This window comes from Mus caroli, unplaced genomic scaffold (genome assembly GCF_978045245.1).
Source record: "Mus caroli unplaced genomic scaffold, Mus_caroli_1 scaffold_9, whole genome shotgun sequence".
Taxonomy (NCBI): Eukaryota; Metazoa; Chordata; class Mammalia; order Rodentia; family Muridae; genus Mus; species Mus caroli.
In genome coordinates this window covers 108627581-108771759 of record NW_028227264.1, presented here as the reverse complement: position 1 = coordinate 108771759, position 144179 = coordinate 108627581, and the positions used below count along the sequence as shown (strand labels likewise).

Below are 144179 nucleotides of genomic sequence, written 5' to 3'. Positions count from 1 at the left end.
TTCAATAGATAGTGCCAAATTATCAAATTGCCTCAAAGATTTACAATGACTCTAAAATTATCTAACTGGTGATGGTAAGAATTTAATCTCGGAGTGCTTGTTACTCAGCTTCAAATGTAACCCCCATTCACTCCACCCCTCATAAATAGCATCCGAAAGAAATGGACTAGAGGACATATTTTTATTCTCTTGCCTACATTCTCAAGTTTCCACTTACACAAAGTAAATTCATCCAGAATGGATTCAATTATCTTTTTTTGTATAGAGACCAGATGTAAGAGTCCTCCTGTTACAGAAAGTTTTCATCCTTTGCTTCCTATGCAGAGCATCTTCTTTTGTCTCTCGAGAACATTCTCCATTCATTTCACCACTGTCCTTGGAGACAGTGTTGAATAGCAGGAATTTTAGTGAAGTGTGTAACAAGGAAATTTATATTTTCCAGCTCTGGCACCTGTAAGTACTTAAACTTTTTTACTAGCTACTTAAATCCCTTTGAGCCTCAGTTTTCTTGTTTGAAAGAAAGCAGGCTATACTAGATAGTTTTAGTACCTTATCCAAATCTTTAGTACTTTATCCAAATCTTCCAGAATTTCTAATTATATTCTTTCCCATATACTCTGAGTAGATAAGGCTGTCATTACTTATTTGTTGTCTCTCATACCCAACTTAACCTAAACCCACTCCTCAGAGATGCAAAGGCCAACACTAAGAAGGGAAAGTGCACGCCTTTCTTTCTCCCAAGGATATTGTCTCAGATCCCATCAGTAGGGGGCATTAGACCAATCCTGCATGACTGAAGGCAAGCCCAGGATTTGCTCCATTCTTGTCTTCAGTTCTGTGAGCAATCTCAAGCAATTTTTAGTTGCTCTAGAAATTAATTTTAGACTTTGACTACTTTCAACACTCTTAATTTTTACCCCTTGTCTTAGTCAGCGTTTCTGTTCCTGCACAAACATCATGACCAAGAAACAAGTTAGGGAGGAAAGGGTTTATTCGGCTCACATTCCCATACAGCTGTTCATCACCAAGGAAGTCAGGACTGGAACTCAAGCAGGTCGGAAATCAGGAGCTGATGCAGAGGCCATGGAGGGATGTTCTTTACTGGCTTGCTTGCTCTGGCTTGCTCAGCCTGCTCTCTTATAGAACCAAGACTACCAGCCCAGCGATTGTCCCACCCACAAGGGGCCTTTCCCCCATGATCACTAATTGAGAAAATGCCTTACAGTTGGATCTCATGGAGGCATTTCCTCAACTGAAGCTCCTTTCTCTGTGATAACTCCAGCTATGTCAAGTTGACACACAAAACCAGCCAATACACCCCTCTAGTACTGTTTGCAATTGTCTACATGGTCCTAGACTGGCATTTAGAACAGGCGTCAATGAGCAAAGTGCTTCCTAATCTCAAAGACTAAAACTATACTAAGTCCAAACAGATAATAGTCATAGAAGTCTTCTCTTTACCATTTAACATAACCATTTTTTTTAAATTTCATTGTTTATGGGCATGAAAACTTTCACAGTTAAGAAATTGCTTCTGGTGTTCAAAACCCATGTTTACCGATATATATGGGGGGAATTTAGCAGTTTCTATCCCTAGAGGAGTTTTAATATTGAATAAGTTCCAACATTGAAAGTTTTTTTTAGAGTAATGGCAAACAGTAATCATTCGCATTGCCAGCAATTGTCATAGATGCACACAATGTAAAACATCTAAAATCTCAAATGTGAAAGTGTGTATAGCATGGAGTAGACAATATTTTGCAGATATATCAAGTAGTTATTAGGAACATCTTACAATGAAATGAAAGAGATATTGGTCCTCATTTTTATGGGTGTGATTCTATGTAAAGTGAAAAAAATAAAAATGAGTATTTGGTTTGATTGAAACTTTAAAGAAAGGGAAGTTTTTTTGTCCAGATTCAAGAAGAAATAATATATAAAATTATAATTCCCATTTAGCTATAGCCAAAGATTAATATCATAGTCCTCAAAACTGATGTCAACTCATGTATCTGTCTTCTTAAGAAGTTAATGAAGAAACTTTAAAGCACAATTTTGAAAAGATTTAAGCTTATATAAAATACATCACAATAACTTAAAAATAGGCCTGAGTCACCTTTAAGCATTGTCACTTGTATAACATAGTTTAAAGGACACAGGACGTTAGAAGGTTTCAGAAAGAGAAAGAACAAAATGATCATTCATCTCAGTGTCCATGTTTCTTGGACAATTCTGGTGAAATATGGTTAATCAGGTGGTATTTCTTTGTCATTTCAGAAATCATAAATTAGTCCAGCAGGATTGCTCAGTGGGAGAAAAAGTTAAACACAAAACTAATAACCTTATAAGTCCCATGGGTGATAAATGAAATCAACTCCCTAACATTGTTCTTTGACTTCTATATGTATACCATGGTATATATGGACATGCACATGTACATGTGTGTGTGCATGCACATGTGCACTAGCACACACGTTGTATAAACTTAAAACATTCTTGTAACAAACATCTTCTGGTTCTTATACTCTTTCAGGCCTCTCTCTTCCTCTATGATCCCTTAGTCTTAGGGGCAGGAATTGTTTTGAAAATATATCAGTTGGGGCTGGGTAAAACATGGTTAGATGCATTTGACTGGTTGTTATTTTCTGTAATATCTCCTGTCTGTTACAAGAGGATTTTGATGGTAGGTGAGACCTGTACTTATATACAGATATATATTTATAATATAGTTACTTATGGTGTTTTAGTAAAGTGGTGTGGGGAGCGGGTGTGGCGGCAGTTCCAAAGGCGCCAGGGACTGCAGCTAAGTCGTATGACTTGCACCTGACTTCCTCATATAAACCACAAACATTGTGAGAGCTGCGCAGGTGTACCAGGTTACTGGTGAAGCCATTTTGGTGGAGATGTGCCCCTGCTGCCCTGATTAGCTGAAGCTGCGTACCTGGTGAGGTGATGTGGCCTGCTGTGAGTGGATGGGAACTGATAGTATGTAAGAGTGAGAGGCCCAGGGCTCAGGGTCTTTCGCCTACACAGTCAATGCGCGGCCCAATAAACGTGTGCAGAAGGATCCTATTGTGGTGTCTTTCTTGCTGGCAAGTCAGGCGTCCCACAAAGTGGAAGTTGTAGATTCTTCTCCAACATCAGCAGCTTTACCAGCCCTGAAGTGGTATACTCATATCTCATCAACATGGCTACTCAAACAAGACTTGAACAAGGACAGCACAGACAGACATGGTAACATGGAGAGCCAAAGTTTCCTGAGGCCTCAAGCCATTTTACCTATAGGCAATTAAGAAATGCTGAGAGAGGGAGAATTCTTCAGGAAAGGGCCCTCAAATTGTTTACCCAACACCAAGTGTTCAATCTTGAAGTTGTATACATATACATAAAATTTCAAAGACTGAGCAAGTTGTCGTTATATATTTACTAATATATTTAATTTATTATAGTAATGTATTATACTATTTATATTGTGAATATAAGTATACATATATATTATATAACATATTATGTATACTAAATATATTATACATAATATATTACACACACACACACACATATATATATGGAGAGAGAGAGAGATAGAGAGAGAGAGAGAGAGATGAATCTAAGAGCAAGTAGAGTATATATGAAGGGTGGAGAAGAAGAGAAAGAAATGGAAATGATATGATTGTATTTCAAAAATTTTAAATTTTTTATATTTTTAAAATATAAAAGAAAATAAATCAATGCCAGAAAAATTATCTTGTCAAATCAGTAAGCAAGCTCTCTGTGCCACAAATTTCTCTGAAGTCTAAAAAGTTATCTGCCTTGCAAAATTCAAATTTCAAAGCTATCCCTCATTATTTGATCATTTATGCAACATCCAAATTCTAATACCCATTATGTTCTAGGCTCAGTATTTGGTGCTGGTTTTTTGATAGGCAGAATAGCTTCCTGAATTTAAAAAAAAAAAAAAAAAAACCCTTTGGTTTGTTTTTTATTTTTATTTTTATTGATTTTTAGGCAGGTCACATGCAAACAGCTAATACTGGAACCATGAAAATAGTTGCATTCAAGATTTATGAGACTCTATTCTGTTGGAAGAATGAAACTCAGCTCTGTCAGTTAAGTGGAGAAGACTGTGGAGAACTGTGAATGACCTCCATTTTGTCTCAGGATTCACATGGAGGGACCCATGGCTCCAGCCACATATGTAGCAGAGGATGGGCTTGTCTGACATCAATGAGGGAGAGGCCCTTGGTCCTGTGAGGGATCGATGCCCCAGTTAGGGGAATATGAGGGCAGAGAGCCAGGAGTGGGTGGGGAGACACACTCATGAAAGCAGGGGGAATGGGGGATGCAATAGGGGGTTCTGGGGGGGCAGGAAAGGGGATAACATTTGAAATGTAAATAAAAATTATCCAATAAGACAAAAAGAAAAAAAATTGCAACAACAACAATAATAATAATAATACAGTTTTGTCTCCCTAATAAATGATCCTCTCTCTTGAGATACAGTTGACAAAGAAAAGGAATGTGAACTCCAGAGCGAAGATGAAATAAAATCAGCTAGCAGAGTGAGCTGGTGTGGGCTTTCCAGTCAGTCTTGTGTGCCCAAGGTAACATTGTGATAAGCTTATTGCACAATGTTATAGTAAAATGCAGACCTCTGGTAGGGAAGTTAAAGAGACACATGAAATTTTACCTTGAACTACACTGAAGTAACACAAAAGCTCCCACACTTGGGACTGGAGATGTAGCTTAGCTATGTTGGTAGAGTGTTTGCTTAGTATCCACCAAGCCCTAGAATGGATCCCCAGTATCATCTGAAACAAGGTAGTGAATGACACTCTGTCTGAAGCAGCGGATCATAAGTTCAAGGTCATCCTTATCTATATAGCAATGTTGAAGTCATATTGGGTTACATGAGACTCTATCAAAAAAAAAATCAATCCCTTTATTTTTCTTCTATAAGCTGGGACCTTTCTGCTTCTTGGTCTTCCCCTTCCTTCAGTCTATTTATTCCCCTGGAAAAGGATTATGAATAACTTTCCCCACTTTGTTTCCTATCATCTAAGTGTCTCCCTCCAATTCTTTGTCCTGGGACACATGAATTTAGACTATCCAGCCAATAAGGAAAATGTATGTTGTATATAGAGTCAATATGAGAAAAGATTATAGATGTCAAATCTGTAAAGTGATGTCTTCCTCTTCATACATGGTGATGGAGAGTATTGTATGATCTAGGTAAAGTGGACAGGGGAGTGTGTGTCATGCAATAAACATGCAATAAATGCATACCATCATCATGTTAGTATTACAGACTTCAGACTTTCATATATAGTTTCCATGAATCCTTAAATGAGAAGAACACCCTTGCAATGTTTTCATGATAGTTTAATGTCACTTATTATCATCTTGATATGAAATTAACAGTTGCTCACCACTTAGATATATTGATTTTATTTGTAACATGATGGATGAGGCAGTATAAGATGACTTGTGTCCAGCCTGTAATTTCAGATAGGCAGAACTGAACATGGAATCAACCCATAAATAGCTCCTAAGGTCCCCAACTCTTGACAGGAGTAAAGTGGGGGGAGAATGTGGCTGGAATAGAAGAGCCACAAGCGAGTTTTGTAAAGTCTTCTGGTGCTAAAGCACATCTAGAGAAGAACTTGATAGGTAGTTTTGAACTGAGCAGTAATTGTAAACCATTGTTTCATGCTGTCTATGACAACTTGTAAATATAAAGCAATTCGTTCTAAGTTATTAAGTTCAATATACCATAGCAAAGAACTACATTTTTTCTATGTTATTTTAATCTTATATTTCTTAGACACAAACTAATTTAAACAGGCTGGAAAGATGACTTAGCAATTAAAGCACTTGATGCTGAAGAGTGAGGACTGGAGTTTGGATTCCAAGAAATCATGTAAAGGCCAGGAAGGTGAAGCTAGAAGCCTGATCCTCAGAAAAAGCTGGCTAATAAGACGAACCCACATCATATACTCTGGGTTTGATTGAAAGACCTTGCCTCAATCAATGAATAAAGTAGAAAAGTAATGGGGAATGATTCCCAACATCAAGCTTGGGCTTCTACATGCATGTGTATGGACACCCTCATTTGTGTCCTTACACACCTGCAAAGTCATGTACAAGCACATGTACACACTTTCACAAACAAACATAAAAAGGGGGAAAGAAAGTGATTTATAAATTTGCTATCAGAGTCAATCAATCAAAGTCTATGCCTAAGCTCAGAAAGAGGATCTATTCTGAGAGCAATCTCCTTTACTGAATATAAATACCACTTTATTTCCTCTATTTTGTAGGTTTTGTCATTTCCTATATTTCCCATGCTATTGTCTCTTCTAACTTTAACTTTAAGTTGCTGACTTTTAAAAGATCCTTTGAAATTGTCAAACCTCCGGAGCTTTCTCTTGATGATTGCCACTCCCTCTGGTTGATAGTAGAGCAAATTGAAACACAGAATCCCAGTCACACAGCTACTAAGTGGTTAACAAGAGCATAACTCTGGTAGAAGTGTGATGAGAAGTATGGTGCTTGTAACTGTGGATAAGGAGAGTGGGTTAAACAACTAAAAAGTCCAACATGTTGTACAAAATGTGAAGGAAAATCTACATGAGTATTTTATGATTAGAGAAGCACAGGTTTGTATCCTGAGCAGATGGAGAAGTGAGGAGGGTACACTCAAACTTCACAGACTGCCACGGAGATGTGGGCATTATAAAAGAAGTAGGGAATCAAAGCTGGAAGCAGAGAGAAGAAAAGAACACAAGAGAAAGATAGAGATGGAGGGAGAGAAGAGAAGCTTTGACTTGACCGAACAATCTGTTAGTTCCACCTCCTAAGAATACAGGCCGACTTGAAAGTTTGTTTGTGAGGAACATTGTGTGAGGAACATATGTGATGTATCTAGCAAAAATTTAGTATTTGGCACCGATAATGCTAGCTCACAGTTCAGAACACAATAATAAAAATAAAGAAAATTGAACATGTGAAAGTTGTTAAAGCAAAAGTTTTTCTAGATCTTAAAAAATATATTCCTAAGATCACATAGCATCATGAAATGCACAAAGGCATATCATCATTTCAGCTTAGTAAAAAATTTAAATTTGAACACTTGCCTCTTGGGAAAGCTTTGTTTATATTGATACTAAAATCAGACTTATATGATAAAAAGAACACTAAACAATTATATTACTATATAGTGCCACCAAAATGAAAATAACATGATGAATTTGGATCATTTCACTATGTGATCATTTGATTGTTCTAATTTTTCTCTGCATTAGTGGATGCAAGAACCCTATTTTTGTCAGAGGCCAAGCCACAAATTAGAAAGCTATTTTAACAATAGCAATCATTACTACATCTAATCTCTTACTCAAGTGTTCGGTGTTGGCTGTGCACTAAACATTGTGTTTTTACTATACAGAGTCCTAAGGTAAGCAAAATTATCAGCAATCGCTTCCATTGAGGAATGTATCTTCAGTTAATCGGTAGGTGTGGAAGTGAGATACAGATGTGTTGTAGAATAACACAGTATAGAAAAATAACCAAGAAAGAAGTCTCCCCTAAGGATTGTAGTTATGGGAAGCAAAAGTGATGGAAGGAAAGGGCTCTCCATAAGGAAGTTGTCAAGGAAACATCACTGTCTTAACTTGAAAACAAGCAAAGAAAATTAAAGGGGGCTAATGCATTCTCATTATAGTGAGAAGTGTGTGTGAAGAAACTATGATTGTAGATGACAACTTCAGAAGATCAACAGGAGTCATTTTGCCTGGAAGATAGTATGCTGACAGAGAATTGAAATGATTCAAGAAAACAAAAGAAAATAGATGTCATAGCTGTAGTAAGCTTTGGTTATAGGAGGATTAGGGATGGTGGCTATTGACATGAATGGCTCTCAGATTTCTAGGCTGTGTTTCTGAGGAGAACATTTATTTGTTTAGCTTACTGGCTGGTTTTGTGTTTCAACTTGACACACCCCACTGGAGTAATCACAGAGAAAGGATCTTCCCTTGAGGAAATGCCTCCATGAGGTCAGCTATAAGGCATTTCTCAATTAGTGATCAAGGGTGGGAGGGCCCATTGTGGGTGGTGCCATTCCTGGGCTGGTAGTCCTGGGTTCTATAAGAAAGCAAGCTGAGCAAGCCAGGGGAAGCAAGCCTCTGTATTAGCTGCTGCCTTCAAGTTCCTGCCCTGCATAATTTCTTGTCCTGACTTCCTTTGGTGATGAACAGCAATATGGAAGTATAAGCTAAAGAAATCTTTTCTTCCCCAACTTCCTTCTTGGCCATGATGTTTTGTGCAGAAATACAAACCCTAAGACATTTGGTTTGTTTGTTTGTTTTTGTTTTAGGTAGAAAATATCAGAAAAGATGGGATATATGTAAGGAAGAGAGGAAGTAATGGAGATTTTCTTACTAAAACTAAAATGAAAAATCTATTGTCCCTACCATTGCCAATCACCTAATTGGTATTTGTACGTTTGTTTGCTATTGTTGTTTTGAGACACCATCCCATTATGTCACCATGCTGCGCTTGAAGTTTGTATCCTACTGTGTCAAGCTCCTTAGTCCTGGGGTCATGGGCATACAGATCCGTGCTGGCCTCAAAATGTATTGTTAATGTGGGAGTGTAATGAGACTTGACTGTTGTCCACATCAAGCCCCAATTATCTGTAATGATGAATGGCCATATAGTCATAAATCACTTAGTAGTGTGCAGTGTTTCATCTTCCTCGTAGATAATCCTATAACAGGGCCAATAGAAGCGTAATAGCACAAATTACATTTCATTCTTTAATTAGATGGCTTCTTCTGGCTCATGTAATTGTTAATTTGGTAGTAGAAATGAAGCAGAATATACAAACATGTATGCAAGATTAAAGCTGGCCTTTAAAAAAAATCTGTGCTAAGTATGTTTTTCTTTACATTAATCCTCAGTAGTTTCCTGGAAGATGTGCTCAGTTTGCTATAATCAGCTTATTGATCTTATCCCCCAAAGTGACTTAAAATGGAGGGAGAGTTTTCATTTGAAAACAAAATAAAACGCTAGGTACTTTTCCTAATTGGCTGCAGGTATCTTTATTTCTGAAAAGAACCATGCCAAGAAAAGTATCCTTTCAGGTTTATTTCAAATTGCATTTATATATTCTTCATATTTTTTTCTTTAGTAATTGACATACAAAAAACATCAGCTATTTATTTATAGCAAATGCTTAATAGCATTTAGACTCCATCAGAAGAATATATCCAATAATGTTTCTGAAAATAGTCCTATTATATTTCCATACCTTTCAAATTTGATTCATTCTTTAAGTATAGATTCTAAGAATGCATGGTGAACACATGTGTCTTAGTTAGGGTTATTATTGATTTTATGAAACATCACGACCAAAAGCAACTTGGGAAGGAAAGGGATTATTTGGCATACATAATCTGAGTCAAAGAGCATTGAGGGGAGCCAAGGCAGTAACTCAAACAAGGCAGGAACCTGGAGGCAGTAGTTGATGCAAAGCCCATGGAAGAGGGCTGCTTGCTGGCTTGCTCAGCCTGACTTCATATAGCACCTAGAACTACCAGCCCAGGGTGGTGCCACCAACATCAATACCTAAGTAGGAAAATGTTCTATAGGCTTGCCTACATCCCATTCTTAAAGAGAAATTTTCTCATTTGATGGTTTCTCTTTTCAGATGACAGTAGAATGTGTTAAAGAGATAGGAAACTAGCCAAGACAACATGACAAATTTGTATTTCATCACCTTAGTCCCCAGTTAAAAAGACAATAGCTCATGGAATTTTAAAACATTAAGTTGACTTCAGAGATGTGGAGCCTGCCTTATGCAGTCATACAGGAGCCCCTGAAGAAGTTAGTGTTAGGCTATAGCAAGCTGAGTGCTGACCATAGTGTTATGTTACTTCATAAATGTAGCTTCTCCCCGAATGCTAACTCCTAAAGTTATTTCACTGAATACTTCGCAGTACTGCTTCAGTTACTTGAGAGTACCCTCTGAGCTTGGCTATCTCTTGTCTTGCTATTTCCACAAACAAGTTACCCAAGACCCAAAGAAATAAGTGACTTATTCCAGTACAGGGAGAACTGATTTCCATACCACCCTGTCTGACTTCCACAACAATTCAGTTAACTAGCAGCCTGTGCTGCCTTTCTGCAAAGCTCTCAGGAGAAACCAATCTGAAAATGCAGTCCCATTCTAATGATTTTTATTAATTTTATATAAAAATATAAAAAATGCATGCTATCTTCCATTAGTGTGAATAATTTATTTTAAACATTTTTGCAAGGGTATTTTTCTTGCCAAAAATGTAAGAAACTCTTATGGAACTTTAGTCAATAATACCCTACAAACTTGATTTAATATATCTACCTCTTCATAGAAGAACATTCTTTATATTCTATGGAGGAATTCTCATTAATATGGCTATTGAGTCAAGTACAAAGTCAGCATAGAATTCCCTAATAGCCTTCAGAAATAGAATAATTTAATTCTACAAAGGTTCCAGTCTGCTTAGCTTCCTTCTTTTACAAAGTAAAGAGGTGAAGTCAGTCCAAAATGCCTTCACGTTCTCATTTCCAGTTTATAATAAACTTATTTGCACAAAATGTTGCTCTTTCCCCTTAAGCCTTTTTATTAGTTAGACATCATTTTTATAGCTGCTGATGCAAATAGCAAGGAATATTGAATGAACTACATTAAACACAGTGAATGTTTGATGAGATTTTTCTCTTGTGCTCCTCTCTACAGACATTAATGTTCCACTAGAGGTATGGAGTGATTTGTTAAGAAAAAAATGGAATAATATGATTGAATTAGGTCCTAGGCATTTTACATAAATAATCTTCCTAATTTATTGTTTTTAAAATATAATATGCATATGCTTTATTTTATCATTTAAAAATGGAAAAACTCTAAAGCACAATGAAAAATATTATGCCAAAAAATTGTATAGACAATTTCTAAAGTAAAATTCAAGAATTCCTGTAGCCATACCTCCCTTGTTAGTTTTCTTCCAAACAGTCTGGGAGAATTTCAATAGATACCTTCTAAATATTGTGAGAAAAGGGGATGATAGAATTTTTTATATGAGGAGTCAAAAGCACTGGTCAAGTCTTGTAGAAGAAAAAGGTGATGTAGAGAACTGTTAGTGTTAGGGGCAAGATGAAAGTAGTAGGGATGGAGAAAGGGAGGGAGAGAGTGAGAGATAAAGGAAGAAGAGAAAAGAGTTGGAGAAGGAAAGAGGGAGGGAGGAAGGGAAGGAGGGAGGGAGGTGATAAAGGAAGGATAAAGGAAGGAGAGATGGAGAAGGGAAGAGAGAGGGAAGGGGGAGGGGGGAAGGAGGGAAGGAGGAAGGGAGGGAGGGGGTGAAGGATAAAGGAGGACAAGATGGAGAATGGAAGGGAGAGGGAAGGAGGGAGGGAGGGAGGGAAGGAGGGAAGAATAAGGGAGGGAGAGATGGAGAAGGGAAGATAGAGAGGGAGGGGGTGAAGGATAAAGGAGGAAGAGATGGAGAAGGGGAGAGAGAGGAAGGAAGGGAGGGTGGGTGAGAGGTCCCTGTGTGAGGACTGAAGCTGGATTCAGAGTAACCAGGGAACCAAGAAAGTGAAGAGGGAAGAAAGCATATTTGGGAGTTGCTCAAGATCTACAGAGAGCAAAGCTATCTAACAAAGGAAGACTTGTAAAATGAACTTCAGAAAGTCCCTTTTTACTGTGTTTTAAAAGCTGAAACAGTACTTTGATTTTTCTAAGTTGCAACTTCCTTTAATGCACTTTACTTTGAGTCTGGGTTTTGTGGGCTCTTAATTTATGTTATAATGAAAGATCTGTGTGGTTGCTAAAATGAAGGTTCCATTCTAGCAGTTCCTGCATAAGTCCTCCTGTCTTCCTGAATCTTTTCTGTTTAGAACACAACAAGGACATAGAAAAATATAAAATGCTATCTTAGATTCCATCCAGATGTCAACAGTTCTGCACCATAGGCAGTGAAGCAAATATTGAATGACCACTCTCAGCATTGCAGCTAAAGGGAAGAATCCAGAGTCTCACACTGAGTTAAGCAGTGTCATTTAGGCAACTGAAAGTGAAAGTAAGAATGTCAGCTCCTCTAGGCTACTTGGATGCATCCACATCAGAAACACAGGTTTCTCTCCTTCCTTTAACACCAACTTCAGACATTTATCCCTGCAGAGTTACTCTTATCTCTAAATTTTCAGATGCTTATCATTTATCAATTTTTTAAAATAAAAATCCCTTCAGTTTGCTCATCTATCCCCTTAATGGACACCTGCTTTGAACTAACTTGCCTCATATACTCTTACCCCACTCCCATGCTGCAGGACAAGGTGGTAATGTCCTGTGTTTACCTACAGAATATAAAAATGACAACAGATCTTTGAGTCTCTCCATAACACCAGACTACCTCTTACATTACCTCAGGGAAACTGTCAGTGCCTCAGCTGAGGAAGTTGTGTCCTATTTTAAAGCTAGAATTATAAAATAGCTATGAAGAGCTTCCTTCTCTTCAAATCAAACTGTCTCCCTGGACTGGGGTCTGAAATTGGAACAGAGGTATGCAGTTGAAAAGCAAAATGTAGACGGTTAAATGTCCTCATCAAATTAAGAACTACATGATGATGAGAAATATTTGGGTCAGATATATTCTTGCTCTTGAATGATCTCGTTCATTGTGTCAAAGAACAAATTGTATAATCTCCCCCCTCCCCATCTTTGGAAGCTACCACAGGGTACTAGTTAGTCTACTCTTATATAACACACATACACACACACACACACAAAGCAAGACAGAGAGAGAGAGAGAGAGAGAGAGAGAGAGAGAGAGAGAAGAGAGAGAGAGGGGGAGAGAATATCAATAAATTAACAGTCATAAAAAAGCTGCATAAGTAGCAGAAGATGGCATAGTCAGCCATCACTGGGAAAAGAGGCCCCTTGTTATTGCAAACTTTATATGCCCCAGTACAGGGGAATGCCAGGGCCAAAAAGAGGGATTGGGTAGGTAGGAGAGCAGGGCAAGGGGAAGGTATAGGGAACTTTCGGGATAGCATTTGAAATGAATATAAAGAAAATATCTATTAAAAAAAAAGAAAAATATAAGCTATGGCAATCCACTTCCCCTTTTTATTGAAAATAATTTTTTTCTCATATACTATGTGCTCATTGGTTTCTCCTCCCTCTACCCCTTCTAATTTCTTCTCCTCCCTTCACCTCTACTCCCTTTCTGTCTCTCATAAAAGAACAGGCTTATTAGACATGACAACAAAACATAACAAAATAAAGTATAATAAGACAAAAATCATTTTTTCTTTTCTTTTATTGGATATTTTATTTATTTACATTTCAAATGTTATCTCCTTTCCTGGTTTCCCACCGAAAACCCCCTCATACCATTCCCCCTCCCCCTGCTTCTATGAAGGTGTTCCTCCACCCACTCACCCACTCCAGCCTCTCTGCCCTGGCATTCCCCTACACTGGGGCATCGAGCCTTCACAGGACCAAGGGCCTCTCCTCCCATTGGTGCCCAACAAGGACATCCTATGCTACATATGTGGTTAATACGACCAATATTAATTGCTCATTGAAAAATACTCAAAATATATATCCAACCAATTTAGGACAGATAATTACTTAGACATTTGATATGTCTCAGGAGGATAATATAAGTTAAAGCTTTCTATACTACTTTTAGAGCCATTACTGGTTCAATATGCAAATTTAAAATGCTAAATTTATATTTAAACATATCTTATAGAAGAAAAAAATTATAAAAATGTCTTTGAGAGTTTCATATGTCACAATAAAATATAAACACAATTTATATTGATTTCAGAACAGGCAAAGCTCACTGAAAGTGAAAATACTAACTTTACTGTAACAAGAAATCCAACTATGTTTAAAGCTATAATTGGCTTCATTTATTTGATGGTTTTTAAGGTGTTTCCTATCAGCTCAGAAGCACCATTAAAACTAATTTTTCTTGAAGCACCCTTCCCATAAGTTGTTTGAGAATTTTCCAGTTGTCAACAGTGAAAACCAGGTTTTATGAAAGTCCAGTAGTGTTGCCCATGAGAAGTTTGAGAAATGCCCTTCCTGCACTGTCCCATGTGATAGTCCTACTCAAACATAGTCATTGGACAGATGAATACCATTATCAATATTGGGGAACTGAGTTTTAAAATATTTATACACCTCCCCTCCCATTCTCCACTGTATTCTTCTTTCTTTTCTTCATGTAGTAAGTGGCGCTCTATTAGAAGTGCAGTCCTAGTACAAATATCATAAACTTATGACTATCAAAGAGACACCTACTCTTATCCTGATCTTTAGCCATTTGTCTTGGAATTTTTGACTACACACTGATGCAAGAAATTACAAATACTCAAAAATAGGAGGAGTTTAGCAGTGCTATTCTTGTATGTGAATAAATCAACAATGAACAGAAACACATTTAGGAAGGATACATGGTTTTATAATAATTATGTGACACACAGTTACCTTCACTCATGAAGAAACCCTTGAAGGTTCAGTAAATGGCACCAATAAAACTGGTGATCTATTTGGAAATGGACATTAATTCACCTATACCATATTTTATGATGGAAATATCCACAAGAGCCAGAGTTGCTCAGCTTTTGCTACTGATAAAAGTACCAACTCAAAACATATCTCTGTGAAAGGAACTTGTGCCGGAAATCCTCATTCTGAGGATTCACTGGCAGTTGAATTGATGCCATTTCTTCTCTCATAATACTAACATTTAGTTTACTTCAAATTCATCAGTAGTATTACTAAAGGACCCATAGAGAGTCACTTCTATTTAATATAAATAAAATCCAAATACAATAAAACATTTGTGTGTGTGTGTGTGTGTGTGTATGTGTGTGTGATTGTGCCATCCTATAGTCATTTAATAAATCTTTGTAAAGAGAAAAGAAAAGGTAGAGAGAGGGGAAGTGAGGGAAGAAAGGGGAAGGAAAAAGGAAGGGGAGAATAAAATGAGTTTTCTATCAAATCGCGCAGAGTGGTGACATTGATATTAAATTATCCTATTCCACTGATGAGTTGGATGATAAAGTAAGAATAGATACAGTGTGATTTCCTTATCCCTGAGCCCTACATAATGCAAATCATACCAATTTGGCCCACACAAGGTTGCTACAGATTTTTGATAAGGTATGCTGGAGAAAATAAAAATCTTCTTTGTATTGTCACAAAGGCAAATGTATTTCATGACTCTCTACCATTGCTAATTACATAATTAATCTAACTAAAGTGACCAAAAAAAAATGTCACCGGGAATTATAATGTCCCTACTATCATTTTTAAATTGAAAGAGGTTTTGTTAAAGTATCAGTAGATAGGATGTAAAATAAAATAAAATAAAGATGAAAGCAACGTTATGTCAGATGAGGGGGATGTTCAGAAGGCAATCAAAGCACTAGAGATTGGGGAACCAGCATGTGGGTGAGACTGAGGGCAATAGTGTACTCTGGAGCACACAGCATAGGGATAGGAAACGTCCCTTTGAGTCCTATTGATCAGAATTCTGACTTTCTGTTCCAGTCACTTATTTTGTAACTGTTAGTTTTCCCATGTGGGAACTGTGTGGCACTCTACTAAAAGAGGGTAAGGATTTAATATGATAGCAATACAAAGCACTGGCCCTAAGCCAGCTGTTTCCTGCGTGCTCGGCGCCAATTCCAACATGGCTGCTATTGATTCTTGCCTATAACTGGTCACGGTTTACGGTATTATATCATGAGCATTTCATACAGGCACAAAGATTCACCCAAAGCACTCTGAAAGTACCAGTATTTATAGAAATACCACATTCAGTATCACACTGGGATTTTCAGTGTCATAGGGGCTTTTGTTCTGGAAATTTCTTGTTCTTGAAGTTATTGACAATGAAAGTGAAAATGAGTCTCTCATAAACACAAGTGTCTTGGACACACATGGGCAAACTTCTTCTTACTTTGTGTGAGTATTTCTTTAATATGAAATTCAAATTTATGTTCACAATGCCTCTAACAGATATGAATATTTTACTTTCTCTTTTTTGAAGGAGGGGAGGAAGATGAATTTTATTGATCTGTAAAGAAAAGGGGGCATCCTCTCAGAGGGGAAGAGGAGGGAAAGTGGGGGCAAATAACAAAAGGAAAAAAACCACTTAGTTAGATAGAATATTTTGAATTTAAAAAGAGATGTGTTCATGTAATCCAACCATCCACAAAACAAGTGAACTACATAATGCATAAGTATTATTTATCAGCAATGTCCTATCTAGACTGAATCCTTTGGAAGAACCTCATGTCTACTTTGAGTGTCTCTTGCATTCCTCTTCTCATGGTGCCTAACTGATCATAAGAAAAGTATGTTCAGGATGAAAAGGAAGGAAGGAAGGAAGGAAGGAAGGAAGGAAGGAAGGAAGGAAGGAAGGAAGGAAGGAAGAGAAACACACAGGACTGGGGGAAACATTTCAACCCAATTTTCTCTTACAACTCTGAAAGCAAATTTAACATAATAAAGAGAACATGCTGTGCTAACTTTACATTGAGGTGTGAGGAAAGTAACCTAAATATTCAAAGTGATACTGGGTAATCCCTGACAAGGCCTTTTATCTCCCTCTCTGAGGACTACAGGAGCCAAGAAAGTAAGATATCTTCTACATTTAATTCTAAAAGTATGCATTTTACTCCAGCCTAGATTCTACTTTGTCACAAGACTGACAATATCATATAACTTCCTAATGCGTTTCTTCCAAAGCAGTGTGCTGGAACAACACCGTGGCATTGATTCATTCTACACGGTTGATAGTGCGACTGTATAATTAGAAGAACTGTGAAGAAAGCTTTCACACTTCTGCCCCGGTTGAAGAAATAAACAGCTCCGTGGGAAGAATCTTTAAAACATTAAAGGATTTAAAAATAAGTGTTATGTTTGTGATTCATGCAGCCCATATTAATTTGAGATACATTTATCATTTAGCTAAGTAGAATGATAACTTGGGTGAGCAATGCTTCCTGCCGAATGACGGGCTTGGTGTGATTACTACAGAGAACAGCAGAAGTTGGCAAGGAAGAATTAAGAGAGGGATTTTCAGAAATTTAGTATGCATATGAAATACCTAGACTTCCTCAAAAAAGTCTCAAACCAGTTCTCTGAGGTTCTCTTTTAATAAGCAGAGTTTTATCCTAGAAGTCTGCATACTAAATAAGACTTGAGGCTATTTGCTTCAGGTAATCTTAGCATAACAATAAAAACATACCCAGACAGAACCCAACCTTCTGTGAATCAATATAGGAAGGGAGAATCTAAGAACAACTCAGTTATTTGGGAGCAAGTCTGCCTTATGCCTTCAAATTCAATTTATGCATCTTCCTACAGGGTGTCTTCCTATAAAATTTCTTATAGGATTAAACCCTATATATGTACCTATATGTGTGTTTGTTTATAATACATGTTATTGTGTATTATATATAATATATATAATGTGTATATATAATGTATAAATTGTGATAGTTAATATTGTCAACTGAAGAACATACAGAATTGCATAGGATCCAAAACTGAGTATGTGTATGAGGAAGTTGCTACATTGGGGAACTGAGTTGGAATCTTACCATAAATGATAGTATCACTTTTCTACGAGTTGCAGACCTTGCCTAAATAAAACAAAAGGGAGACAAACAGCAACACTCATCTCCTCTGCTTCCTGACTGGGGATGCAATGAGATCGGAGGCTTATTTCATCATGAATTCCTCACCATGATTGATTGTACCTCTCCTTTCTAATGCTATTTTGTCAGGAATTTGTCACCTTAGTAAGAACAGTAGCATACACATAGACAGGCATATCTACACACACACATACACACACACACACACACACACACACACACGTATTTGAGTCCATCAGAGTTTTCATTCTTATCCACTGATTGCCTCCAACACTTCACTGAAGCAGCTGTTGCCTTTTCCAAGGAAGCGTATTACAAGCATGTTCTGACATGCCTCTGCCTCTCAAATCATGTTCTGACAATGCCTCTGCCTCTCCAGGCTTCAGGATGATTGTTTACAGTTTTTCTAATGGGTCCAAGAGACATTGATGATAACATAGACATAAAGACCCACAATACATATTCTTGCTAGTATTAAGCTGATTATATATGTATACATATACACATATACATGCACAATGTATATAGAGAAATATATATGTGCATGTGTATATAGAGTAAGAATCTGATGATATAGAGACCATTAAAGACCTGTTATTTTCCATTAGCAATGAGGAGATTTGAAATTTCATTCAGAACTTGCCTAGACTGGTACACAACATGGCACTCTTCATACACAGAGATACCACCTGAACTTTGAATACTGATGTATTTGCGATGGAGGATAATTGATTGTCTTGAGTTGCATACACAGTGGGAAGTTCACCAGGCTTCATTGAATAGTTCCATGCCAATGGCCATATAGATATCCCTATTGGGTCATGAAAACAAAATAAAATCACATGAACTTAGGAAAGGGGCTCATAGGAAGAGGAGGTGATTGACAGACGGGATGAGAAGGGTGGAGAGAAATAAAAATGTATTATATTTGAAATTGTCAAAGAAAAGTTTTAATCACTAAAAGATATAAAATAAAAAAATGCAATTAATTATGTAAAACACAAAGGGAACAAATCAGAGTTCTGAGGCAAAGAACACTGGTCTTAGGAGCCATGAGTCAAATCACCATTACAGGCATTGTTTATAACAATTGTTTATAACAATTGCAAAGAAGAAAGAAAGATTTTAGAATGTTCCACATATTCCTCATTATTGCAATTATGTACAAGAGCAGATTTACTCATCAGGATGCCATAGCAGGCATCATTTTAATAGACACAAATTAAAAACTTAACAACAACAACAACAACAATAACAACAACAAAAGACATAAAGAAATATGAGTATCTAATTCAAATTACTGAGAGAATGTTTCCTGTTTCTGTCCTGACATTTAACAAGTTTCCATTCCCACTCTAGTACTCATAAAAAGAAAAAAAATTGACACATAAAAAAATCAACGGCTACCTCCCACCCACTGTGATGGGCACAGAGACACCTTGTTCTTCTACCAGTAAGGGTCAGAACAGTTGGCTGTCCTTTGCTTATCCCAGCTTGATGCCTGGCTTGGTGGCCAAAGCTGGCTTATGCCTATGACTCATAAAAATCAAATTGAATCAAATCAAATCCAGGCAGCACTGTGCAGGAGGAGAAAGACAGACACAGGCATGAAGACTGCTGAGCCACACATAGACCTGCCCTCCAGTGCATAACACAGGCAGACCACAGATACCTGCTTGCTGTTATGCCTGTAGCATGGATAAAGGATGTCACCCAAGGACCTGCCATATGGTCAGCCTGCAGCAGGAGGTTATCACAATGAGCAAGTTTGTGGTGGTCAGATGGGAGAGAAAGAGAAGTGGAACAGTTTGAGCATTGTGAAGAGAGATGGTGGAGAGTAATAGTCTGTTGTGTATAGCCTACCTGGCCACCTGAGGCCATGTGATGTCCCAGTTTGAGATGCTGTTGAGAGCCATGTCTCAGTCTATAGATATGTAGTAGCAGGGGGCCAATGTCCATGGCTCATATTGCCACTAAAGAACATGGAGATGTCCCTGGTTGGTCAGCCACCAGGAACTGTGTCCAGGACTGTGCATAACTGGTGATCCCACCCCTTACTGCATACTGTGCTCTGGAGAGCTTGCCCCATCCCTCACCAGCTTCAGTGTTCAGGAGAGCAGGCCCTGTATTTTGCCCAGGCAGCACAGTGGAGCTCATCATAGTAGCAGGGGAGTGTGTGAGCCCGCCCCAAGGGTATGAGTATGAGAGCTGACCCCACTTCAGAGTTGGGTAACATAAGCACAGAGAAGATCCCCCTCCTCAGTGTGCCCCTCACCACTTCCAGCAGGCTGGAAAGCTGCCTACAGGGTCATAAGATTCAGAGTGCTAGCCTTGCCCTGACCTTGCCAGGACAACACAGCAGAGCTGACCCTGAAGGCAGGAGTTCTGGGGAGCTAGTCCCAATGGTGAGAGCGTGGAAAAGCTGGCCCCACCACTCATCTGCCATGAGGTAGCTTAGGTCCTAAGGTGATACCTTAGGTGAGCACTGACTGCTCTTCCTGAGGTCCTGAGTTCAATTCCCAGCAACCACATGGTGGCTTACAACCATCTATAATGGGATCTGATGCCTTCCTCTGGTGTGTCTGAAGAGAGCAATGGCGTACTAGTATGCAGAAAATAAATAATCTTTTTTAAAAAATTATATTGAGATTGAACCCCAGAGTCAGGGCCGAGCTGTCCCTTACCCCTTGCCACCTTGAGGCAGTAGACTGCAGGATCATTAGAGATACTGAGCTGCCCTGACCTTAGTTACCTGCACCACTCAGGAGAGTGGGTCCTGCATCTTACCTGAGCAGCACAGTAGGGCTGGCCCTGGTCAAGTGGGAGCCATTGGGCCAGCTCTGAGGATTGAGGAAGGGAGAGCTGTCCAGCAACTCATCTACTGTGAGGTGGCATGGGTATAGGGGTGAAACCCTCACTTGTCTCTCACCACAGGTAATAGTCCACTGGCCTAGGAGCCATTAATGCTGGTGATCTTGCCTTGCCCCTCACCAGCTGTAGCACTCAGGAGATGGGACCCTGCACCTCATCTGGGCAGCACAATGGATCTGGCCCTGATGGTGAACATAGAGGTGAGACAACCCAGAGGGTGTAAGAGCAGGAGACCTGGCCCAGCCCCACACAGGCTGTAGCACTTGGGACAATGAGGCCTATACATTGCCTGCATAGCTTCAGCACAGTGAAGCTGACTGTGGAGGCAGGTGTGGGTTGGTTAAGCTCCAGAGGACAGGAGAGCAGGAGAGCTGCATCTGTATCCTGCTGGCGGCAGCATTGGGTGGCCTCGTCAATGCAGTGCTGGAGAACTGACCCTGGTAGTGCAGATAAGGGTGAGCAAGGGAATGACTAGCTTAGCTATCACCCAGACCCAAATCCAGGGCTCTGAACTGGCCCACCCCAAAGTCTATATTATCTGTGAGTGGTTGGGATGCTTGAAAGGGCCAGCCCTGCTGTTTCAAAGGTGCAGGATTTCCACAACACAGGCTAACAACAGAATAACCAAGAGTCCTGGTGAGAATCCAACATTGATGGTGTCACAGAAACCAGAGATCTCGAACCTAACTAATAATTCATTGCAATGAATATTTTCAAGTAATGCAATATGTGTATATGTGGGTAGAGGAATATACTCTGGGACATACTAGGATATGCTATAGATTCCATGGTTAGTTCTCTGTGCTTTGGTTTATGTTGTTATTGTTTGTTTATGAGTGGTTTTTTTTTTTTGTGGGGGGAATTTGCAATAGAGAAGGGCAGATATGAGGGAAGTGGTAGGGGGTATGAGTGGGACTCAGTGCATTATCTGAAACTAACGAAGAATCAGTAAAAGTTTAAAAAAAACACAAAAATCAATGATTTCTCTTGGACTCATCAAATAAACAAGACTGCAAGTTACTGACTGAGACTTAGAGAGGCAGAGGCAATGTCAGAACATATTTGTGAGATACTTACCACCAGTGTCATAAACAGGCAGCTATTTCAGTGAGTTTGGAGGCTGAAGGAGGGCAGAATGAGACGCCCTGGGATGGCCATCCTCTCATGCTCTGTCTCACTGTGAACTTCACTTCCAAGATCCACAATGGCTTCTCACATTTTGAGATCAGAGAAGGATCCCCTTCTAGCTGTGGCAGGGAGTGGAGAAATGCAGTCATCATGAAATATAAATGTAAAATACAGTCTGATTTCTCTAAACCAAAGGCTTATTGTCCAGACACCAATAATTTGGGCACATCAGTTCAGTTTGGATATCAGCATCCTCTCACTAAAACCCACAGATCCCTCCCTTTCTGTGCTACATAATAGGCCCAGGTCAAGTAGTCAGAACCAGAATTCATGATCTGGGAAACCTTCAGTAAGGCATGGAAGCTGGGATGCTTTAAGCTACACCACTATGAAAGGAGCAGTGAAAGTCACAGCGCACTAACTTAAGGGTCTTTGTTGACTCATGGGATTATAGGAATTTTTCTCTCTGTCATAACTTGCTGCCATGTTAAAAGAGCTCTGCTTAACTTGTAGTGAGTCATAAGGAAAGCTTGCATACACAAAGAACCTCTCTGAAGATAAGCTATTTAAGGAAAGGAAAAACCAAGCATGAGAGACAATGAAAGATCCAATAAGAATTTAAAGTCCTTAGCACTCATCCTATAGCAGGCAATAAATGTAGCCCCAGGTCTAGCCACATTACTATAAATATTCTCTTAAAAAATCTATTCAGGTGAAATAACAGAAATAGCATATCTAATCCCTTCCCTCTCCCTTTCTCTCATACATGTGTGCGTGTGTTATCACAAAATTATAAGACACTCCAAAGAGCAGAAATGTAAAGCACAATAAAAAATTAATCTAAACAGTACACAGACATGGCATAGATACTAGAATTAACCCAAAAACTTGAAGTGACTAATCAAAGTGTTGAGTTTTATTTGAAGAAGTATGTAGAATGCAAGACTAGGCAGATAATATAAACAGAGAGGCACAAACTCTGGGGAAGCATGAAATGGAAATACTAAGAACCAAGAGCACAGCAACAGAACTGGAGAATGACTCCACATTAGTAAAAATAGGCATGGCCAAGGTAGATTATCATACATGTCATCAAGTGTGTGTGCAAAGATGAAACAGAAAAATGAAAATATAGGCCAGTCCATTCAGTCCCTGTGGGACAGTTCTTTTCTTAAAAAAAAAAAAATATAGCATATATGCTAATAAAGCCAAATAAGAAGAGTAAAGAGATCACAGAGAAAAGAAATATTTTACTTTGTAGCAACCCAGGGACCACGGGACCCAGGGACCTCCAGCATCCACATAAAATGCAGGAGTATGTAGGAGCCTATCTGTTAGCTCTGTGTTCAGATAGTGAAGTAAGAGGAGCCACCGTTGAGCTAGCTATTGAGACTAGCTAATCAGTAAGCTCTGAGTTCACTGAGAGACGTTGCCTCCGTGAATAACATGGGGAACAAGCGATTCATGAAGACACTTGATATGAGTAAAATATTTGTAGGGACAAAAGAGGAAAGTTTATCAACCTCAAAACTGGTGTTGAGGATAGCTCTGCTTGCAAAGGAGAAGAGAAATACTGTCTCACAGTCAGAGAGCTTTCATAAGGAGCAGACTCACTCTCAACCGCTATTGGCAGTAGTTCTCTAGGCTAATTGAAAAATGTCAGAAATGTGGATCCATATCAGCAAAAAAAGAGTACCGGTGAAGAAAGACATGAAATGTCACTTTATTATTATCCTTACTGCATCCGAAGTACTGCTCTTTAGTATGCAAGAGTAACAAGGCATTTGAATGTGCAGCTGAGGGCAAGAACTGAGAACAGGGTTCATAGACAATGCTCAGTCAAAGCCAGGCCGGACCAACCAGAGAATATAATGAATTAAATAAGGAACATAAAATACAGTTAAAATAAATTCAATTAAATCCATATTTAGTATATAAATGACTTACATGTACTAATGATAAGACAGATTTTGCAAAAGGACGAAAAACTATGAGGCCCACCTATATGTTGTCCATCAATATATATATATATATATATATATATACAATGATTCAAATAGGTAAAAATGCAGGGAAAGGGAAAATGTGTCCTGTTAACAGTGTTATAAGTAAAACTTGAATGGCTATTTTAATTTCACAAGGACTTAGAACAAATAAAACTGTCAGTGATAAAGAACCACATTATATGATGGTAAAGCTGCTACATAAGAAAACATATAAAAGCCCTCATTTAAAAAGGTAGCTAACCACACAGCATCAAAATTTGGTAAGGGTGTGTATACAAAGCTCACTCAGTAAGCAATGTCTCTCAAGCATGGGTTTGGATCCCCAGTATCCATACAAACAAAATATCAAGTGTGGTTATGCATAAATATGTAACCCTAATAGGTGTAGATGAGACACAGGTAGTGAATGGACTCTATCCAACCTGAGCATATTAAGCCTGCCTCTGGCAAGCCTTATTCTTCTCTCCAATTCCCACTGCCTTGCTCAAAACCATTAGGTATGTTTTTAATGTTAGCCTTCAAGGTCTATTCCCTTATTTGGCCAATTCTCCCTACTAAGGTTGACTACCAAGGTCCTGCTATTAAAGTATTGAAGTCCAGATATCAAAAGCCCCTTTTGGCTCACCTAATTACCATGTCCAACTTAAATTACACACTTCATCCTAACAGAGGGCTTCTCATCTTACCTTTGTAAACTACCACTTTCCTATGTGCCACATCTGTCTCCGCTGTGTCTAGAGACAGTCCTTTGTTCTCTGGACAAATACCCCTGCCCTGTTTCCCTTCTTCTCTTCCCCTTGCCCCTCATCCTCTTGTATTTGTCTTTTATTCCTTGACCTCTGTCTCTTTAGTACTGAGAACTTGGTCTCAGGAGTCCTAAACTGATACTTTTCCTTTCAGGTGGACCCCAGAGCTCACCAGCCAGTCTCTCCAGCCCCACTGGTAAGCATAAGGTGAAGAAGAGACCCTAACTCAAAGTAAAAGGCTGAGAGCTGGTGAGCAGCTCAGTGTGTTGAGTGGCTAGTTGCCAAGTCCGAGTGTGATCCCCAGAAACCATAGGGTAGAAGTTAACCTCTGACCTCTAAGCATACAATGTGGCTCACACACATGCAAAATAAATACGTCAATGTAATATCAGGAGATGCATAATCAAGGACTACATCTCACATTAATTTCTGGCCTTTTCATGCACATGCATCCTCACCGCACATAGACACACATAAATCACACAAACACACATGATTCAGTAGGTAGAAATGCTCTCCATATTGTGTAAGATGACTTCTTCCAACTATCTGTGTATTGCCCACAGAGATTCTAGTGTGCAAGCTGTTTTGTCTTTATTTTGAGGAAGCTGGATGAATACAGGCCCTGGGTAGACCTAGAAACAGCACCATCTGTTAGGCACCATCCATACAGTGCAGGCAGCTTATTTCTTGGACAGAAAGGAACCCTCAATGCACTTATTGGGGAGAACTGGAATGGTAAAGACACATGTATACAGTAAAATATTATCAGGGAAACCACACTCAAGAATTTATCAGGCATATCAGATTGAAAAAAGGGTGTAATTTGTTGGCTTGGACCCAATAAAGTGACAGATACCTAATACTGTGGTGGCTGAGATCCATACCAACCTATTACCTGATAGCTAGTGTCTATGTGTGTGTCAAGGACTGAGGACTTCCTGTCTTAGCTTAGTCCTCCTTATTGATCCTGTCTCCTTAATCGTCTGCCTATTCACCTATTTGCTTGTCTGGACCCGGCCCCAGACCTGACCAATTTCCTGAATCTGAAAGTTCCCTACTTACTCCCCATGGAGTTTGACCATTTCTCTCTGCAGCTGAATTCTACACCTTTGCTCCTGATTCCAACATCTACCTCTCATCACTTGTCTCACTCAGTGTCGCATCTTCCTCAGCTCACATCTGAGGATTTTAACTCTGCCAGGGCTCTTCTAACTTACAGTCATTCTGTAACACACATGGTCTCTCTCTCTCTCTCTCTCTCTCTCTCTCTCTCTCTCTCTCTCTCTCTCTCTCTCTCTCTAACACACACACACACATCCTTTGTGTTTGATGATATGAGTATTGATACATAACAAGTAAGACTTGGATATTTTACCTTATTGGGCATCAACTAAAGTACCAAGGGAAGTGGATTTTATGGCACATTGCTGTCCCTAAACTTGCTAAAACCTGGTGAGTTTATTGTGAATCAGTTGATTCTGACACAGTAGAAAGAGTCAGTGTGGTCATCTGTAATTCTAGCATGCACCCTCATGGCACTTGGCATTAATAAAACAATGAAAGACTGTTGTATTTCCCATTAAAGTAACAACAATAAAACAAAAGTAGCAAAAATCTGAGAAGTGGTGTTTTTAGATCTATGTTAAAATGGAGGAGAAAATCTTGCTAATAACTTTATTAAGCTTTATAACTTTATTAAGCTAATAAGCTTTATTACATTTTAATTTGACTTTGTCTCATCACTCCTTTTCGATATGCAGTAGCCTCAAAAAATTAATAGCCCCAATTCCCAATGCAGTTTGGAAGTCACCTGCTGGAAAGAGTATATTCACAGCTCTTTTCTAAGTCCTATTCCAAAAGAATTTTTCTTTTTGACCTGTCTAGCACTCACCGGAAAGAACCTAGTTGCAAGGCTGTTTCTTATTGACCTGACATAGAACAAGCCCAGTGTAAAAAGCCTTTTTCTCTAGAGGTACTTGTTGAAAACAATTATAACAAACAGGTTAACCTCATAGCTGTCTGAAGTGGTCAGTAATGTTCAGGGGCAACAATACACCAGCTGGGAAACTTCTTTGGAGAAAATCTGCGTAATCCTCTGTCTGCAGAGGATGTCTTCCACCCAAGCCCAGGAATCTAGGAAGCTACCTGCATGCTGTATCTACACTGAGGATCGTGTAAATGCACAGAACGTTCTGGAGAGGCTAGACATTCTCACCTTCAGCTGACATGAGGGGAAGCAATTAAAGTCTGGAGTGAAGGCAGAGACAGAAATGGCATCTGCCTAAATGATAATAGAAGCATGCCTGGACATGGAGAGCCCCTAGCAAAGATGAACTACTGATTGTGCCTAATCATTCCAAAAACTGTCTTTCTAATATTAACTGGGTACTCAGGTAAATAAGCAGACATCTTAATGACCATTAACAATTAAGAATAACTCTAAATATTAATTCTACAGAGTCACTAAAGTAAACAACTTTAATTAGTGTGAAGTTGAGAATGGCTCTTATTGAGTACAAAGTTTCCTTCCAGGGTTCTGAAAAAATAATTTAGAGTGAAATGGTGATTGTTAAACCACAGCTTTAATATAATAAAAACATCCCTCATTAAATGATAAGTACTTATAATAAATAAATTATCTCTCAATACAACCAAATGGAAAACTAGACTTTATTCTGGAAGACTATAACAACCTTCTATATAATTGATAAATGCAATGAGTAGATTATTAATAAAATATGGATGATTTAAACAGCTCTGCCTATGAATTTGCTCTTAGTAAAATTATAAAATGATATAGAAGATAGTAGCAAAAGGTAGACCCAAAAATATTTACTCAGATTTGGTTTATAATAGATGCTCCAATAATTCTAAAATAGTAAATTTACAAAAAACATATTATCAGACCACAATAGCCTATATTAGAAATCAACAGGAAAAAATGTAGATGGAAAATCCCTCAGTATTTAGAAGTTAAGCAATACTCTTCTTAGCATATTTATTATAAAAGACTGTCAAAATAGATATGGAGGTACATGCCTCTCATCCCAACATGGAGAGTCAGACCCAGGAAGATTGCAAATTTGAGGCTCTCTTAAGCTGTCGGTGTATAAGTAGTTAGAATATGGCCAGCCTGAGCTACATGTTAATGGTACACTGTGGAGTCTCTCTACAGACTCCCTTCATTTCCCCACCTTTTAATTTCTGTAGAAAGAATTCTGATTAGATGAGCAGAGCATAACATTGAAAATATATGGAGTTTATTACATATAAACTCGAACAGTGGGTAGGATCTCCTTATGAACTCCTTTCAGTTACCCACCTTGTATTTATGCAGAATGTATTTTAATAAGATACACAGAGCATGACATGGAAGATTTGTAGAGTTTATTAAATGTGAACTTGCCCATCCTCAAGGATGAAACTGAGTCAGGCCCTAAAGAACTGTTACATCGAAGACCACACTTAAGACAAAAGGGGGATATTATCTATGATAACATAATGCTGTGTCCTTTTTAAAAACAGAGCTTCAAGGTAGATTTCAATGTCAAGTCTCTACCTAGGACTTGAGAAATGGCTCAGATGAAGATCTTTTGACTAGTCATCAAAATCTAGCACTTTCCTTTATTGCTTTTAAAAGATGCTGATTATGATGAAGGATGGACTCATCAACTACTAGTAGTTACTAATACTACTACTAGTACTAATCTACTACTCTTTGACTATCTATGTAGCAGGAAAACAATTGCTTTATAATCCAAAGACAAGGATGTTAGCTCAAAGTGGTAGAACACTTGTCGAACATGCTGATGCTCTGGATTCACTGCTCAGTTATAAAGTTTTTTAAACATAGCTAAAATATATATCTTATAAAAATCAGCATATTGAAAAGAAATTTCATAGTACTAATTTCATGTATAAGACAAAAAAATCATAACTTTAAACTTAGAAAGCTAGAGAAAGTATAGTAAGTTAAGAAATCAAAATAAGAAGAAAATGTTAAAATGAGAACAGAAATCCATGTAGAAATCTTTTGAAAGATAGATTATAGATGATAGTTAGTTAAAAATAGGTAGATAACAGATATAGATGATAGATAGATAGATAGATAGATAGATAGATGGATATATAGAGAGATGATAGATACATAGATACATAAATTGATACATTGATAGAAAAGTAGATGATATATTATACATAGAGGTAGATGATAGAGTGATGGAGAGATGGAGAGATGGAGAGATGGAGAGATAGATAGGCAGGCAGATAAATGGACCATTTGGGGAAGCCAAAACTGATTCACTGAAAAAGAGAATAATAAATAAACTGCTAGCCAAACTAAGAATGAAAGGGGGGGGGGGGGGTAAAGAAAAGAACAAGCTAAGGAGGAGAAGGACCTCAAATGTTAGGTATCCTAATATTAGAAATGAGAGATGATTACTGAGCCCATGGACACCAGAAGATAATAAAATAATACCCTCAATGTGTGCAAATGCCATAACTTTTATGAAATGTATGAATGACTTGAGAAACAAAGATGACTTCTAGGAGCCATAGGTGATCTAGGTAGGTTTGTTAAAAATTAACACAATTTTATCTATAATTAATATCATCTCCTGAAGCATCAGGCCAAAGTGGTTTCACCAACTGATAACATAAGACTTCAAGGAAGAAAAAAGCTGGAACTCACACTCCAGTCTCCTCATGAACAGAGAAACAGAAAGAGTTTTTCCTAAAGAATCACATGGTGTCAGCTACCTTCAGGCAAAACATCATAAGGAAATAATCAAAAGGAAAATGGTAAGCATTTCTCAGCAACATAAATGCAAAAGTCCTCAAAACAGTATTAGCAAACCTAACCTAAAATTGCCTGAAGTAAAATACATCTCAGGAAAATAAACCTGGATTTGGAAACAGGCACAAACCTATTTCCCCGCTGAATGGCTAATGTTTTCACCAAATGGTGATGTATTACCTAAGCACTCTAGGAAAAAAGAACCTAGTTACAGGTCCTGTGCTTTCATTTCAAAATGGAGCATAGACTAGGAAATGACAAAGGAATTTGATGGGGAAACACAAGACGCCATTCGGAATACTGTGTTTAGAAATTGGTGCAATTTGTTAGACTTTAGGCAGAAAGGACTGTATATAAGTATTACAGTCTAGATGATAAAGTTGTCATCAGTGGAGCTCTGAGTGTTAATAATTTTTAAAACAGTATGAATGTATGTATAGTAATAGAGCACTTAGGGGTGATGGGGATTGCTTTTGAGAGGGAGATCATGTGTAAACCAGCAGCAGCCAGATGATTCATGTGGTGATGGACTGGAACAGAGATCAGTAGCAACTCGGATCTTGCTAAATGTCAGTAATGGTCTTTAATCAGAGCTATATTTACATGTGTCTGTAGATATATACATAGATAGATGGATGGATAGATGGATGCATGGATAGATAGATAGATAGATAGATAGATAGATAGATAGATAGATAGATAAATAGATGTTATGATAGACAGATAGGCAGATAATAAATTGATTGATTGATTGATTGATTGATTGATATGATAGACAGGTACATAGATACACAGATGTATAGATTGTAGATAGATATGATAGACAGATTGGCAGATAACAGAGATAGGTAGGTAGATAGATAGATAGATAGATAGATAGATAGATAGATAGATGGATGATAGATACATGATAGATAGATAGACAGACAGACAGACAGACAGACAGACAGACAGATAGATAGATAGATAGATAGATAGATAGATAGACAGATAGATGGATAGATAGATAGGTAGGTAGATAGATAGATGGATGATAGATAGATGATAGATAGATGATAGATAGATAGATAGATAGATAGATAGATAGATAGATAGATAGACAGATAGATAGATAGATAGACAGATGGATAGATAGATGGATAGATAGATAGACAGATAGACAAATAGACAGATGGATAGATATGTAGGTAGGTAGATAGATAGATGGATGATAGATAGATGATAGATAGATGATAGATAGATAGATAGATAGATAGATAGATAGATAGATAGATAGATAGACAGATAGATGGCTAGATAGATGGATAAATAGAAAAACAGACAGACAAGAGTTATTATATACACAGACACATTTTCTTCTTTTTCAGCCAAGAAGGCATTAGAAAAAATAGTTGAAATTTTTATCTGAAAATGCTTTTATCATATGATATGTTTTCATTAATTGATTATCACTATAATTATTTGTCCTAATTACTGGTTTTATCCACATTGAGATAAATATTAAAACCAAATAGACAAAATAGTCTATTCATTCTCCTTTTCCATTCACCCATTTAATAAATATTTACTCATTTGGGAACTAAGATTATTCTATCATGGTACTATCAAGTGTAAATATAAAATTTTTAAATATAAAATTTCTTGATCTTGATAATATAAAATCTTGATAATATAAAAATATTCATAATGTGAATATTCATGGGAAATGTGGTACAATCCATGATTTAAATAATAATATGTATAATATACAACGATAGCTACATTTTTATATATTGAATTATTCCAAAACAAGTAAAAAAAATTTTTAGCAACAAACAAAAATTTCCTACTAGTGAAACTGCTTAATTCTTTTTTTGACAGCGTCCTACCCTCAGTTTGAACTCCCCTGTAACTTGACGATCTCAGTCTTTATTAATCTGATTTTACACTCAACACAGTTACCCTCACATACTATCTTACATGGATCATATTTAGAAATTTTAAATGTCTGTTAATGCCATTATTCAACATTTATTCAGAGGCAACTATAAGCCCCTTTCTGGAAATTCCTAAAGTGAATTAGGCATACTTTCTGTCTTTACATAAGTCAGTAGAGAGAGAGAAATATATCAAAAACTATTTAAATGCACTATATCTAAATGAATCCTGGGACTACATGGGATTAACCCTTATCTTAGCCTGAAGGGCAGCAAAGATTCCTGGCAAATGCCTTCTCTATGCTGCAATACTAAACGTTTGAGGAGGGAGGTAGTCTGCACAAGGCTATCAATAGGGAAGACATATACAGCACAGGTGAAAAGTGGAGCCCATGGAGACCTGCAAACACAGGCAAGAGGCAGGGTAACTAGATAGTGAGAGGCTAACGTTGCTCTGCTATAAATGGAGGACTTCTAAGCAAAAAGAATTGTATAGCCATATTTCAATGTGAAACCCATGTTCCTGTCCTTGAGATGGTCACAACCTCAGAAACCATCTTGATTCTTACAGGATATCAATTGGGCTTATTCCTTTAAGAAAAATCAGAGCTTGGAAATAAGGAAATAAATTCAAGATACAGCAGAGGACTGCTGGGTCTTGCTTGACTTAGTGAAAGAAGATGCACCTAACTCTCAAGAGACTGGAGGCCCCAGGGAGTCGGGAGGTCTGGTAGGGTGGGAGCACAGAGACATCCTCTTGGAGATGGAGGAGAGGAGGTATGGGATGTGGAACAGTCAGAGAGCAGACCAGGAAAGACTGGACTGTAAAAAAAAGATTTAAAAAATTAAAAAAAAAATGCCTAGCAGTGCTGATGAAATATAGAAAAGGCAAATAGAGTGACTTTTCTTGTTTCAAAATTTTTCTCTCCCTCAAGAAAACTGAGGACTGTGAATCCTGAATTTCAGGCTTCGTCTTTAGAAGCATCTATTTTAGGGATTGGAACATTTAAAGAGCAAGAAGACTGTGGCAGGTTGGCATGTGTGGGAGGAGTGAGTTTTGTGTACTCTGCATGTTCTGAGCAAGATCACCCAAGTGGTCACAAGGAAAGATGATCAAACATAAAATTAACCTTTTGCATTCTCCTTGCTAAGACCACGCCTTTCGGTTGACATTATCCGAAGCTTAACCCAGAAAAAGCAGCTTCTGAAGTTGCCACAGCGATCACAGGAAAAATATAACTTTCCCTTCCTGTGAACTAAATGAAGCAAATTATAGTGAGGGCTACAAGAAAGAAAATTACAAGTTGTCATCAATTTAGGCAATAGAGTAATAATTTGAATAAAGAACTTTCCCTATTAGTTTTCTCAGATATTTTTTTCCAGGTGCTAGAGTGGGGTGATTAACTATCCAAGTGTTTGCCACAGGTTCACACATGAAGAGCTTTCACCCTTAGCAAAATATTCCTGAGAACTCTCAGAGTGTGATGTCTAATCTTCTTCATCAACTTCAGTGGATTTGAAATAACCTGCAAATGTGTCTATGAGGGAATTTCCAGTGATGTGTAACAAGAGGGAAGGAAGCCCCATCTGAAGGACAGGGGTCCAGGGCTGAAGAAAAAATAAAGGAAAACAGTGGATTGAGTGCCAGCATTCTTTAGCCTCTGATTGTTTTGAGGAAGAAGCTGGATCATAGCCATGTCACAATATTTTCTGCAACACGATACAAAGTACTCCATCAAAAAGTGAGCCCAAAATAAAACTTTCCTTTACATTGATTTAGATAAAATACCCATCACAGCTTTAAGAAATGCAACTAAGCCATGTAATATCCAATAGTCTTACTCATTTACCAAAAGGCATAAAAAAAGTGATGGTCAAGAAGCAAAACTTTGTTGACAACACAGATAAATGTATTTGTATGTGTGTGTGTGTACGCGTGCATGCATGCATGCATTCATATGTGTGTGTGTGTGTGTGAGAGAGAGAGAGAGAGAGAGAGGGTACTGGATCTTTGAGTTCAAATGCCATAGACCAACCATTGTGATTTTAAATTTATACTCTGAGCATCTCTACTGTTGTATGATTCAAGAGAGTAACAAATAAATTTTTATTTTTATTTTTAATTTTAATACATTTAGTTTGTCCCTCAAAGTTTGAAAATCATGGCTAAGATTAATAAACATTATACATCAACTTAGAAAAATTATTTTAAAATCCATAGCATGAACAAGAGTAACTCTTCAGCATGCTTGAACAAAAACACTACTGAGTGCTGCTGACTTCCTTTGGGAAGATCTGTGTTGGGATCAGGTTAGGCACTATTCTGTTACTTCATACTGTATAAAAAAATGGCTTCCCAGACAGAATATCCTCTACATGATGCACACTTAGTAGAGTTAATAGATTATAACTATTACCTTTGAAGGACTAAATATAACATGAATGAAGTTAATGAAACATTAAAGCTACTGTTAACTATAAATGACAGTCATATACAAAGTATGAAATAACATGTGTCTTTTAAAGTTATATGTCAAGAAACAATATCAATGGGCGTGTAGACAGAAAAGTTGTCAGAAATTATTTTGAAAAAAAAAAACAGTGGAAAATATGATCACTTCAAAATGTAATTTTACTTATTGAGATCAATTAGTCTAACCTCCATTCTTTCTTTTAAGCTTATACAATATGTGAGACATCTATAAGCATGCATGTGCTGGATGTTAATGCACATTTAACATTGATTATAGATATTATATTATAGATATGTGTATTGATCATTTCCTAAGGTTATTTTCGGGGCTAGAAAGTGCTTCAGTGATTAGCTTTTACCCAAACTACACAAGTCTCAGGATTAAGCTCCAGAACATAAAAAAGTTGGTTGGTTGGTTGTTTTTTAAGTTAAACATGGGGAGAGTACCTCTCCACATCTTTCAACTTGTTTCAGTAGTGTTATGAGTTTCTCCTCATTTCCCTAGAAATAGCCTACCGAGCAAAATGCCCGAAAATTTATTCTATGAGAAGTATTCTACAGCCTTGACATATGGTCTGTTCAGCAGCCTCACAAGTGCTGTGGGCCTGTCACTTTGAACTGATGTGGTGTTCATAATGCTACCTTAACTCTCGGGGTATTGCCAAGTAAAAGAGATCAAAGACCGTAGTAGAAAGTCAAGGTTTCACAGCTAACTTCTCTGGCAGAGAAGCCACTGTCACCCCTTAGCCATGTGCCTCTGTAGGGCTGTGACAGACTTCCACCCTACACTTTGCTAGTTCATCTGAAACAAATGAGTGGAATAACTTTTTGAGTTCAGAGAAAATAATATGAAGTATAAACTTTGCTAAAATACTAAAATACTGGAATCATTTCCTCCTAGGTCTACAAACCGCACCACACTCTGTCCTACCAAAATACAGCCAGATCTGTGTATGTGATAAATAAAGTGGTTTGATTCATCTATGGTGCTCAAAAGATGCCTGTCATAGAATAAAAATGAATATTCATCCAAGTCAGTCAATCTAATCTATCTGGTCATTTTCATCACATGATAGGGATTGCAAGCACCTAATATAATCAATATTATAAGTGACTATAACAATTTAAAGGTCACTATTAGAGGGACCTCCTCAGTGACCCCCTGGTTTGTTCAGGTGTAATCAAATGCACCAGAATAAAAGATGAAATTGAGCTGTGTCATATGAAAATGCACTCAAACAGCTTTGAGGGATTATAAGTGCATACAGACAAGAGCTATGAAAGGAGAAGATAGGATGACAGACTCCATTTAAATTACTGAATCATTGGTGTCTGTATTTCCTTCTTACAGGAGTCACACAAGATCAAATAAACTAAGTATCACAGTAAAGCAAGAACATAACCAGATCAAAAAGAGAGTCCTAAGGAAACGGAAAGATACAGTTTGAAGTTGGAGGTTGGGTGACTGAGGAAAATTTGTGGCTCTAAAGTCAGACCATGAAGGGGAATGACTTTAGTAATGAAGATCTGGCTGAAGACTAAAGTCAAGATGATAAAGAAATTTTAAATGGAGGAAACGGGACTAGACTTCACACTATGGTTCTGTGGTTTGAGAGGAGAATGCAGAGGCCAGCTGCCATTTTGATCACAAAATAGCAAGGATACATACACAGTATCAGTATAATGTCTCTTAGTGGATGCCCCTGTATAAATTGTGTGTAAGTTATCACACAGTTAACAGCTTAAACAATATACTTTACAAAACACATGCTATATGGGTCTCCCTAGACCAAAACCAAGATGTCTATAGATCTATATTCTTTCCTATGATTGCTAGGGTGGCATCCATGGTCTTTTCTGTCCGGTTCCTGGAACATGCCCACTTGGATTGACCATTTTTGTAACTCTCAATGTCAGAGGCATCTCTGTCCCTCTTCTACAGGTACATCTTCTTCATCCTCCTCATCTCTTTCTTCCATTGGAAAAGGTGCCTGATATTACACAAAGAACACTTGGCTAATATATAATAATCCTCTCTATTTTGAGGCCAACTTATAACAATTTCAATGCTGCCTAAAGCCTTAAATCACTTTGGTCATAAGCTATAACATATACATAGATTCCAGCAACTAATATCTGTTCATCTATAGGGCAAATATTCTTTCTACTTTCTTGACTTGTTGACATCATGGCTTACTGTGCAGTGTTTGCCAGGATTCTTTGTGTATGTTTACTCCTTTTGATTTCTTTTTATTATTGTCTGGACCTTCGTGAGGAATTTATTTGCAGTTCAGTCCTATAGAGTGTTGTTAGTATTTAAGTGTGAGTCTCTGTCAATCAACATTCGTGTGTTGGCACTTAATCAACAGTTGGAAGTATTACAAGGTGGGGCCTTTGGGAGCCAGTTAAGTCACAAGTGTTCACCTGCCTGGAAGGAATGCTAGAACACCTTTATGAAGGATTTGAAAAATGCACTCTTCTTTTTCAGCTCCTTCTCCAAGGGTACAAAGTTCTGTCTATAAGGGAAAACTCATTCCTTGACTGATTCTGTTTACAATTTACTTGATTCAGCCTCGGTAAGCAACATTTTTTATTTTTATTTTGAATGAATTTCCTAATGCAGTAACACAAATAGACTAATATATACTGGAAAGTTTATGCTAAAACTTAGGGGCATAGGCACTATATAATTTCATTTTTTTCTCTATTTTCTCTATTATCTAACCAGTTATGTATAGACCTAGGAAGACTTGTGCTCTTGGATCTATAATCTAATAGTATTCATGTACTTGATTCTGGAAGTTTTCAAGTTTGGCTACTGGGAGATATTTCAGTAAAACCGAATCTTTGAAAATATGTCCATGAAATTGTGGACTTCCATTTTGTTTCCTGAGCACTTTCTAAAATTACAAGATGCCCCCAAAGTCAAGGTATGTCCTGTCCCTCTCACTTCCTCGTTCCCCATGTCTTTGTACCAGAGCAGCCTGTTATTGCTAATGTGACCTTGACTTTTCATTCTCTTGCCTAACAAAGAGAGAATATGGATATGTGTGCAGTAGCCTATGAATAGATCCTTGCATATGGAATCACATAATACCTAGTCTATTAAGATAACTTGAAGTTAACACTCCTCCCTCCAATTCAAATAGCTATCATGTGGGTTGTTTTAACTTCCTTGCTTGCTTATGAATAGCCTACCACTCCAACCTGGAGAAATCTCCCAGTCTTTTCTCTTTCATTAACAGCTCAGTTCCCGCGTTGATAGACACTATTTTCTGAAGAGTTAGACCGTATCCCAGGAAAAATAATTTTGTGAGAGAGTACTGCTCATACTCAGCTACACTCACAGGTAAGCTTACTCCAGTCATTCCAAAGATATTTAAATAACTGTCTTGTTCAGGGAGGTTGTTTCAGATATTTATAATTCACTTACATTCTTTTATATCATTTGTCTTTTCATCTTGGAATTCTTCAAAACATTAAATATGTTTGTAAGCACTGGTATAGATTAAAAATTCACATTGCTCACATGTGTTTTAACAAATTTCCAATGTCCTGTATTAACCACTATAGTACCATACAATGAATATGCCTACTGTGCTTTTTTGGAAATATGTCAGATCTTATAACTGATCACTTAAAACTTATAACACTATAACTGTAAGTACCTGCGCTTACTTACTGGGCCAAGGTCACCTGATTGGCTGTGAGGAAAGGAACCATGCCAGTTGGAGGGTCCACAGCAAAACTTAGGCCATGGCAAAACTTAGACTAAGAGCAATCAGGCCTTTTATACCTCTTTCAGAAACATGATATAATGACAACTGCCAGGATCAATACAGTTACCAGATACAAAGATGTTTGCAAGTTATACAGGGCACACAAGATTAATGTCCACAACCTATTGTCCTGCCAAGCTCCCATACTTCCCTTGACTACTAATGGAACATACAGAGAAACACAAGACAGACTGAGGGAGTGCATCAGTCCCCGGGAACTAGATGGCACATTGTGTACCAGGAGCCCTGGACTCTAACTTGAGAAACCTGTGATACATGCCTTTCAAAGCAGCTGGGCCAAGCCATCTCCATGTTTCCCTGCATATAACTTTAAGAATCAACCAAATATGCTACTACCTGCTTATAATCCCAGTAATTTAGTGGGCCAAGGCAGGAATATCACTATGACTTTAAAACCAGTCTGAGATTAATATCCCAAGCTTAAAAATAAAGAAATATATGAATTATTGAGTTAAAGGAAAATTAAAATTTTTAACCAATGTGCCACTGTGTTAGAAGAAACTTGCTGGATATTGTCTCTGATTGCAGTACAGATAAGTTTATAAAGCTCTGACATTTTAACAACCTATGTTGTCTAGTAATCCCAATTTTCCAGTAGCAAAAGCCTTACTCAATTACATCATCATTAATATACTTGCAATCCTATAGAGTACTATCATACAGAAAGGAACATGTAGTAAGCTGACCTCAGAGGCTTACAACTGAATTATACCCAAGGAGGTATAAACTACACAACCTTTGAAACAAAAGTAGTATTGGAACTTTTAGTAAGGAATAATATACAAAGGCTGATTATAAAACATAACCATAGTGGGAATTATTGGCAAGAGAGACGTACTAGGACCTAAATTACTGTCCACAGTGCCAATCTTACTGATTATTAACCTCTCCAATCACATAATCTGTAAATTATTTAATGGGTTAATGCTAGTGTTATGATAATAGCATGAAATACATATGCAGCTTGTATGGTACCCAGCTTATAATAGAAACCAATTAATGCACTTCCCCTCTCCCAGATATTCATCTTTATCTTTACCTCAGGGGTAAGGGAGGGGAAAGTTAGTATCTCTAGGTAAAATAAAAATTATCAAAGTCTAAAGAGTAGGATATTAAAAAAAGGTTTTCTGCAAAGTTCTAGAAATGAAATATATTCAATTTTGTCAGCCAGATGATCTTTCATAAATTTTAATTTCTGCCTTTGTTTCTCAAAAACCCATAGACAATGCAAACGTGAACCAATTGCCTTGAGCCTTCAAAGTTTGGAAGAAAAGCAGTCAGTGGTCCAAAGCTGGCCTTGATTCTAGTTTGTCAACATACAGTTAGGACCATGATATAAACAAAATCACATTGAAGGAAACCACAAATGATACATTTGAAATAATGAACAAACTTTTTTGATAAACTTTAGACAGATTGATAGTTTGGGTTATAGAGAAATACTTATATACATATGTTTGTATTTCTGTAGGAGAAATGATTATGAGAAAGTAGTGATAATTTGATATAAACAATTAAGATTAGATGATCACAAAGATAATCCAAATAAGAATAATTATTCTCTGCTTATTTTGAGTAAATTCATGTCTGCATAACATTTAAACTATAATGAAATCAAATTCAAATTCAATACACTATGTTTTCAACTGAATATATGGTTCAATATAATGTGGGGCACATAATTCACATTATGTAATGGTGAGCATAATTATCATATTTGTGTCAAAATGCATTGAGCTGGTAAGCCCTAATTAACTTAACAACTCTTCTATCATTTAGACAGTTTCTACTTTTGCAATTATTTAAAAATCTTCAGTAATGACTTTTGGGGCTGTAGCTTTAAGTAAACATTATTAGTGTTTTTACATAATCTCAAAAGTAAGATTAACACATTAAAGTCAGTAGTACCACAAGGTGCATCATGGCTGGCCTCCTTATACTGCTATGGTTGCTACTGCACGCGTGTGGACTGATGGTTTGGCTGATTTAGGAATGAGTGTGACTTGTCATCATTCCACCTTGAGCTTATTTCATCAGTCCTTATGTAATGTATTTCTTATTTACATTTTCCACACCATCCCATTTCTTTCTTATGAAGATGTATTGTATCTAATACTGCTTCATGGGGACTTTCATTCAATTATGTAATATATTCTGAGCATATCTCTAAGAACTCTTCCTCCCTCCTCCAACTCCCTTAAGTCCCTTTGTTTCTTTAAATAATTTGATTTCAAACTTAATGCTGTCTATGCATACATAATGTTATGTATCTATATAAAATCTGGGGTCTATGAATAAAATAAAACATAATTATCTTTCTCATGCTAACAAATCATTTAATACAATAACCTTCTGTTTTATCAATTTCCAAATGAGACCAATTTTTCCTCTTTATGACTGAATAAAATATCGTTGTGTATATGCACTTTTTCTTTATCTATTCTCCATTGTAAAATACTTAATTGGATCTCACAGCTTAGCTACTCTGAGATAGCTTAGCTGATGTGTAGGTATCTCTGTGATGTGTTGATTTGTCCTCCTTTGGATTAATACCCAGGCGTTTTACAGCTTGGTCCGATGGTAGTTCTATTTTTAGATTATTGAGGAACCTGCATACCGATTTCCATAGTAGCTCAGCTAATTTATATTCCTCTTCCTTTATGGGTATTTTTAGATTCATATACAATTGACTGTGGTCTTTACATACTACAGATAAATTCTTTTATGTGTTTTATTTGTTATGTCATCAATTGACATGCTAGGTAGGGAGTACTTATTATTTTCCCATAGATTATTACATTGCATTCCCATTATCAGTATTTTTAATAGTCATTTGGTATATTCATGACCTGTTTTCTAACTAGTTGGATACTGGAAATTCTTGTTGTTATCATTGTTTGAATTTTACATTTATGACTTTCAAGAAAGTTATCATCTCTCTTGTGATTCACACTAACATGGATGGTATTACCTGTTTTTCATGAGAATGTTTTTGTTTAATTTATTAAAACACACTCATAGAGTTCCAATCCATTTGAAGGAACTCAGGAAATTATCGACAGGATGTAGATGATATCATTAATCTGGTTTATACAAGCCAATGTATTTATTATTTGACACTATCAGTAGCTAAATGATCATGAAGTTGCTATTACTCTTAAAATCTAATGAAGGATATATATTCTATAATTTGGGCATAAATATTTAATCTAATGTTTTTATGCAATAATTTTTCTTTAGAAATGTTTTACTTGGCATGTAAATGCATATTTATGAATAATTGCATATTCAATACTAGGATAAGGTATATAATAATTAAAGGTTTCTAATTAGTATTTTATTTCATGGAAGAGTTTCAATTACAGTCTGGTTGTTCTTTATAAAAAATAAATTCTTTTTTCTTAATTTTTTATTAGGTATTTTCTTCATTTACATTTCAAATGCTATCCCAAAAGTCCCCCATACCCTCCCTCCCACTCCCCTACCCACCCACTCCCACTTCTTGGCTCTGGTGTTCCCCTGTACTGAGGCATATAAAGTTTGCAAGACCAATGGGCCTCTCTTCCCAATGATGGTCAACTAGGCCATCTTCTGATACATATGCAGCTAGAGACATGAGCTCCGGGGATACTGGTTAGTTCATATTGTTGTTCCACCTGTAGGATTTCAGACCCCTTTAGCTCCTTGGGTACTTTCTCTAGCTCCTCCATTGGGAGCACTGTGTTCCATTATTGTGATAACATGAGCCCTACTCAACTGCTGGATACTGCAATTTGCTTCTCTTACCTAATTATATTTTAATGCCTACTGTCTACACCAGTGTTTCTCACTCTGTGGGTCATGACCCACAACAGGGGTAACATATCAGATATGTACATTACAATTTATAACAGGAGGAAAATTACAGTTATGAAGTAACACCAAAATAACTTTATGGTTGGGGATCACCACAAAAGAAAGAACTGTATTAAAGGGTCACAGCATTCTGAAGGTTCAAGACCACTAGTCTAGACTATCTCCCTTATGCTGTCCATGTGGCCCCTATTCTGCTTTCTAGGTCTTTGAATCGACTTTCTTATTCCCTTACTCAAATGTAGAAGACACCACCATCTTTTAATTCTGTGTCAGTGACTATGTTGAGTACATACACATGTCCTCTTGTTCATTTCATTCATATATTTTTGAGGTACATGTATTCTATTGCATGTATCAGTGGTTTACTTTCAATCTTTGAGAAGTGTATGAATCTTAAGTGCTATCTATTCATTTTCTTGACAAATAGTATTTACATTGTCTCTAAGCTTTGACTCTTGCAATTATTAACAAAGGAAAACTTCTGATAAAGAGTTCTCTACTGTGTTTCTACCTGCAGCTTTTCATTTGCAATATACGAATGTTCTCCTAAACCACATTGCTATGGCAACTTTTGATATTAGTAGTGCTTTATCTTAATTTTCACAAAAACCATCTACTAAAGGGTGATAAATCCACATAATGCATCAATAGCATTATACAATACAACCATCAGCACTGTCTGATTCTAAAATACTCCATCCCTCTGGGAGAAAGACCCATACCTTAAGCAATGACCTCCTTATCAGTCACTGTCCATTGTTAGTTTCTTGGCTCTAGGCAACCATCAACTACAGATTTTGGATGCTCTTTAATTTTGTATGTTCTAATGATGAAGTAACATCTCCATTTGCCTTAAATGCTCATATCTTTGGTGAATAATAATAATGACTATATTTTATGCAAATTGACCTTTTATTTATAAAGAGTCTTTTGAGGACTTTTCAGTTTTTCTTTTCTGTGTTGATTTTCTCATAATATTTATTGTTATTGCAGCTCATATAGATTTAATACAGAGTGCATTTCAGGTAAAGTCTGAGTAATTGAGAATATCTCTTCAAATGTTTCTTCTGCACATTTCTTAATGTCTTCAGTTGGGTTGGCAAATGGTTCACTGATTAAAGCATGAGGAGTAGAGTTCAGATGTCAAATTTGTGTAGACAAGCATACTGCTTGTAATTCTAGACTTGGAAAATAAAGAGATGGGAATCCCCAGATCAAGCCGGCTAGGGAAACTAGATATATGGAAGATCACAAGGTCTAGGTTTAACTTAGAGACCCCGCTTTAATTAAAATGTGTAATAGAGAGAGTCTTGACCAGTGTTCTGCTACTGTGAAGAGACACCATGAACAAGGAAACTCTCATAATTCTGTGAGAGTTTTATTATGGCTTGCTTACAATTTCAAAAGTTGAGTCCATTATCAGGGTAGAGAGCATGATGGCATGCCAGCAGACATGATACTGGAGAAAGTAGCTGAGAGTTCTATCTGGATTCAGAGGCAATAGGAAGGGAAAGCCACTGGTCCTGGCTTGGTCTCTTGAAACCCTCAAAGTCCATCCCCACAGATACATGACCCCCAACATAGCCACAACTACTCCAACAAGGCCTTCTAATCTCTTCTTGTAGTGTAACTCCTTGGTGAACAAGCATTCAAATTTATAAGCTTCTGGGGGACATTTTCATTTAAACCTCCACAGTGACAGAGACCAATTCTGAAAACAACCCCAGGCTTCTATGTATCCAGAATGATAGACTATACCCATAGCCAACATTGTGCACCCACTCATGGAAGCATATATGCAAACATGCACAGCACGCACACATGAAAATGCGAAAATATATAATATCTTCTGAATGAGTAGATACTTCTATTTGTCTAGATTATGTTTTCATTTTTTAGATTCATTTTTCTGTCTCAAGAATTTTCTATACTTAATAATAGTCCACTAAGTATAAATACAAGGCCCTTTTTGTAGAAGAATTTTAATCCAGCAACATGGCTTCTGTGACAAGGGATCACATCCAAAGACCTACTAAGTCAATGTGATCTGACTGGAAAGCTGACATGCCATATACCTTTAATTACTCTGGCTGGGATACAAACAAACCCTTAGAACACACCTTTTAATCCTGAACATTGATGTTTAATCAAGAGGAAGACAAGGTGACAGATCAGAGAAAGATTTGACAGAATGTATCAGAGATAGGATATTCTCAACTCTCACAAGAACAGCAAAGGAGAGAGACTCTATTTAATAGCAGTGCAGGCTAAAGGGGGTTGCAACTTCATAGGAAGAGTAACAATATCAACCAACCAGATGACAACACCCCGCCCCCGATCTCCCAGGGAATAAACCACCAACCAAAGAATACACATGAAGGGACCCATGGCTCCAGCTGGATATGTAGCAAAGGATGGCCTTATCTGGCTTCAGTGGGAGGGGAGGCCCTTGGCCCTATGAAGGCTTGATACCCCCAGTGAGAGGAATGCTAGGGCAGTGAGGCAGGAGTTGGGAGGAGCACCCTCATAGAAGCAGGGATGGGGGAATGGGATAAAGGGATTGTGGAGGGAAAACTTTGAAGGGGGATAACATTTGAACTGTAAATAAATAAAATAACCAATAAAATATACAAAGTAAAAGCAGTGCAGGGAGATATAGTCAGTAGTTGGCAGTCAGTGCCTTGAGTGCAGTGTAATGGAGTTGTTAATTCATGAGTTCATTCACTGAGTTCAGCTCAGCTCAGTCAGCTCAATTGAATTTTGTCAATTCAGTTCAGAGACAGGTTTCAGTGAGAGAATAAGGAGCCAGAGAACTTGAACAAATTGCCAGAGGTAGTTTGAGTCTAAGCAGAGCAATTCAGTACGAAGCTGGGAGAAGCTAGATTGAATCAGTCAGCTTGGAGAGGAGTTTGAACCAGAACAGCTGAGTTGAACCAGCCAGCCAGAGTTCAGAAAGAACTGAAAAGTGTGAGCTTGTTGGAGGCAGAAAAATTCTAAGCCTAGGTTAGTGGTCAGAGGCTGGAAGCTGAAGCTTTCAAGATCCAGACTTCTAGAAAATTAGATTGTATGGGGGCTAGAAGCTTCCAGGCCTAGGCCTCGGGATAGTTACATAGAAATGCCCTGCTCTTAGCCCAAGCCTTGTGTTCATAAAGCTCTTATCTCATCACTTCATTTAAGGAAATAAAAGCAACATTTCCATTTATACTTCATGGTAGTATATTTCCCATGTCTGCTTCCCTCTCTTAGTATTATGGTGATCCATTTCACCTCAGTGTAAGTTATAAACATCACGGTGATAGCACTTTTGTCATTTATAGGTTAGGCGACTTCTGCAAAAATCTACACGTTTTCTCTATTATGTACCAAAGAGGATTCCTGCAGGAAACAGGAAGAGCAAGCCCCTGGGCCTGGCTTGGGCTCTTGAAACCTCAAAACCCACCCCCACTGATATACTTCCTCCAACAGAGCCACACCACCTCCAACAAAGATCCACCTTCTAATCCTTTCAAATAGTGCCCCTCCCTGGTGATCAGGCATTCAAATCTTTGAACCTCTGGGAGCCATTCTCAGGTATTTACTATTTTTGTGCACTTTGTTCCTTCATTTGATATGAATTTCCATCTAAGTGCAGTTCCTTTTGATCCAAAACTCCTTTGTTCCTCATCTACATCTCCACTGGCTTTTTCTTCATCTTCTTTCCTGATGAGGAGCATTTTTACTTAACCATCAATTTCTACTTCAATACTTTTAAGGTCATTACTTCACAATGATGTCATTCAATATATTCTTTTTACCCCACACCCTGTCTATTCTTGGATTGTAAGTACGAGATGATGCTTTTGGCTCCCTGCAGCTAGTTTTACTTTTTTTTTTTCTACCTTTCTTTCTCAGATCTTTTGATAAAATTAAATTTGGTAGCATGTTTGTAACTTATTGATTTTTATACATTCTTTTGCCTCCAATCAGCTGTCTCTCAGTAGTTATTGAAATTGTTGGATATTGAATCCTTCAATACTAAAATTTTCATTTTTTTCTTTATACTTCATTTCTCTGCTAAGAGAGCATGTGTGTATATTCATTCTATTTTGGATATATTTATAATAATGAAAGTATTTACTTAGTAAATTCAACAACAAGGCCATAGTTATGTTTGGTGTCTTTTAACTGCTATGTCTATTTCTACTAAATTTGTACACTTATAACGTCTTCAAATTACTTTTTAGTTCTACATAGTTTGGTTGAAGTGCTATGGGGATCTGAACATTATCAATCCTGAAAAACATCACCTTTTCTGTTTTTTGTGTCTGTCAACTACTCTCAGATAATTAATTTTCACTTACTGATATGTTTTCTCTGTCTCTGCTCTCTCTCTCTCTCTCTCTCTCTCTCTCTCTCTCTCTCTCTCTCTCTCTCTCTCTCTCTGTACGTTTAAGTTTTTCTGCATATTTTTTGTAGTACTTGGGTAGGGGAATCCTGGAAGCTTTATTTGCAGTTCTATTACCATGTCCCTGTGCATATTTCTCTCTTGGTGTCCTTCCCAGTAAATTTTACCACCTCCACAGCATCTCCAACGCCTGTCTCCTCAGTGTTGTAAGCCTTCTGTGCTTTCCTGGTTTTAAACCTTTATAATATGATTGAAAAAAAAACCCACAGGAGGTAAGCAAGGATAACCATGCTTATATTTTCCCCTATTCCTCAGAGTTTTGAAACCCATTGCCTAATCCCTTGAAGCAATTTTCTTATATCTGCCCAGGTCTATGTTTGCTGAAGATAGATAAACTGACTAGTAGCATTTTATATAATAAATTTAAAAGGTCTTTGTTAAGAACCTATATTTACCACTCTTCAACACAAATTCATATTATACTGTAAAATTATATTTGATGTCCATATCATATTGCATTTACTCCTTTTTGTAACATGTTTGCATTTAAGAGTCATCAATATTTAGTCCTCTGTTGCTGTATCCCTATTTGTGGCATGTTTTACTATGAAGAATAGTGTTGGTTAAGAATCAATTTAGAAAAGCAACTTAGAAATCACATAAAGAATATAATTATATTTCATAGCAATATAATGAAAAAAGAAATATTAAATATTAGACACAGTAAGATATAAACCATTACACATAGAGCAGGAAAAGTTGTGTTAAGGGGATTTATATAAAGAAACCTGTTGAGGAGAACATTAAGTATGTATGATATTGCAAAATCTAAGTAAAGTGGTGACTTGGGAATAGAGGAAAGAATAAAAGATAAGAAGGGTTAGCTGGCTCAATGTATTTATTTATAACACACTGGATTTCAATGACCTCTTTATCAGATTATAAAAATATGAACAATAGCATGGAGGAAAATTGATTACCAATTCAAGTATATGATAAAATAAAATACACATATACAAGTTTGCCTCTGAGATCCTGGTAAACAAAGAGAAGAGGGAATATAACATCAGAAATGCCAAAACTGAAATCTGAGTGTTTTAGGAGAACAGTTTATTAAGTAGGAACATAATTAATTTGTGTGTGTGTGTCCCAAAATTCATCAAAGCTTTTTCTGGATCTCACAAGACTATAATATACCAGTATGTTTCTGAAAGAGAAGACAGGGTCTTTAGCCACATGATTATATCTGCCATTGCCTGAGGATAGAATTCCTTATTTTACACTGTTCATACATTCTAACAAAGTAGACTCAAAAATAGTGCCTTTGTTATAAGATATTTGTATGACATGGCTTATTTAATATGTGATATTTTGGGCTTCATGCTAGCTTTTCAGTCTCCTTTATCCTTATCTTTCTGCATTGCAATCATATCCATTCTTTCTTATGTTTGCTAATATTTAAAGTCTATAGAAGGATTAAATTGTTCTCTGAATGAATAAATAATTTAAGGAATGAATAATACAAGACTCTAAATAATAACTTCCTAGGGTGGAAACAAAAAAAAAAATCTGTTCTTTGCAATGATTAGCAATTACTTATCCATTTGTCAGCTAGCCAAATGGGGGATTTCAGAGTAACTGCCTCTCGAAGAATACTGGATCAAAGCTTCTTAGTGACCTTTTTAATATGTGTTACAGCTCAGTCTTTTCACTTCCTGGATTTCTTTAGACTCCGAAATGTTGGGACTAAAGTAATCTCAAAAGAAACTTTATGGCTTTAGCCTTCCAAGATATAAGGTATTTGCATAGTGTGAACTTTATATTTATTCTTAAATTCCTCGGATAAATGTCATTGACGTATTTTAAAAAATGAATAGAATCCATCTTAGAAAACTGACCTGGAAAATTTTAAGAAAAAAATAAATATCCACTTGAAACATTTTGTTACAGCAAAGAAAATTCCAAATATTCTGAATCTCGAATCCTTTTGATTGTGATCCCTATGTGAGTGTAATTTACATTGAGACTTCCAAAAAAGATTTTAATTTTTATTTATATAGGTATTTACTTATATTTTAAATGTGTCATGTATTAGTAACACATAATGTAGTTTATGGTAAATAGTTAAATCATGATCCAATTTAGAGACACTATAAAGATTGCTGGCAACACCAATTGAACTCAGAACTCAATTTAAAAACAAATGTATGACATTGGAAGAGATATGTTGATAGAGGAAATATGCCTGGCAAGGGTTTGGGGTAGAAATGATCAAAACAGGGGAAGGGCAAATATGAAATTCCTGCAGACTAAATAACAATTATTTAGAAAAAGGTAGATCAAGAAGACACAGGAATAGAGATTGTAGGCAAATGAAGAACAGGTTTTAGAACCCTGCTCACCTGGATCTGTGATGTTTTAAATATGCTTCATATGATTCCCTATTCATAGTTTGGGCAAATAAATGAAACCCTTTTCAAAGCATATTACAAAGCAATTATGTCAAGAGAAAGTAAGTGGGAACGTTTTAAAATTCATCATGGTAGTTGATCCTGTTCCTGCTTGGAATAGGCAACTCTTGAACCATTTCCAACTATGTCCTCTTCAAAGATGAGTTAAATGAATAAAGTTCCTGGGATGAGAAGTATTTGTACGTATGATAAATAGTCCTGCCTTGTCAAGGGTATTTGATTGTCTTGTCATGTACTTTATTGAGAATTAGACATCTTTAAATTATATTAGTCTATCATTTAAAGATTTTTTAATGCTTTTCAGATAAACCTTTTCATCAGTGATAAGCAAGACTCATAACAGTGACTGTGAAAGTTATCTGTATTTTTATTTCCTAAATATTTCATGAAAAAGTGATAGAGCAAACTATTCAAAAACTATTCAAGGAAACTTCCAACATTTAATCTAATTCTAAATAACTTTTAGTCACCTATTCTAAATCAATTTTGGTCATTTATATTTTTCTAGACAATTTCCAGTCTGGGGACTGAGCTCATTTGGAAGTATGAAATCTGAACATGCATAAGACTCTATGTCCTAGACAACACCTTTCCCCCAAAGAATCAACATAGTGTTTTCATGTTAGACTAGAACAATATTTCTAACAGTGGAATTTTGATATATGAAACACTAGTATTAATAGATATGCCAGTGATTACACCTATTACTAAAATATGTTTATATTTATTACTGGTTAATTGTAAAACAGAATGTTGTATTAATTATTTACTGAAAACACTTTGTCTTTATTCATTTACTCATGTAAATAATGTTTATAGTTATTCTTTGAGAGCTTCATAATTGTGTTTTGATCATAGTAATATCACTCCCAGCCTCCTTCTATATTCCCTCTTAGTTTCCTTTTAAACCTGGTATTCCTCACACATAAATGGACCCTTATATGCCTTCTACAAATAACTGTAAAACGATGCTTTATTGTCCAACTGCTTAGAAATGTGAGCGAAAGGACACAAAAGGGATCTATTATATTTGCCGCTTTATCATATAGAGTTAGCTTTTCAAACTAACAAGTGGACCTTGTGGAAGTTACACAAATATAAATGTGGGTCAAGTTCATGATGATGTTTTATCTTTTCCCTTCATTTGCCTCGATATTACAGGAATTGAGATGGAATAACTTCATTTTTTTCTTAATTTATTACAGAGCACAATTAAAAAAAATAGTTACTGACTGCAGACAGTAACTATTACTGCAACATTTGCATTTTTAATCTTAAAAACTTAGATTCTCTATTTTGATTTACAATTTATAAATTAATCATATGAAGATTTTACTTAATTCAATAGTAGATGAATTTAAATTTGCCATTAATGGCCAATTTGATACACTATAAATTTGATATTCATACTTACCAATATATCCAGCCTTGCATATTCAGATTTTAAATTTTTCAGTACTTTTTATAGTTTTCATATTATATAAAATACTCAGCCAATATTAATAATTTTATTATTAAGCCATACTCTTTTTTAAAATTATTTTATTTATTTACATGTTACCAGTTGTCCCTCCTCCCGGTCCCCCTCCCCCAGTTCCTCACCCCATTGCCTCTCCCCCTTCCCTCTGAGAGGATGCTTCCCCCCCAGCCCCCACTCTCCACCCCCAGATATCCCCTTACCCTGGGGCTTCAGGTCTCTCTAGGATTAGGCTCATTTTCTCCCACTGAGGCCAGTTCTCTGATATGTATGTGTGGGGTGTGGGATGAAGGGGTGGCATGAGCGGGGGGGGCGGAGGGGAGGGGTCTCAGACCAGCCAAGGATGCTGCCTGGTTAGTAGCTCAGTTTCTGGGATCTCCCAGGGTTAGTTGAGGCTGCTGGTCTTCCTATGGGTAGCCCTCCCTTTCATCTCCTTCAGTCCTTACCCTAATTTCTTCATAGGGGTCTCCAACTTCAGTCCAATGGTTGGGTGTAACTATCTGCATCTGTTTCAGTCAGCTGTAGTAGGGCCTCTCAGAGGACAGCCATGCAAGGTTACTGTCATAAACACATAGCATCAGTTATAGTGTCAGGCCTTAGTGCTGCAATACCCCCATGAGATAGATCCCAAGTTGGACCGGTCACTGGACAGCCTATCCTTCAGTCTCTTCTCCATTTTCGTCCCTGCAGTTCTTTTAGACAGGAACAATTCTGGGTCAGAAATTTTGACTATGGGTTGGTACCCCCCCCACACACACACACCCCTGACTTGGGGCCCTGTCTTTCTACTGGAAGTTGACTCTTCTAGTTCCCTCTCCCCACTGTTGAGCATTTTGGCTAAGGTCAGTGACCCCCATTGAGTCCTAAAAGTCTCTCACCTTCCAGGTTTCTAGGACTTTCTACAGCTGCCCCCACCCCCTGCTCCCTCCCACCACCCAGAAGTTGCATATTGCCATTCCTTCTCCTGATTTTCTGGGTTTCTCTTCTGTGCCCATCCCAAACCTGATCCTATTGCCCTTTCTCTGCCCCCCTCTCCCTCCCCTCTCCCAGATTCCTCCCTCCCTCTGCCTCCCATGCTTATTTTGTTTCCCCTTCTAAGTGGGATTGAAAAATTCACACTTGAGCCTTCCTGCTTGTTAAACTTCTTATGGTCTTTGTAAATCGAATTCTCAAAATGTTTATTTAAAACATCACAGGAAGAAAATCAAAGTTGAGCATGACTTTTAGAAATACTGGCATATAAAAGAATGAGACATCATAACTGAGATTTAGTATTTTAAATTTTAATAATGTATTTGTTGTGGCCTAATTAATCTCCCTAAACTTTAAATGACAGCTTGACTAAGTCAACTATGTTAGTTTGTTCTTCATTTTGTGTTGACTTTTAGCAGTGTCTGTGTGGAAGCACATATTCATTCAGCACTGTTTAGTGACTACTGCATTTCTGGTGTGTTTCTGGATAATATAGAAATTTTATTAGTTATTACAAAAGACAATACCCTGTACTTAGAAGTAACTTTTCTTTTTGTCTCATTATTGTTTACTCCTATAGCAGCTATACAGTTCTGCTAACGTATACTTTGTCACTTGCTCTCATTGTATGTGTCTTTACTGTAATCAGTTATGTGTTGGAATAGAACTTGAGGTTAGCAGTTGCCCAATTTGTCAATTAAGTACATATGATGAAGCTTCTCTTTTTTCCTAGAAAATTCCTTAATTAAGACAATGGCAACCATGTTTTAGATGACCGTTAGTAATACTAAGATACTAAGACATCAGTGCCATAGGGAATGTGTAACAGTCTAGACACGGGAGCCAGAGGAGGATCCTCTGAGTAGGTATCACTTGTAAATTTCTTAATGAAGATCTGATAATACAAACAGTTAAGTGACTGGTATTTTAAAGAGACTAATCAGGTGAGTCTAATTTTGGAATGGTAAGACACTGTTGCTCCAGGTCAGAGTAAAGTGTACTGAGTAAGAGCAGATGGTGTTCAGGGTCGGAAAATCAGGGACTGGGGAGTTTTAATAAAAGGTTAAGCATGTAACAGAATGTTGAGAGTATGAAAATGAAGAATGGCCTCAAATATGATAACGCTATAATGCACAGCGTCTTGTAATTATGAGACATGCATTGATGTCTAAAACCTCCTGCCAAATGTAACACATCTCTCACTACAGTAGTATTGCAGCAAAAACTAAGAATCCCCAAGAGAGCAGTTTCCATGGCTAGAATAAACAATTCTGGCATGAGCTTTGGTCTCCTATTCCCTCTCATAAAAACTGTGTTGGTCCTTCTCTCAGCCAAGAGACACAGAGGAACAAAATTCCAAGGGCACCTTAAGAAAGATTGGAAAGGCACTGTGATTGGTCAAGCTTGAAAACATCTAAAGGCAAGAGGCCCCTTTCTATGTAGAAGTGAGTTAGTGAAATAGACTAGGGCAGTGGTTCTCATTTGAGGGTTGCAACCCCATCATTTCACAAGTGTTCCATGCCAGATATTTCCATTATTATTCATGATGATACCAAAATTTCTGATACAAAGTAGCAATAAAGTAATTTTATGGTTGGGGGTCATCACAACATGAGGGGCTGTATTCAAAGGTTGCAACATTAGGAAGGTTCAGACCCACTAGAGGGTTTAAGAGTACAGATAAGGGTGCATTGGATTCTCCATGGAGCACACGTGAAGAAGGACACCAGGTGGGAATCAACCTTTGGGGAATCAGTCCTTTATTGGTGGGTCAGTATGGTGAGAATGGTCAGGATCCAGACAGAGGGAAGGCAGAATTGAGCCCAGAACAAATACTTCTGGGAACAGGGTACTGGAAGTGAGATATCCCAGTGGCATACTAGGCTTTGCTTAAAGTGACAGTTAGGGAAAACGCAGATTCATTTGCTTCTACTTATGGAGTCTGTCAGGGACTGGCGACAAAGAGGGAAGACATTTTGAGCCAGAAGAGGAAGTGATATTTTACTTCTGCTCAAATGGGTTCAGTAACCAGGAAAACAGAGTTTTGTGTCAGTATCTGAGAGGGACTTAAAGTCAGTGGAATCCTACTGCTGTTTAGAAACAGGAATGAAAAAGCGAGTGTTTAGACTTCGTTTCTTCAACTATGTTCATATCAATAATTTGACTGCCATACATTCTCATCAGCTCCATCAATTTTTTTCAGCAGCAGGTTACTCCTTACTGCCAAGCATAGAGTTTATGTTATTAAAAAATGAGCACAATATCACATCAAAGATAAATTCATTTACCTTAAGGTTTATTTTTATTTATTTTTTTTTTTACCACTCTAAAAATCAGGATGGACTTTTGGCTTAATTTTTTTTTTATTTGACATGAATTCTTTAAAAACACCTTTCTCCTTATGTATTTGTGTTCGTTGGTGTTTGCCTTTCATCTAGTTGGAATGTGTCCTTAAGTAATTTCTTCAAAAAAGCATTTTGGCTGCTGATTCCTGAGAATGGCTATTCTTCATTGCAGAGACAACTTAGTTGGATAATATTTATTGAATCTGCAATCTTTCCATTTTTGATATTATTGTTTCTAGTCCACATTGCTTAGAGATTTGCCCAAATACAATGTTGGTTCAAAATGTATTTCAATAGTTTCATTTGTGTTTTTTCTGTCCACAATCTTTTCAAGCACTTACCTGGGTTTTATATCTTAAAATTAATTAGTTAAAATTGAAAAGAAGTTCAAAAAAATTTAGGGAAAAAAATAATTTCTAGTCATATACATTTGAATTTCATCTAATCTATATATTAGTTTTCACTATAAGATTCTATTTTATACTAATTCAAAGTCTATTCCTTGGACAACTGATGTGAACAAATTTTCTTCAAATTAAAATATTTTTGTCATGAGAGGAGATATATTAGGCTTCAGGGAGCAAACAGAGTTCACAAGACTCAGGAATTAAAAACTTTAAAAGACTCAGGAAGTTCCTGAAGCTTACAAAACTCATTAACCTCTGCCCAAGGTTATTTAGGCATCAGCAGCTACAGAACAGAGGGAACTCTGATCACCCAACCTTCCTGAAAGTCATGCAGCTCCAATGATGCGGTTTTCATAGTGGTCACCCATGCTGGGTGGGCTTTCCATATTTATTAGTTCTCATATTTCTCTTGCTTCAATATTTTTATAATTTAATAACAATTATATTTATTGTTTTTTCCTTGATATCTTATCATTGTACTATTTGTTACAGTTCATAGATATTTTTTAGGGCATATTTATCTTTTACCACAACAGTTTACTTTTCAGTTACTTCTAATAGATTGAAAAGAATGCTGCCTACAAACTTTTGTGATTATGATACCAGAGTTCCAAAAGTTATAACCTACATGTCTTATTTGGGACTTAGTAAATTAATAAAGCCTCATGCCAATAATTATCCCTTTCTTAGTCCAAATTATAATGATATACATTGTAACTATATATAACATATTTCTAAACTATAATGAGATTATACTATGAAGTAAAAGTCGGATTAAATAGAATGTTGCCCATTCCTCATATTAGCCTCACTCTTCCTAGTTTACAATTGATAATCTTACACAGTGGCACTTCAAACATATCTCTTAGGAACATGTAGCAATAATTAATAGCTCTAATGAAAATGAAATGTCCTTGTTATTCACTTAAATCTCTGTTTCTTTGATTCAAATCAACCTGCTGCTATATCTTATGAATTGAAGTGGTTAGCTATCAACTCTTTAATTTACAGTATCACATCTTATACTATATTGGGGATATATATGAAGTTCGTCCTGAGCCTCACTTTTGCTTGGAGAAAATAAATAATATGCTTTCCCATGGTGTTTATGGGTCTCTGAATCATATCCAAAATTTTCTTGGATCGTTTCAATACAAAGTAAATTTTCATATTCTTTCTAAATGCTTCGATGCATCTGCATGTGAAATGTTACAGCTGGGAATTTTCTGAGTGACAAAATTAATAGAGGGTTTGAACAATGAGGAGGTATGAGAAAATCCATTCTGTTTAGATATGCAAGTGCTTAATTAAATACAAATACAAAAGAAATCCTGGAGATGCTGAATATCAGTGAGTTTTGTAATGTCAGTAAACTTCCTACTAAAGGCTAAATAATTTGTTGAAGTAGTATTTCAGAAACAATTAGGTAAAAACATAAAATCAAAGAGAACCATGCATTAATATACAAAATATCTATCAATTAAAATCACATATCAACATTTTATAGCTACTGATACCATGTGTTCTAAATTTCAAGTGAAATACAATGAAGAATTGAACAGATAAAGAAAATGTCGTTGTGTTTCATGGTAAAAGTCCAAGATAAAATTATATTTTAAATTACATTTGCGTTCTTTTAAAATGTGAAAATGATTTTCCACAGTTGGTATATATTTGAGATTGAGCGGTACAAGTAGAATATACAGATGCCAACGCATGTTGATCATTTTATTCTTGAGTTCTAGCCTTACTTTATTGTGTGTGTCTATGTTCATTATTCTGCATAAGTTAGTTATCGCTCCTTTTTATTTTCCTGTATTAGTCATTGAAGGGTATGATTATTTGAACAAGTACACCATAGTTTAGATTTCAATTACTGTTATTACTTCCCATTCCCTTATAACCGTGCTTTTCACGCCTGAAAAATTTTAAATGGACTCTTGGCCTTAATGTTATACATTATTTAGTGGTAATTTTTAACCTTATACAGAGCAAAATTGCTGATCAAAAGCAAATATTCTACTTTAAGTGGCCATTTGGGAGAAAGAAATCTTTGATAAATGGGATATATAGGTTAAAAGTGAACATGCTCCAAGTTAGTTTAGCCTTATTATTTTAAAGCATGCTACATTGGATATTATACCTACCAATCATTGGTTTCCAAGCAGCGTTGACTCTTATAAATAATATTAGATTGGTTAAAGGCAAGAAGAGTTCTGGGAAGTAGGAATGAATTAGAATGAATATTATTACATACAGTAAAACCACTGACACTTTGAAAGATATTTTTAACTTGCTATATGATTTGAGTTTGAGAATATGATGATAAAATGATATTTTTTGTTTTAATTTGCAAGTAACATTTTCTAGAGAAAGATTGGGAAACACAGAAGCATTAAAAATGAGTACCACATTAACATGGATTTTATATATATATATAGGTTTTTCAAGACAGGGTTTCTCTGTATAGCCCTGGCTGTCCTGGAACTCACTTTGTAGACCAGGCTGGCCTCAAACTCAGAAATCCACCTGCCTCTGACTCCTGAGTTCTGGGATTAAAGGCGTGGGCCACCACGCCAGGCGTAATATATATTTTTATGTATAATATATAATATATGGATAATTGTGAGGTGATTTTTTTAGTTTAATTTAATTATATTTTACAGTCCAGATATTATCCCCTTCCTGGTCCACGCTCTGACTGTTCCATGTCCCATACCTCCCTCATCCCCCCGACCCCACAAGAATGTCCCCAGTGCTCCATCCCCCACCCCACCATACCTCCCCATTCCCTGGGGCCTCCAGCAGCTTCTCAAGGGTTAGTTGCATCTTCTTTGACTGAACCCAGACACAGCAGTCCTCTGCTGTATATGTGTTGGAGGTCTTATATCAGCTGGTGTATGCTGCCTTGTTGGTGGTCTGGTGTCTGAGAGATCTCAGGGGTCTAGGTTAGTTAAGACTGCTGGTCTTACAACTCCTACAGGGTTGCTCTCTTTCTCAGCTTCTTCTAACTTTTCCCTAATTCAACAACTGTGGTCACCAGCTTCTGTCCATTGGTTGAGTATAAATACTGCATCTGACTCGTTCAGCTGCTTGATGGGTCTTTCCAAGGGAAGTCATGATAAGCCACTTTTGGTGAGCACTCCATAGCCTCAGTCAAGCTTTGGGGCCTCCCTTTGAGCTGCATCCCACTTTGGATCTATCTCTGGACCTCCTTTTCCTCAGGCTCTTCTTCATTTTTGTCCCTGCAGTTCTTTCAAACAAGAACAATTATGGGTCAGAGCTTTTGACTGTGGGATGGCAACCCCATTCCTCACTTGATACCCCATATTTCTGCTGGTGGACTCTACAAGTTCTCTCTCCCCATTGTAGGGCATTTCATCTAAGGTCCTTTGAGTCTCTTTGAATCCAGAGAGTCTCTTACCTCCCAGGGCTCTGGTACATTCTGGAGGGTACCTCCAATCTCTGCTGGCCTTCTGGGTTTCATTCCTGTTCCCCCCTCTTCCCAATACCTGATCATGTATTCCTCTTCCCCTCCTTGTCTGATTTCCCACCCAGGTCCCTCCCTCCCTGTCCTGTGATTTCTAAGTAATTCTGAAGTTTTGAAATACTTGTGCTCTCTGTGTTTTACTTATCACTAGTACATATAGACATTGAAATTCTAAATAGAGGTTGATTAAATTAGCAAATGGATACATGAATTTATTACAATTGCCTGAGAATGCTTTTTGATGATGTCTTAGGGTTTTATTGCTCTGAAGACACACCATGACAATGGTAACTCTTATAAAGGAAAGCATTTAGTTCAAACTGGCTTACAGTTTCAGAGGTTTAATCATGGTGGGAAGCATGGCACTGTGCATACACACATGATGGTGGACAAGGAGCTAAGAGTTCTATATCTTGGCCCACAGGTGCTCTGAGAGAGAGTAAGCTTGGTATGTTTGATTTATCTGAGGCAAGGCTTGAGCTTCTGAAACCTCAAATCCTGCCCCTAGACACAGCTTTTCCAACAAGACCACATCTACCTCAAGAAGGCCAGACCTCCTGTAATGCCACTCCGTATGACTATGGGGCCATTTTTATTCAAACCAACACAGATGACAAATTATTCACAAAGACTATTTTAGTATTATATACCTATTTCTAAATTACTTCTTTATTTCTTAAAGAAGTAGAAATAATTGATTGTTGGATAAAATGTTTTTGACTATAATTTTCAATTCAATTGAGTGAGGTAAATTTCTTGATATTTATCTGAACTTGTGTTTTGCTTTCATGCTCACACAAACATCTTATGAGAATTCTAGAATTGACTTTTATCAGAGAAAAACACTGCACCAAGTATCACCTTTTATCATAAGCAAAAGACATGCTTAGGATAAAAGGTGATACATGCTTGATAAAAGGTCTCTCTCTGAGGCAGGATCTGTAATAGAGAGATAATCCTTCTTCATACATTGTCAATGACCTAAACAAACAGTGAAGGAGTCGGGCAATCAACTGGAAGAACTGGGTTTTTAACTCCTAGATATTGGATTTACTATGATCACCCATCATGATTAAAATCCAAAGTTTTTCAAGTGTAGCTAATTTAAATGGGACTTTTGTTGTTTCCTAAAACCCAATGAACCATTCACAATGACTGGCTCATTCTTTTCTCTCTTGCCTCTGCACCACTGGTCTCATTCAGCCATTATAAAGCAATTCTTCCTATTTTCATATGGCCTAAGCAAAACTATGTTGAAATATGGGCAAAAATGAATATATTGAGAGAAACAAGAAAAAAATACTTTAGTCTTTACAGTTGTGAATCTTCCTTCAAACTAATTAAGCTTTTCCAATGAAGATGGGGAGCAGGCAAGCAGATACTGCTCATATTTGGCCACAATTGAAATTCTTAAAGGTTCTTTAACAAATATTATGCTGGTTATCATTCTAGTAGGAAACTGATACAGTACTTATAGAAGATTAAACACAATGCTCAGTGATAAAGCATGCCCTTAGTCCTCAGTTTTCCCTGCTTCTGAAAACAGAAGGAAAAAAGGGTAGATGGCTTCTCAATGGGATGTATTTTTCTGGGGACTCTTTATGCATTTGTGCTTTGTAAATCTATTGCATTCCCACTATCTGATAATTATTTATATAAAAGTAACATGTGCTTTTGATACAGTAAAAGACTTGTTCTGGTGGAACTTATAGAAGATGAGAATTTAGCAACTATAGCAGCTTTTTATAAGACAGAGTGAATTTAGATAAACTGCTGACTCTAACATGTGTGACCTGTCCAGACTAATTATCCTTAAAGAGGCCCAGTTTAATATTTTAATATGTCATGTGTATTTATATGTACACACACATACATATATATGTACATGTGTATGTGTGTGTACATATATTAACAATTAATGAAAAAGTGATCATGAATTTGGCAGAAAGAAAGGGTTTAGAGGAAAGTTAGGAAAGGAGAAATATTGTAAATAAACAAAATCCATGTTAGTAACATTGGAGACATCAGAGAACTATTAAGTTAACAAGAATTTGGAAAGAACCATCCTAAAACAATGAGCACTAGCAAAGTTAAGTGGGTTCACAGTTTACACAGATTTTTTTTTCCGTGCAGGATCCTAAACAGAGGGTACAGATCAGAAGCATCACATGTGCTCGGGCAGAAGTCATCCATTAATAGATCCTGAGGCAGCAGAGCTTTTAGCAGCACCACAGGGACAGAGACAAAAATAACAACCTAAGGGGCCAGGTTCCCAGGAAGAGAGGTGTTATGGAGAGCTGACATCAATACCCTGCCAGGATAAATGAAGATACTTAGAAAATGCTGAAGCTACAGCATGGTACAATATTAAGAAATAAAGCAGAAATGTAAAAAGCTAAGGTGGGCGAGGGAAGAAGTCTGCGTGTAAAGGAAACTAACATGAGAGTTTGGAAATTAGTTGTGAACATTTCAGATTTAATCTGAGTGCTAGACCTAGATTGTAATAAGGCAAAGTGAGAAAAATGTCCCTTCATAATACTGAAATTTCTCTCATCATAGGACCTGGTTGGATTTTAATAGTCCATGTGTGTTCATAGCAGAATGATTAAACACGGGCAAACATCAGGTCTACTGCCTCCTTTTATTTTTTCCTATATTTTCAAGGCAGGGGGGAGTTGTCTTTTAATGGGGTTTCATGTAGCCCCGAGTTGTCTCTATGCTTTGGAGGGTGATCTTGAACTTTTGTGCTTCCTGTCTCTTCTCCTCAGTGCTGGGGTAACACGTGTGCACCATATGTCTGATTAGTGCTGAGCTGGGCATGGAACCCAAAGCTTCATGCAAGCACTTTACCAACTGTGCTACTTCTCGAGGCCCTGCATCCTCTACATTTCTCTGGTGGCTTGAAAAGAAAGGGCCCCCCACAGATTTATGTGTTTGGTCCACTCGGAAGTGTGGCCTTAATGGAGGAGGTATGGCCTTGTTGGGGGAAGTGTGTCACTGGGAGGTGGGCTTTGAGGTCTCAGGAGCTCAAGTCAGTTCTCCTCCAGCTACCTGTGAATCCAGATGTAGAACTCTGAGCCACTTCTCCAATACCATGTCTGCCTGGATGCTGTCATGATTTCTGCTATGGTAGTGAACTAAACCTCTGAACCTGTAAGCCAGCTCCAATTAAATGTTTTCCTTTATAAGAGTTGCTCTGCTCATGGTGTATCTTCACAGAAACAAAACCCTAACTAAGACAATTTCTTATCCACGATGCCTGATAGTTGTTGAGAAAAGAATTATGCACTTAAAAATGCAAAACTCTAGGCAAAGAAGAGAAAAATCATAAGAGATCCAAGAGGAAGTAGATTTTGTTCTCCAGTCAGAGCTTAAAAATAGCTGTGATTAATCTGCTCAAGGAGGACTGGGAAAACAGATTTTCCTGAGATCCTTGGAATCAGTAGAGATAATGTTAATTTCTAGAGCTGGAAAACCAAACCCAACTGCTGGCTGCTGCCAGGAGACAAGAGTACTACTGACTTCACCTTCAAAAGATGACCGCGGGGACTATTCATGTCGGTCTTTTTCTGTTTTCAGCACAGCTTGTGAGAAGTCTTCAGATCCTTTCTGCAATATGTAGGAGTCTCTAGGTGGATCTGTATGCCCAGTAAAAGAAAGCAAAAGAGGGCTAAACCGTTGTTGCACAGAGGCAATGAATTTGAAATCACAATTTTTTTTTAACTGAATGAAAACCACAAGTTATGAAGTCATACCTTTAATTTTCAGGGAGAGAGAACTACCAAGAGACAATGGCACTTCCCAATAGAGGAGGACCACTCCCAACAGAATTTCTTCCTGTTTTATCCACTAAAATAAGAAGATGAACTGGTTTGTGTTGCTACAAAACCAACAGTGATAGTAGTTTGTGCATGAATGTCAGCTCACCAAAACTACAACTGAGTGAAGGACTTTCTGTTTTACTTTTTCTGGGATTGTATCACTAATAAGATGATACAACCTGGCCTTATCATTCATTGTTTTCAGCAAGAAATAAGATTTCATGTTATCAAATGCTCTTATTGCATCTTCTTCTTTTTTTTAAATTGGGTATTTATTTCATTTACATTTCCAATGCTATCCCAAAAGTCCCCACATGCTCCCCCACCCACTCCCCACCCACCCACTCCCACTTCTTGGCCCTGTCGTTCCCCTGTACTGAGGCATATAAAGTTTGCACGACCAATGGGCCTCTCTTTCCACTGATGGCCCACTAGGCCATCTTCTGGTTCATATGCAGCTAGAGACACGAGCTCCGGGGGTGCGGGGGTGGGGGTACTGGTTAGTTCATATTGTTGTTCCACCTATAGGATTGCAGATCCCTTTAGCTCCTTGGGTACTTTCTCTGGCTCCTCCATTGGGGGCCCTGTGATCCATCCAATAGCTGACTGTGAGCATCCACTTCTGTATTTGCTAGGCCCCAGCATAGTCTCACAAGAGACAGCTATATCTGGGTCCTTTCAGCAAAATCTTGCTAGTGTATGCAATGATGTCAGCGTTTGGAAGCTGATTATGGTTATTGCATCTTCTAATGTTACCATACTTACTTGTCTCTTTTAAGTCCTCTATGAAACTTGTCAACATCTCTGTGTAGACTTATTATTATGTGTACGTCTAGTTGTCCCAAGAGAAAAGAGCCTTTATTTTTTTGTGAATCATTAAGTTCTCATTGGCTGGAAATATGCCTGATATACACAAATCCCTCAATAATTTTTCTTTAATGAATAATATATATCATAGTTCATATATTAAATAATTCAAAATAAAGATTAGAATTAGAAAATCACTGAGTCATGCTCTTTTAATATATCATTCCTTCCATATGAAAGTAGTCTGGCTACCACATCTCTCACATCATTACTCTATAGCGAAGGTTCTTTGGATCTGGATCAGTAGGCAAGTGTGGTCTTCATTTCTCACTGCTTCAAATGTGTCCCTAATATAAATGCATGCATCATCAAAGACAATGACACTTCTCAATAGAGAAGGACCAATCTTTGGTCAAAAGCACAAGAGTAGTTATACTCTTCTGCTCGAACCTCCAAACAACTTCCATCTATGGTTTTGATTAAAAGAAAATGATTTCATACCCAAATTTTATTTATTATGCATGTCTTTTACTTGTTTTGATTTGTCTAAGAAATGAAGTTGGGCTTTTAAGAGGATATTCTACTGAGATGGGATTGGTCATGCTAGAAAGACGGAAAAATGTGAAATGTAAATAGATAACCCTGTACTCATTGCTTTAGAGAAAGCTTCATGTGAAGATAAGCTAGGCCACAGCATTCTATCTGCTTTCTATTAAACCAGAGCTCACCAGATTCTCATCCATGATCAGGTACTTAGAACAAGAGCCCGCTGGTTTTCAACCAGTAAAAGAAAAGATCTATTTCGGTTTTAGAAAAAGTTCATAGTGATTAGGTTAGCTTTGTTAAATTCTGTGTTCCCGAAAAAGCACTAGACATTTTAAGTTTAATTTTGTCACTTAATCTTCATAAAAATCTTGAGAGAGAGAGAGGCAGATCCAGGGCTGAAATTGAGCCTTTTCACTAAAGGGCACAGATTGTAGGACATCAGGGACTTTTTTAGGCAAGCCTAGAAGGGATGGGTGAAACCCTCTTAAATGTTGAGAAATATGTACAAAAAGCCCTTTAATTATATCATGGCACCATTTTTTATGTATGAGAAACATTATTCTCCATTGACAAAGGTCACAAAGTTTGGAAGAAGTGGAACCAATTACACACTATTTCTGAAATGCTCAAGTGAATGGCTCTTGCAACCTTTCTGCCCATTTCTCTTCAGTGTTCCCAAGCCTTTGATATTGGTGTTGCATTGAAGGTGGATCAACTGGGAGTAGACAGTTCCTGGTCACGTTGTCTGCATTTTTCTCAGTTGTAGAGAAAAATTTTTATCAGCCTCTGTCTGCTGAGACAGAAGTTTATTTGATGGAGTATAAGATAAACTTATCTGTAGATACAATGCTAAGTATTTAGAATACAATTAGTTGGATTAGCTTGGGGAAATTGCATTAATAATTCTTCTCTGGGGTTTATAACTTCTCCAGCCATAGGTAGTTGGCCTGATTTTCAATGAGAGACATTATTTCCTTCTTTTTGAGTATATCTTACATCTAATTAAACAGCTTCTGTTACTCTCAAGGTAAAAGTTTCATTATTGCCTTATTAAAGGTACTTCATCAAGGCAAGGTAGGAAGGACTAATTATTGCTTTTCACTATCAGTTGCTTAAGTGGCACTTTCCAGTACTATATGAATGAGCAAATCCTCATGGAATAGACTTCTATATATATTCCAGCTTAGTTCCTCCAAGTCCTGTGTCTGAAGTAACTGCTGTCTTCTGTGGTATCTTTCCTTCAAGTTCTGGGAAGTAACAAAGATCAATGACAGTAGCCTAAGTTTTTGTTTGTTTGTTTGTTTGTTTGATTCCCCTAATAAATAACTCAATGAAGGCTGCTCAGACCTGGAACTAGGATTTTTGTAAGATTGTTTCTGACTCTTGTGGGAGACATTATCTATCACTCTTTACTCTGTAACTCTATACATATCTTTTTGCACCCATCATATATATATATATATATATATATATATATATATATGTGTGTGTGTGTGTGTGTGTGTGTGTGTGTGTACACACACACATATATGTTTTGACAATCTATGTTCACATGAATCCGAGGGTTCTGTGAGATCAGAAGAAGGCAACATATCTCCTAGAGCTATAGTTACAGGTAGTTATGAGCACTGGTGTGAATTTTGGGAACAAAACTTGGGTCTTCTTCAAGAACAATACTGTCTGTGGATCTTATTACCACTCCTTCATATTTCTCCTGCCCCAAAATGCTCAGGACGTTTTAGGATTCTGATGCTTAAGAATGTTTATATTTTGTTTACATGGTGTCTCTCATCCCATCTCTAATTTAACTTGTAGCATTCCATCACATCTGTGCCAATAAATAAATATTCAAGATAAGGGTTAAACAAACAGGTTTTAGAACACTTTCTCAGTAAATATAACATATACTATGTTTAGTACACAGAAATCTTAGCATGTATTTGTAGTATAAAGTATTTGCAATATAACCACTTGGTGGCTCAGTTCTTGAGTTTTAGAAGTGGTTTCAAATTTTATTAAATTGTCTTAAATAATAGAATGATGCTTATTAATAAGAGGTATTAGGCTGTAGTGTATGTATTTTGGGATAATTTACATTAATTCAATGTTGATTATGAAATTTTATATTAAGTTCTCATATTAATGGGAGTTTATTTTAAAGTCTGGGTTCAGCCCAAGCTTGTTGACTGGTATCTGCTGAGGTAAAGGCGGAAAGATCAGGATTACTTGCGTTTAGTTTTAGCTCTACAATTTACATAATCAAGATTTTGTAAACGATATACGCATATATTTGATATATATATTTCATATATTTATTTGATATATATTCATATACTTTATATATAAATATATTTGAAAAACACAGGTAGTTTTTAAAGCAAGAAGAAGCAAAAAGAGTAATGCTGGAATGGTTTTTAAAGACTGAATGTAGGGTTGCTATGCTGGTCACGTTCCAGTGAAAGATCTAATTTTATTTTCCTGCACTGGTTGTTTTAGCATCAAAGCCACAAAGTCACAATTTTATTTTTAATTGTGGCATTTCAAGTTCTGTGCTTTACATATCTTGATATAATTCTCCTTGCCAGTCTAATCCCCAGAGTGACAGTCTTATTTTCTGTAACTTGCAAAAATTCATGAACCATGCTTCTTCATGAGTTCTTAAAATACTATTTTCTTTTGACCTGCCATGTGAAAATATTGGAAGCCGATGGTAATACTGAGCCCATTTCTATGGAAATGATGTGGATATTATTTAATAAATCTTCCTGGATGCTGAACAATTCATGAATGGCTTGTTGAAATACAATAAGGAGTTTATGAGCCCTTGAATTGCAGGATTCTCTTCTGGAAGGAAAAACAGAAACTGGGAAACACCATCAATGAGGAATGCTACCCCTTCATCTCAAACTGAAACAGCCAGGGTTTAAACTCACCCTGAGTACATTCTCAGCAGGGAAAAGGATGGGCTGTGACTATACCGTAATGACATTTATTTTCTTATGTTGCTTAGAAAACCAGCCCCGTTCTCAGCAGAGTTCAGGAAGAGCTTATAAAATGGTGCAGACTCCAGCAACATTTTCGTAACCATCAGCAAGCCTCTTGGGGCACTTTCTAAAGTCAACTCTCTTGGTGGCATTGGTTAATAATCGTTCTGGTTATCTTACTGTCACACCTTGTAAGTTGGTGTAAGGCACTTTGAAACTGAAGGCATGTCGCACCACTGCCCTTGGAGAGTACCAAGCAAGGAGCCGTGTTCGTGTTTGAAGAGAGCTGGTAAAAGAAAATAAAATCCCATTCCTGGCATCATTGGGGTACATCTTCAGTCTGCCATGGATACATTTTTAATTGCTTTCCTTAAAAGCTTGATCTGAAAGCCTTTGAAGTAAACAGCTCTCTGCCATTATCCCATTAGAAGTGAACGGCCTCTCAATCCTGCCCTGGTTTTCAGTGAGAAAGAAAGGAGGAAAAAGCAAAGCATTTAGAAATCATTCTGAGCTATAGTTTCCGCTAACAGTTTCCTGTGGGTGATCTTAGTAGCCTATTAGACGTTGGTAATCACACAGAGCGTAAGAAACGGGGGACTGCAGGCATCTTAGCACAGTGTGTGATCTCAGAGCACCGAAGGCAGCCAGAATTCTCAGAGAGCTGATTTCCAGAACTGGAGCTTACCAGCCCTCCCAAGAACTCAAGCTGCCAGTCCACCCTCCTATCTCCCTTGGAGAAGAATAGGTGGTAGCAACAATCTCTGCGGGTAGAAACTAAAGAGATGGAAAACCAAAGTAGAGGAGGAGGGGAAAGTGGAATGGTACATGCTCTGCAGCCATGGAATAAAAGAAAGAGCTTGAATCAGAACCTGCCTCTCTCCCTGCCCTTAGATGGATGCTGTGTTTAGTTCCCCCCCACCTTTTTTAAATTAGCAAACCTAATCCTTACTAAGCACCTAGATGCCTTCCTTTTCAACTGCACCCCATCCGTGTCTGTCTTCTTTCATATGCCATTTTTATACAACATTTGAAAACAGTTCGTCTGTTTCAGTATGTTCACCGCACCGGGAGACTATTGCTTCCCCACCTTGTGAGGGCTGGAGTACTGAGAAATATATCTTTGTGTCAAAATTCTGAGAATCAGAATGAAGAAGGAGGCAGGTACCAATAAGAAATAAATAGTTTACAGGGAAATCACAGTCTTACCTCACCCAAAGTAACAGGTTTTAAGAATTCTGTGGCTAGCACGACATCGGTCTTACAATGAATAGCAGGTTAGCAATATAAATTCTTGATTCCAGCTTTTGTTACTTTTCTGTGAAAGGAAGAAAAAAAATCCACAGGACATAGTATAAATTCTCCGGGATAACATGAATAGCCCAATTATATAAATATATTTAACTTGGTTTGATAAATACCAAAGATGTTGTTTTATTAGTCTATCACTATGCCCTTTTCTTTCATCTGCACGAGTGCAAATGTTTGAATCTCATTTGATAGCGTATGTGAATTCAGTCCAACTAGTAGCCCTGTGCTTTTTCCTCAATTAACTGTAAAACACAATTCTCCAGTCACTGTTTGAGGCCATGTAGAAAGGTTTTAGTATTTCAATCAGTACAGTCAGATGGGCCTGCTCTCATGCCCCACGGGAGGGTATAAAGCCAAGGTGGTTTAGATTACCTCAAGCCTTCCCAGGATAACTTTCTACAGTAAGCAGTCATAAGTTAATTGAATTGAGTCTAAACAGGAAAGGGAATCGGTAACTGTGAAAGCTTTAAGTATTCTAATCATTTTAGGCTCCGCTCCGGAGACCCTTCACAGAAGTGACAGCTCAGCCAGGTCTGTGCCATGGCCTGTGGTTCAGACCTACTGGTCATCTCACAAGCCACCTTCTCATTTGTGCTATAGAAAGGCTTACATGCTAAGAGGGAGCCATGACTGTATACCAGCACAGATGGTGTGTGAGGCATTTTCTGTTGCTGTGACAAAATGCCCTAAGGAAATAAACTGGAAGGAGAAAAGCCTTGTTTTTGACTGATGATATCAGAGGTCCCAGGTCATGGCCAGCTAACTCCATTGACCCTCAAAAAAGACTTATGGCAGCAGGATAAGAGGACAGAGGGAAGCTGCTCACATCATGGCAAACAGGAAGTTGGGAGGTGGAGGTAAATTGAAGGGGTGGGGGGAAAGGCTAGTGACTAGGGACAAGGTAGACTCTATAAATTCCCACTGATCTGTTCCCTCGTATGAGGCCCCCTCCCCACCTCTTAATAGGACTCTCAGATATGAACTGAAGAGTGGACTAAGGCATGGATGAGTTATAACCTCTGACCCAGCTCCTTCTTAGCCACCAATTAGAGGCTAAGCTTTCAGCATTTCATATTCAAACTACATCACTACATCAGAATCGCTGTTTCTTTCTTTTCTTTTTTCTTATTTCTTTTATTGGATATTTTCTTTATTTACTTTTCAAATGTCATCTCCTCTCCAGGTCTCCCCTCCAGAGATCCCCTATCCCATCCCCCTTCCCCTAGCCTCTATGAGGGTGCTTCCTCCCCCCCACTCCCATCATCCATACCTCCCTGGCATTCCCCTATACTGGGACATCGAACACCCTCAGGCCCAAGGATCACACCTCCCACTAATGTCCAACAAAGTCATCCTCTGCCACATATGAGGCTAGCACCACAGGTCACTCCATGTGCACTCTTTGGTTGGTGGTTTAGTCCCTGGAAGCTCTGGGGAGTCTGGCCAATTGACACTGTTGACCCCTCCCCTCAAGGGGTTGCAAACCCTCTCAGCTCCTTAAGTCCCTTCTCCAACTCTTCCATCTGGGACCCCGTGCTCAGTCTAACAGTTGGTTGTAAGCAACTGCCTCTGTATTCACCAGGCTCTGGCAGAGCCTCCCAGAAGACAGCCATATCAGGCTCCTGTCAGCAAGCACTTTCTGGCATCTGCAATAACGTGTCCGGGTTTCTTATACACTGTCTAGGATATTTTGTGATGGAAACGTAATTACTATGTGAACTTATTGGAGTCAAAAAAGAGTAAAGATGTATTGGAAAAAAATCCAAATATGTGGATACTTCAGAATGTCTAAGGAAATTATCTATTCAAAGTTCTAGTTGGCCTGAGATAGAAGGACTGTGAGCTTGAGACCAGCCTGGGCTAGGTGACAAGACCCCGTGTCAGTAACTAAGGATGAAACAGTGTTGGTGCAGACCCTACCTTATCATCCTCTGAGTAATATTTTAGCTTGTTTCATGTTCCAAGTGGATGCTTCACAAGCGTGCTGCATGGCTGGCGAGAAAATAGCTCCATTCCAAGTATGAACTCTTATTACCGCTACTGCATGTATCCATTTCTGAAAATAATTAGGTTGCTTAATATTGTGAAAATGTCTGTTAAAAAAAATTCATGAATAAAATATTTACCAAGATTGCCATTTGACAATGTGTGAAATGATGAACTCTACTGCCACATTTAGGCGATGAAATTATACACTTGCCTCTGATGGAAAATATCCCAATTGCACAAGGAAGAGTTATTTCGCTATTTCAGCTCTAGTAAGTGCCATCGTCCTTATAGTTCCAGGGAAGCTGACTCAGTTACAGGTCAGGATCTTCATAGGGAAGACCTGGGTTTAACCTATGCTATTGAAAGCCTTTACTACATTGTGGCAAGTTCACAGAAGCATGGGTGTGATAGATGGTGTAGACACTTGTGTAGTTTTGCTAGGGTGTATGTGTGTACTTGGATACATAGTCATGGATTATGGGTTCATGAGGACAAGAATTTCTCTTGATGGTCTACTACAAGGTTGCGTTTATGCTCCCCCCAAATCATAAAGTAATACGTTTTATATATTTCAGACTTATATAATGAAAAAGAAACCTGAATACTTTATTTAGGATAATGGCTGGTACATATTAGACAGTAGCTGTGGAACTGTGATATCTTCTCTCGCTCTGGTTCACTCTTAGCTTGACAATTTGCTGAAATATTTTAGTATTTAATTTTTTTCACCATTTGAAGATGGTTTTATTTCTTTGTTTCTTCCTTTTGTTGAAAATAGAGTGTTTTCTCATATAATATATCCTGACTATAGTTTCTCTTCCCACTCCTCCTAGTTCCTCCATATCTCCCCTCTAGATATACTCCCTTCTTGTCTCTCATTATAAAAAAATTCAAAATAAAATACAATGAAACAAAAGCCACCATATTAAAGTTGTATAAGGCAACCCAACAGACAGAAAAGATCCCTAAGAGTAGACACAAGAATCAGAGATCATCTGTCTCTCACTCAGTCATCCCATAACAATATTAAGATATAAGCTGTAACAATTATGCAGAGAACCTGGATTAGATCCTTGCAGGCTCTGTGCTTGCTGCTTCAGTTTCCCTGAGCTTATATGCATGCCATTTTGATGATTTAGAGGCACTTGTTCAACAGCTCTAGTTTCCTCCATCCCTACAGGTTTTTAAACTCTTCGTGGCTCCTCCTCCACAGGGTATTCTGAGCTCTGGGGAGGGGAGTGTGGAATTTGATGACTTCCCATTTTGACTCACTCTTCCTGCAATTACTGCCTGTGGGTCTCTGAATCTGTTTCTCTCTTCTGCCAGAGAAAGCTTCTTTGATGATGACTGGATATGGGATTGATCTATGAATATAATAGAATGTTAACTGTAATATTTTCTTACATAGCCAAACCTTTTTCCTCCCTAATTTCTTACCCTTAGATTGATCATGTCTTAGAACACTTTCTCCAAAGTGACATGATTAACTATCTCAGGTGTTATATTTGTCCACTCTTACTTGAAAGGAACATAAAGACCATATACATATTTTCTATTGCCTGTTAAGTCACTTTTGAAGGGATTGAAAGATGGATTAGCAGTTTTGAACACTCCTTTGTCTTCCAGAGTACCTGAGTTCAGTTCTCAGCATCTTTGTTGCATGACTGTTATATCCAACTCCAGATTTGATGCCCTCTTCTGACCTCCTTAGGTACCAGCAAACCCATGAAATTTACTTACACAAATAATCAGCAAGTCTTCCTGGGAAGTTTGGCTCTTCAGGTCAGTAGATCAAATGTGATCTTAGGTGGTAGAGAAGACTAAATATACCCGCTTGTTTCTGTAGTGAAGAATAGCAGCGTGTGATTAAGCGCTCATCCCACCCAGGTCCACACGAGGCTCACCCAGCCATGAGTCACTTGCTCAGATGTGCTGATTGCCCTGGGCTGAGCCAAAGCAGTGATTAAACAGCTCAGAGACTGGAGCTGGAGGGAACCTCTGAACTAATTCTCCTTCATGCTTAAATTGAAGTCGATTCTGGAGGATAGCCAGTGATTGCTAGGGATTCAGGAGGGTGGTCTGCAAACCATGCACAGGAATCATGCCAACAGGCTCTCTACTGAGCAGATGAAGGACGGGCTGGGGAGCCCTTGAGCTAATTTGTTTTTCATATATGGCAAATGTTTTCAAATAAAAATTATTAATTGTACTTTAAAAGCTAACGGTATAAACTGAATTTTCAGTTCACCTTCCTCCCAAATTGTGTGCAAAAAAATAGTTAAGACACAAACCAGTTTTTTACTCTCCTCAACATGACTAATATTCCTTTGAAATAAAACATTGCTATTGTTTCTACATGAGAATAGTTAAATCCAGTTTTGTCACATAGATAGGCATTGTTGTAATTATCCTGAAACTTCCTTCCTAAACTACTCAAAATAATAGCCTAAAAAATAAATGGTGCAGCAGGTTGCGACAGATGCTAGTTAACTTTATTAGTTGACCTTGGTGATAATGTTGCCCTCGTTGGTTTAAGTTCTGTGTCTAGGTTGCCAGAGATAGCCATGTATTCACGTGTACACATAATTTTATGTCCAGGATATCTGTGTATACTCAGCTCCTCATAGAGAAAGCTCAGCTCTGTACAAATTTCAAAATTCACATGAGTGTTGAATTGCTCAAGCATGAAGTATACTTATGTGTAAGAAGGACTTTTTTCTAAACCACTACCACTGTGCAAGTTTTTAAAGTAAATACACTTTGGAAGATTATGAGCACAAAATGCACTTCCTTTGTCTTCGTTGTGATTTAAAAAAAAAAAAAACAACAAAAAACAAAAAACTAGATCTCATTATAATTAGATACCCACCCAAAATGGAGGACAACCTGACCTCATTCTTACCCTTGTCCAGCCTCAGGACCCTGAATTGCTGGGATTAGAGCTATGTGCTGTCATGTCCAGAAAACAGTGCATTTATGAGCCGAATGACTGGGATTAAGCCAGAATTCTGCAGTCGTATAATTAAGAGCAACCCTATCAAGCTAAGTAATGGCAGTATACAGTTTGACTATGGTAAATAACACCTCATGTGTCAATTTGAGCACTGTTATCAGTTATAACCACTTAAAAAATAAGTACTGATAGTCAAAAGAGCAAAACAACACAAAGAAAACAGTTTGTCTCGCAAAATATCTCCCTTTATGACACATCTGCTCCTGTGAGAGCCATGGTTTCTGTCTCTAGTTTGGTGGCAGTGGCCTTGCACAATCATCTCCATGTGGTAGCTGTAGAGTACAATGCAAATCTAAGCTTGAACTCAGAAACTCAGTTGTTTCATTGTAAGGAAAGATAAGTTTGTCTGTGCCTTGTGTATGTCTTTTGACAAAGCAGTTCACAGGCAGCAAAGATTGTTTTAAAACAAAGTAATGTTCTCTGGCTTCAGTTATGGGCTATAAAACTGAGTTATTTGTTTTTAATTTGTATATTTAAAATAGTTGCATATTCACATTTACCTTATGACAAATATACATGTAATAAGAGTCATAGAAGATAAAATAATGTAGAAAACTCTTAAAGGAAAATGTGCTTCAATGTTTAAAGAAAATTAAACATTTCTCACTGCATTCTATGAAGTGATCAAGCAAACATATGCACACATCCTGTGAACGTGCTAACAAATCATGAGCAGATTGTCTTCTCCTTCCCTAAGTCACTTACTACCTATTCATTTCATTTCCATAATATACTGCTGTAGTGCAAATCACTCTTATGAGAAAATCTGTATGCATTAGATTAGTCACCATTTCTATTCCCTTATGTTGCTTGACAGAAAAGGCAATCTTAATTGGTAGACATGCATTCAAATTTTATTTTTTCTTAAAAACGTTCATATATATAATTATAATTTTTCTGTTCATCACTAGTACAATATGAGAATAATATTGGTTTGTATGTCTGTCTCATCTGGAATGCAGCAAAAATATCTGATTTAAATTAAAATATGCTAAAGATTTAAACCACAGAACTACATGTCTGTAGCTTATTCTGGATTTTACAATGATATACAAAGAATACAAAAAAATACGGCTGGGTAGGTTAGCTCAGTGGCAAGTGCTTAGAGCATGGGGACCTAAATTTGGATTTCCAGAAAAAACTCAGGGATGCTAATAGAATCCTGTAACCCTAGCACTAGGGACACAAAACAGGGGGATGCCTCAAGTAGACTGGCCACCCATTCTATCCAATCATTGTGCTCTGGGCTCCATTTCAAAAGTAAGACTTGGCTAATAAATGAGACACCTGACATAGACCCCTTTGCCTACATACCCCCACACAAATATATATATATATATATATATATATATATATATATATATGCACACACATTTGCATATTTACTATACACAAATATTATATAAAAATATATTGAAAATGTAAAATACAAGTTTCAGCTTAGGTTATTAAATCAATTCACCAAAATCATACCAATGTCTTTCAAGCTGATAAAATTAAGAAAAATATTTATTTAGTGTGTGTTTATGTGTCTGGATGTGTCTGTGTGTCTGCGTGTCTGTGTGTGTGTGTGTGTCACATATATGCAAGATGCAGGTAGCTACAAAGTCTAGAAGAGAGTGTCAGACCCTCTGGAATTGAGGGAACAACTAATTGTTTGCTGCCTAACATTGGTGCTGGGAAGTAAATTATGGTTATCTGAAACAAGTGCTCTGAACTGGTAAACCATCTCTCCAGCCCTTTAAGATGGCATTTTTAAATAGAATTCTTATAGCCATGTCCAGTTTCTATTTCTATTTTTATATTATTCTAATATTTGACACAACTCTAATTTTTAAGCAAAGCATGTCCATATATTGATACTCTAGTGTGGTGCATAGTCTAATAGGGTGAAAACTGGAGGCTGTTGTGTTGTGTATAGGATTGCTAGGGTTCAGAATACAAAATGTTTTTATTTTATCTTTTAAACCTAAATTTAGGCCTTAATTCGGCTTACAGAACATTTCCAAGTTTTTTATATATTTTCGCTTTTGTGAAAGTAATTAATGTTGAAAGGCTCTGGAAAATACAAGTACTGCCTGATTCGCTAATAAAACACTGGTACCAAAGAGTGCACTGCACAGACAAGACCCAATTGAGCATGAGTTCTCGCCATAATCTTCACTGACATTTATCTAAAATCGTCTCCGACTTCATCATTGCACTATTCCAGGTACAGGATTTGAGTGGCTCATAAATCAGACGTTCTCTAATTCTGTCTGAAAAATCAAGGCTGATTTATTTAAATTTATCTGAAATTCCAAGGTCCTTGGAGAATGGATTGTTAAATAGGGAGGCATGTTTTTCTAAGAGGTGGCAGACATTTGCATGATGTCCATAAAAGTTCCATACTCACCAATGATAGAAACTGTGTTGGAATAGAGTGTACCCTTAAATGTGTTTGAAAACCATCCCATTCTGTTTTCTTCATATGAAATATATCTCACACTTGTCACTAGATGTTTTTTTTTAAGAGAATGTGTGTGTGTGTGTGTGTGTGTGTGTGTGTGTGTGTGTGAAGTCTACTCCAGTGAATGAATCATTACCAAACCCCAAACTCTCAATTTATTCCTCTTATGGTGTTTTCACTCAGCATGCTTAGGCATAAACAAGAAAAATTAGTTATTTTTTTCACATATACTAAATTGTTCTAATTCTTTGTCATAGTTCTAGATTGGCGGTTCTCATCATGTGGGGCTCGACAATGATGGAGGTTCACACTACCCTTTCACAGAGGTCATCTATCAGATATCCTGCATGCCAGATCTATACATTACAATATATAATAGTAGTAAAATCTAGAGGTATGACACAGCAACAAAAATAACTGTGGTTGGGGTCACCACAACATGAGAAACTGTGTTAAAGGGTCTTAATATTAGGGAGGTTGAAAACCCCTGTCTGAAGCAACTGTTTTTATTTTAGAATTTAAAAATATGGGGCTTTGATAAAAAAATGATATCTGAAAGTAAAGAAATGACTACAAAGCTTAGTTTTTCTTAATTTATTTTAAATTAGGTATTTTCTTCATTTACATTTCAAATGCTATCCCAAAAGTCCCCAGGCCCTCCCCCCCACTCCCCTACCCACCCACTCCCACTTCTTGGCCATGGCGTTCCCCATACTGAGGTATATAAAATTTGCAAGACCAAGGGGCCTCTCTTCCAAATGATGGCCTACTAGGCCATCTTCTGAACATATGCAGCTAGAGACACGAGCTCCGGGGATACTGGTTAGTTCATATTGTTCTTCCACCTATAGGGTTGCAGACCCTTTTAGCTCCTTGGGTACATTCTCTAGTTCCTGCATTGGGGGCCCTATGTTCCAACCAATAGGTGACTGTGAGCATCCACTTCTGTATTTGCCAGGCCCCAGCATAGCCTCACAAGAGACAGCTATATCAGGGTCCTTTCAGCAAACGCTTGCTAGTGTATGCAATGGTGTCAGCGTTTGGAGGCTGATTATGGGATGGTTCTCCGGGAACGGCAGTCTCTAGATGGTACATCATTTCATCTCAGCTACAAACTTTGTCTCTGTAACTCCTTCCATGGGTGTTTTGTTCCCAATTCTAAGAAGGGGCAAAGGGTCCACACTTTGGTCTTTGTTCTTCTTGAGTTTCATGTGTTTTGCAAATTGTATCTTGTATCTTGAGTATTCTAAGTTTCTGAGCTAATATCCACTTATCAGTGAGTACATATCATGTGAGTTCTTTTGTGATTGGGTTACCTCACTCTGGATGATGCGCTCCAGGTCCATCCATTTGCCTAGGAATTTCATAAATTCATTGTTTAATTAATAGCTGAGTATTACTCCATTGTGTAAATGTACCACATTTTCTGTATCCATTCCTCTGCTGAGGGGCATCTGGGTTCTTTGCAGCTTCTGGCTATTATAAGTAAAACTGCTATGAACATAGTGGAGCATGTGTCCTTCTTACCAGTTGGAAATTTTTCTGGATATATGCCAAGGAGAGGTATTTCAGGATCCTCCAGTAGTACTATATACAATTTTCTGAGGAACTGCCAGACTGATTTCCAGAGTGGTTGTACAAGCTTGCAAACCCACCAACAATGGAGGAGTGTTCCTCTTTCTCCACATCCTTGCCAGCATCTGCTGTCACCTGAATTTTTGATCTTAGCCATTCTGACTGGTGTGAGGTGGAATCTTAGGGTTGTTTTGATTTGCATTTCCCTGATGATTAAGGATGTTGACCATTTTTTCAGGTGCTTCTCTGCCATACGGTATTCCTCAGGTGAGAATTCTTTGTTTAGCTCTGAGCTCCATTTTTTAATGGGGTTATTTGATTTTCTGGAGTCCACCTTCTTGAGTTCTTTATACATGTTGGATATTAGTCCCCTTTCTGATTTAGGATTGGTAAAGGTCCTTTCCCAATCTGTTGGTGGCCTTTCTGTCTTATTGAAGGTGTCTTTTGCCTTACAGAAGCTTTGTAATTTTATGAGGTCCCATTTGTCAATTCTCGATCTTACAGCACAAGGAATTGCTGTTTTATTCAGGAATTTTCCCACTGTGCCCATATCTTCAAGGCTTTTCCCCACTTTCTCCACTATAAGTTTCAGTGTCTCTGGTTTTATGTGAAGTTCCATGATCCACTTAGATTTGACCTTAGTACAAGGAGATAGGAATGGATCACTACGCATTCTTCTACATGATAACCACCAGTTGTGCCAGCACCATTTGTTGAAAATGCTGTCTTTTTTCCACTGGATGGTTTTAGCACACTTGTCGAGGATCAAGTGACCATAGTTGTGTGGGTTCATTTCTGGGTTTTCAATTCTATTCCATTGGTCTACTTATCTATCGCTATACAGGTACCATGAAGTTTTTATCACAATTGCTCTGTGGTTCAGCTTTAAGTCAGGCATGGTGATACCACCAGAGGTTCTTTTATCCTTGAGAAGAGTTTTTGCTATCCTAGGTTTTTTGTTATTCCAGATGAATTTGGAGATTGCCCTTTCTAATTTGTTGAAGAATTGAGTTGGAATTTTGATGGGGATTGCATTGAATCTGTATTGCTTTTGGCAAGATAGCCATTTTTACTATATTGATCCTGCCAATCCATGAGCATGGGAGATCTTTCCATTTTCTAAGATCTTCTTTAATTTCTTTCTTCAGAGACTTGAAGTTTTTATCATACAGCTATTTTACTTCCTTAGTTAGAGTCACGCCAAGGCATTTTATATTATATGTGACTATTGTGAAGAGTGTTGTTTCCCTAATTCTTTCTCAGCCTGTTTATCCTTTGTGTAGAGAAAGGCCATTGACTTGTTTGAGTTAATTTTATATCCAGCAAATTCACTGAAGCTGTTTATCAAGTTTAGGAGTTCTCTGGTGGAATTTTTAGGGTCACTTGTATATACTATCATATCATCTGCAAAAAGTGACATTTTGACTTCTTCCTTTCCAATTTGTATCCCCTTGATCTCCTTTTGTTGTCAAATTGCTCTGGATAGGACTTCAAATACTTTGTTGAATAGGTAGGGAGAAATTGGGCAGCCTTGTCTAGTCCCCGATTTTAGTGGGATTGCTTCCAGGTTCTCAACATTTGCTGTAGATTGCTTTTATCATGTTTAGGTATGGGCCTTGAATTCCTGATCTTTCCAAGACTTTTATGACGAATGAGTGTTGGATTTTGTCAAATGTTTTCTCAGCATCTAACGAGATGATAATGTGGTTTTTGTCTTTGAGTTTGTTTATATAGTGGATTACGTTGATGGATTTCCACATATTAAACCATCCCTGCTTCCTTGAATGAAACCTACTTGGTCAGGATGGATGACTGTTTTGTTGTGTTCTTGGATTCTGTTAGCAAGAATTTTATTGAGGATTTTTGCATCAATATTCATAAGGGAAATTGGTCTGAAGATCTTTATCCTTGTTGGGTCTTCCTGTGGTTTAAGTATCATTGTAATTGTGGCTTCATAGTATGAATTGGGTAGAGTAGCTTCTGCTTCTATTTTGTGGAATATAGTTTGTGAATAACTGGAATTAGATCTTCTTTGAAGGTCTGATAGAACCCTACACTAAACCTATCTGGTCCTGGGCTTTTTTTGGTTGGGAGACCATTAACGACTGCTTCTATTTCTTTAGGGGATATGGGACTGTTTAGATTGTCAACTTGATCCTGGTTTAACTTTGGTACCTGGTATCTGTCTAGAAATTTGTCCATTTCATCCAGGTTCTCCAGTTTTGTTGAGTATAGCCTTTTGTAGAAGAGTTTGGTGGTGTTTGGATTTCTTCTGGATCTGTTTTTATGTCTCCCTTTTCATTTCTGATTTTGTTAATTAGGATGCTGTCCCTGTGCCCTCTAGTGAGTCTGGCTAAGGGTATATCTATCTTGTTGATTTTCTCAAAGAACCAGCTCCTCGTTTGGTTGATTCTTTGAATAGTTCTTCTTGTTTCTACTTGATTGATTTCACCACTGAGTTTATTTCCTGCCATCTACTCCTCTTAGGTGAATTTGCTTCCTTTTGTTCTACAGCTTTTAGGTGTGTTGTCAAGCTGCTAGTGTGTGCTCTCTCTACTTTCTTTTTGGAGGCACTCATAGCTATGAGTTTTCCTCTTAGAAATGCTTTCATTGTGTCCCATAAGTTTGGGTATGTTGTAGCTTCATTTTCATTAAACTCTAAAAAGTCCTTAATTTCTTTCTTTATTCCTTCCTTGACCAAGGTATCATTGAGAAGAGTGTTGTTCAGTTTCCACGTGAAGGTTGGCTTTCTATTATTTATTTTGTTATTGAAGATCAGACTTAGTCCATGGTGATCTGATAGGATGCATAGAACAATTTCAATATTTTTGTATGTGATGAGGCCTGTTTTGTGACCAATTATATGGTCAATTTTGGAGATGGTACCATGAGGTGCTGAGAAGAAGGTATATCCTTTTGTTTTAGGATAAAATGTTCTGTAGATATCTGTTAAATCCATTTGTTTCAAAACTTCTGTTAGCTTCACTGTGTCCTTGTTTAGTTTCTGTTTCCACGATCTGTCCATTGATGAAAGTGGTGTGTTGAAATCTCCCACTATTGTGTGAGGTGCAGTGTGTGCTTTGAGCTTTACTAAAGTTCCTTTAATGAATATGGCTGCCCTTGCATTTGGAGCATAGATATTCAGAATTGAGAGTTCCTCTTGGAAAGTTTTACCTTTGATGAGTATGAAGTGCCCCTCCTTGTCTTTTTTGATAACTTTGAGTTGGAAGTCGATTTTATTCAATATTAGAGTGGCTACTTGGCCTTGTTTCTTCAGACCATTTGCTTGGAAAATTGTTTTCCAGCCTTTCACTCTGAGGTAGTTTTTTTCGTTTTCCCTGAGATGGATTTCCTGTAAGCAGCAAAATGTTGGGTCCTGTTTGTGTAGCCAGTCTGTTAGTCTATGTCGTTTTATTGGGGAATTGAGACCATTGATATTAAGAGATATTAAGGAAAAGTAATCGTTGCTTTTTATTATTTTTGTTGTTAGAGTTGGCACTCTGTTCTTGTGCCTGTCTTCTCTTAGGTTTGTTGAAGGATTACTTTCTAGCTTTTTCTAGGGCTTAGTTTCTGTCCTTATATTGGCTTTTTTCTGTTATTATCCTTTGAAGGGCTGGCTTTGTGGAAAGATATTGTGTGAATTTTGTTTTGTCATGGAATACTTTGGTTTCTCCATCTATGGTAATTGAAAGTTTGGCTGTGTATAGTAGCCTGGGCTGGCATTTGTGTTCTCTTAGTGCCTGTATAACAACTGTCCAGGATCTTCTGGCTTTCATAGTCTCTGGTGAAAAGTCTGGTGTAATTCTAATAGGCCTGCCTTTATATGTTACTTGACCTTTTTCCATTACTGCTTTTAATATTCTCTCCTCATTTAGTGCATTTGTTGTTCTGATTATCATGTGTTGGGAGGAATTTCTTTTTTGGTCCAGACTATTTGGAGTTCTGTAGGCTTCTTGTATGTTCATGGGCATCTCTTTCTTTAGGTTTGGGAAGTTTTCTTCTATAATTTTGTTGAAGATATTTTTGGCCATTTAAGTTGAAAATCTTCATTCTCATCTACTCCTATTATCTGTAGGTTTGGTCTTCTCATTGTGTCCTGGATTTTCTGGATGTTTTGAGTTAGGATCTTTTTGCACTTTGCATTTCCTTTGATTGTTGTGCCCATGTTCTCTATGGAAACTTCTGCACCTGAGATTCTCTCTTCCATCTCTTGTATTCTGTTGCTGATGGTAGCATCCATGGTTCCAGATTTCTTTTCTAGTGTTTCTATCTCCAGTGTTGCCTCACTTTGGGTTTTCATTATTGTGTTTACTTCCCTTTTTAGTTCTTGTATGGTTTTGTTCAATTCCATCACCTATTTTGTTGTGTTTTTCTGTTTTTCTTTATAGACTTCTATCTGTTTTGTTGTGCTTTCCTGTGTTTCTTTAAGGACTTGTACCTCTTTAGAAGTGTTCTCCTGTATTTCTTTAAATGAGTTATTAAAGTCCTTCTTTATTTCCTCTACCATGATCATGAGATATGCTTTTAAATCCAGGTTTTCATGTGTGTTGGAATATCCAGGACTGGCTGAGGTGGGAGTGCTGGGTTCTGATGATGGTGAGTGGTCTTGGTTTCTGTTAGTAGGATTCTTATGTTTGCCTTTAGCCATCTGGTAATTTATGGAGTTAGTTGTTATAGTTGTCTCTGGTTAGAGATTGTTCCTCCTGTAATTCTGTTAGCCTCTATCCACAGACCTGGGAGACTAGCTCTCTCCTGTGTTTCAGTGGTCAGAGTACTCTCTGCAGGCAAGCTCTCCTCTTGCAGGGAATGTGCACAGATATCTGGAGTTCAGACCTGCCTCCTGGCAGAAGATGAAGGCCTGAAACAGGGCCTGTCCCAGAAGCTGTGTAGCTTCTCTAGTTGGCACTCTACATAGTCTAGTCTCTTGGAGATCCTGGACCAGAGATGGCTCCCCCAGGTGCTCCGCCAAAGCCCTCCCAGGTGGAGTGGACACTTCTCCTCTGGCAGGAAAGGTGCCAGATGTCTGGAGCCCAAAATGGTGTCTGCCCCAGAAGCTGTGTGGTTTCTGCCTGCCCAGAAGCTGTTAGCTTCTGAAGTCCACACTCTCACCTGCGCAGACTAGTCTCTTAGGGACCTGGGAACCAAGATGACTCCCCCAGGTGCTCCAGCAAAGCCAAAAGCTTAGTTTTTAGCTTGAGTCATGTACAAACTTGTCTTTGAGCGATTGTATGCTCGTGTCTCCATGGCTTGTCTGTTGCCTTCTACATTCCTGTCTGAAATTGAAATCTGACTTTAATAACTTTTGTTTCACAGGATTTATACAAAGAGTAACTTCACTTGCTCTGCAATTCATTTTGTAACTCAGTGGAAACAAAATTCACTAACTTGAAAGGCTCCAGAAAGCATCTCTTTCTGCCCTAATTGAACCTTCAAAACATAAGCCTATAAATTATGCATTTGAAGGAAAGCATATTTTATTAGTTGTCAAGATTATATTCTAAACTAAATATATTGGTGAAATAAACACCTTTTTAAAATGTATAATATTCTGCCAGGTAAGTTTACAAAGATCACCTTGCTCATGGATTATGGCTGATTACAATAATCCCCCCCTTAAAAATGGTTATGCATAGAAATATCTGTAGACATAAACTGCTTGTTGAAATTCTACATAAAAGCTCTCCACATTTTGAAAGTCCTTTGGGGACACATCAAACCATCTTCAAAAGGAATGACATCACAAGGATCCCCAGGACCCAAGGATTTCTTTCCTCCTGCCCTTCTGGTTTCTTGCCTTCATTCTTCCCCAAGGTGAGCAACAGAAACATTCATCCCTCTTCCCCAGAATGAACCATGGAATCAGAGCTCCTTTGCTCAGAGCCAACCATACTGAAAACAGTGTTCTCATGTTTTCCTTGTGTATTTATAAAAGGTGGTCATAGAGAAAGTTCGTTACCTGCTTTGATTATAAGCCATGAGACCAATGCTCAGAAAGGGCTCTGCCTCACACCAGTGGTAACGGAAAGAGCTCAAAGGAAACAAGAAGGACCTGATAGATGGACCTTGCTGGATTGTACCCTTAATCTACTACAGTGAGGTCCACCCCTTTTGGTTCAAATTTCTGTACTGCTATCCATTCATCATTAAACTTAAGCACAGCATTTAAGTAGAAGATCAGAGATCCAACAAGAAAATTCAAAGAACCACTTCAAATTCAAAATTTCCATACAGTAAGGTTAATAGATGTGTTAAAGATGCAGTAATTGAAAGCATTTTAATATTAATATATAAAGGCAACTTTGTAGGTCATTCAGTCAAAATAATATATAAAGAATAAAATTAGGTTAAAACCTAAGAGTTTAGCAGTCAAAGAAGTCTTGCAAAAGAGTCATTTTTAAAAATTTCATATATTTGTGCTATATTGATATTCTCTCCCTCTCCTGCCTCTAATACCTCTGTGTTCCTCAACTACTCAGCTTTATGGCCTTACTTTCATTAATGATATGATTGTTATTATTGGTACAGTAGTATTTTAATTATACTGTTAAATAATTTTTAATTTTGCATTATAATTTTTAATTTTTGACATATAGAATCTACATAAAATGAAAAGACCCATATTTACATTTTATTCTAATTTCATGACATTAAGTACCCGACTTTAAAAAGATCATAACAGAAATATGATGGATGGAAAACATAAAGAACTTTTTGCTAGTAGTTTATCATCTAGATACTTATTCTACCAGGTGGACTTATGAAACGAAGTTTATTTGAAGAAATGAATCAGTAGACTTTGCCAGAACAAAATGCGAAGGAACAAATGAGCCATGAGAACCAATTCTGATGAGTCAAAGACAACAGATGACAGAAGAACGAGCTATCTCTGTAGTGTAACGGAGGGGGACACCAAGGTGGAACTCTAGAGCTATATCTCCATAGTGTGAGGGAGGGGGACGGGGAACGGAGGACACGGCGGTGGAACTCCAGTGGTACATTACAGTCACTAAGTGTTCTTTGGAAAATGTCTTGGGAGCTCCGCTGCTGTTTGTCAAGGTTTAGAAGGAGCTCACATCTTTCAAAGGAAAGCACGTGGTTGCCTTCCCTCTACTCATAGATTCACATATTGAGGTAGTAAATGCATAATGGAGGAAATACCAACACCTCAGTGTTCTGTGCTTATCCGTTGTCATTCCTCTAGAGCAGGTGACATGCCAGGCTATCCTATAAGTATTCATATTTTTTCCCAAAACCAGATAATAACAGGAAGTGACGTTGCTAAGACTTTTAGAAGCTCTATATATACTTCTCTCGGGTACTTACAAAATGCACAGAATCTCATGGTATCGATAATAAAGCTTCTTTTTCAATCACTAAGCCTATTCTAATTGCACGAATCTTGGTTTCTTTTCCACAAAATGAAAATAAAATCTACCCTGCATGTACCATGCGGCTAGGTTCTGAATATAAAATAGCATCTATGAATAGCAGTATTTATAAGTTGTAAAACTCTTTAACAAGCCTAAAGAATTGCTGTGTAGATACTCTTTTTTTTCATACTAATCCATTCTTTTTTTTAATAATTTTAATTTTTATTCACTTTACCACCCAACCACAGCCTCCCTCACTCCTCTCTTCCTAGTCCCACTCTTAGAAATTCCTACCCCCTGTTACCACCACCCCTTCTCCCTAATGAAGGGGAAACTCCCCAGAGCCCCATCTCACCCACTCTGGGCCATCTAGGCCTAACAGCTCTATCCATCCTTGTTGTATCCAGGTACAACAAGGCAGTCTTGGTAGGGGTGAAAGGGATGCAATCGCAGGAAACAGAGATAGTGACAGCCTCCACTTCACTTATGTGGGACCCACATGAACACTACGCTGCATATTTGCCACAAATGTTTGAGGTATCTAGGTCCAGCTCCTGCATGCTTACTGGTTGGTGGCCCAGGCTGTGTGAGCCCCCATGGTTCCAGGTTAGTTGACTTTGTGGATCTCTTTGTGGTGTCCTTGACCCCTCCAGCTTGTTCATTTCAGTCCTCCACTCTTCCCACAAGACTCCCTGGCTCTGACTGATGTTTGGCTCTGGGTCTCTGTATCTGCCTTCATCTGCTGTTGGGTGAAGACTTTTAGTAGACAGTTATTCTAGGTTCCTGTCTGTAAGCATAGCAGAGTATCATTAACAGTGCAGGGGTTGACTCTCTCACATGAGCTGGATCTCAAGTTGGGGCACTGATTGGTTGGCTCTTCCCTCGGGCTCTGATTCACCTTTATCGCTGCACATCTTACAGGCAAGACAAATTCAGGGTTGCCGGTTTTGTGGGTGGGTTAATGTCTGCTTTGCTACTCTGAAATTCCTGCCTGGCTTCATCAGGAGGCCATTTCAGTCCCTGTATCCCCTCTGTAGAAATCTTAGATGGAGGTAACTAATAGGCTCTCCATATCCTCTCCCGTCCCAATCTTCAAGCTAGTTATAAGAGATACCTCCCCCTCCAACCCCCCCCCCCGGTGATTTCCATTTTCATTCCCAGAACTCTCCCACCTTGCCTCTCCCAACATCTGATCACCATCTCTGTTTCCCTCCTCTCCTACCCAGTTCCCTTTGGTGACTATTTAGCTTTACCTTCTTTTTTTTTTTTCTCTATATTAAGGGAATTTATTGTGATGACTTACAGTATGTAGTCCAACTAACCCAACAATGGGCAGCTGTGGATGGGAAATTCAAGAATCTAGTAGTTGCTCAGTCCCACAGGCATAATGGTTTAAGAAGGTCTTCTCTAGAAGTAGGTTCCAATAGAGGTCCTGGCAAGAAAGTGCAAGCAGTTGAAGAGTGGATTTTCCTTCTTCCAATGTCCTTATATAGACCTCCAGCAGAAGGGGTGGCCCAGATTAAAGGTGTATACCATCTAGCTGCATATGTATCAGAAGATGGCCTAGTCGGTCATCAGTGGAAAGAGAGGCCCATTGGTCTTGCAAACTTTATATGCCTCAGTACAGGGGACCGCCAGGGCCAAGAAGTGAGAGTGGGTGGGTAGGGGAGTTGGGGGGAGGGCATGGGGAACTTTTGGGATAGCATTGGAAATGTAAATGAAGAAAATACCTAATTAAAAAAAAGAGAAAGGAGATCTTTGGGCATATTGCCTATGAAAAGCTTAGGCCCAGGCAAGATAGTACATGCCTTTAACCCCAGGTGACTGAGGAAAGACAATCTGTGAGTTCAAGGTTAGCCTGGGACAAAGCAAATTCTAGATAGCTTTACCTTCTAAGTAAGATTTGTATATCCTTCCTTTGAGACCTCCTTGTTAGCCAGTTTCTTTGGTTCTGTATATTGTAGCAAGGTTGTCCTATACTTTATAGCGAATGTCCACTTATACGTGAATACATATCATATGTGTCTTTCTGGCTCTTGTTTACCTCACTCAGGATGATATTCCATCCATTTGTCTGCAAAATCCATCATGTCTTTGCTTTTAATAGTGGAATAGTATTCCACTGTGAAATTTACCAGTTTCCTTATCCATTCATCAGTTGAGGGATATCTAGGTTGATTCCAATTTCTGGCTATGATGAATAAAGCTACTATAAACATAGTTGAGCAAGTATCCCTGTGATATACCATGGCATCTTTTGGGTATATGCTCAGGATCAGTATAACTGGGTCTTAAGCTAGAACTATTTTGAGCAACTGCCAAATCTATTTCCAAAGTGGTTGTATAAATTTTGTACATTAGACCTCTGTCTGACATAGGGTTGGTGAAAATTCTTTTCTAATCTGTAGGCTGCTGTTTTGTCCTATTGACAGTGTCCTTTGCCTTACAGAACCTTTTCAGTTTCATGAGGTCCCAGTTATCAATTGTTGATCTAAGAGGCTGAGGCATTGGTGTTCTGTTCAAGAAGTCTCCTATACTAATGAGTTAAAGGCTATTCCCCACTTTCTGTTCTATTTTATTATATTTTATTTATATTTATGTTTCTATTTCTGTTTACTGTCCTTGTTTGTTGAATATGCTTTCTTTATTCCATTGTATGACTTTGCCTTCTATGTAAAAAATCAAGTGCCTTTGTGGATGTGTGTACCTATTTTAGGGTCTTTGATTTGATTCCATTAATCAACCTGTCTGTTCTTATACCAATATTATGCACTTCTTATGATTATAAATTGATAGTACAGCTTGAGGTCGAGGATGTTGATACCCCACCCCCCAGAAGTTCTTTTATTGTTCAGGATTGTTTTAAATATCATGTTTTTTTCCCCATATGAAGTTGAGATTTTTTTTCAAGGTCTGTAAAGTATTGTGTTGGAATCTGATGGGAATTGCATTGAATCTGGAGATTGCTTTTGGTAAGATGGCCATTTTCACTATGTTAATACTACCAATCCATGAGCAATGAAGGTCTTTCCGTCTTCAGGTACTTAAAGTTCTTGTCATACATTTCTTTCGCTTGCTTGGTTAGAGTTATAACAAGAAAGTTTGACGGTGGCTATTGTTTTCTGTACATTGCTTTTATGTTTACTTATATGTATACCTTGTATCCCTCATCTTAAGACTTTGAACATGAAGGTGTGTTGGATTTTGTCAAGGGCTTTCCCAGCATCTAATGAAATGATCATGTGATATTTTATCTTTCAGTTTAATTCTATGGTGGATTACATTGATGGATTTTTGTATATTGAACCATCCTTGCATCCCTGGGATGAAGCCTACTAGATCATGGTGGATGGCGTTTTTCATGTGTTCCTGGAATAAGTTTGTGAGTATTTTCTTGGTATTTTTGTATCAATATTCATAAGAGGAATTGGTCTGAAACTCTCTTTCGTTGTTGGGTCTTTGTGTGGTTTAGGTATCAGGGAAACTGTGGTTTCATAGCATGAGTTTGGCAGTGTTCCCTCTGTTTCTAGTTTGTAGAATAGTTTGAGAGGTTTAGTATTAGAGTTCGTTTGAAAGTCTAGTAGAATTCAGCACTAAAATCATCTGGCCCTGGGCTTTTGTTGTTGTTGTTGCTGTTGGGAGACTTTTAATGGCTGCTTCTATTTCCTTAGGGGTTATAGGGCTGTTAATTTACCTGGTCTTGACTTAATTTTTGCAAGTGGTACCTCTCTAGAAAATCATCAATTTTGTTAAGATTTTTCAGGCTTTTGAAGTAAGACCTATTTATTCTTTGAATTTTCTTATTGTCTAATGTTATATCTCCCTTTTCATTCCTGATTCTGTTATTTACTGTCTCTTTGACATATATTTAGTTTAGCTAAGGATTTGTCTATCTTTTTGATTTTCTCAAACAACCAGCTCTTGGTTTCTTTGATTCTTTGCATTGTTTCCTTTGTTTCTAATTGCTTGATTTAAACCCAGATTCTGATTATTTCCTGCCTTCTGCCTTCTCTTGGGTGTGGTTGCTTCCTTTTATTCTAGAGCTTTCAGATATACTTTTAAGTTGCTGGTATGCAAACTTTCTAATTTCTTTATGGAGGCAGTTAGTGGTATGAAAATTTCTCTTAGCACTACTTGCATTGTGTCCCATAAATTTGAATATGTTGTGCTTTTATCATCATTGAATTCTACAAAGTCTTTAGTTTCTTTATTTCTTCCCTAAACCAGAGATCATTAAATAGAGTTGTTTAATTTCCATAAGTGTGTTTGCTTTCTGGTGTTTCTGCTGTTTTGGAAGTTCAGCTTTAATCTGTAGTGGTCTGATAAGGTCTGATACAGGGTATTATTTCAATCTGTTGAGGCTTGCTTTGTGACTGAGTACCTGATTAATTTTGGAAAAATTTCCATGGGATGCTGAGAAGATATATTCTTTTGTATTTGGGTGAAATGTTCTGTAGATATCTGTTGAGTCCATTTGATTCATAACATTGGTTAGTTTCATTATTTCTCTGTTTAGTTTTTGTCTATATGTCCAGTCAGTTGGTGAGAGTGGGGTGTTGAAGCCTCCCACTGTAAATGTGTGGGATTTGATATGCGATTTAAACTTTAGCAATATTTTGTGTTCCCCAACTGCTTGATTTTATAGCCTTCCTTTCTTTAATGATGATAATTGTTGTTACTGTATTATTTTTAATTCTAATATTAATTACATAATTGTTAATTATAATTATGTTACATAATTGTTAATTAATATCTGGTGTGTGTGTGCGTCTGTGTGTGTGTGTGTGTGTGTGTGTCTGTCTGTCTGTCTGTCTCTCTCTCTCTCTCTCTCTCTGTGTTGGTGTGTGTGTGTGAATAAAAATCAGTTGGGGCTAGCACCCCAGTTTGCCATTGACATTTTGATCAATTGTGGCTTCCTGAAATGGTCTTTGCATGGAATCAACTGCAAAAAAAATGCAGCATGTTGAGTGTTGATACTATATGTATATTTTTTAGAGCTGATTATTTGCTGTTGGAAAGCCCATTAGGGGCTCAGTCTCTGGGGAAAAGGTACCTTCATATCAGCTATTATTAATTGCTTGTGGATCTATATCTCGGGGTGATGCCTTTGAGATTTCCCTATCTATGTTGGTTTTTCAGTGGTGGCTGAGATTAGTCAGATCTTGATTATGTTGAGATAGTGTTGAGGTTTCATGAAGCTAGCTTTCTGATCACTGCTACAAGGCATAATTTCATGAAAGCCTTCTTGGTCCTCTAGCTCCTATAATGTTTCTATTCCTTCTGTAATGTTCTCTGAACCTTGGGTGTTGGGATTATATGTATCAATTGGGGCTTTCTGAAATGGTCTCTGAATGAAATCTACTGCAATAAGCTTCTTCAATGAGTAGTAAAAGCCACTCCCATTTGTAGGTATAGGGATAAGTATTAAAAAATGTAGTTAAGAATTATGTGTGTTTAAGTAAGGAGCAGTAGTAGGTTTTTCTCTTGAATCCAAGATCTTACTAATTGTAGATATTCAGCTAGATTTTCAGTACTGGACATGAATTTCCTTCTACTAAGTGGGCCTTATGTAAAATTAGACAATGTTGGTTCCCCAATATATAAGTGCCACTATAGCACCTTTAAAGATACCTTGGCCATGCTGGTCATTATTATAGCTCATAGGTGTCACAGGTGGGTAGGACTATTGATTGCTTTTCTATCTTAGCAACTCACATGTCATGTTCTGGTATATGAAAGCTAGTCCTCAGGAATGTGGCTTTATGTCATATATATAATATATTTATATATTTAAGTCATGTATTATATATATGAACTGCAAACTGTCTTCAGGCATTACAAATGACTCAAAATGAGGTTTCTCATGCCTGGCACTGGGAACTTTGTTAGTTCATCTATGGCTTTCAGGGGTAGCATTATCATCCCAAGTGGTATAAAATTATTTATTTATTTAAATATATAATACATATAGACAGTTTGTTAACTATACCTTTCTGAAAAGCTATGAGCAGATATTTCACGATAGATTAATGGTTGATAAATGTACAAAAATATACTTAATATCATTAACTTCTTCCAGAATAATTAATTAAATTGCAATGAGTTATCAGTGTATATGGGAATTAACAGTATCAATTGTGGAGAAGAATGTAGAATTTTAACCATAGTATAGTCTTGGGAATATTCTACATTAAGATATATTTTGTCACAAGTTTCTATTAAGGGAAATATGTGTTTACAAGGGGAACCAGAAGTCTTGCTCCTTGATTAAAAAAATGAAAATATATTTCACTCAGAGTATTGTACATGTATAATTATACAGGATTGTGATGGGGCAAAGATGTATCACAAAAATGTTTAATATGACAATTTTGAATGCTGGAATTATTTTATAATTTCATTATAAAGTAATCATGAGTATAATTGTACACACTTGTCTCAAAGCATATCCTATCATTTACTTAAGACTGATGAATTTCATTGTATATGCAGTATGCCCTAATTAAAATGAATTATAATTTTTTAAATTACTGTTTTTGAAAACAGAACTTATAAACAGCCATAAAAATGTAGGCCAACAAGATGGCTCAGCCTATGAAGACACCTGGCATGCAAATATGATAGCTTGAGATTTCAATTCTGGAACCCACATGAGTTCTTTTTATTTTCTCTGAATACTAACTACATGTATGCTCTGGCACATGAAACCACCCATTTCATGCATACATACACAGTACAGTACAAAAATATATAGGCAAAATATTTATACAAGGAATAGCATCATAAAGAGTAAGTACAATATACATCTAGTGAATTTTTAACAACTACAGAATAAACCTCCCAAGAAGTAGAAAAATTGAGATCGAAAAATTACAACATCAAGCAAGTGTAAAAGGAAAGGCAATAAATAGCTCAATGCTTCATTGTAGACATGGCTGTAGAGATAGATCTGGCTTTCAGTGGTGTCTACGGCTGCTTCTTTAATTTTTTACATTGAATTTAGCGATAAACAAAGTATACAAAGTACTGATGCTAATGACTGCAACCAATGAGACGCAGTTCTCATTCTTCTGATTCTCTGTGTCTACAATTTGGTGGAGAAAAGAACATGGTTATCTTCTTTTTTTTTTAAAGAAACCCAAGAAAACATTAATAATTATCCAAGTATTGTTTTAAAGTATTTCAAAATGACAAGGAATACTTGAATTTTACATTTAAACTCTGTAACTCTACAAATTGGTGAGAGGATAGTCCTTTGAGGAAATATTAAAATTGGTAATAGTATTGCATTGCAACTCTATTTCATTAGCACTTTTAAACATAGGAATTGAAAAAATGGACGCATATTTCTTGCAAATATCAATTAGCACTGGGAAATATTTCTGCCCAGGGAAGTACCTTCACCTACATCTACTAGTATATAATGTGTATATATTTACTATGAGGAAGACCATTCTATATTTTACTCAGTATATATACATGCACATTGTTCGTTATGATAGTAGAAACCATTTATCTTGCTAATCAAAACACTTATCTATACCACAAAAAAAAAAAATAAAAAAAACTGTTCTTCCAGAGAACCTGCATACAATTTCCAGCAGCCACATGGCAGCTCATCATTGTCAATGACTCCTGCTTCAGGGGACCTGACACTGTCACACAAACGTAAATGCAGGCAAAACACCAATGCACATAAAAATAAAAATAAACAAATAAATTCACTTTTTAAAACCCAGTACCATAAACTCATTACAATCTTCATTCCTGGAAAATGAAATTGACTTCTAACACAAATGAGCTGGGATGGGAGGTGGGGGTGGTCTTGCCTTGCTTTCATCCCAGATGCTCTTAGGCTTAGGCAGTAGGATAGCTTATGGCAAAAAGTCCAGACTGGCCTAGGTCAGATAGAACTTGTTTAAAATAATGATAACAGCAACAACAAGAAGAAGAAGAACAACAAGTTATCCACATTTTCCTAAGAGAAATAACAAGGTCCAAATTTTTAAAAGTTTTAAATCTAGTTTTTGTAAACCATTACTGACACTTCTTTATTTCTTACACAGAACTGAGGCTGTAAAACAGTTTAGTTTTTACTCAAAAATACATTTGAAGAGATAACTACCACCTCACTTAGAATTACACATTGAAACCCCCAGTGTCTATGCAAAAATACAAGTCTCCTGGTTTATCTTACTGGAGTGGTGAGTTTCAATTAGAATAGCCAACATTGGATACATATGTATTCTGATTCTACAAAGACATTGATAATTCTAAATTAGGAGGTTAGCTCAAGAATAGTTTATTTCTTGCTCACATATCAGTTCAATGCATTGATCCTAGTCTTCAGTTATCTCTTCTTTGAAGTAGACAACAGGTATCACAAGGGTGGCCCACATGTGGAACAATCTTACTTCTGTCTTCTTAGCATTTGCAGCCAGCTTCTGGAGGGAGAAAGTTGAACATAAGCTAGCATCAAAACCAAGCTTATCATGTACCAGAGGCTGCCCTTAAATTCCCAATTCTCCTGCCTTTACCTCTCAATTACTGGGCTTATAGCCCTTCCAATTTTACTTTGTTCTTTTTAATCCTTTGACTACAGATCAAGTAAGAAGAGCTTGATCAAGTAAGGTGAGCTAGATCAGTTAAGACAAACTAGATCAGGTAAGACAAACTAGATTAGGTAAGATTAGCTAGATCAGATAAGATAATCTAGATCAGGTAAAATGAGCTAGATCAGTTGAGACAAGCTAGGTCAGTTAAGATGAGCTAGATCAGGTAAGATGAACTATAGCTTCGAAATGTTCTAGTGATTCTTTTACCAGTTTCTGAGAATCACGACTTAAACCTAACTGTACTAAACAGCAAATTGGGAAAAGAAAAGAGATGAACATTTTTGGTGATATATCTGATGTATTCCATGCCAGAAATCATATATTCATTCTTTGAAGTTAAAATGAATGTGGGTAATGAAATTATATTCCAATTATTTTAACCACAACTTCAAAACTTCTATCATTTTAATTGACATAATTGGACATATTTATAGACCAGTTTGTGAAGCTGGAGACATGTATATAGTCTGGGCTGATCAAATCAGGGTAATTAACATTTCCTAGTCTTTAAACATGTATCTTTTTTTTTGTATGAGAAAATGTCAAACTACATTATTTTTAATTTCATATGAAATAAGCAGTAATTGGTTGTGAACAATAGTCACTCAGCTGCACTCCTGGACACAAGAATGCAATCTTATTATCAAATAATAATCTGGTACCCACTATGATTATCTTCCACTGTCCCCCTTTGCCGTAGTTCCTAACTTCTAGTTTCTACTAGTCTAGTCTCTGTTCTATGAAATCCACTGACTTTTCTCTGATTCTACCTTCATGTGAGACGATTTGTCTTTGTGTACTTGGCTCATTTCATGCAACACAACATCCTCCAATCACATCTAAGAATTTAGTTTCAAAGCATTGTTTGCTGGTACCATTTCTGCCAGCATATAGTAGGCATTCTGCAAGTCTGTACTAAAGGAATGGAAATGGAAAAATGAATTTAAATTAAATATAACAATTATGATCTAGCTTTATATCAAAATCATCTCTTCTCATAACCTTGCCTCCTTAGGTACATGAAAAAATAGAAAAAAAACCTCCTATACAATTTAATATTTATAGTGCAGGATCTCTGAGTTTTCTGTCAGAGCACTTTAAATTAAATTCAGATTGGTCTAATTATTAAACTACCTTTAACAGAAATCTAAAAATGGTAATTCCACAAATGGGACTGGTAAAGGCGTAGATATCATGTAGTTCAAAGAAAAGGGACTGCATTTCCCACAACATATTATGTATCAGAATTGATATTTTCAAATAAATTTCCTAAGGGAAAGATCTACGGAAGAAAATGGAATATGTAAATGTTGGTCCTCCTTTTATTCATGATTGAAAGTGTAATCACAATTGAGTGGTATAAAGTGAGAAGACCTAGATTCTGAATCCAGCAGAAAGTCTCCAGACCCTGTGACTGACACACTGCTACATCTCCCATTCTGGTATATAACTTTATCCTGCTCCCCACCATCTCAGAGGGTAGTCTATCTTCCTATGTACCTCTGAGAGGGAATGATTTACTTGTAGAAGTACAGAACATGTCTTCTCTAAGGTTATATAATTAGTTCCTACATTCTTTTGTTTCAACAACTATCTGCCAGCATCTACTTTGGGCTAAGCACAGCTTTAAATATGAGTACAGAATATTAAACAGACACATCTTTTAAGGAAGATCTTGACATTCAACAGTTATAGAAAGTTAAGAAATTAACATTAAAAAGAGATAAATGAAGTAAATGAAAGGAATGCTAGATCCCAATTCTTCTGAATATTGGTATTCAGAAGTATATGAACTGCTAGAAAACTATACATATAGTACAGATTTGTAAAATCAGCTTTGAAAAATTGATATTGCATATTAATTCATTCCTCAAATATTTACCAAGTTCCCATTCTGGGACAAACATAAATGTTTAAAATACAGATCAAGGGAATTGGGCCTTACACATATTCTGAAATATAGACAGATGTTAAGATTACTAACAGAGTTGTTAAGAGGAGTCATAGAATATCCAGGAAAGAAAAACATAAATGGCAAAGATAGCAAGTAAAATCTTCAGGTAACATTTAGGGAGCTAGTAAGTATTCAACTAAATGTAGAAAAGGTTTATAAAGATGTAAACTAAACAAATAGAATGGTAGGTGTCTGAGACGTAAGGACTTGTATGCTATGGGAATGAATGAACTAGGACTAGCTGTGCTCTAGAGAGTTTTCCTGAGGAACACTGGAAGGTAGATGAGAGATTAAGTGATTCTTCAGTTAGTGAGACCAGTACTGGAGCAGTTGGAGACCTTTATTGATTTAGGAACAATGACTGAAGGAACTGAGGGGGTTTGCAGTCCCATGGAGGGAGCAACAGTGTCAACAGGACAGACCCCCATGAGCTCCCGGGAACTGGACCACCAACCAAAGAATACACATGGAGTGACTCATGGCACTAGCCACATATGTGGCAGAGAAGGGCCTTGTTGGACATCAGTGGGAGGAGAGGCCCTTGGGCCTGAGGAGGTTCAATGCCACAGTGCAGGGGAATGCCAGGGCGGGAAGACAGAGTGGGTGTGGGGGAGCACCCTCATTGAGGCAGGGGGAAGGAGGATGATATAGGGGTTTTCCGAAGGGGAGACCTGGAAAGAGGAAAACATTTGAAATGTAAATAAATAAAATATCCAATTAAACAAATAAACAAACATAAAGATACGGGACAATAAAGGATGTGGGAAGAAGGATCTACTCTTATGGCTGAAGAGAGGCCATCTGCGTTGAAATAAGTTAGGAAGATGGAGAAAGAAGAGCGAGAAGCAGAGTAGGTGGAAAGTTTGGAGGTGTGATTGAGAACACATGGCCAACTGCGTATTGAGAGAAAGCACCAGCGTGATTCTCCAGTTTCAGACAGAAGCTGTGGGTGAGCCAGAGGAGAGATGTCACAAATTAAAGAACAAAGGCTGTTGGGGTTCAAGTCAGGCCTTCATAATTTGTTGCTGTGGTCATCATCATTGTTGTTGCTGTTGTTTTGTTTTGTTTTTAGCTGACCCACCTTATTAGTAGCTCCTCAAATTAGCCAGATGCTGAGGTGAAACAAGGAAACTTGAACAGAGATAAAACACAGAAATCCTTGCAGAGTCATATTTTCTATAATTTCAATAAATTTAAAATAGAAACAGGTTCCACTGACAAATATTCACTTATTTATCATCTTCTATCATTCATAGCTACTTATTAACAAATATTCTGTACCTCATATAGACTTGTTCTTCCTTATGCCCATCTGGGTGGTGGAAACTGAATGAACAGTTTGACCAGTAAGTTTTCAGTGGAAGCGCTATGTGCTATATTAAGACCGACCAACAGTTTCCCAGTATGGCATTTTCCCTGTCTCTCCATGTTATCTTGCTAAAACTCCACACAGTGGTTTCATATTCAGACTTATAATGTGACTTTTCCTATGAATATATGAACAAATATTTATTCACCCTAGATTAGGGCACTGAAGACAGACCAAAGAAACAGTTCCAGCCAGATCTAACTTAGCAAACCAATGAATTTTGGGAGATTACTTAATGGGCCATGAATAAACTCCAAGGTAGATGTATCACTAAATAACCCACCCCAGAACACCAGGAACTCCCTGCAGGAATTACGGACAGCTGGGCCCGTGGAAGCATGCCCTCCAGTAATTGCTAAGTATCTATAACTTTGGACAGGGGTCTTGTGAATCCTGTAAGTTTTGAGAGCTCCCTGAGTCTTAGACATTTCATCTATTTCCAGAGTCTGTAAACTTGGCCTGCAGAGACAACCAGATATCTGTGAGTTTGAGCCAGCCTGGTCTACATTGTAAAATCAAGGGCACCCAGGATTATATAATGAGATATTAATAAAAAATAAGAGCAACAGCACCTCACGTATAGTCAAAAACTCCAATTTATATTATTTAATGATCTCGGATGCAAACTGAGACATTCCAGACATCATTGTTGGGGTTTTATGGTATGACGGCATGCACAAACCAAAGAGTGCACAGCCCAAAGCGTGCACAGTGCAAAGTGCTCATGTTGTGTTCAGCACCAAGGCTGTGGTGTTGCAACATGGATGAGTACCAGTAGAGACAACTTAGTACCATTCTGTTTTGATTTTTAATTATATTTTGCGTATTGGCCATTCAGAAACTTTTGACTGTCTTCAAATATTTTATGACCTGTAATTGCAGGTATTCCCCTCCCCCACAAGGACATTACAACCCACAGTTTAAGAACTAAGCTAAGTATCTCTTCTGGTTTTACTACAATGCCATTAAATGTGGGGCATAGGGCAATGTTTTCAAGGTCCTTATGAAGTGAGTTATGAGTCTTAAAGAATATAGAATATTAGAAAAACATAATTCAGGGACACTTCATTCTCTTTGTGATGCTCATATCAAATAAATTCAGATACAGCAGTCTACCCAATTCCCAAGATCTGATTTGTACTGTAGAAGTATGAAGAAAATGCATTCTGAAAGGCTCTCAAAACCATGTTTTTTTTTTCACTATTGATTTCAAAGTATTTTCAAATACTCTACTTAAACATTCAGATCTCAATTTCAAAGGCAACAAAAGAAATCTTTTAAAAAGACTAATAGTACATTACTTTACAGTTGATAAAACTACTGATTACTTTTGAAATTGGCACTTGAATGAGTATTTTGATAGTAAATTGTCCAATTATATCCTGACGATAGAAGGGTAGTAAGTACCTGCAGGATTTATGAGATAGAAATACACAATTCTCAGAGGACTAAGAAAATGTTTATTGATGATGACACAGGCTCACTGTGTATCACCTCAAAGTGAAACAAAAAGCATTACCAATCCTGCTTCTCACTGTATGCCTACATACATCATATTTTTAAATCCTGAAAATAATAAAGACAAAATAACAATTTTTTCATTATGCATGAAGATTGGAGAGAACGTCTCTTATTATTTTTGCACATGTTTTAAACCCTTCCTAGAGACTCTGGGACTAGATATTGTTGTACCAAATAAACTACATTTTCTAGTTTTTAAAGTTCCCAAGATAATAAGAGACAAACAGAACACAGAAAGGTAATTTTGTTTTAGGTCATTTAGAAGAGAGAGGCTATACCTACAAAGCTTTTCGTCTGTGTTTGCTTCATGTTTCATGAGTTGAGTGCTGTTTCTTCATGTGCTTGATAATTGTAATATCCTGTTAAATTTTTTATAGTTTATTATTACAATGACTTCTGCTCATAGCATAGGAAATAGTAAATTTTTTTTATTAATTTAATTTAGGGCTAGGGCTCCTAAATAACTTCTAGAAAAAAGTCAGTGGATTCTTTTTTGTAAAACGTTAATTTGCATGTCTAATTTACATAAAGATTAATAAACATGTGAAAAATCATACAACACTTTATTTCAGATCTTGCTGCCTTGCAAGCAGGTTCTATCTTTTTCTTTAAAGTCTAGTAAGATGGCCTAGGGAGGACCTTTGTTTATTAAGTATTATTGGAAATTAATTTTAAGGGTTACATGAATAAATTTTTGCAATTAACTTTTTCAGCTCGTGCTATACATTTTTATCATACAATGTTTTACAGTAGAACCTGATAGAATTTCTTTATCAAGGTAAAACTATAGGCCTTTACTCTTACTTTGCCCAGCACATATAAAACTGCAACAGTTTAGATGACCCTGGTCACTTGTTGCAGGTGTCAACTAAGCGGGCACAAGATAATTTTGATGTTATTCTTTAAGGAATATACAGTTAGGCATAGCCCGACTTCAATACCACTGCAGCTTGATTACACACAAAATGAGATAGCTTTATCTTATTAGTGTCTGGCAATCATCTTCTAAATGCAAAGACATGAGGTATTTTTTATATTTGTGTATTACATTTCTCCAACAGGTTTTCATTGATTATTTTGACAGTGTCTGTTAGTCTCATTTTCTTCTCCACATGCTTACTGTGAAACCATTCCATACACAAGTATGTAACAATGACCAGCACTTTGACTGTATAAATTACAAACTAAGGTTATCTTTTGTAAATGTATCCCTTTTTCTTTTTTCTTTCTTTCTTTTTTTTTTTTTTTTTTTGCCTTATGTAATTGTCACCTTGGAGGCTTACTGCTGAATAAGCTCACTCTGGTTCTTTCTGAACTCTGGTTGGCTGGTTCAACCCAGCTGCTCTGGCTCAAAATGTCTCTCCAAGCTGATGGAGCCAAACTGGCTTCTCTCCGTTACTTGTTGAATTGCTCTGCTTGGCCTCATACTAATGTTATAATCATACGGCTCCTTCTCATTCTCTGGCTCCTTCTGCTTCACATGTGTCTATCTTTTTCTCTCTGCAGCGTATCTCTCTATAAAACTGTCCTGGGAAAACTGGCTCTGAATTCTGCCAACTGAACTGCCCCTCCCTGAACAGCCATAAACTTCACTTCACTGTGCTGCCCCTCAGTTCACTGACTTGACACCATCACTGACTCAAGAGATCTGCTTATCTCTGTCTCCTGAGAGCTGACAGTAAGGGCATTTCCCATGACACCTGGACCCAAGCGTTTCTTTAACTGAAACTTGCTTTATATCAACCAGGCTGGCCTTGACCTCTGAGATCTACTTGCCTCTATCTCCTGGGATTAAAGGCAGTCTGTATTCCAGCCAGATCAAGCAGACCTTGCAGGTCTATGGATGGTGATCCCTTGCCAGAGGAGCCATGTTGCTGGGTTAAACAGTACAGGGGAACACCAGGGCCAAGAAGTGGGAGTGGGTGGGTAGGGGGGTGGGGGGGGAGCGTGTGGGGGACTTTTGGGATAGCATTGGAAATGTAATTGAAATAAATACCCAATTAAAAAATATGGAAAAAAAAAGAAAACGATAAACCTTAAGTATTCACTTTATCTGCCATTGACCTGTTGGTAGAGTAGAAATACTTACAAAATGAAGAGCTGGAAACCTGCCCCAGAGGCCATGGTACTTTTAGGGCACTTGTTTCCAAGCTAGATGATTTTAGTATAATATCTAAAACTCATATGTTGAAAGGAGCTAACTGACTTCCAAAAGTTGCCCTATGCTCGCCTCATGCAAGCTAAGCCTCATGGAGCCCTTACTCCTCCACACAAAATAATAAAATGTAAGAAAAAAACATCAAAGGATGGAAAGAGAGCTTATCCATACGTAGATTCTTCTTTTATATTGCTTCTTATTTTTGAGATTATAAAATAATTATATTAAAAAAAAAAAAAAAAAGGGCTGGTGAGATGGCTCAGTGGGTAAGAGCACCCGACTGCTCTTCCGAAGGTCCAGAGTTCAAATCCCAGCAACCACATGGTGGCTCACAACCATCTGTAACAAGATCTGACTCCCTCTTCTGGAGTGTCTGAAGACAGCTACAGTGTACTTACATATAATAAATAAATAAATAAATCTTAAAAAACAAAACAAAAAAAAATAATTATATTACTTCCCTTCCCTTTCATTCTTTCTAAACCTCCCACTAAGAATGATGGTATCCTGAGTGCTGGGATTAAAAGTGTGTGCCAAAACCAAAAAAATAAATAAATAAATAAAAAAGAATGATGGTAACCAGTTCCATCATCAGTTCGTCCTCAGTTCAGCTCCAGTTTCTTTACAGTGAATATGGATGGGAAGGTATCTGTTTATAGGAATATAGATTCCTTTTGGTATAACCCCAACGAGTGACATATCTCAGTAGTGTGATAGATCTATTTCATGCTTACTTAGGAAACTCCATGTTAATTTATTTTTAGCATTTTAAAAATAATTTATTTTATTTTTGAAATTATACCATCATTGTTTCATTTTTACCTTACTTTAATCCATACCCTAACCTCTCTTAAATACCCTTCTTGTTCTCTTCCAAATCAATGGCATTTTCATTAATTATTGTTACAGATGCATATGTACATGTAGTACATCCTGCTAAGTTTTATAATGTTGCTTTTATGTGTGTTTTCAATGCTGATTAAATCAATCAATATAGAAAAAATATCCTCTACAATCTTTAGATTTGTTGTACATTTTGTTAGTTTCCTAAATGAGAGAGGAATGATAAATGATAATATTGTCCACTTGTCTAAAAGAACAGGAAGATATAAAATATACAGTTTAAAAGCATAACTGCATAGATTGTAGTAAGTTTGATAACTCATGATGATTTAGCACAAACTGATACTTAGCTCAACCTGTGACAAGAGAAAAAGCAAAATTTTATGGGAAATAAGTAAATAATATTAGAGGATCTTTGGTGGGACCCAGGCTAGAGTAAGATTCTTCCTAGCAATCAGTTTGCCTTGTAGCACTTTCCTGTGAGCCCACACTCTCCAGTATTTCCTTGTATCCTTTACCTTTGTTCAATGTTCTTGCTGATTTTTCTTGAAAACTCCCTAGTGACTGCAGACGTTTTTCCTAATGGGTAATTTTTCAATGAGATGTCATTTTGGCTTTGTGACTCTCCTTAGTGGCACGTACCAAATGACTCATTTCATTTGTGACCAGAGACAAATTCAAATTTAATTTTCCAGAGGGGACAAGTTAATGTATGACCTATTGTGCCACCTGGCATCCAAAATTCAATTTCCTGAACTGTTTTCACTGAGACCAAAAATCAGCTATAGAGTTTTGTAGAGATATAGCCAGTGTGTCAGCCATATAGGCATTCATGCTTACATCTATTAATTAACTCATTCATTGTAATCAATAAATAACAAATGCCAGCATTCTTGATTCAGGAAATGGCAAATGGGTCATCCAGGTCTATAAGCCTATAATGTTCAAACGCTAAACATCAAAAAAATTTTCAAAGCCTGTTGAATGTCCATCATAAATCATATATCAGGATGATGAGCCTCCTGAATAGTGTCATAGATGGAGAATGAAACTTAAGGATAAAATTTAAACCAAAAAAAATGAATCCCAAGGTTCGTAAAACCCATGATTTCCCACTGGATAACAAAAGGTATTTAATTTTTACAGAATGTGTAAACAGCATTATTTTTTATAGAAAATAGTTTTAGGGTACACTGATAGCAGATACAATTCTTTAATAACATTTTATATATATGTATATATATGTATATATATGTGTGTGTGTGTGTGTGTGTAAGAGAGAGAGAGGTGAGCTATATATATATATATCACATATATACGATATGATATATATTATTTATATATTATTTTAATATATATGTGTATATATATCATATATATGATAAAACATGATATCAGACTCAATAGGCTTCCGTATGAAGTTCTGATTGATTAAGGCCACTTGCTGTCAGAGCAGCCAGGCATGTCACCAAGACACAGTAATTATCTACATGATAATATATACCCTGTAAACCAACAATTTACATACCAGCAGTAACTAACTCAATTTATGCAAAATAGTATCTTGTTTTATTTATTTGCTTAACTGAAGCAAAAATGAACCTGAACCGTTCCAAATAGCAAATTATCATTTAACATGGCATTTAAAATAATTAGTTAAATAAAAGGTACGTTCATAAAAGGAAGTATGGTATCTTCTTTTGTCCCATGTTTGGTTTTACAATCTTTATTGATTAATTTTGTTTTTCAACAATTTCATACATGTATCCAATGTATTCTGATTACTCTTTATTGTCTTTATCTCCCTTCCATTCCAATCGACCCTATCCCTCATCTCTGTCAATCCCTTTCCTGCTTCATGGCATCTGGTTGGGTTTTGTAACCCACTTAGATTAACTAGATCACCATCTCTGCAACTATTGGATCCTTGTAGGGGTCTATCCCTTCAGGATACATACCTGAAGGGAATGACTCTCCCTCAGCCTGACTCAATCAGTATCAATTTATTCAGCAGTAGGGGTTGGTCTGGCCTTCTGCATCCATTTATCTCTCAGTATTGATGGGTTTGTTCTTGTGCAGATCCATTGTAGATACCTCCAGTTGCTGTAGGTCCATACTTAAAATGACTGTATCTTGCCCAGAAGGTGACATTTCATAGCCCTTTTCCTCTCACTGTTATATTTTTAAATCCCCTCTTATGCAATGTCCCTAAACCTTTCAAGAGATTGTATAAATGTCTTGTTTAGTGCTGAACACTCATCTGCAACTTATTCTCTATTTTAGGTACCTTTTGTCACCATAAGTCTCTGAAATCAACATAGCTTACTGGAAAAAGAGACTTCTCTGATTAAGGCTGACAGCAGCATTTGTATATGGATATAAAATATTTATAGAGTAATCTGACATTGTGCCAATTTGCTAAGCAATGTTATTCAGTTTCCCACTAGGGTCTGTGAACATATTTTTTATTTTTTTAAAGTGGGTTTACAGTTCCAGGTGTAGATTGTGGAATCAATCTCAAACTCAGTTGGTAACGCTCATACCAGTAATGAGAGTATTACACAATTAGTTACATCTTGCCTATCAGAGGCTACCAGAGGTAGAAAGGTTTTAGTAGTTTCTTAGTTTTATTTCTGTTGAGCAAAGCAATTTAAAAAAGAAAGGGTTGCTTTTAGCTCACAATTCCATGTCTAACATTATGGAAAAGTCACCACAAAGGAACTTTAGATGACTACTTACATTGTATCCCTAGTCAAGAAGCCAAGAAGAGTGAATTTGTCCATGCATAGTTGACCTCGGCTTACTTTCTCTCTTCTCATCTAGTTCAAGATCTGCTGCCTAGGGAATTGTGACACCTATAGTGGACAGGTCTTCTCACATCAGTTAATCTAGTCAAAGTATTTTACCACAAGCATACCCACGAGCCTGAGTAGATAATCCCCTATTGGAGCTATCTTTTTAGGTTATTCTAGACTATGTAAAGTTGACAATTAAGACTATCAAATAAAAAAGTAGTTGAGAGAATAGGTGAGAAGAGGCATAGGAGAAAGTTAACCAAGAAAAGGAGGGTATGAAAAAGCCATACAGAAAGTTATCACCTTGTAAACAAACCAGAAGCCATTGGCTATTAAGCAAAAGACCCAGTGCCAGGTCTGTGATACCTTCTTACAAGTTGTTGGTCAGAGAGGTACAAAAAGCCCCCCAAATAATGCAGACTTTGCCATTTCTCTTCTTGACAAGGACACCTAGATTATAAGTCCTTTTTGCTGAGGTCACCACACACATTGCATGCATAATAGAGAAAAATATCATACTGGAGAAGAGCTAATAGCTTCCTATTTCATGACTACCTTTCATGATTCTGAAAGATGTTATGTAGGCTACTAGGAGAAAAATAGCATCAATTGCCTTTTTCATTTTTATTTCAGAAATATATACACCTTGCCTTTTTCTTACTAAAAGTTAAGATATCTAGACAAAGTTCAACAAGGATCCAAACTCCAGGTCCACAATTTCTTAGACCTTGGAATTACACCAGTCTTTCTGTCTGACCTTTCTATAGTTTGGACATTATAATCATAATAGTTCATCAGGCAGTCATGAAAATTGGGCAACTGTGTTTCAGTAAAGTATTTCAAATAATACCAGCACACAGTGAGCACTCACAGAAGCATAAGTACTATGAATAAAAACTTCATATTTCTGGAATTTTAGCATGGCAGATAATCACTGCATGCTAATTAGTTCTATGGGGTATTTTTCTTCCCCTGTGATTTATTTCTTCTGACAAGAAATTTAAAAAATTAGAAATAATATAAAACATAATCCATAGTGTTTACAACAAAACACATGTGCTATCAATGTGTAGAAATGGAAATGTTTCTTCAATCCCTCGGGAATACAAATATAAACTCATAATCACAATGTAATATAAAGCTAGCTTTTAATTTATTAACATAGCATTTCAACAACAGAAAACTCTACCAAGAAACATGTAGATATTATTTTAAATATTTATGTAACTGATTAAGTCATGAATATATACAAAGTTATTCACCTGTCTCATATTGAGTATCACCTATTTCTAGACAATTTTCTGAACCCCTTATTCACAAAAGAGGCCCCCTCTTTTTCTCCAGAATAAAAATAAAGAAGAAAAGACACAATGTACCTATGTTCTTTTGGTGATGTTGTAACATGTACAAAGATACAATCATTTATACAGATATGAAATAAGTCATCAGGCAAGCTATAGGTATAAAGGATAATAAGACAGATTTTTTTTTACAAAGGACATGTTCGGAAAACTTCTCTGAAGGGCTGATATTTGAATAAAAAACATTGAAATAAGTGCTGATTCATTCATAAAAATTATAAAGCATAATTTAATATAAACCTCTTTGAATAAGTCTTTACTTATGTGGGGCTTAAAGCTTCAATAAATGCAGAAATCCCAAATAATTACACTTTATATGCTAAAATATCCCTAGCAAGCATTTAAAATGAGAAAATCAATAAAATGAGACCATCTAAGCAATTACAAAATAAGTATATTCAATCACCAGATGGTAGGTAAGTCATAAAAGGAATGATTCCGAGTGATCTACTTGCTCAGGCTGATTTTTTTTCTAATAGATCAGATATCTGAAAACAAAGTGTAGCGTTATATTTAATTGCAAAATCATCTCCTGGCCTAGTGTGGTGGCACATACCTGCAACCCTAGATTTTGGGAAGCTGAGGCAGAAGGGTCACTGTGAGCTCAAGACCGTTCTTGAATGCAGAGTGAAACCTTATGTCAACAAAAGTAACTATCTGTCTGGTTGAAAAGAATTGTCCACATCCAATAGTGGTAACTCATACCTGTAAACTCAGTGTTCAGGGGGCTGAGACAGGAGAATTTAAGAAACCCTGAGGCTAGTACAGGTTGCATAGAGAATTCTAGGCCAACCAGGTCAAAGAGTAGACTCTCTCTCAACACGCACCCACCCCAATTCCTTTCCATCCATTTACAAGAGAAGAGTCATCAGAATCCCTGTTTGTGTTCCTAATGAGCCAATCTCTTTGAGTTCATTGACGATGGTCTAGACTTACATATATTTATACTAATAAATAGCCTAATAATCTGCCTGTTAATCCAGGTAGATAAAAACCTGTTCTGTCTGTGAGTCGTAACCCTCAGAGGATTTCTCACCATCAAGAAACATAGTGCAGGTTGTATCTGCTTCGAAGTTTATGTAATCACTTAGTCAGCCTTCCTGCAAACTTCCCACATTCTGCACTAGGGCTCTTTGATCATAATGCAATTGGACAAACGTCAGGAGACATATTCCTATAGAGTGAAATAAATCTAGTTCTTTAACCCAGAAATGACTACAAACATTACTTTCATGAGAATTTCATTCACGTTGCATATTTTTTAGCCTCAGTAAGGAGAGCGCTGCATGATAATTGGGAAGTGGTGTTTTTAATTAAGGACAAGATTAAACTTTATCAGATTCTCACATAGTACAAGCTGATAATTTCCCTCTGTATGTTACAGTAAAAACATGACACTTTGACCTCAAAGCATTTGGGCTTTATAAGACTCTTTTTTTTTTCTTGACTGAAAAACATGAAAAGGATTTTAATAAGTCCTCTTAGGAAGAGAAAATACATACAACAGCTCTATATAGGATATTCTGGGGCAGCTTTGTTTGAATATGAAGCCCAGCATCCCCTTAGTGTCCTGTGGCATAACGTGGCATAAGAAGGTGCTGAGTTCAGAAGCATAAAACACAGCCAGCACTTCACATCCAAATCTTAAGCTGGGAGCATGCTGGATTTAAGAGTGGGAAGTGAGAAGAAAATGTGCAAAGTCAACAGAACAAGCCTGAAAAGTGTAGGGCCGACTCTGAAGGAAGGGTGTACAGAAAACTAAAAGAAGGAGTCTGTGAGATCATAGACATCAGTCCTGAGCACATATGAACAAGTAACATTAGATAGACTGAGCAGGATGCATTTGTGTATTTAGGAGAATGTATGCACATGTGTATGTATGTGTCTATGTATATATGTAACAACAGTGAATGAAAAAGGAGGCCATGGGCTTGAAAGAGAATGAAGAGTGCTATGTGAGGGCTCATAGTGAAGGGGTAATAATTAAATTATAATATAATCTCAAAAATAAAAGAAAGAATTTTAAAAATCAACTCATAACCAAAAAAGTAGAATTAAAGAAGTGAAAAGAGAAGTAGAAATCTAGGTGTTGGATCTCACTTTTAATCTCAGCACTCTCAGGCATTGGCAGGCAGATCTCTGAGTACCCGAGTGTACCCTGGTTCCCATAAAGAGTTCCAGCACACCTAATGCTTTGTAGTGAGACACAGTCTCAAAACAAAACAAAACAAAGCAAAACAAAACAAAACAAAGCAAAACAAAACAAACAAAAAGTCTTGTGTGGGTGTTATACTCATCTGTGGAGCCCCACTGTCTGTTTGTAGACAGCACCATTTTGTCTTAATAACAACCTGGGTTGTTTGTGGTTTCTATGGAATTCCCTTGGTCAGTGATTCACTTGAAGGCAACCTAGTCCTGCTACTGGAACCCTCATTGGGCGATGAGATGGCCAGTTGAAACTTTGTATCCCTCACTATTAGAAGACCTCATTAGAGTCACCTTCATATATTTTAAAGTTTCCATTGTTCTAGATTTCCCTATCATTTCTCAAATGATCCTCAAGTCCAGCTGTCTCTCCCTGCATTCTCTCCCTCTAAACTATCTTCCCTGATCCTTTCCACCTGGTCCACTTATTCCTGTCCCCACCTGCCCCAGTAAACTCATTAAACCTATTCTATTTTCCCCTTCCAGGGAGATTCATGTGTTCCTCCTAAACTCTTATTCTGTACCTAACCTCTCTGAGTCTATTGATTGTAGCCTTATGATTTTCATAGTAGTTAATATTTACCAAGTAAATATATACCATAGTCATCATTCTGGGGCTGAGTTACCTTACTCGGGATGATTTTGTTTTTCTAGTTCCATCCACTTGCCTACAAATTTCATGGTCATTTTTTTTAAACAGATAAGTGTCCTCTGCCTTATAGCAGCTTCTCTGTTTCACGTGGCCCGATATATTGTTATAGATCTTAGTGCATGAGCTAGGTGTTCTGTTCAGAGTCATTTCCTGTGCCAGTACCCCAAGATGATTCCCCACCTTCTTTTCTATCAGGTTCAGTATATCTGGTTCTGTGTTGAGGTCTTTGATACACTTAGACTTGAGTTTTATGTAGGGTGATAAGAATGGATCTATTTTAATTCTCCCACATGCAGACATCCTGTTTGACCAGCACTACTTGTTAAAGATACTGTCTTTTATCCACTGTGTATTTCTTTCTTCTTGATAAAAAAAAAAATCAGGCATCCATAAATTTGTAGATTTATGTCTGGGACTTCAATTTGATTCAATTGATCAACATGCCTGTTTTTGTACCAATACCATGAAGTTTTTATTACTGTAGCTCTGCAGTACAGTTTCAAATTAGGGATGGTGATGCTGCCTCCAGAAAGTCTTTTGTTGTATAGGATTATTTTAGCTATCCTAGCCTGTGCCTGTTTCCATCTGAAGCTGAAAGTTGTCCTTTAAAGATCTGTGTAGATTAGTTTTGGTAGGATGGCCATTTTTACTATGTTAAACCTTCCAATTCATGAGCATGGGATATATTTCCATATTCTGATATCTACTTCAATTTATTTCTCCACAGGCTTGAAGGTTTTATTATACAATCTTTCACTTGTTTGGTTACTCAAAGTCTTTCACTTGCTTGGTTACAGTTACTCAAAGTTATTTTAAGTTATTTGAGGCTATTGTAAAAAGTGATGTTTCCCTAATTTCTTTATCAGTCTTTTTGTCATTTGTATATAGGAGGGTGTCTTAGGGTTTCTATTCCTGGACAAAACACCATGACTAAGAAACAAGTTGGGGAGTGTAAGGAGCCGTCCTCACATTCGCCATTATAAGATGGCACTGACACCTGTGTTCTAAGTAGTAAACAAACCATCTGCACATGCGCTGGGGTAGTTTCCCACCCCATGTGCTCTGCCTTTCCCGTGATGACAACTCTGGCTGATGGGCTGCAGCCAATCAGGGAGTGACACGTCCAAGGCGGAGGACAGTCCTCCATAAAAGGGAGGGGGCTCCGCCATCTCTCTCTCTCTCTGGCTCTCTTCTCCACTGGCTCCTGATGGGGTAAGCAATAAAGCTTGTGCCGCAGAAGATTCCGGTTGCCCTGAGTGTGTTCTTACCAGGGGGAACAAAAGCAGCGGGCAACAAATGGTGCTGAAACCCGGGAGCTACTACATCACGGGGAAGGAGCGGTTAATGAAGTGTTCCCGGAAAACAGACTGTTGAGAAGGATCCGGTGTGGATTCAGAACTCTTCAGCTGGGGAACTGTGGTAATGAAGTGTTCCCACAAAACAGACTGTTGAGAAGGATCCGGCGTGGGTTCAGAACTCTTCAGCTGGGGAACGGATGCGCGTTCGTTACAGCTTTACAAGGTATGTCTGGTCTTGAACTTTCTCTAGTGTTAAAAGCCCTTTTATTTCTTTTCACATGTCAACAAGTGGTTAAGACAGGGTGGAGAATTCTGGACAAAATTCAAGACAGTCTATCAGAAGTAAAGCGGGGAGAGAGAGCAGGAGCAAAGAGGAAACATGGCGCGCCAAATAAGTATACAGGCCTTTCCACGGGTCTTGAACCCGAGGAAAAGTTAATGTCAGGGAAGAATACCTGGGGAGAGATTAGAAGGAAAGAGGAGAAAAAACAAAGGAAAAAAGAAAAGTTAATGTCAGGGAAAAATACCTGGGGAGAGATTGGAAGGAAAGAGGAGAGAAGAGACGAGTTTAAAGAGCCAGTTCTTAGTAGCTGTGAATCAGATAAAGAAATTAGCCCTTCTGAGAAAACAGACTTAGAGGAGGGAGCAGCTCGTTATGAGAAAGAAATGCGAGCTTATAGGTCAAGAAAAAAAGCGGCTGGCAAAGGCCAGCTTGCTGCTCAGCCTCAGGGCAGTCGGCTTCAAAGTCATAGTGCACCTCCGCCCTATGCGGAGCCCCCACCCTGTGTAGTGTGTCAGCCCTGTGCAGAGAGGCAGTGCGCGGACTCGTTCATTTCAAGAGAGGCACAAAGGAAGATACAACAGGCATTTTCAGTCTTTGAAGGAGCCGAGGGTGGGCATGTCCACGCTCCAGTAGAGTATTTACAGGTTAAAGAGCTTGCTAAGTTGGTTCGTAAATATGGAGCCAATGCTAATTTCACCTTGGTGCAGTTAGGCAGGCTTGCTGGCGAGGCATTAACTCCTGCCGTCTGGCAAATGATTGCAAAAGCTGCTCTCCCCAGTGCGGGCAAATATATGGAATGGAGAGCTCTATGGCAAGAGGCTGCACAAACGCAGGCCCGAGCAAATGCTGCCGCTTTGACTCCAGAGCAGAGAGATTGGACCTTTGACCTGTTAACGGGTCAGGGAGCTTATATCGCTGATCAAACAAATTATCACTGGGGAGCTTATGCCCAAATTTCCTCCACGGCTATTAAGGCCTGGAAGGCGCTCTCCCAAACAGGTGAAGCCACTGGACAATTAACAAAGATACAGCGGCTGAACGTCATTGTTCAGAGCCAGATAGGCCCAAAGAGATGGTTAAATGGAAAGATGTTTTAAATAACAAATGGAAAGGCCCGGATCCTATTTTGATAAGATCCAGGGGAGCTGTTTGTGTTTTTCCACAGAATGAAGACAACCCATTTTGGATACCAGAAAGACTCACCCGAAAAATCCAGACTGACCAAGGGAATACTGATGTCCCTCGTCTTGGTGATGTCCAGTGCGATAACAACAAAGGGAGAGCAGCATTGGGAGATACAGAATTGGACGGTTAAATTTGAACAGACCCTTTGAAAATTGAGACTTGCCCCACGCACTTGGACCTGTCCCTGACCTAAGGACTATCTTTTCAACATTTTCCTTCTTTAAAGAATGGGTGGGGGTGGAATTATTTGGAGCTGTTCTTTGCTGTGGATTAGTGTTGCTTCTCTGATTGGTCTGTAAGCTTAAGGCCCAAATTAGGAGAGACATGGTGGTTATTGCCCAGGCGCTTGCAGCACTAGAACATGGTGCTTCCCCTGATATATGGTTATCTATGCTTAAGCAATAGGTCGCTGGCCACTCAGCTCTTGCACCCCACGAGGCTAGTCTCATTGCACGGGATAGAGTGAGTGTGCTTCAGCAGCCCGAGAGAGTTGCACGGCTAAGCACTGCAGTAGAAGGGCTCTGTGGCATTTATGAGCCTATTCTAGGGAGACATGTCATCTTTCAAGAAGGTTGAGTGTCCAAGTGTCCTTCCCCCAGGAAAAACGACACGGGAGCAGACCAAGACCCCTTCGGGTGATGAGCCTGGGAGGAGGTTTTGTGTAAAGCCCCTATTTTACACACTGGGGATTTGACCTCTATCTCCACTCTCATTATTATGGGTGGCCTATTGCTCTTAAATAAAAGAAAAGGGGGAGATGTAAGGAGCCGTCCTCACATTCGCCATTATAAGATGGCACTGACACCTGTGTTCTAAGTAGTAAACAAACCATCTGCACATGCGCTGGGGTAGTTTCCCACCCCATGTGCTCTGCCTTTCCCGTGATGACAACTCTGGCTGATGGGCTGCAGCCAATCAGGGAGTGACACGTCCAAGGCGGAGGACAGTCCTCCATAAAAGGGAGGGGGCTCCGCCATCTCTCTCTCTCTCTGGCTCTCTTCTCCACTGGCTCCTGATGGGGTAAGCAATAAAGCTTGTGCCGCAGAAGATTCCGGTTGCCCTGAGTGTGTTCTTACCAGGGGGAACAAAAGCAGCGGGCAACAGGGGAGGGAAGGGTTTATTCAGCTTACACTTTCCACGTTGCTTTTGATCACCAAAGGATGCAGGACTGGAACTCAAGCATGTCAGGAAGCAGGAGCTGATGCAGAGGCTATGGAGGGATGTAACTTACTGGCTTGCTTCCACTGGCTTGCTCAGCTTGTTTCTTATAGAACCCAAGACTACCAGCCCAGAAATGGCACTACCCACAAGGGGCCTTTCCCCCTTGATCACTAATTGAGAAAATGCCTTACAGCTGGAGCTCATGGAGGCATTTCCTCAACTGAAGCTCCTTTCTTTGTGATAACTCCAGCCTGTGTCAAGTTGACATACAAAACCAGCCAGTAAAGAGGGCTACTGATTTTTGTGAGTTAATTTCATATTTGGCTACTTTAATGAAAGTGTTTATCAGTTGTAATAGTTTCCAAGTAGAATTTTTTTTTCAGGTCACTCATGCATACTATCACATTATCTACAAATAATAATACTTTGACTTCTTTTCTGATTTGTATCCCCTGAATCTCATTCAGATATTTTATTATTATTTTTACTATATCTTATTGTATTTTATTTGGTTATGTTTGTTTGTTATAATCTAGCCTGTAGTTTCTAATAAGCAACAGAAAGGGCGTAGATGTAGACAGGGGGAGGTGGGAAGGAAATGGGAGGAATAGAAGCAAGGGAACTCTGATTATAATATATTGTATGAGAAAAAAATTTATCTTCAATGAAAAAAATTTAAAATACTAAAACAAAAAACAAACAGAAGAAAATACAAATAGTAAAATGTGCAGTTAGCTTTAGAATTCTAAACAAGAACAATTCTTTAAAACATATGCTGATTATAGATTATACCAAAAATTAGATAGAAATGACAGTTCAAAATCTGTTTTGACTGACAGAAATGCAGAGAGACCTCTTTAACTTTTATTTAGTTAGGCTTTGGCACTGATAAAAGGGAATGAAAAGTATAGTTTCCCTTTCCTTTGTGTGATGCATGAGACAAAAGAAACAAGAGGCCCCCGTGATTCTTATTGGGCTTCTTTCCCCTCAAATAGTTTATTGAATTTTCATTATAATAAAGTGAATTGTATACATTTTACAAAAGAAAAAGAAAGAAAGAAAAGAAACTTCTGGGAGTTGAAGAAATGGCTCAGCAGTTAAAAACACTGGCTAGTCTTTCAGAGTTCCTGAGTTCATTTCCCTTTAACCACATGACAGCTCGCCACCATCGATATGTCCTGCTGTGCAGATATGCAAGCAAAGGTACACATATACATAAAATATTTAAATTTTAGAGTTAGAGTAGGTAGTATTCTTAGAGTAGAGTGCATTAGGTTTCAAAAGTAAAGAAAGAAAGAAAGAAAGAAAGAAATATTATCAGTACAATAGACCAAAAAAAATTATAGGGAGAGAAAAAAAGAGAAACTTTTATTCAAGATTCTTTTGAATTTTATTATAACTAAGTTAGCAAAAAGGGAAGATGATATATAAACAAGTATCTCTTAAGAGTCACAAGGATGCAGGGAACATAAGCCATAGAAATTCAAGCAAATCTTTCTAAGAACCAACTCCGGGCCATGAAGGCTGACAAGACCAACATCGCTCTCCCTAGTCTTTCAGAGACCTGTTCTAGTCTTCTTTTTCTTGAAGATCATCTTCTGGTTGGAAACTTGGTTTCTCATAGTTGATGGTTTCTTTTCTATGCAGGATGATTAACACCAAAACATGGAATCCTTCATTTCAATTCCAAACTATCCAGGGGATTTTTGTTTTCATCTTCATCCACACAATGAATTTAACCAGGTTAACGAAGGAGTAAATTCAAGGAGCTCTGTTCTCTGACCTATTGTGGGTCTGTTCTTTGAGAAGGAGCTGAGGAGACACAGGAAAGGCTCATCTTGTACTACACTTTGAGGGAAGTTGGAGGTGTTGCTTATTCGTTTTATAATTTATTCTTACTTGAACAATGCCTCTTGAGAACAAGGATTAAGGTTTGTTTGTTTTTGTGTCAGCGCTTTTCAGATGTTGGTAATTAACAGTTAAAGAACAAATACACATTACAGTCAAGGTAGAGGAAGAACACTCAGAGGTTTGCTTGATTTAAGCCTTGCCATAGATAATTTAAGTAAACAGTGTCTGTAGGCACAAGTAAGATTGATTATAGAACATTGGAACTATTGTTAGGACTTTATGTAATTCATCAAATCATATAGATACTTGTCTTCTCTTTTTAAAAGGTCCAATGAGTTAGTTTAGTGTTGTCTGAGTTCTCCATCCTGCCTGGCATCCTCCTTGGTGGCAGTGTGTGAAAACTCACTGAATCAAGGGCTCCAGCTCACCCCCACCTCCAGCAGGTGAGTGTGAAGCAGCAAGCTCCTTTATTAATTATTGGGGCGTGCCCTTTATACCCTCCACGTTATCCCATTGGTCCCAAGCAAGCATGTCCTCCACGTGGGGACCGTTCCCATTGGCTGTCCTTATCTGCATCACCAATCTCTAGGCTCTCAGGCAGGCTTCCCTCCAGAGGGCCTTTTTGTTCCTCCTATAGCTTAGCAGATAAAAGTAGTTCTTAGGAAACCCTTAGATCCCTGAGTCTGATTCCAATAGAAGCAGAGAGTTAACATTGGCAAGTTGTTCTCTGACTTGCACAGGCATGTCATGGCATGTGGTCACATGCATGCACAGACATAGACAATAAATCCATATATGTAGGTTTTGCATGAAAAAATAAAGTCTGTCTTCTGTTAGGTAAATACTGTTTTCCCAAATAGCAGAAACTTGACTAGTGACTATTAGTACCAAATGGTTCAATGTTCAGAATGTTATGTCAGTTCTCTGAGATAACCCAACACACAGTCTCATTTCTACACAGATACTGAACAAACAAGAGTGCCAAGATCAAAGGCCAGAGTAAGAAAAACCAAATTATCTTTGTTATTCCTGATAAAAGTTAGGCAAGGATACAATGAGAAAATCCGTACCTCTCTACAAAGGAGACTCTGAGAAATGGGCCACTTTCTTTAATAAGCCACACTTTGCTGCCCCACCCACCTGCCACCACAGGAACAAAGAGAAGACATGTCTACCATGAGTACTCCATGACTGAGGAAGCATTTTGAACCCCAAGAGTGTGAACTGGAAAAACCTTGTTGTGGTGTGGCTCAGCCCTAACACTCACCTTTTATCTTAAAGCTTTCTGTTTATTATTTAAAAAAAAAAAAAGGTAGTTTTGGTGTGGCTCAGAACTAGCACACACTTTTCACCCAAGAGTTTTCTGTAAACAAGTGCTAAGTAAAGCCAAAAGGTAGATAGAGCAAGCAACTGGTTAACAGGCACTGAACATAAAAACACCAAGGAAAGAGAAGGAATATCTTTGGGCTGAAGGGTATTTAGGACATTGTGGAGAAGGAAAAGGAGTTTTTCCTTCTGGGACATCAGTTCAGTAGGAAGTTTAGCTGGGTGCTTTCTCTGCCTCTCTGAGCTAACAGGTTTTCACAACAACATCTGTCTCCTGAGTCTTCATTTTGGTAAATTGAACATTTGAGATTTTGTTTTTAAAACAACATTTTGCCACTCCAACTTCGAGGCCCCACAAGGACAAATTCACCTCAATTTTGGTAATGCTACCACTTAGCAAAACTGCCCATCTCTTCTGCTGCAGAGTTCTGCACAAACAGTGGGCATCTCTGGGTTCACTGCTATGTTTTACCTAGACAGGATTACCACTATGCTGACAAATACCACCCAAACATCAGTTTTGGACTACAAACTGCTCAGGACATTCAAACTGCTAAGTTCATATGAGGCTGACATGAACATTCTACAGATCATTGAACTCAAAAATAATTAATGCTAAGACTGCCAACTACAAGCAAATTGTACAGTTTGGAAAGCATGGCAGAAATATCTTTATTATTGTAACTAGTTTTACTGAAGTAGAGTTAAAAAATCTTTCCATTTCATTTAGACAAAAAAGGAAATATAGAAATAAGAAAAATAGTAGATTATTGAATCTACTTATCTGTTTATATTGACACAAAAATAAGGTTATATTTTGTTATGTTGGCATAGATCTTTGTATATTGATATGAAATTAAGGTTATATATTGGTTAAAATGTACTATGTATCAACCCCTTTTAAAGAATTATATTTATGTAGTTTATAAAAATGCAAGGTGAAGTTCTAATCATTTTGAAAGCTACTATTACAAATTGTTTAGGATAATTAAGACATACATGTGAATAGTCAATCAAACAAATGGTTTTGCTAGGTAACAGTTTAGTTAATCAAATATCATTCCTAAGTTAATGTGATATTAAATAGCTAGAAACAAGAAACATTTGCCTATTCAAATATGCCTATATAGTTAGATGGTTTTCAAGAACATCAGAAATTTGTAGAATATGGCATTTAAAGATTTTTTTTAATTATTTTTTTCAGTATTTCTTTGTCTATCTTGAATATTTTGTATTTTTCCATCTCTGAAGGATTATATTGAAATATCTTTGAGATAATAATATATTTACAACATTTTCCATTTCTTTCCCTCCCCAAAAATGCTCCCATGTACCTATCATTGTGCTCTGTAAAATTATGTACTCTTGTTTTATTCCTTGCTACTTTGGTGGAGGTTTCTTTAATCTGTTGCATTTTTTTTATTTTTAATATTTTTTATTACATATTTTCCTCAATTACATTTCCAATGCTATCCCAAAAGTCCCCCATACCCCCCCCCAATTCCCTACCCACCCATTCCCATTCTTTTGGCCCTGGCATTCCCCTGTATTGGGGCATATAAAGTTTGCAAGTACAATGGGCCTCTCTTTCCAGTGATGGCCGACTAGGCCATCTTTTGATACAAATGCAGCTAGAGACAAGAGCTCCGGGGTACTGGTTAGTTCATCATGTTTCCACCTATAGGGTTGCAGTTCCCTTTAACTCCTTGGGTACTTTCTCTAGCTTCTCCATTAGGAGCCCTGTGATCCATCCAATAGCTGACTGTGAGCATCCACTTCTGTGTTTGCTAGGCCCCGGAATAGTCTCACAAGAGACCGCTATATCTGGGTCCTTTCAGCAAAATCTTGCTAGTGTATGCAATGGTGTCAGCGTTTGGAAGCTGATTATGGGATGGATCCCTGGATATGGCAGTCTCTAGATGGTCCATCCTTTCATCACAGCTCCAAACTTTGTCTATGTAATTCCTTCCATGGGTGTTTTGTTCCCAATTCTAGGAAGGGGCATAGTGTCCACACTTTGGTCTTCATTCTTCTTGAGTTTCATGCGTTTAGCAAATTGTATCTTATATCTTGGGTATCCTAATTTTTGGGCTAATATCCACTTATCAGTGAATACATATTGTGTGAGTTCCTTTGTGATTGTGTTACCTCACTCAAGATGATGCCCTCCAGGTCCATCCATTTGGCTAGGAATTTCATAAATTCATTCTTTTTAATAGCTGAGTAGTACTCCATTGTGTAAATGTACCATAATTTCTGTATCCATTCCTCTGTTGAGGGGCATCTGGGTTCTTTCCAGCTTCTGGCTATTATAAATAAGGCTGCTATGAACATAGTGGAGCATGTGTCCTTCTTACTGGTTGGGACATCTTCTGGATATATGCCCAGGAGAGGTATTGCTGGATCCTCTGGTAGTACTATGTCCAATTTTCTGAGGAACCGCCAGACTGATTTCCAGAGTGGTTGTACAAGCTTGCAATCCCACCAACAATGGAGGAGTGTTCCTCTTTCTCCACATCCTCGCCAGCATCTGCTGTCACCTGAATTTTTGATCTTAGCCATTCTGACTGGTGTGAGGTGGAATCTCAGGGTTGTTTTCATTTGCATTTCCCTGCTGATTAAGGATGTTGAACATTTTTTCAGGTGCTTCTCTGCCATTTGGTATTCCTCATGTGAGAATTCTTTGTTCAGTTCTGAGCCCCATTTTTTAATAGGGTTACTTGATTTTCTGGAGTCCACCTCCTTGAGTTCTTTATATATATTGGATATTAGTCCCTTATCTGATTTAGGATAGGTAAAGATCCTTTCCCAATCTGTTGGTGGTTTTTTTGTCTTATTGGTGGTGTCTTTTGCCTTGCAGAAGCTTTGCAGTTTCATGAGGTCCCACTTGTCAATTCTCGATCTTACAGCACAAGCCATTGCTGTTCTATTCAAGAATTTTTCCCCTGTGCCCATATCTTCAAGGCTTTTCCCCACTTTCTCCTCTATAAGTTTCAGTGTCTCTGGTTTTATGTGAAGTTCCTTGATCCACTTAGACTTGACCTTAGTACAAGGAGATAGGAATGGATTGATTCGCATTCTTCTACATGATAACAACCAGTTGTGCCAGCACCATTTGTTGAAAATGCTGTCTTTCTTCCACTGAATGGTTTTAGCTCCCTTGTCGAAGATCAAGTGACCGTAGGTGTGTGGGTTCATTTCTGGGTCTTCAATTCTATTCCATTGGTCTTCTTGTCTGTCACTATACCAGTACCACGCATTTTTTATCACAATTGCTCTGTAGTAAAGCTTTAGGTCCGGCATGGTGATTCCACCAGAGGTTCTTTTATCCTTGAGAAGAGTTTTTGCTATCCTAGGTTTTTTGTTATTTAAGAATTTTCCACAGACAGGTCAGCTCCTGGTAGCGACCCCATTCTACTGCAAAGAAGAAAATGAGCCTAGTGTGGCATGGCTCAGCCCTTGCACACACATTTAACCCAAGAGCTTTCTGTAAACAAGTGCTAATGCCAATGATAGGTCAAGAGGTAGACAGAGCAGGAAACCAGTGGATAGAACATAAGAAAACCCTGGAAAGAGAAAGGAGGGGCTTTGAGCTGAAAGGTATTTTTTTTAATTTTTAATGTTTTTTTATTACGTATTTTCCTCAATTACATTTCCAATGCTATCCCAAGAGTCCCCCATACCCTCCCCACCACTTCCCTACCCACCCATTCCCATTCTTTTGGCCCTGGCATTCCCCTGTACTGGGGAATATAAAGTTTGCATGTCCAATGGGCCTCTCTTTCCAGTGATGGCCGACTAGGCCATCTTTTGATACATATGCAGCTAGAGTCAAGAGCTCCAGGGTACTGGTTAGTTCATATTGTTGTTCCACCTATAGGGTTGCAGATCCCTTTAGCTTCTTGGGTACTTTCTCTAGCTCCTCCATTGGAAGCCCTGTGATCCATCCAATAGCTGACTGTGAGCATCCACTTCTGTGTTTGCTAGGCCCTGGCATAGTCTCACAAGAGATAGCTATATCTGGGTCCTTTCAGCAAAATCTTGCTAGTGTATGCAATGGTGTCAGCGTTTGGAAGCTGATTATGGGATGGATCCCTGGATATGGCAGTCTCTAGATGGTCCATCCTTTCGTCACAGCTCCAAACTTTGTCTCTGTAACTCCTTCCATGGGTGTTTTGTTCCCAATTCTAAGAAGAGGCACAGTGTCCACACTTTGGTCTTCATTCTTCTTGAGTTTCATGCATTTAGCAAATTGTATCTTATATCTGAGCTGAAGGGTATTTAAGACCTTGTGGGGAAGGAAAGGGAGATTTTTTTCTTCTGGGACATCAATGTAGTAGGAAGTTTAGCTGGGTGCTCTCTCTGCTTCTCTGAACTAGCAGGTGTTCACCCCAAAATCTGGCTTCAGAGTCTCCATTGATAAAATAGAGCTGCTGGAATTTTCATTTTTAAAACGAGTGACTTCTATAATATTCTGAGCTAGTATACTTATATAATCAGTAATATGAATGGACTACTATCACATATAATTACATGTGTAAATATATATATATATATTATAGTTTATAGATACAAATTATAATGAAAGTAGATGAGATCCAAGTATTTTTCTAAAATATCTGTAGTAGATTAAGATTTAAAATTCTTCATAAATTACACTGATGCTTGCTGGTAATTAATATATCATTAAAGTTTTTTTTTATTTTAATGATAGCAGCTAAATCTTTTCTTACAATTTTTCCAATTAATTTGGTGGAAGCTATCCAATAGCAATCTATTAGATTTTCTCTGTTAAATTAGCATGATGGACTTTTAATGAATCTTAATAAACAGCATGATGATCAAGAATATTGTGAAATCAAAATAACTCTCAATGACATTTCTGTCTTTGTGTGTACTATGTCCTCAAAGTCACTGATGCAAGTCCTCTGAGAGTACCTCAAATGCATTATTAATATATTTCCGTGTTGCTAGCAAGACAGATGTCATAGTGAGTAGACTAATCCAGATTTAACAAGATTTTAAAAAGCAACTTCTGTAGTAACAAAATGCAGAGTTTTAATTATGATATCCTACTTCAATAATCTTGCCCGATAAAGTACACATGAACTAGTGGGGCTTGACTTCAAATTGAAGATGATAGATGAGCTTTCTATATGTTCTGTTTATTTGCCAATGATCCAGATCACCCACAAAGGCAAATCATGGGGATTTTAATTTAACCCGATTTTAAGATGGCATTTCTCTGGGATACGAGTTTAAGACTTTGATGCATAGTCAGAGGCTATGTTTCTCTGCTCCTCTGATAATAGAATTCCTTAGGTCGGTGGAAGCATGAGAGCTTTGTTAGTTTAACCTGGTTTATTCTCTGAGACTGCCACAGTACATGCCTAGAGTCTCCTAGGATATATTTTAAAGACATTGCTGCAGATAGCTGAGCGCTGTCCTTTATGCAGCTGCAGGAATGGAATGAAACTTGCTTGCTCTGGGAACAATGACTCTATCATCCGCAAATGATCTGAGCCCTCCTTAAACAGTTTATATCGCTGCAGGGACAGGAGGGCTTATTACTGTTTCTTCCTACAGCCACCATTGCATGTAAGCTTTGGGCTTTCAATATAGGAAAGGCAAATTGAATCTCAGTCTTTGGTTTCTTTTAATTATATTTTTATTACTCATGGAACATATTATCACTAAATAAAAATAAAACACATATGAAAAAGGAAGACAAGAAGGAGATTTTTTTCCTTAAGAAAATATTTTAAATATGTATAATTTTATTTATTTATTTATTTATTTATTTTAAACATCCATTTTACTGAAGTACAATGTGCATCCAATAAGTTGTCTTTGCCTTATTGTCTTTGTGTTTGGCAAATCTAAGCAATCATATCACATATAAAATACAGTTTTAGAATATTTCCTTCATACCAGTTTCCTTGTGCCAATCTGTTCTTTCCTCACCTGGTCTCTATTTATTGTTACCAGAACACTGAATTGTCTAAAATTTTATTTAAATATAATGACACACTACATAGTTCTCTGAGCCTGGAATGTTGCACTTAGTATCATATATCTAAGATTCATTTATGCTGTTCCATGTGTGTTAAAAATATGTTATTCTACTTGATAGTTTTTAACTGAATGGAAGTGCCACAGTTTGCACATTCACTACCTGAAGTTTCAGGGTTTTCACTACTAATATTAATAGGGTGGCTATGAAAACCCTATCACAAATCTTGTATGGACATTGCTTTAGTTTGTATCCATAAATAGTTAGCATAGGATTTTGTGTCATATATAAAATACATGCTTAATTTTTTTATTATTGGGTATTTATTTCATTTATATTTGCAATGCTATCCCAAAAGTCCCCCATACCCTCCCACACCCACTCCCCACCCACCCACTCCCACCTCTTGGCCCTGGCATTCCCCTCTTCTGAGGCATATAAAGTCTGCACTACCAATGGGCCTATTTTTCCACTGATGGCCGACCAGGCCATCTTCTGATACATATGGAGCTAGAGAGATGAGCTCTGGGAGGGCACTGGTTAGTTCATATTGTTGTTCCACCTATAGGGCTGCAGATCCCCCCAGCTCCCTGGGTACTTCCTCCAGCTCTTCCACTGGGAGCCCTGTGACCCGTACAATAGCTGACTGTGAGCATCCACTTCTGTGTTTGCTAGGCCCCAGCATAGTCTCATAAGAGACAGCCCTATTCAGGGTTCTTTCAGCAAAATCTTGCTAGTGTATGCAATGGTGTCAGCTTTTGGAAGCTGATTATGGGATGGATCCCCAGATATGGCAGTCTCTAGATGGTCCATCCTTTCGTCTCAGCTCCAAACTTTGACTCTGTAGCTCCTTCCATGGGTGTTTTGTTCCCAATTCTAGAAAGGGGCAAAGTCCACACTTTGGTCTTTGTTCTCCTTGAGTTACATGTGTTTTGCAAATTGTATCCTATATCTTGGGTATTCTAAGTTTCTGAGCTAATATCCACTTATCTATGAGTACATATTGTGTGAGTTCTTTTGTGATTGGGTTAATTCATTCAGGATGATGCCCTCCAGGTCCATCCATTTGCCTAGGAATTTCATAAATTCATTCTTTTTAATAGCTGGGTAGTGCTCCATTGTGTAAATGTACCATATTTTCTGTATCCATTCCACTGTTGAGGAACATCAGGGTTCTTTCCAGCTTCTGGCTATTGTAAATAAGTCTGCTATTAACATTGTGGAGCATGTGTCCTTCTTACCGGTTGGAACATCTTCTGGATATATGCCCAGGAGAGGTATTTTGAGATTCTCCGGTAGTACCATCTCCAATTTTCAGAGGAACCACCAGACTGATTTCTAGAGTGGTTGTACAAGCTTGCAATCCCACCAACAATGGAGGAGTGTTCCTCTTTCTCCACATCCCAGACAGTATCTGCTGTCACCTGAACTTTTTATCTTAGCCATTCTGACTGGTGTGAGGTAGAACCTCAGGGTTGTTTTGATTTGCATTTCCCTGATGATTAAGGATGCTGAACATTTTTTTTCAGGTGCTTCTCAGCCATTTGGTATTTCCCAGGTGAGAATTCTTTGTTTAGCTCTGAGCCCCATTTTTAATGGGGTTATTTGATTTTCTGGAGTCCACCTTCTTGAGTTCTTTATATATATATATTGGATATTAGTCCCCTATCTGATTTACGATAGGTAAAGATTCTTTCCCAATCTGTGGTGGCCTTTTTGTCTTATTGACGATGTCTTTTGCCTTGCAGAAGCTTTGCAATTTTATGAGGTCCATTTGTCCATTCACGATCTTACAGCACAAGCCATTGCTGTTCAATTCAGGAATTTTTCCCCTGTGCCCATATCTTCGAGGCTTTTCCCCACTTTCTCCTCTATAAGTTTCAGTGTCTCTGGTTTTATGTGGAGTTTCTTAATCCACTTAGATCTGACCTTAGTACAAGGAGATAGAAATGGATCAGTTCACATTTTTCTACATGATAACCACCAGTTGTGCCAGCACCATTTGTTGAAAATGCTGTCTTTTATCCGCTGGATGGTTTTAGCTCCCTTGTCAAAGATCAAGTGAACATAGGTGTGTGGGTTCATTTCTGGGTCTTCAATTCTATTCCATTGGTCTACTTGTCTGTCTCTATACTAGTACCATGAAGTTTTTAACACAATTGCTCTGTAGTAAAGCTTTAGGTCAGGCCTGGTGATTCCACCAGAGGTTCTTTTATCCTTGAGAAGAGTTTTTGCTATCCTAGGTTTTTTGTTATTCCAGATTAATTTGTAGATTGTTCTTTCTAATTGGTTGAAGAATTGAGTTGGAATTTTGATGGGGATTGCATTGAATCTTTAGATTGCTTTTGGCAAGATAGCCATTTTGACTATATTGATCCTGCCAATCCATGAGCATGGGAGATCTTTCCATCTCCTGAGATCTTCTTTAATTTCTTTCTTTAGAGACTTGAAGTTCTTATCATACAGATATTTCACTTCCTAAGTTAGATTCATGCCAAGGTATTTTATATTATTTATGACTATTGAGAAGGGTGTTGTTTCCCTAATTTCTTTCTCAGCCTGATTATCCTTTGTGTAGAGAAAGGCCATTGACTTGTTTCAGTTAATTTTATATCCAGCTACTTCAATGAAACTGTTTATCAGGTTTAGGAGTTCTCTGGTGGAATTTTTAGGGTCACATATATATGCTATCATATCATCTGCAAAAAGTGATATTTTGACTTCTTCTTTTCCAATTTGTATCACTTTGATCTCCTTTTCTTGTCTAATTGCTCTGGCTAGGACTTAAAGTACAATGTTGAATAGGTAGGTACAAAGTGGGCAGCCTTTTCTAGTCCCTGATTTTAGTGGGATTGCTTCCAGTTTCTCACCATTCACTTTGATGTTGGCTACTGGTTTGGTGTAGATTGCTTTTATCATGTTTAGGTATGGGCCTTGAATTCCTGGTCTTACCAAGACTTTTACCATGAATGGGTGTTGGATATTGTCAAATGCTTTCTCAGCATATAATGAGATGTTTGTGCTTGCACATTGATGTGCTTTTTGCCTTTGAGATTGTTCATATAATGAATTACATTGATGGATTTCCATATATTAAACCATCCCTGCATCACTGGAATGAAACCTACTTGGTCAGGATGGATGATTGTTTTGATGTGTTCTTGGATTCGGTTAGGGAGAATTTTATTGAGGAATTTTGCATCGATATTCATAAGGGAAATTGGTCTGAAGATCTCTATCTTTGTTGGATCTTCCTATGGTTTAGGTATCAGAGTAATTGTGGCTTCATAGAATGAGTTGGGTAGAGTACATTCTGCTTCTATTTTGTGGAATACTTTGTGAAGAACTGGAATTAGATCTTCTTTGAAGGTCTCATAGAAGTGTGCACTAAACCCATCTGGTCCTGGGCTTTTTTTGGTTGTGAGACTATTAATGACTGCTTCTATTTCTTTAGGGGATATAGGACTGTTTAAATCATTAACCTGACCCAGATTTAACTTTGGTACCTGGTATCTGTCTAGAAACTTGTCCATTTCATCCAGGTTCTCCAGTTTTTTTGAGTATAGCCTTTTGTAGAAGGATCTGGTGGTGTTTAGATTTCTTCAGGATCTGTTGTTATGTCTCCCTTTTTATTTCTGATTTTGTTAATTAGGATGCTGTCCCTGTGCCCTCTAGTGATTCTGGCTAAGGGTGTATCTATCTTGTTGATTTTCTCAAAGAACCAGCTCCTTGTTTGGTTGATTCTTTGAATAGTTCTTCTTGTTTCCACTTGGTTGATTTCGCCCCTGAGTTTGATTATTTCCTGCCATCTACTCCTCTTGGGTGAATATGCTTCCTTTTGTTCTAGAGCTTTTAGGTGTGTTGTCAAGCTGCTAGTGTGTGCTCTCTCTACCTTCTTTTTGGAGACACTCAGAGCTATGAGTTTTCCTCTTGGAAATGCTTTCATTGTGTCCCATAAGTTTGGATATGTTGTGGCTTCATTTTCATTAAACTCTAAAAAGTCCTTAATTTCTTTCTGTATTCCTTCCTTGACCGCATTGAGGAGTGTTGTTCCTTTTCAACATGAATGTTGGCTTTCTATCATTTATGTTGTTATTGAAGATCAGCCTTAGTCCATGGTGATCTAATAGGATGCATGGGACAATTTCAATATTTTTGTATCTGTTGAGGCCTGTTTTGTGACCAATTATGTGGTCAATTTTGGGGAATGTACCATGAAGTGCTGTGAAGAAGGTATATCCTTTTGTTTTAGGATAAAATGTTCTGTAGATATCTGTTAGATCCATTTGTTTCATAACTTCTGTTAGTTTCGCTGTGTCCCTGTTTAGTTTCTGTTTCCATGATCTGTCCATTGATAAAAGTGGTGTGTTGAAGTCTCCCACTATTATTGTGTGAGTTGCAATGTGTGCTTTGATCTTTACTAAAGTTTCTTTAATGAATGTGGCTGCCCTTGTATTTGGAGCATAGATGTACAGTATTGACTGTTCCTCTTGGAAGATTTTACCTTTGATGAGTATGAAGTGTCCCTCCTTGTCTTTTTTGATGACTTTGGGTTGGGAGTTGATTTTATTAGATATTAGAATGACTACTCCAGATTGTTTCCCCAGACCATTTGCTTGGAAAATTGTTTTCCAGCCTTTCACTCTGAGGTAGTGTCTGTCTTTTTCCCTGAGATAGGTATCCTGTGAGCAGCAGAATGTTTGGTCCTGTTTGTGTAGCCAGTCTGTTAGTCTATGTCTTTTTATTGGGGAGTTGAATCCATTGATATTAAGAGATATTGAGGAAAAGTAATTGTTGCTTCCTATTATTTTTGTTTTTAGAGTTGGCATTCTGTTCTTGTGGCTGTCTTCTTTTGGGTTTGTTGAAGGATTACTTTCTTGCTTTTTCTAGGATGTGGTTTCTGTCCTTGTATTGGTTTTTTCCTGTTATTATCCTTTGAAGGGCTGGATTCGTGGAAAGATAATGTGTGAATTTGGTTTTGTCATGGAATACTTTGGTTTCTCCATCTATGGTAATTGAAATTTTGGCTGGGTATAGTAGCCTGGGCTGGCATTTGTGTTCTCTTAGTGTCTGTATAACATCTGTCCAGGCTCTTCTGGCTTTCATAGTCTCTGGTGAAAAATCTGGTCTAATTCTGATAGGCCTGCCTTTATATGTTACTTGACCTTTTTCCCTTACTGCTTTTTATATTCTATCTTTATTTAGTGCATTTGTTGTTCTGATTATTATGTGTCGGGAGGAATTTCTTTTCTGGTCCAGTCTATTTGGAGTTCTGTAGGCTTCTTGTATGTTCATGGGCATCTCTTTCTTTAGGTTTGGGAAGTTATTTTCTATAATTTTGTTGAAGATATTTTTGGCCCTTTAAGTTGAAAACCTTCATTCTCATCTACTCCTATTATCCGTAGGTTTGGTCTTCTCATTGTGTCCTGGATTTTCTGGATGTTTTGAGTTAGGATCTTTTTGCATTTTGCATTTTCTTTGATTGTTGTGCTGATGTTCTCTATAGAATCTTCTGCACCTGAGATTCTCTCTTTCATCTCTTGTATTCTCTATGGTTCCAGATTTCTTTCCTAGTGTTTCTATCTCCAGCATTGCCTCACTTTGGGTTTTCTTTATTGTGTCTACTTCCCTTTTTAGGTCTAGTATGCTTTGTTCATTTCTATCACTTGTTTGGATGTGTTTTCCTCTTTTTCTTTAAGGACTTGTAACTCTTTAGCAGTGTTCTCCTGCATTTCTTTAAGTGAGTTATTAAAGTCCTTCTTGATGTCCTCTACCATGATCATGAGACATGCCTTTAAATCTGGGTCTAGCTTTTCGGGTGTGTTGGAGTACCTGGGACTGGCTGCGGTGGGAGTGCTGCATTCTGATGATGGTGAGTGGTCTTGGTTTCTATTAGTAAGATTCTTATGTCTGCCTTTCACCATCTGATAATCTCTGGAGTCAGTTGTTATAGTTGTCTCTGCTTAGAGCTTGTTCCTTTCGAGATTCTGGTAGCCTCTACCAGCAGACCTGGGAGACTAGCTTTCTCCTGAGTTTCAGTGGTTAGAGCACTCTCTGCAGGCAAGCTCTCCTCTTGCAGAGAAGGTGCACAGATATCTGTTGATTGGATTTGACTCCTGGCAGAAGATGAAGGCCTGAAACAGGGCCTGTCTCAGAAGATGTTAGCTTCTGTAGTCCACACTCTCACCTCTGTAGACTAGTCTTGGTGGGATCCAGGAAGAAAGATGACTCTTGGGGATGCTCCATCAAAGCCCTCCCGGGCAGGATGGACACCTCTCCTCTGGCAGGGAAGGTGCCCAGATGTCTGAAGTCTGTGCACACTAGTCTTGGCAGGATCGGGGAACCAAGATGCCTCTGGCAGATGCTCTGGCAATCGCCTCCTGGGCTGGGCGGACACCTCTCCTCTGGCAGGGAAGGTGCCTGGATGTCTGGAGCGCTAAACAGGGTCTGCGACAGAAGCTCTGTGGCTCAGGCCTGTCCCAGAAGCTATTAGCTTCTGTAGTCCACACTCTCGCCTGTGCAGAGTAGTCTTAGCAGGATCCGGGCGCTTAATTTTACTAAAAGCTACCATACTATTTTTTGAAAATGTTTAAACCATTTTCTCAATCTTGCAAATGTTGCATAAGAGTTCAAGTTGCTGCAGAATATTACAAATAATTACTATTATGAGTTCATAATTGTATTCACCACAGAATATATATATATAAACTGTCATACTGTGCTTTATCGTTATTTATTAGTACTAGTATTCATCCTAAGATCATCCATTTTCAGCAAAATTTGTGATTACATTTTTCTGTTTTCTTTATTTCTCTTTAATTGAAGATTATTTTTTACACAATGTATTCTGATTATGATTTCCACCTTCTCTGAGATCCTTCCATACCACCTGAATCCATAATTTTTCTCTTACCTAACAAAAATAAATAAACAAACGGCATTAGAATAATAAAATAAAATAAGGTAAAAAACAAATAAACAGAAGAAAAAGAGTCAAGGAAAACAAAACACAGTAATACACACAGAAATACAGAAAAACACGTTCCCATAGAATCCCCTAAAATCACAAAAGCAGAACCCATAGTATATACTATGCATAGGACCTATGAAGTTAATATACAATAATAATTATGATTATGGTAATGATGTTGATGATGATGACAAAAACTATGAGAAAACCTTCACAATGCCATTGAGGTCATTTTCTGTTGGACATCCACTGCTGGGCATAGGGCCTGCCCTTAAGAGTGGATATATCCACAGTAATACTCCATTGGAGAAACCTAAATTTTCATCTGCAAGTGGTTATCCATTGAATAACTTCAGGGCCAGGAATGGAGCCTTAGGTCCACTCATCTCAGCACCTGGATCCCAGCTGTCACAGACCTATGCAACCTTTTACATAGGTAAAAGCTTTTACATAGCTGTCACAATCTCTGTGATTTCATGTGTGCATTGATCCATTTTATTTAGAAGGCCGGTTTCCTTAGTATCCTCCCTCCCTCCCTCCTCTCTGGCTCTTATAACCTTCCTGCCTCCTCTTCCATAAGATTCCCTGATCCCTGAGAGGAGGGATTTAATGGTGACATCTCTTATGGGAATGAGTGTTCCAAGGTCTTTCAATGTGTACATTGTCAGTCTGTGGGTCTATGTTTTTATTAAAATCTATTAGGAAGGCATTGATCCATGTACAACAAATGTTGATGGGAGTACAAAATGAGAGGTCTATCTTTCCCCATTATTCCCTTACTCTATACCTAATCTCTGTGATTATATGGATTGTAGCTTGCTAATATCCACATATAAGTGATTATATACCATATTTGTCTTTCTGTGTCTGGGCTGCCACTCAGATAATTATCACTCAGGATAATTTTTTTTAATCTAGGGCCATCCATTTACTTCTTAATTTCATGTTATTAAAGAAAACAGATGAGTAATAGTCCTTTGTGTAAATATACCACATTTTTTCTATCTATTCATCTGTTGGTGGCTATCCATGTGGTTTCCAATTTCTGTATATTATGAATAGGGCAGCAATGGACATGGTTGAGAAAGTATACCTGTAACTGTTACATTTTAGTTAACAATCATTCATATATTAATAGGAGAATATGTGTCCCTTGAAAATATTTTAATTCCCAATTGAATAAAAAGCTTTTTTATGCATTAATCTTAGGCTTTCTAAATGAATCCAAAATTATAGAAATTTTTGAAAAATAAAAATAATCATATTACTTGGATTTGCTCTAAATCCTTTATTTTGAAAAAAATAACTTTCAAAAATATTTCAATATGTAACAATATATTTTATTTTTGTAATTTGTATATTGCTGAAAATGGTATACCTGAACAATTTTACTTCATATGAGTAAATGTGGAGCAATATCACTACCATGGTAAGCAGAACCATTTTTTCTGAACATAAATTTCTGGGCTTTTCCAAGGAGGACCGACACTTAGTTTTGGTGAAACATCAGAAAGTTTACTTAATGAAATTGAAGTCTATTTTGTGATGGTGAATGACTGCATCATCTACCCCAAATAGCTGTTTTAGAGTAAAAAGCACACAGCATTTCATATAACTTGTATATAATGATTATATGGGTCTATGTAAGTTTAAGTGTTATTATAGATCTAGTATGTATTAGTATTATAATTTCAATATCTTAGCCAGGTATGGTGACCCATGTAAAAGTAACTTTTATTCATCAGATGTAATTGTCATCTTGGAAGCTTACTGCTGTATAAACTCACCCTTTCTAGCTCTTTCTGAACTCTAGCTGACTGGTTCAACTCAGATGTTCTGACCTGAACTCCCCTCCAAGCTGACTGATTCAAACTGGCTTCTCTTGGCTTCTGACTGAATTGTTTTGCTTGGCCTCAAACTAATTCTTCCAATCTGTCTCTATAAAACTCTCAGTAAAACTTCCCCTGTCTTTTCCTGTTCACTATTCTCTTAAGTTGCATCTCTTTCCTGTCCTCATAAGAGTTGGATATATCCTATCTTTGAGTCATTCTGTCAAATCTTTCTCTGATTCACTACTTTAACAGACCCTAGACATACCTATCAAACATGGATAATTCCTTCAAAAACTAACTTTACCACCATTGTTTGAGATTAAAAGTGTGTCATAAGGGCATTTCTGCATTCCAACCAAATTACATATAACTAGAAGGTTTTTGGATATGATTCCTTGCCCGAGTAGTCATGTTATTGGATTAAAATTCCTCTACAGACACATATCTTTATTTCTAGCCATCAGAATGCAGTGGAAGGTAGATCTTTGAGTTCCAAGCCAGATGGGTTTACAAAGCTGGTTCCAGGCTGACAGGACTACACAGAGAAACCCTGTCTCAAAAAACAAGCAGACAAAAAAAAAAAATGTTTGTTGATATTACTGCATGGCTTTTCACATCAGCACATATACTGTAGCATTGTTCAATGAATTCAATCTTTATAGACTTCACAATGCATAATAAATTATTTTCACTTTTAAAAATACACAACTAAAATAATTTTGCATGTATCTTCATTCATATGTCAGACTACTTTCCTAGAATACATTGCTATAAGTTGTAAATCAAAGAGTAAGTATTTGGAAGAATTTTGCAATATTTGGAAGAATTTTACAAAACAGGAAAATATTTCTATTTAAAATATATTAATATCTGAATATTTATTTTTAAAAGTATATGGTTAAGAGCAAATAAGTATCAGAATCCTCTCTGATATCTATAGAAGCATTTACTTACATTTTTTTATACAGAAAAAGAATATGAGACAGCCATTTAGTACCTGACATGCTCACAAATTTGAAAAGTCCCTCTTTTGCCAGGTGGCTTTCTAGAAAATTTATGCAATATATCTTAAATACCTTAATTTACAGGTTTTTTGAAATATTTTAGACAGAAATATAAATCATGTAAAACATAAGGATATGGGTAACTACTAATACATAAATTGGTTGTCCTCATAACTTTAATCTTGCAAGTGTTGTTAGTTAGTTAGAACATAACTATCCAATTGAGGCAGTAATGGCATGTGCATTCCCAGGTTACATTCTAAATGCTTTCCAAGCCCGTGGTGTGTCAGAAGTTAGTAACTTAAGCATGATTTCCAACCTAGTACTGAAAATAAAGGCTCAATGTATGAAAACTCTGAGATTCATATATCTCACAACACTCAATATCATGTAGACACTTGGGGGGGTTGACTTTCCCAAAGAAAGTCTATCACATGATTATGTGGGGCAGTGAAATTAGGAGAAGCTCAAAAGACAACAATGAAAGCAAAAAGAAGGGTTTAAATGAGAAAGCATTCATTTTCCATTTTTCTTTTTTCTTTTTTTCCATTTCTCAGACTTTTGAAAAATGATGAGAGGAAAACCACACATTATATAGCTCAACGACTTCTCCTTTTTGAGGCATACACTTTGATATATTTTACTTTCCTTCAAAGTATAAGAGCACAAAATCTAGTGAAGATGAATAAAAAGTACAAGAAAAAAGTGAGAATGAATAAAAAATAACATACAAGATGCTATAAAAAGTAATTTAGCAATGATTGTTTTTAGCTTCAAGGATTGAACCTGAGGCCTGAGACATGCTTGTCCAGTGTTTGTAATGTACCCTGACCTGGGTTTTTGAGAAGATGCCTTACAAAGTAGATTAAGCTGATCTTGAACTCACTGCTTAACTCAGGTCAGTCTCAAACTCCCAATTTCCCTCTCTCCATCTTCTGAGAGTTAGTATTGTAGGCATGTTCCACTATGCCTAGCTTTCTTTTTTGTTAATATGGGTATTTCTTTTGATAACAGGTAAACATTACCAACATGCACAATTGGAAGCAAAGCAAATCAGATAGCCAGAAAAGTAATGAGATATAGGTGTGGACAGGCACCAACCTGAGGAAGAGAGCTTTGGTGTGCAGCACACTCAGAAATGGATATGCTACAAGGACAGAAGGCAAGGAAACAGTAAGGAGAAATAATAATAATAAAAAAATCAGAGAAACTTTGAATAGCAAACTTAGCATATTTATTCAATTCCTAAAAGATTCCAGAACACATGTTTTTTGTTGACTTTTGCTTTAGTTGATTCGAGTTTACTCAGTGACTTAGGACATTTACAAATTAGAACACAGTCTATAGCAGTAAGCAATTTAAAGTATATTCCAACAAGTTATAGTATTAGGCAGAATAGAGACAACCTTTTTCACTGTAATGCCTAATTCAAGAAGAAACTACTAATGGAAATTTTAGAAGCAACATGTTTTGGTATTTACTCTGTGTTACAGCATAAGGCATAATGGAACTCAGAAGGATGGAAGAATGCTAATGGAAAGAGTAACGAACCTTGAAGGATGGGGCTAAAGTGGTCACTCTGGGGAGCACACCATATTATAAATATTCATGTTAGAAAAGTTCTAATCTGGGCCTGTACTAATGGCTCAATAGGTAAAATCCTTGACTCTTTAGCCAGTCCAGTACCAGGATCTGATCCCAGTGATCTGAGTTCCATCTAGATCCTAGATGATCTAAGTTCCATCTAGGGTGGAAACAGAAAACTCATTCCCAAAATTAATCCTCTTTTCTCCACATGTGTTCCATGACACACAGAATTCACACAATAGAAATAAATACAATAAATACAAAGAGAGCTATAAACTAATAAGTCAAATCTTTAAAAGTTTAAACACAGAAACAGAAGGGAAAATAATAAAACAATGAAGATGAAAACAGAGCCTAGATACAAAATGAAGATGTTGATAAATTATATTATTCTAAAATATAAAAAGAAAAGCACACTTGGGAACATAGATCAAGAAAAGAAGAAATCGTGGTAAGAGATGAAGCGAGTTGCCTACAAGATGAAGTTTTTCTGGAATTTAATATTCAATTTTTAACTTTAAAATATCCTAAAACATCCATGAACTTATTGACTGTCAAACAGAAAAATTTTATAAAGTTATAAAAGGCAAATGCACAAATTGACATCATTTGTAAACATTGTAAATCCTAGTATAAGACTGAGCAAGAAGGGGCCAGTTCTTTCCACATATACTGTAAGTCTAGAGGATACAGGAAATGTGGGGAGTGAGAAAGGAGCTAGAAGGCACAGCTTCAGAAAGCTGAGTTGTAGTTACTGATACACACACAGCAGAGCCACCGGACTGCACAGTAATCATATCTGTAGGTAAATCTCCAGATTTAATGAGGGTTTGCTGGACTGTGTGATGCAACCATCAATTGCAATTTTCTGGAAACAAAACAATACAATTTGAAGAAAAGATGTTTTATAAAAGTATGAAAATTTGTAATGTTTTATAACAGGTATAACTGGCAATTAAGACTCTTATGGAGAAAATAATGTTGGATATACACATATTAAAATACTTATGGTGCCTGCATTAAGCCTTTGTTCACTGCTGCATGGAATCCAGGTCATCAGACTTGCTTGTGTGGCAAAAGCTCTTACCTGCGGAGTTGTCTCGCCGACACAGCTATTGCATTTTCCTTACACAAAACCTTTGAGATTTGGTATCTTCCCAGGACAGAACATTTCCACTCTATCCTTCAATTTTTACTACAGTTTCCATTAGCATTATTCCATATTTTGAAGTTCTATTGTGCTTTATTTTATAGTACAGAGTAATTGAGAAGTATGATTCTCACGTCACAGAAGTCTCTAAAACACACTTGTATTAATCAGCTCCTGACTGCCAAAAATCAACATAAAGGAGGAGAGGTATATTCCTTTCTCAGGAACCCATAGGTTTAAGTGTACCATCATTGGCTCATTTGATCCTGGGCATGTGTTGAGGATGAACATCTTGGTGTCATGAAAAGGACGGAGAAAGAAAGAAAAAAAAAGGAGGTGAAGAAGAAGCAAGAACAAAACAGTAATTTCAAGGACATGACCCTTACTGTGTGTCTCATATATTAGCTTCCATTACTTCTCAATAGCCAATTCAATGATGAGCCAGTGAATAAGTTAATCTATTGAAGAACTCATAGCCTTCATGATTCAATCATTTCACTAAAGCCAACCTCTGAATATTGTAGCATTTGGGAAACTTCAACTTATGATCCTCTGAGGATATTTCAGGCCTAAGCCATCACAAAAAGCATATGCACAATAAATATGTTTATTGAAAAAATAAAAATAATCAATCCAAGTAATTTGGAGGTGGAGTAAGGAGGATTAGCAATTGACAGTCATCTTCTGCTACAGAGTGAGTTCAAGACCAGCTCGACCTCTACAAACAAACACACTACCATGTTCTCTCATCAGTTATCATTCTGTTTTAACACATCCGTGTGTTTTATAGAACTTGACAAGATAATGGTATCATGTATTTAAGGAGAGAGTAAAATACAAGAACCTGTTTGAAGTTGAATAAGAAAAATAATCACTTGATGAAGGAGTCATTTTTTTTTTCATAGCAGCTGCATCAATTGTCTTGCTCTCAGAAAAACATGAAGGTTGTAATGATTTTTCTATGTCATCATCTGCATCTTTACTACTGGATGTGAAGTCATATATCACTGCAATTTTGGACTAATTTCCCCCCAAACATCAGTCTTAATGCACATTTTCAAGTGTAAAGGTCCATGATTCACTGAAGAATGATATCTCAGACTCAAACAGTATGCAACAGCAAAGAGTGCTTATTCTGGAGAGAACCTGCATTCTGGGGTCTACTATACAGTGGGATGGAAGACAGAGGTAGGGATGGGATTTTGCAAGGTCAATTTAAAGCCTGTTAGGGTAGTATACTGGCTAGTTTTGTGTCAACTTGACACAGCTGGAGTTACCACAGAGAAAGGAGCTTCAGTTGTGGAGATGCCTCCATGAGACCCAACTGTAAGGCATTTTCTCAATTAGTGATCAAGGGGGAAAGGCCCCTTGTGGGTGGGACCATCTCTGGGCTGGTAGTCTTGGGTTCTATAAGAGAGCAGGCTGAGCAAGCCAGGGGAAGCAAGCCAGTAAACAACATCCCTCCATGGCTTCTGCATCAGCTCCTGCTTCCTGACCTGCTTGAGTTCCAGTTCTGACTTCCTTTGGTGATGAACAGCAGTATGGAAGTGTAAGCCGAATAAACCCTTTCCTCCCCAACTTGCTTCTTGGTCATGATGTTTGTGCAGGAATAGAAACCCTGACTAAGACAGGTAGGATGGGTAACTTTTTCTTTCTCTTGATTGGCTGGCTCTATCTCCAGAGATATGGGTGTCCTTGTGATCGGTTATGGTTCTGGAGGGTTTCAGGGACTTTTGCTGATAAACTATACTTGCCTTTCTCACAGCTCTAGATTGGCTGCCAGTGAGAGGTGCTTTTTTGTTTTTGTTTTTGTTTTTCTGGAATTGTTTTAGACTTTTCTAGTTCAGGGAAGCAGAAACTTAAACTTAGACTCCCAAATTACCAATCTGCAGACTGTCATGGGATCAGCCTGGCTCTGGCTGACTCAATCCTCTCACAAGTGACTGTTGGTTATTTGTGTACCTTATCTGAAAAAGTAGTTATTAAGTTCATTGGTCAGTTGATTTTTTTTTCCTTAATGGTGACATTCTTTATATGGTGTGGATGAGACTCGGATACAGGATTTACAACTGCTTCCTGCCAGTCTCTGGGCTCTCTTTAACTCTCCAGGTCATGATCTTTGATTCACAGTGATTTTTTATGTTGGTGGTGACTACTTTGTCTACTTCCTTTCATTGGTTGTGCTCCTAGTTATAAATGCAGTTTTATTGGCCTGATTTAACTGTTGTCTTGGAGGCTTACTGCTGACTAAGCTCATCCTTTCTAGTTCTTTCTGAACTCTGACTGGCTGGTTCAGCTCAGCCATTCTGGCTCAAACTCCTCTCTAAGCTGACTGATTCAATCTGGCTCCTCTCGATCTTGTCACTCACTGACTTGCTATGCTTAGCCTCAAAGTAACCCTGGCAGTTTGTTCTAACCATCTGTCTCCTTCTTATTCTCCAGCTTCAGCTATTTCTACACTGAACTGCATAAGCTCATTAAGGAACTCACCATTGCACTGCACGCCCTGCTCTGACTTCCAACTGAGTAGCTGAACTGACTGACTCTTTCGCCCTGTACTGCTCTTAAATAGAATCTCTTTCCTGGGTTGTTCTCCTGAGAGTTGAGTGTATCCTAACTGACTCATTCTGTCGAATCTTCTTCTGACTCATCACTTACTCTGCCTCTCAATTAGACATCACTTTCAAACATGGTTGCTTCTCTCAAGAAACTAATTTTACCTTAAAGGTGTGCTTGTACTCCAGCCAGAGAAATGAAAGAAGTGTGTCTGCATCCCAGCTGAATCATATCGACTGAGGCCTTTGCAGATGATCCCTTGCCAGAGCAGCTATGTTGCTGGATTAGATTTCCTTTCCACGTAGTGTTCTGTATCAAAAGAATTACAGAATATACTCATGAAAGTTTACTTTTTTTTTCTTCAAAAATATATGTAGTTTTCCGTAATGTTTAAGTGTTTGGTGCATTTTGAGTTACATTTCATTGATAGTACAACTTACTCTTTCTGACATGAAAAATCCAACTATACCTATACCAGTTACACAAAATATTAGATTCCTTTCCTCAGTGAATGGTCTTGATACCATTGCCAAACATCAGTTGATTGTAGATAATTGGTTTACTTACACATGGCTATCTTAGTGATACCATTGTGACAGTTTTCCTATGTGTAATTCTTCATATGTTAGTTCATATACTGTTTGGCTATTCAAGATTATTTGCAATAATATATTACTTTTACTATCATATTTTCATTTCTCCACCAAAAACCATTGGCCCTCTTTTTTTAATTGGTTGACCTTGAAGTAACTATGTAGTCAAGGAAGATTTTTGAACTTCTGATCCTTCTCTGCCTGAGCCTTCTGGTTGCTGGGATTACGGGTGTATGCTACCATACATAGTTTCTTTGATGGAGGAGATTCAGTTTAAGACTTCACACAGTCTCAGAAAGAATTGAGCTACCCCAAATCCAGGCCATTGGCTTTTGGGAAAGAGACATAATGGGATGTATATATTAAGCCAGAGGTGCAATTTTAACACTATTAAAAATTTCCAATTCAAAAACATGGGAAGCCTTTCCATTTATTTAAGTATTTTTAATTTTTTTGTGGAAACACTTTATAGTTTTAGTGGACAAGATTTATATCTTTTAAAAAAATTTTTTGAACATTTTATTTTTTGTGGTGCTATTAGAAATCAAATTATTTTCTGTTACTTTCTGTATAGTTTCCTCATTAATGATATATGGAGTATAGATGATATTTGTGTATATATGAAGATTCTTTGTAAATTCATTGCTTCATTACTTATTGTGGATTCCATAAAGCTTTACATTTACATTTACATTTACATTTTTAAGGTTATTTAGTCTGATGAGCAAGGCAGGTCTACTTCTGTTCCAATTTGTTAGTCATCTATTTGTTTATCTAAGTAAATGCTGTTTCCACACTTCTAGCCCAAATATGAGTAGAGTTGCAAAAGCCACATTATGACATATTTACTAATTTTATAAAATGAAATCACATTTTCTAAGTACAGTTTATGTATCAGTTGAAGTGGTTATGTAGCTTTCTTGTTATGTATATTTTGATTTTCTTTCATTAGTGGGACACAGGTGTTGCCTTTTCTGTGTAGAGTCCATGTGTGTTCCTAGAATAAATCTTATTTAGTTATCATTTCTTTTTCTTTTTTTATGTTATTTTTATCAGATATTTTCTTTATTTACATTTCAAATGTTATCCCCTTTCCTAGTTTCCCCTCTGAAAATCCCCCTATCTCCTCCCCCCTCCCCCTGCTCCCCAACCTACCCACTTACATTCCCAGTCCTGGCCTTCCCCTATACTGGGGCATAGAAACTTCACAGGACCTAGGGCCTCTCCTCCCATTGATGGCCAACTAGGCCATCCTCAGCTACATATACAGCTAGAGCCACATGTCCCACCATGTGTTTTCTTTGATTGGTGGTTTAGTTCTGGATCTCTAGGGGTACTGATTAGTTCATATTGATGTTCCTCCTATGGGGCTTCAGACCCCTTCCAATCCTTGGGTACTTTCTCTAGCTCCTTCATTGGGGACCTTGTGCTCTGTCCTATGGATGATTGTGAGTATCCACTTCTGTATTTGCCAGGCACTGCCAAAAGCCCTCAGGAGACAGCTATATCAGGCTCCTGTCATCAGGCTCTTGTTGACATTTGTCATAGTGTCTGAGTTTGATGGTTTTTTATGGGATGGATCCCCAAGTTGGGCAGTCTCTGGATGGTCATTCCTTCAGTCTCTGCTCTGAACTTTGTCTCTGTAACTCCTTCTATGGGTAATTTGTTCCCCATTCTCAGAAGGATTCTGAGTTTTGGGCTAATATCCACTTATCATTGAGTGCATATCATGTGTGGTATTTTATGATTGGGTTACCTCACTCAAGATGATATCCTTCAGATCCATCCATTTGTCTAAGAATTTTATAAATTCATTGATTTTAATAGCTGAGTAGTACTCCATTGTGTAAATATACCACATTTTCTGTATCCATTCCTCTGTTAAGGGACATCTGGGTTCTTTCCAGATTCTGGCTATTATAATTAAGGCTGCTTGGTCTTTCTGTGGTTTAGGTATCAGAGTAATTGTGGCTTCATAGAATGAGTTGGGTAGAGTACCTTCTGATTCTATTTTGTGGAATAGTTTGTGAAGAACTGGGATTAGTTCTTCTTTGAAGGTTTGATAGAACTCTGCACTAAACCCATCTGGTCCTCGGACTTTTCTTGGTTGGGAGACTATTAATGACTGCTTCTATTTCTTTGGGGGATATGGGACTGTTTAGATCATTAACCTGATCTTGATTTAAATTTGGTACCTGGTATCTGTCTAGAAACTTGTCCATTTCATCCAGGATCTCCAGTTTTTTTGAGTATAGCCTTTTGTAGAATGATCTGATGGTGTTTTGGATTTCTTCAGGGTCTGTTGTTATGTCTCCCTTTTCATTTCTGATTTTGTTAATTAGAGTACTTTCCCTATGCCCTCTAGTGAGTCTGGCTAAGGGTTTATCTATCTTGTTGATTTTCTCAAAGAACCAGCTCCTCGATTGGTTGATTCTTTGAATTGTTCTTCTTGTTTCCACCAATTTCCCTTATGAATATTGATGCAAAAATCCTCAATAAAGTTCTAGCTAACCGAATTCAAGAACACATCAAAACAATCATCCATCCTGACCAAGTAGGATCCATCCCAGGGATGCAAGGATGGTTCAATATACGAAAATCCATCAATGTAATCCATTATATAAACAAACTCAAAGACAAAAACCACATGATCATCTCGTTAGATGCAGAAAAAGCATTTGACAAAATCCAACACCCATTCATGGATAAAAGTCTTGGAAAGATCGGGAATTCAAGGCCCATACCTAACCATGATAAAAGCAATATACAGCAAACCAGTAGCCAACATCAAAGTAAATGGTGAGAAGCTGGAAGCAATCCCACTAAAATCAGGGACTAGACAAGGCTGCCCACTCTCTCCCTACCTATTCAACATTGTACTTGAAGTCCTAGCCAGAGCAATTAGACAACAAAATGAGATCAAGGGGATACAAATCGGAAAAGAAGAAGTCAAAATATCACTTTTTGCAGATGATATGATAGTATACATAAGTGACCCTAAAAATTCCACCAGAGAACTCCTAAGCCTGATAAATAGCTTCGGTGAAGTAGCTGGATATAAAATTAACTCAAGCAAGTCAATGGCCTTTCTGTACACAAAGGATAAACAAGCAGAGAAGGAAATTAGGGAAACAACACCCTTCTCAATAGTCACAAACAATATAAAATACCTTGGCATGACTCTAACTAAGGAAGTGAAAGATCTGTATGACAAGAACTTCAAGTCCCTGAAGAAAGAAATTAAAGAAGATCTCAGAAGATGGAAAAACCTCCCATGCTCATGGATTGGCAGGATCAACATTGTAAAAATGGCTATCTTGCCAAAAGCAATCTACAGATTCAATGCAATCCCCATCAAAATTCCAACTCAATTCTTCAACGAATTGGAAAGGGCAATCTGCAAATTCATCTGGAACAACAAAAAACCTAGGATAGCAAAAACTCTTCTCAAGGATAAAAGAACCTCTGGAGGAATCACCATGCCTGACCTAAAGCAGTAATACAGAGCAATTGTGATAAAAACTGCATGGTACTGGTGTAACGACAGACAAGTAGACCAATGGAACCGAATTGAAGACCCTGAGATCAACCCACATACCTATGGTCACTTGATCTTTGACAAGGGAGCAAAAACCATCCAGTGGAAAAAAGACAGCATTTTCAACAAATGGTGCTGGCACAACTGGCGGTTATCATGTAGAAGAATGCGAATTGATCCATTCCTATCTCCTTGTACCAAGGTCAAATCTAAGTGGATTAAGGAACTCCACATAAAACCAGAGACACTGAAACTTATAGAGGAGAAAGTAGGGAAAAGCCTCGAAGATATGGGTACAGGGGAAAAATTCCTGAATAGAACAGCAAAGGCTTGCGCTGTAAGATCGAGAACCGATAAATGGGACCTCATAAAGTTGCAAAGCTTCTGCAAGGCAAAAGACACCGTCAATAAGACACAAAGACCACCAACAGATTGGGAAAGGATCTTTACCTATCCTAAATCAGATAGGGGACAATATATATAAGGAACTCAAGAAGGTTGACTCCATAATTAAGGCTGCTATGAACATAGTGGAGCATGTGTCCTTATTATAAGTTGGAGCATCTTCTGGGTATATGCCCAGGAGTAGTATAGCTGAGTCCTCAGATAATAATATGTCCAATTAACTGAGGAACTGCCAAACTGATTTCCAGAGTGGTTGGTTGTACCAGCTTGCAATTCCACTAGCAATGGAGGAGTGTTCCTCTTTCTCCATATCCTCACCAGCAACTGCTGTCACCTGAATTCTTGGTTTTAGCCATTCTGACTAGTGTGAGGTGGAATCTAAGGGTTGTTTTGATTTGCATTTCCCTGATGACTAAGGATGTTGAACATTTTTTAGGTGCTTCTAGGCCATTCGATATTCCTCAGTTGAGAATTCTTTGTTTAGCTCTGTACCCCATTTTTAATACAGTCATTTGGTTTTCTGGCATCCAACTTCTTGAGTTCTTTAGATATATTGGATATTAGCCCTCTATTAGATTTAAGATTGGTAAAGATCTTCTCCCAATCTGTTGGTTGCCTTTTGGTCTTATTGACAGTATCCTTTGCCTTACAGAAGCTTTGCAATCTTATGAGGTTCCATTTGTCAATTCTTGATCTTACAGCACAAGCCATTCCTGTTCTGTTCAGGAATCTTTCCCCTGTGCCCATATCTTCGAGGTTCTTCCACACTTTCTCCTCTATAAGTTTCAGTGTCTCTGGTTTTATGTGAAGTTCTTTGATCCACTTAGACTTGAGCTTTGTACAGGAGATAAGAATGGATCAATTCCCATTCTTCTACATGCTAACTGCCAGTTGACCCAGCACCATTTGTTGAAGATGCTGTCCTCTTTCCACTGGATGGTTTTAGCTCCCTTGTCAAAGATCAAATGACCATAGGTGTGTGGGTTCATTTCTGGGTCTTCAATTCTATTCCATTGATCTGTCTGTCACTGTACCAGTACCTTGCAGTTTTTATCACAATTGCTCTGTAGTACAGCTTGAGGTCGGGGATGGTGATTCCACCAGAGGTTCTTTTTAATCATGGTTTTCCCCTCCTCCAGAACTTCTTCCAGTTCCTCTTCCCTTTGGGGTTTTTCTCTAATTTTGAATATTTTATATTATACAAGCTTGTAATAAACATTACTTTTCCAGATGCACCCTGGATGTATTTCAGCTGCACATGATGCCCTTGACTACACACAGATTAAAAGCTGGTATCAGGAATTCTGTGGATCTGAAATTTACGTGATTTACTCTTTATAAAAAAGCAAAGTAGCACTAACTTAGGCCTTGATGTGGGTATTTAGTTGGATTGAAAAATGAAATAACAACTCATGTCAATAGGTCTTGCTTAGTAAATGTCAAGCAAAAATATTTGAATTCAACAAGGTCTTACTGAATGTCAACCATATACATTTGAATCGTTAACCTGTATTGTTCTGATTTCTGAGAAAATTGGCAACAATGTCAATACTTATTGGGTATGCCTATTTTCTTTGCTGTAACATGTATTTCCAAATCTTTTGTTCCAAATTCTAATTAATTTAATATAAAAAATATGTTCATGATTCCTATATTGTGCTTTTATTCTTTCTGGTTTTTTTTTTAGTCTGTTTGTTCACCTTTCCAATTATAAATATAATAGGTATTTTACATATACATCAGGTAGATTTTGTAATGTGACATATTAAATTCAAGACTTATGTTTAGATTAGGACTTAGGGGTTCTCTGTGTGTTTTATAACCTATTTATAAATAACTGGATCCATTTGACAGTTTCTAGTTCTCCCTTACCATGCCTTTCCTACAGGTTCCCTTTTATTTGGTTTATTTCCTTTTTAGTTATATTTTTAATATAATCTACTTAGTCACCCCCTGCAATGCCTTATTATTTTTTTAGCTGTCAGTTCTGAATGTTTCAATGCACTTATCTATTAATTCCACTGTTTTTATCATTGGTGGGTTTCTGGGTCTTCTTTGACCATTTGTAACTTATTCTCCTTCCACAGCATAATTTGTTGTTTCTTTAGTTTTATAATGGTGCTCATTTGTCATAGAAAATGTATAAATTCAGTGTAATGTATTTATCCAGAGTGGATTTAACTTTTCACCTTTAATCACTACACTTAATTTATAAAGATAATTATTCTATTTTATTCCAGTTCCTTTCAAACACTTTTTAAAAAAATGAAAGGAAGAAAAGAATACTGCAATTCATTCTTAGAGGTCAGTCTGATAGAATACCAGACAAAGACAGCCTAAGGTAGCTGGACAATAGCCATTATTACCATGTATGAACAAAGTCCTGTAAAATGTAGTAGCAAAAGTGTCAAAGCAACATACTGAGAAGATTATACACCCTGACCAAATGAAAAATGAGCAAGCCAAATCTTGTAGATATACAATTAAATATAGCATGTGGGTCAGCTAGAGAAAAATGAAACCCAAAGACTATTATTTTCACTTTATTATATTAAATACCTTATCTTTGTGTGGTATGCATGTGTATGTACATGCTTGTAGACGGTACATGGGTATCTGGAGGCTATCCCTCTCCTACCTCTAACGTTGGAGCACTGTCTCTCATTGAGCATTGAGCTGGCAGTTTTGGATAGGATGGCTGGCATCTTCCTGTCTCCACACACCCTGCAATGAGTCTGCCGATAGGAGCTTCTGCTGTACAAGGCTTTATATGGGTGTTAGAGAAAACTCAGGCCCTCATCTTTATATACTAAGTATTTTACCCAGAGCCATCACTGAAGCCCCTTAAATCCAACTCTTTTTGGTTTTGTTCTTTACATTTTATAAGTGTGTGTGCATGTGCATGTGCGTGTGCGTGTGTGTGTGTGTGTATACCAGCAATGGATGTCAGAGGACAACTTACAAGACAGGCTTCCTTCTTCATCAGGTTTGGAGAGATATATATGACTTTAACCTACTGAGTGAGCTATCTTACTGGCCTTTAAACCCAACAATTAAACTAATAAAAAATGTTTCTCTCTCTCTTTCTTTCTCTCTCTCTCTCTCTCTCTCTCTCTCTCTTTGTGTGTGTGTGTAGTGCTTTTATGTGTATGCATGTATGTACCTTTATACATAGGGCATAATTCTATCTATACAATCTTTAAAAACAAGTACACCTAGCAATGACATTTTAAATATACATAGATACAGATGTGCTAAAATTGAACCATAGCTAATCCATAGTAAGGCCAAAGTACAGGCTTGTAGCTCACCTGGTGGTGAGAGCTACAGTTGCAAGAAGAAAATGAGTACAAAGGTATTTGACACTGAAACTTTGAATGCAAGGTAGACTCACAATTAGCTTTCTTATCCTTTATCCTATTTCATTATGAAATCTCCAAGACTTCTCAGGTCCACAGCCACCACTCCATTTGAACTTCATTCATTAAGAGAGCACCTGATAAAAGATCCTTGTCCTTGCTTGATTTTTCCATGGTCAGTAAAGGTTAACTTTATTCTTCCTAGTAAAAGTTTTCTGGTTATTATTGGACAAACTTCCTAAGTTATTGGGTATTTTTGGAGTCTCCAAGAGGAGGACTGGTAGTCCTTGACATAGTCACAGTTATTTTTGGTGCATTTTAAATGTCTATTGACCTTGTCAAGTCTATGTGGTTGAAATGTGAAGAAAGGTGGAACATTTACCAGCTGTTGATCTCTGGAAGGTTATTTAATATTTCTTTCTTAATTTTTTATAATATTTGTTTGTTACTTATAGTGTTGGTATCCTGATCCCTTGGTCTATGCCTCCATCTCTACGTGCCTGTGATGTAGGATTCAGGATACATTACAACCATGATCCAGTAGATGCTATTATCATTGCACATTCATAATGTCCTATAACCATGTGGAATGGAAACAGGCTTCCAAGAAGCCAAGACATCAATCATCCAGGGATCTGTCCACAGCAAGGTGCTGTGAATACTCTAAATATTCTTACTGAAACAGGAGCATATCTTGATCTATATGAGATTTGCTTTTTATTTATTACTTTGTTAAGTTAGAGAAAAGTAGACTAAGCTGCATTTAAATAAGAAGAAAATTTACAGGATCCAACACCTTCCAAAAGTAGTCCAGTACAAATGATCTCGTCTTTCTTTTTTGAATCTGGCAATGGACCTCAGCATAATCTAATCATAAAGTGCAGGCCTTCATTGTCTGTTATCCTTTATCCACAAATCATATCATTAAGTCATTTTTGCTTGTTGAGAACACAGATGCTCATCTTGCCTGATGTCTGAACCTCTACAGCTTTGGATAAGTTAATTACTCTATATACTCAGATATTTCACAAAACTTGAAGACAGCAGTTGAGCTATCATTCTCTAAGTTCAGTTGAACAGAAACCCTTTCCCTGCTTTCAAATGCTCTCTTTGCTTTATTAGTAGGCTAATTTTCTCTAGTGTTTTACTTGAACACTAAGTATTCAAAATTATATCAAATGTTTCCTTTCCTAGGCCTTTGCTAACATTAGCTCAGATATACTTTTATTTTGCCTTTGAGATATATCCACCTAAATAATATTTTCTTTGCCAACCTCAGCAACCTGACACAGTATATTACTTTTTGAGTTACTGTCCTTCTTTTCATTCCTAGTATTTTCCTAGCAATGTATTTAAGAAAAGGCTTTTGTAAGGCCACATGGATTGTTGCTAGCTCTTCATTTTCTTTTATCTGTAAATTGTAAAGGACTGTGATTCAATTGTGGGACTATAACTCTGTAGCGACCGGCTCCATCTGACTTCATTTACTTTTCTTTACTTTCCAATACGAGGTTTCTTCTCTTAAACGCCACGGTGTTCACTCAGAAAATGTGTGTATTAATTTCTTTTTATCTAGTTCTGACCTGGTGAAGCTGATTGTTTAGGTCTTACTCTATTGATTATCAAATCGCTGGTACTCTTTGCATATACCCAAAAGACTTTTCATCCCACCACAGAGACACTGGCTCAACCTTGTTCATTGCTGCTCCATTTTTTATGGTCAGATATTAGAAGAAAACAACCTAGATGTCTCTGAAAAGATGAATGGATAAAGTAAATGTGATACATTCACAAAATGGAATATTACTCAGTCATTTAAAAAATGAAGTCATGAAATTCTCAGGTAAATGGATGGAGCTAGAAAATTTAA

At 37.5% G+C, this 144179-nt stretch overlaps 2 long non-coding RNA genes across 2 annotated transcripts; one reads left to right on the top strand and one right to left on the bottom strand.

Moving 5' to 3' along the window:
* The first annotated feature begins 36401 nt into the window (after window positions 1–36401).
* LOC147002755 (uncharacterized) lies at window positions 36402–86060 on the top strand. Its single transcript, XR_015048558.1, has 3 exons — window positions 36402–36592; window positions 36908–37011; window positions 85987–86060. It is a non-coding gene; the product is annotated as an uncharacterized LOC147002755 (long non-coding RNA).
* Window positions 86061–128594: 42534 nt separating this feature from the next.
* LOC147002754 (uncharacterized) lies at window positions 128595–134705 on the bottom strand. The gene is made up of 3 exons (XR_015048557.1): window positions 134579–134705; window positions 130223–130268; window positions 128595–128667 (listed from the first exon to the last, which is right to left on the bottom strand). It is a non-coding gene; the product is annotated as an uncharacterized LOC147002754 (long non-coding RNA).
* Window positions 134706–144179: the final 9474 nt, after the last annotated feature.